The 144,179-nt window shown below is 42.5% G+C and overlaps 3 protein-coding genes and 11 non-coding genes across 16 annotated transcripts; 2 read left to right on the top strand and 12 right to left on the bottom strand.

The window, feature by feature from the left end:
* Positions 1-1,672: 1,672 nt before the first annotated feature.
* On the bottom strand, positions 1,673-1,791 carry LOC133451640 (5S ribosomal RNA). The gene has a single exon (XR_009783185.1). It is a non-coding gene; the product is annotated as a 5S ribosomal RNA (ribosomal RNA).
* Positions 1,792-5,640: 3,849 nt separating this feature from the next.
* On the bottom strand, positions 5,641-5,759 carry LOC133451641 (5S ribosomal RNA). Its single transcript, XR_009783186.1, has one exon. It is a non-coding gene; the product is annotated as a 5S ribosomal RNA (ribosomal RNA).
* A 2,028-nt stretch (positions 5,760-7,787) lies between these two features.
* Positions 7,788-7,906, bottom strand: LOC133451649 (5S ribosomal RNA). The gene has a single exon (XR_009783194.1). It is a non-coding gene; the product is annotated as a 5S ribosomal RNA (ribosomal RNA).
* A 2,056-nt stretch (positions 7,907-9,962) lies between these two features.
* LOC133451643 (5S ribosomal RNA) lies at positions 9,963-10,081 on the bottom strand. The gene has a single exon (XR_009783188.1). It is a non-coding gene; the product is annotated as a 5S ribosomal RNA (ribosomal RNA).
* A 2,075-nt stretch (positions 10,082-12,156) lies between these two features.
* Positions 12,157-12,275, bottom strand: LOC133451644 (5S ribosomal RNA). Its single transcript, XR_009783189.1, has one exon. It is a non-coding gene; the product is annotated as a 5S ribosomal RNA (ribosomal RNA).
* Positions 12,276-14,530: 2,255 nt separating this feature from the next.
* Positions 14,531-14,649, bottom strand: LOC133451645 (5S ribosomal RNA). Its single transcript, XR_009783190.1, has one exon. It is a non-coding gene; the product is annotated as a 5S ribosomal RNA (ribosomal RNA).
* Positions 14,650-16,719: 2,070 nt separating this feature from the next.
* LOC133451646 (5S ribosomal RNA) lies at positions 16,720-16,838 on the bottom strand. Its single transcript, XR_009783191.1, has one exon. It is a non-coding gene; the product is annotated as a 5S ribosomal RNA (ribosomal RNA).
* Positions 16,839-19,081: 2,243 nt separating this feature from the next.
* On the bottom strand, positions 19,082-19,200 carry LOC133451647 (5S ribosomal RNA). Its single transcript, XR_009783192.1, has one exon. It is a non-coding gene; the product is annotated as a 5S ribosomal RNA (ribosomal RNA).
* Positions 19,201-21,761: 2,561 nt separating this feature from the next.
* LOC133451648 (5S ribosomal RNA) lies at positions 21,762-21,880 on the bottom strand. Its single transcript, XR_009783193.1, has one exon. It is a non-coding gene; the product is annotated as a 5S ribosomal RNA (ribosomal RNA).
* Positions 21,881-23,951: 2,071 nt separating this feature from the next.
* On the bottom strand, positions 23,952-24,070 carry LOC133451656 (5S ribosomal RNA). Its single transcript, XR_009783200.1, has one exon. It is a non-coding gene; the product is annotated as a 5S ribosomal RNA (ribosomal RNA).
* Positions 24,071-27,500: 3,430 nt separating this feature from the next.
* Positions 27,501-27,619, bottom strand: LOC133451651 (5S ribosomal RNA). The gene has a single exon (XR_009783195.1). It is a non-coding gene; the product is annotated as a 5S ribosomal RNA (ribosomal RNA).
* Positions 27,620-43,293: 15,674 nt separating this feature from the next.
* Positions 43,294-88,080, bottom strand: zfr (zinc finger RNA binding protein). 3 transcript variants are annotated; one of them, XM_061729651.1, is made up of 20 exons: positions 87,961-88,080; positions 87,743-87,824; positions 83,274-83,553; positions 81,835-81,973; positions 79,300-79,518; positions 77,504-77,748; positions 76,434-76,637; positions 75,938-76,235; positions 74,647-74,837; positions 74,444-74,563; positions 72,519-72,664; positions 67,868-68,033; positions 66,183-66,385; positions 64,438-64,588; positions 62,392-62,533; positions 55,342-55,439; positions 54,403-54,498; positions 53,283-53,394; positions 45,139-45,236; positions 43,294-43,878 (listed from the first exon to the last, which is right to left on the bottom strand). In XM_061729651.1, exons 1-20 carry the CDS (start codon positions 87,995-87,997, stop codon positions 43,696-43,698), a joined length of 3,210 nt encoding a protein of 1,069 aa, XP_061585635.1. In that variant the 5' UTR covers positions 87,998-88,080; the 3' UTR covers positions 43,294-43,695. The 3 variants fall into 3 exon arrangements, with proteins under 3 accessions (XP_061585635.1, XP_061585634.1, XP_061585636.1); XM_061729650.1 differs by having other exon boundaries at positions 66,087-66,385; XM_061729652.1 differs by lacking the exons at positions 43,294-43,878; positions 45,139-45,236; positions 53,283-53,394; positions 55,342-55,439 and having other exon boundaries at positions 66,087-66,385.
* A 2,888-nt stretch (positions 88,081-90,968) lies between these two features.
* On the top strand, positions 90,969-95,061 carry LOC133451208 (ubiquinol-cytochrome-c reductase complex assembly factor 3). Its single transcript, XM_061730175.1, has 2 exons — positions 90,969-91,178; positions 94,719-95,061. The coding sequence occupies exons 1-2, from the start codon at positions 91,062-91,064 to the stop codon at positions 94,848-94,850; spliced, it is 249 nt and encodes an 82-aa protein (XP_061586159.1). The 5' UTR covers positions 90,969-91,061; the 3' UTR covers positions 94,851-95,061.
* A 3,140-nt stretch (positions 95,062-98,201) lies between these two features.
* sub1b (SUB1 regulator of transcription b) lies at positions 98,202-110,118 on the top strand. Its single transcript, XM_061730176.1, has 5 exons — positions 98,202-98,258; positions 101,560-101,629; positions 102,571-102,690; positions 106,234-106,342; positions 109,600-110,118. The coding sequence occupies exons 2-5, from the start codon at positions 101,561-101,563 to the stop codon at positions 109,677-109,679; spliced, it is 378 nt and encodes a 125-aa protein (XP_061586160.1). The 5' UTR covers positions 98,202-98,258; position 101,560; the 3' UTR covers positions 109,680-110,118.
* Positions 110,119-144,179: the final 34,061 nt, after the last annotated feature.

Consider the following 144,179-nt stretch of genomic DNA (forward strand, 5'->3'; position numbering starts at 1 on the left):
CAAAGGACAGCATACGGATGTTTGTGTTGTTCAGTTATGATGAAACAAACACAAACGTGACAGTACACTCGGTAAGTGCGTGTATAGAAGACAGTTGTGAAGCCGCAGCTGCCGCTTACGACCATACCGCCATGAACCAGCAGAGGGCGCTGTTGCTACGTTTGGGAACATGTGCACATTCATCCTCGTTTGCAGCAAATCAGCTCCAGCTTCAGACGCGTAGCGTTCAAATGCTCTTTCATGGAGCCTTGGAACGTCATCAAAGAATGTGATGTCTTTGATGACGTCACGAAGAATAGTGGAAGAGCAAGCACACGTAATAGCACACATTAGAGTGAAGATGTATTTCTTTTCTTGTTATTATAAATAACACCAGAAAACCAGACACACACAGCTGTTTAAAAGCACAGCAGAAGTAGTGAAATTATTTTGCCACAGGACCATGAAAATATTATAACTGTAATGGCAATCTAACAACAAAAAATGCCATGTGAGGGAATTTGAAGACATTTCCAACTCATGCTGGTTCCAAAAAAAGTGGTCCGACAGGGAGCTGCGTTCAACACTTTATTTTACATGTGCAAAGCTTCAAAAAACAACACCTACAATACCCGGGTGCTGAATGAGAGGTTAAAAAACAAGCTTGTGTATTATCAAAAACAACACATAATGCATTGAGTTGATTGTGAAGATGTCTTCCAGCTCAGGATGAAACATTTTACCAAGCATTCTTATGAGTTATTCCCACTGATTTTAAGACTCTAATACCAATCCAATAACACATAATCTTGCTATCTAATCGTTACATTTTAGCACACACAAGTTGTCGTGGATGACACTGTATTTAAAGTTTTGTCATGACCAAAAAAAACAAACGCCAGCTTTTCCTCTTGTACGAATGAGTTCCAATTGCTTTCAGTGATATTGATTTAACACATGCATTGGTATCTATAGCTGTGTTCACACTGCCAGCTCAATAACTAGCATACTGCTTGTTGAGCTGCATGTAATTCTACTGAGTGCAAAAGATGATGCATACTGTCTGACTCTGTTACAAGATCTGCCCTTGTGCTCTCAGATGTCTGCCGTCTTCATTGTATCCCGGTCTGAAGGAGGAAGCTTGAAACGGTGAAATCTGACTGGATAACTGACTGGACTGTCGTTGGCTCCTAACCCTAACCCTAACCCTAGCCCTAACCCTAACCCTAATAGCACACATTAGAGTGAAGATGTATTTCTTTTCTTGTTATTATAAACACCAGAAAACCAGACACACACAGCTGTTTAAAAGCACAGCAGAAGTAGTGACATTATTTTGCCACAGGACCATGAAAATATTATAACTGTAATGGCAATCTAACAACAAAAAATGCCATGTGAGGGAATTTGCAAGACATTTCCAACTCATGCTGGTTCCAAAAAAAGTGGTCCGACAGGGAGCTGCGTTCAACACTTTATTTTACATGTGCAAAGCTTCAAAAAACAACACCTACAATACCCGGGTGATGAATGAGAGGTTAAAAAACAAGCTTATTTCTACCTTAATGGGGAAATTCACTTTTTTTATTGGATCCATCCAATAAACAAACAAATAAACAAATAAACAAACAAACAAAGCAGGTATAAAAGTGTGTGAGTAGAGGGAGCAAGAGCACTCTGTGCTGGTTGAAAAAGCTTACAGCACCGGGTATTCCCAGGCGGTCTCCCATCCAAGTACTAACCCGGCCCGACCCTGCTTAGCTTCCGAGATCAGACGAGATCGGGCGTATTCAGGCTGGTATGGCCGTAAGCGAAAGCTGAACCCTGAAATAGCTCTTATAAAGTGTTCACTTCTCGGCAACCACATCCCCGATGTCTGAGACGGAGAGTAAAACCGGTGTGTTCAAGAGTCAGTGGAGCTCATTCACAAGTGGAGCTGGTGGATTGTAGCGGAGCTGAAACTCTGCAGCTGCCGTGTGTCGGTGTTTATGAGACACTTCACTCCCACATGTTCACCAGGGGGTTGGTGTCACATTGTGAGTGTCTCAAATAAGAGGCTGTGAACGGGTGAATAGGAAAAAGGCTAAATCGCTTTGCAGAGCCTATAAGTGGCTGAACTAAAGAAATAAACTATAGGAGCGCCATCCATTTATTTTAAGGAGTAACTCGGTCGTCAAAGGACAGCATACGGATGTTTGTGTTGTTCAGTTATGATGAAACAAACACAAACGTGACAGTACACTCGGTAAGTGCGCGTATAGAAGACAGTTGTGAAGCCGCAGCTGCCGCTTACGACCATACCGCCATGAACCAGCAGAGGGCGCTGTTGCTACGTTTGGGAACATGTGCACATTCATCCTCGTTTGCAGCAAATCAGCTCCAGCTTCAGACGCGTAGCGTTCAAATGCTTTTTCATGGAGCCTTGGAACGTCATCAAAGAATGTGATGTCTTTGATGACGTCACGAAGAATAGTGGAAGAGGAAGCACACGTAATAGCACACATTAGAGTGAAGATGTATTTCTTTTCTTGTTATTATAAACAACACCAGAAAACCAGACACACACAGCTGTTTAAAAGCACAGCAGAAGTAGTGAAATTATTTTGCCACAGGACCATGAAAATATTATAACTGTAATGGCAATCTAACAACAAAAAATGCCATGTGAGGGAATTTGAAGACATTTCCAACTCATGCTGGTTCCAAAAAAAGTGGTCCGACAGGGAGCTGCGTTGAACACTTTATTTTACATGTGCAAAGCTTCAAAAAACAACACCTACAATACCCGGGTGCTGAATGAGAGGTTAAAAAACAAGCTTGTGTATTATCAAAAACAACACATTATGCATTGAGTTGATGTGAAGATGTCTTCCAGCTCAGGATGAAACATTTTACCAAGCATTCTTATGAGTTATTCCCACTGATTTTAAGACTCTAATACCAATCCAATAACACACAATCTTGCTATCGCTAATCGTTATAGTTTAGCACACAAAAGTTGTCGTGGATGACACTGTATTTAAAGTTTTGTCATGACCAAAAAAACCAAACGCCAGCTTTTCCTCTTGTACGAATGAGTTCCAATTGCTTTCAGTGATATTGATTTAACACATGCATTGGTATCTATAGCTGTGTTCACACTGCCAGCTCAATAACTAGCATACTGCTTGTTGAGCTGCATGTAATTCTACTGAGTGCAAAAGATGATGCATACTGTCTGACTCTGTTACAAGATCTGCCCTTGTGCTCTCAGATGTCTGCCGTCTTCATTGTATCCCGGTCTGAAGGAGGAAGCTTGAAACGGTGAAATCTGACTGGATCACTGACTGGACTGTCGTTGGCTCCTAACCCTAACCCTAACCCTAACCCTAGCCCTAACCCTAACCCTAACCCTAACCCTAATAGCACACATTAGAGTGAAGATGTATTTCTTTTCTTGTTATTATAAACACCAGAAAACCAGACACACACAGCTGTTTAAAAGCACAGCAGAAGTAGTGACATTATTTTGCCACAGGACCATGAAAATATTATAACTGTAATGGCAATCTAACAACAAAAAATGCCATGTGAGGGAATTTGAAGACATTTCCAACTCATGCTGGTTCCAAAAAAAGTGGTCCGACAGGGAGCTGCGTTCAACACTTTATTTTACATGTGCAAAGCTTCAAAAAACAACACCTACAATACCTGGGTGCTGAATGAGAGGTTAAAAAACAAGCTTGTGTATTATCAAAAACAACACATTATGCATTGAGTTGATTGTGAAGATGTCTTCCACCTCAGGATGAAACATTTTACCAAGCATTCTTATGAGTTATTCCCACTGATTTTAAGACTCTAATACCAATCCAATAACACATAATCTTGCTATCTAATCGTTACATTTTAGCACACACAAGTTGTCGTGGATGACACTGTATTTAAAGTTTTGTCATGACCAAAAAAACCAAACGCCAGCTTTTCCTCTTGTACGAATGAGTTCCAATTGCTTTCAGTGATATTGATTTAACACATGCATTGGTATCTATAGCTGTGTTCACACTGCCAGCTCAATAACTAGCATACTGCTTGTTGAGCTGCATGTAATTCTACTGAGTGCAAAAGATGATGCATACTGTCTGACTCTGTTACAAGATCTGCCCTTGTGCTCTCAGATGTCTGCCGTCTTCATTGTATCCCGGTCTGAAGGAGGAAGCTTGAAACGGTGAAATCTGACTGGATAACTGACTGGACTGTCGTTGGCTCCTAACCCTAACCCTAACCCTAACCCTAACCCTAGCCCTAACCCTAACCCTAATAGCACACATTAGAGTGAAGATGTATTTCTTTTCTTGTTATTATAAACACCAGAAAACCAGACACACACAGCTGTTTAAAAGCACAGCAGAAGTAGTGACATTATTTTGCCACAGGACCATGAAAATATTATAACTGTAATGGCAATCTAACAACAAAAAATGCCATGTGAGGGAATTTGAAGACATTTCCAACTCATGCTGGTTCCAAAAAAAGTGGTCCGACAGGGAGCTGCGTTCAACACTTTATTTTACATGTGCAAAGCTTCAAAAAACAACACCTACAATACCCGGGTGCTGAATGAGAGGTTAAAAAACAAGCTTGTGTATTATCAAAAACAACACATTATGCATTGAGTTGATTGTGAAGATGTCTTCCAGCTCAGGATGAAACATTTTACCAAGCATTCTTATGAGTTATTCCCACTGATTTTAAGACTCTAATACCAATCCAATAACACATAATCTTGCTATCTAATCGTTACATTTTAGCACACACAAGTTGTCGTGGATGACACTGTATTTAAAGTTTTGTCATGACCAAAAAAACCAAACGCCAGCTTTTCCTCTTGTACGAATGAGTTCCAATTGCTTTCAGTGATATTGATTTAACACATGCATTGGTATCTATAGCTGTGTTCACACTGCCAGCTCAATAACTAGCATACTGCTTGTTGAGCTGCATGTAATTCTACTGAGTGCAAAAGATGATGCATACTGTCTGACTCTGTTACAAGATCTGCCCTTGTGCTCTCAGATGTCTGCCGTCTTCATTGTATCCCGGTCTGAAGGAGGAAGCTTGAAACGGTGAAATCTGACTGGATAACTGACTGGACTGTCGTTGGCTCCTAACCCTAACCCTAACCCTAACCCTAACCCTAGCCCTAACCCTAACCCTAATAGCACACATTAGAGTGAAGATGTATTTCTTTTCTTGTTATTATAAACACCAGAAAACCAGACACACACAGCTGTTTAAAAGCACAGCAGAAGTAGTGACATTATTTTGCCACAGGACCATGAAAATATTATAACTGTAATGGCAATCTAACAACAAAAAATGCCATGTGAGGGAATTTGCAAGACATTTCCAACTCATGCTGGTTCCAAAAAAAGTGGTCCGACAGGGAGCTGCGTTCAACACTTTATTTTACATGTGCAAAGCTTCAAAAAACAACACCTACAATACCCGGGTGCTGAATGAGAGGTTAAAAAACAAGCTTATTTCTACCTTAATGGGGAAATTCACTTTTTTTATTGGATCCATCCAATAAACAAACAAATAAACAAATAAACAAACAAACAAAGCAGGTATAAAAGTGTGTGAGTAGAGGGAGCAAGAGCACTCTGTGCTGGTTGAAAAAGCTTACAGCACCGGGTATTCCCAGGCGGTCTCCCATCCAAGTACTAACCCGGCCCGACCCTGCTTAGCTTCCGAGATCAGACGAGATCGGGCGTATTCAGGCTGGTATGGCCGTAAGCGAAAGCTGAACCCTGAAATAGCTCTTATAAAGTGTTCACTTCTCGGCAACCACATCCCCGATGTCTGAGACGGAGAGTAAAACCGGTGTGTTCAAGAGTCAGTGGAGCTCATTCACAAGTGGAGCTGGTGGATTGTAGCGGAGCTGAAACTCTGCAGCTGCCGTGTGTCGGTGTTTATGAGACACTTCACTCCCACATGTTCACCGGGGGGTTGTTGTCACATTGTGAGTGTCGAAAATAAGAGGCTGTGAACGGGTGAATAGGAAAAAGACTAAATCGCTTTGCAGAGCCTATAAGTGGCTGAACTAAAGAAATAAACTATAGGAGCGCCATCCATTTATTTTAAGGAGTAACTCGGTCGTCAAAGGACAGCATACGGATGTTTGTGTTGTTCAGTTATGATGAAACAAACACAAACGTGACAGTACACTCGGTAAGTGCGCGTATAGAAGACAGTTGTGAAGCCGCAGCTGCCGCTTACGACCATACCGCCATGAACCAGCAGAGGGCGCTGTTGCTACGTTTGGGAACATGTGCACATTCATCCTCGTTTGCAGCAAATCAGCTCCAGCTTCAGACGCGTAGCGTTCAAATGCTCTTTCATGGAGCCTTGGAACGTCATCAAAGAATGTGATGTCTTTGATGACGTCACGAAGAATAGTGGAAGAGCAAGCACACGTAATAGCACACATTAGAGTGAAGATGTATTTCTTTTCTTGTTAATAACACCAGAAAACCAGACACACACAGCTGTTTAAAAGCACAGCAGAAGTAGTGAAATTATTTTGCCACAGGACCATGAAAATATTATAACTGTAATGGCAATCTAACAACAAAAAATGCCATGTGAGGGAATTTGAAGACATTTCCAACTCATGCTGGTTCCAAAAAAAGTGGTCCGACAGGGAGCTGCGTTCAACACTTTATTTTACATGTGCAAAGCTTCAAAAAACAACACCTACAATACCCGGGTGCTGAATGAGAGGTTAAAAAACAAGCTTGTGTATTATCAAAAACAACACATAATGCATTGAGTTGATTGTGAAGATGTCTTCCAGCTCAGGATGAAACATTTTACCAAGCATTCTTATGAGTTATTCCCACTGATTTTAAGACTCTAATACCAATCCAATAACACATAATCTTGCTATCTAATCGTTACATTTTAGCACACACAAGTTGTCGTGGATGACACTGTATTTAAAGTTTTGTCATGACCAAAAAAAACAAACGCCAGCTTTTCCTCTTGTACGAATGAGTTCCAATTGCTTTCAGTGATATTGATTTAACACATGCATTGGTATCTATAGCTGTGTTCACACTGCCAGCTCAATAACTAGCATACTGCTTGTTGAGCTGCATGTAATTCTACTGAGTGCAAAAGATGATGCATACTGTCTGACTCTGTTACAAGATCTGCCCTTGTGCTCTCAGATGTCTGCCGTCTTCATTGTATCCCGGTCTGAAGGAGGAAGCTTGAAACGGTGAAATCTGACTGGATAACTGACTGGACTGTCGTTGGCTCCTAACCCTAACCCTAACCCTAGCCCTAACCCTAACCCTAATAGCACACATTAGAGTGAAGATGTATTTCTTTTCTTGTTATTATAAACACCAGAAAACCAGACACACACAGCTGTTTAAAAGCACAGCAGAAGTAGTGACATTATTTTGCCACAGGACCATGAAAATATTATAACTGTAATGGCAATCTAACAACAAAAAATGCCATGTGAGGGAATTTGCAAGACATTTCCAACTCATGCTGGTTCCAAAAAAAGTGGTCCGACAGGGAGCTGCGTTCAACACTTTATTTTACATGTGCAAAGCTTCAAAAAACAACACCTACAATACCCGGGTGATGAATGAGAGGTTAAAAAACAAGCTTATTTCTACCTTAATGGGGAAATTCACTTTTTTTATTGGATCCATCCAATAAACAAACAAATAAACAAATAAACAAACAAACAAAGCAGGTATAAAAGTGTGTGAGTAGAGGGAGCAAGAGCACTCTGTGCTGGTTGAAAAAGCTTACAGCACCGGGTATTCCCAGGCGGTCTCCCATCCAAGTACTAACCCGGCCCGACCCTGCTTAGCTTCCGAGATCAGACGAGATCGGGGGTATTCAGGCTGGTATGGCCGTAAGCGAAAGCTGAACCCTGAAATAGCTCTTATAAAGTGTTCACTTCTCGGCAACCACATCCCCGATGTCTGAGACGGAGAGTAAAACCGGTGTGTTCAAGAGTCAGTGGAGCTCATTCACAAGTGGAGCTGGTGGATTGTAGCGGAGCTGAAACTCTGCAGCTGCCGTGTGTCGGTGTTTATGAGACACTTCACTCCCACATGTTCACCGGGGGGTTGGTGTCACATTGTGAGTGTCTCAAATAAGAGGCTGTGAACGGGTGAATAGGAAAAAGGCTAAATCGCTTTGCAGAGCCTATAAGTGGCTGAACTAAAGAAATAAACTATAGGAGCGCCATCCATTTATTTTAAGGAGTAACTCGGTCGTCAAAGGACAGCATACGGATGTTTGTGTTGTTCAGTTATGATGAAACAAACACAAACGTGACAGTACACTCGGTAAGTGCGCGTATAGAAGACAGTTGTGAAGCCGCAGCTGCCGCTTACGACCATACCGCCATGAACCAGCAGAGGGCGCTGTTGCTACGTTTGGGAACATGTGCACATTCATCCTCGTTTGCAGCAAATCAGCTCCAGCTTCAGACGCGTAGCGTTCAAATGCTCTTTCATGGAGCCTTGGAACGTCATCAAAGAATGTGATGTCTTTGATGACGTCACGAAGAATAGTGGAAGAGGAAGCACACGTAATAGCACACATTAGAGTGAAGATGTATTTCTTTTCTTGTTATTATAAACAACACCAGAAAACCAGACACACACAGCTGTTTAAAAGCACAGCAGAAGTAGTGAAATTATTTTGCCACAGGACCATGAAAATATTATAACTGTAATGGCAATCTAACAACAAAAAATGCCATGTGAGGGAATTTGAAGACATTTCCAAATCATGCTGGTTCCAAAAAAAGTGGTCCGACAGGGAGCTGCGTTCAACACTTTATTTTACATGTGCAAAGCTTCAAAAAACAACACCTACAATACCCGGGTGCTGAATGAGAGGTTAAAAAACAAGCTTGTGTATTATCAAAAACAACACATTATGCATTGAGTTGATGTGAAGATGTCTTCCAGCTCAGGATGAAACATTTTACCAAGCATTCTTATGAGTTATTCCCACTGATTTTAAGACTCTAATACCAATCCAATAACACACAATCTTGCTATCGCTAATCGTTACATTTTAGCACACAAAAGTTGTCGTGGATGACACTGTATTTAAAGTTTTGTCATGACCAAAAAAACCAAACGCCAGCTTTTCCTCTTGTACGAATGAGTTTCAATTGCTTTCAGTGATATTGATTTAACACATGCATTGGTATCTATAGCTGTGTTCACACTGCCAGCTCAATAACTAGCATACTGCTTGTTGAGCTGCATGTAATTCTACTGAGTGCAAAAGATGATGCATACTGTCTGACTCTGTTACAAGATCTGCCCTTGTGCTCTCAGATGTCTGCCGTCTTCATTGTATCCCGGTCTGAAGGAGGAAGCTTGAAACGGTGAAATCTGACTGGATAACTGACTGGACTGTCGTTGGCTCCTAACCCTAACCCTAACCCTAGCCCTAACTCTAACCCTAACCCTAATAGCACACATTAGAGTGAAGATGTATTTCTTTTCTTGTTATTATAAACACCAGAAAGCCAGACACACACAGCTGTTTAAAAGCACAGCAGAAGTAGTGAAATTATTTTGCCACAGGACCATGAAAATATTATAACTGTAATGGCAATCTAACAACAAAAAATGCCATGTGAGGGAATTTGAAGACATTTCCAACTCATGCTGGTTCCAAAAAAAGTGGTCCGACAGGGAGCTGCGTTCAACACTTTATTTTACATGTGCAAAGCTTCAAAAAACAAAACCTACAATACCCGGGTGCTGAATGAGAGGTTAAAAAACAAGCTTATTTCTACCTTAATGGGGAAATTCACTTTTTTTATTGGATCCATCCAATAAACAAACAAATAAACAAATAAACAAACAAACAATCAAACAAACAAACAAAGCAGGTATAAACATGTGTGAGTAGAGGGAACAAGAGCACTCTGTGCTGGTTGAAAAAGCTTACAGCACCGGGTATTCCCAGGCGGTCTCCCATCCAAGTACTAACCCGGCCCGACCCTGCTTAGCTTCCGAGATCAGACGAGATCGGGCGTATTCAGGCTGGTATGGCCGTAAGCGAAAGCTGAACCCTGAAATAGCTCTTATAAAGTGTTCACTTCTCGGCAACCACATCCCCGATGTCTGAGACGGAGAGTAAAACCGGTGTGTTCAAGAGTCAGTGGAGCTCATTCACAAGTGGAGCTGGTGGATTGTAGCGGAGCTGAAACTCTGCAGCTGCCGTGTGTCGGTGTTTATGAGACACTTCACTCCCACATGTTCACCGGGGGGTTGGTGTCACATTGTGAGTGTCTCAAATAAGAGGCTGTGAACGGGTGAATAGGAAAAAGGCTAAATCGCTTTGCAGAGCCTATAAGTGGCTGAACTAAAGGAATAAACTATAGGAGCGCCATCCATTTATTTTAAGGAGTAACTCGCTCGTCAAAGGACAGCATACGGATGTTTGTGTTGTTCAGTTATGATGAAACAAACACAAACGTGACAGTACACTCGGTAAGTGCGCGTATAGAAGACAGTTGTGAAGCCGCAGCTGCCGCTTACGACCATACCGCCATGAACCAGCAGAGGGCGCTGTTGCTACGTTTGGGAACATGTGCACATTCATCCTCGTTTGCAGCAAATCAGCTCCAGCTTCAGACGCGTAGCGTTCAAATGCTGTTTCATGGAGCCTTGGAACGTCATCAAAGAATGTGATGTCTTTGATGACGTCACGAAGAATAGTGGAAGAGCAAGCACACGTAATAGCACACATTAGAGTGAAGATGTATTTCTTTTCTTGTTATTATAAATAACAGCAGAAAACCAGACACACACAGCTGTTTAAAAGCACAGCAGAAGTAGTGAAATTATTTTGCCACAGGACCATGAAAATATTATAACTGTAATGGCAATCTAACAACAAAAAAAGCCATGTGAGGGAATTTGAAGACATTTCCAACTCACGCTGGTTCCAAAAAAAGTGGTCCGACAGGGAGCTGCGTTCAACACTTTATTTTACATGTGCAAAGCTTCAAAAAACAACACCTACAATACCCGGGTGCTGAATGAGAGGTTAAAAAACAAGCTTGTGTATTATCAAAAACAACACATTATGCATTGAGTTGATGTGAAGATGTCTTCCAGCTCAGGATGAAACATTTTACCAAGCATTCTTATTAGTTATTCCCACTGATTTTAAGACTCTAATACCAATCCAATAACACATAATCTTGCTATCTAATCGTTACATTTTAGCACACACAAGTTGTCGTGGATGACACTATATTTAAAGTTTTGTCATGACCAAAAAAAACAAACGCCAGCTTTTCCTCTTGTACGAATGAGTTCCAATTGCTTTCAGTGATATTGATTTAACACATGCATTGGTATCTATAGCTGTGTTCACACTGCCAGCTCAATAACTAGCATACTGCTTGTTGAGCTGCATGTAATTCTACTGAGTGCAAAAGATGATGCATACTGTCTGACTCTGTTACAAGATCTGCCCTTGTGCTCTCAGATGTCTGCCGTCTTCATTGTATCCCGGTCTGAAGGAGGAAGCTTGAAACGGTGAAATCTGACTGGATAACTGACTGGACTGTCGTTGGCTCCTAACCCTAACCCTAACCCTAACCCTAACCCTAACCCTAACCCTAACCCTAACCCTAACCCTAATAGCACACATTAGAGTGAAGATGTATTTCTTTTCTTGTTATTATAAACAACACCAGAAAACCAGACACACACAGCTGTTTAAAAGCACAGCAGAAGTAGTGAAATTATTTTGCCACAGGACCATGAAAATATTATAACTGTAATGGCAATCTAACAACAAAAAATGCCATGTGAGGGAATTTGAAGACATTTCCAACTCATGCTGGTTCCAAAAAAACTGGTCCGACAGGGAGCTGCGTTCAACACTTGATTTTACATGTGCAAAGCTTCAAAAAACAACACCTACAATACCCGGGTGCTGAATGAGAGGTTAAAAAACAAGCTTATTTCTACCTTAATGGGGAAATTCACTTTTTTTATTGGATCCATCCAATAAACAAACAAATAAACAAATAAACAAACAAACAATCAAACAAACAAACAAAGCAGGTATAAACATGTGTGAGTAGAGGGAGCAAGAGCACTCTGTGCTGGTTGAAAAAGCTTACAGCACCGGGTATTCCCAGGCGGTCTCCCATCCAAGTACTAACCCGGCCCGACCCTGCTTAGCTTCCGAGATCAGACGAGATCGGGCGTATTCAGGCTGGTATGGCCGTAAGCGAAAGCTGAACCCTGAAATAGCTCTTATAAAGTGTTCACTTCTCGGCAACCACATCCCCGATGTCTGAGACGGAGAGTAAAACCGGTGTGTTCAAGAGTCAGTGGAGCTCATTCACAAGTGGAGCTGGTGGATTGTAGCGGAGCTGAAACTCTGCAGCTGCCGTGTGTCGGTGTTTATGAGACGCCCCACTTCACTCTCACATGTTCACCGGGGGGTTGTTGTCACATTGTGAGTGTCTCAAATAAGAGGCTGAACGGGTGAATAGGAAAAAGACTAAATCGCTTTTCAGAGCCTATAAGTGGCTGAACTAAAGAAATAAACTCTAGGAGCGCCATCCATTTATTCTAAGGAGTAACTCGGTGGTCAAAGGACAGCATACGGATGTTTGTGTTGTTCAGTTATGATGAAACAAACACAAATGTGACAGTACACTCGGTAAGTGCGCGTATAGAAGACAGTTGTGAAGCCGCAGCTGCCGCTTACGACCATACCGCCATGAACCAGCAGAGGGCGCTGTTGCTACGTTTGGGAACATGTGCACATTCATCCTCGTTTGCAGCAAATCAGCTCCAGCTTCAGACGCGTAGCGTTCAAATGCTCTTTCATGGAGCCTTGGAACGTCATCAAAGACATGTGATGTCTTTGATGACGTCACGAAGAATAATGGAAGAGCAAGCACACGTAATTGCACACATTAGAGTGAAGATGTATTTCTTTTCTTGTTATTATAAACACCAGAAAACCAGACACACACAGCTGTTTAAAAGCACAGCAGAAGTAGTGAAATTATTTTGCCACAGGACCATGAAAATATTATAACTGTAATGGCAATCTAACAACAAAAAATGCCATGTGAGGGAATTTGAAGACATTTCCAACTAATGCTGGTTCCAAAAAAAGTGGTCCGACTGGGAGCTGCGTTCAACACTTTATTTTACATGTGCAAAGCTTCAAAAAAACAACACCTACAATACCCGGGTGCTGAATGAGAGGTTAAAAAACAAGCTTGTGTATTATCAAAAACAACACATTATGCATTGAGTTGATGTGAAGATGTCTTCCAGCTCAGGATGAAACATTTTACCAAGCATTCTTATGAGTTATTCCCACTGATTTTAAGACTCTAATACCAATCCAATAACACATAATCTTGCTATCTAATCGTTACATTTTAGCACACACAAGTTGTCGTGGATGACACTGTATTGAAAGTTTTGTCATGACCAAAAAAACCAAACGTCAGCTTTTCTTCTTGTACGAATGAGTTCCAATTGCTTTCAGAGATATTGATTTAACACATGCATTGGTATCTATAGCTGTGTTCACACTGCCAGCTCAATAACTAGCATACTGCTTGTTGAGCTGCATGTAATTCTACTGAGTGTAAAAGATGATGCATACTGTCTGACTCTGTTACAAGATCTGCCCTTGTGCTCTCAGATGTCTGCCGTCTTCATTGTATCCCGGTCTGAAGGAGGAAGCTTGAAACGGTGAAATCTGACTGGATAACTGACTGGACTGTCGTTGGCTCCTAACCCTAACCCTAACCCTAACCCTAACCCTAGCCCTAACCCTAACCCTAACCCTAATAGCACACATTAGAGTGAAGATGTATTTCTTTTCTTGTTATTATAAACAACACCAGAAAACCAGACACACACAGCTGTTTAAAAGCACAGCAGAAGTAGTGAAATTATTTTGCCACAGGACCATGAAAATATTATAACTGTAATGGCAATCTAACAACAAAAAATGCCATGTGAGGGAATTTGAAGACATTTCCAACTCATGCTGGTTCCAAAAAAAGTGGTCCGACAGGGAGCTGCGTTCAACACTTTATTTTACATGTGCAAAGCTTCAAAAAACAACACCTACAATACCCGGGTGCTGAATGAGAGGTTAAAAAACAAGCTTGTGTATTATCAGACACATTAGGCTACTGGCGACAGAACAAACCATGCGGACACACACACTCCATGCACGGTTGAAGAACTATGTGGCTTCCCAGCTCCTAATTCCCCTGCACCTGATCACCTGTGTCTCCCTTACCTAACCTCTGATTGACAATTACCTCCACCCACTCTCACCTCTTTCTTAGATTAGAATAAACTGTCCTTTATTTCTACCTTAATGGGGAAATTCACTGTTTTTATTGGATCCATCCAATAAACAAACAAATAAACAAATAAACAAACAAAGCAGGTATAAACATGTGTGAGTAGACGGAGCAAGAGCACTCTCTGCTGGTTGAAAAAGCTTACAGCACCGGGTATTCCCAGGCGGTCTCCCATCCAAGTACTAACCCGGCCCGACCCTGCTTAGCTTCCGAGATCAGACGAGATCGGGCGTATTCAGGCTGGTATGGCCGTAAGCGAAAGCTGAACCCTGAAATAGCTCTTATAAAGTGTTCACTTCTCGGCAACCACATCCCCGATGTCTGAGACGGAGAGTAAAACCGGTGTGTTCAAGAGTCAGTGGATCATTCACAAGTGGAGCTGGTGGATTGTAGCGGAGCTGAAACTCTGCAGCTGCCGTGTGTCGGTGTTTATGAGACGCCCCACTTCACTCCCACATGTTCACCCGGGGGTTGGTGTCACATTGTGAGTGTCGAAAATAAGAGGCTGAACGGGTGAATAGGAAAAAGACTAAATCGCTTTTCAGAGCCTATAAGTGGCTGAACTAAAGAAATAAACTCTAGGAGCGCCATCCATTTATTCTAAGGAGTAACTCGGTGGTCAAAGGACAGCATACGGATGTTTGTGTTGTTCAGTTATGATGAAACAAACACAAACGTGACAGTACACTCGGTAAGTGCGCGTATAGAAGACAGTTGTGAAGCCGCAGCTGCCGCTTACGACCATACCGCCATGAACCAGCAGAGGGCGCTGTTGCTACGTTTGGGAACATGTGCACATTCATCCTCGTTTGCAGCAAATCAGCTCCAGCTTCAGACGCGTAGCGTTCAAATGCTCTTTCATGGAGCCTTGGAACGTCATCAAAGAATGTGATGTCTTTGATGACGTCACGAAGAATAGTGGAAGAGCAAGCACACGTAATAGCACACATTAGAGTGAAGATGTATTTCTTTTCTTGTTATTATAAATAACAGCAGAAAACCAGACACACACAGCTGTTTAAAAGCACAGCAGAAGTAGTGAAATTATTTTGCCACAGGACCATGAAAATATTATAACTGTAATGGCAATCTAACAACAAAAAAAGCCATGTGAGGGAATTTGAAGACATTTCCAACTCATGCTGGTTCCAAAAAAAGTGGTCCGACAGGGAGCTGCGTTCAACACTTTATTTTACATGTGCAAAGCTTCAAAAAACAACACCTACAATACCCGGGTGCTGAATGAGAGGTTAAAAAACAAGCTTGTGTATTATCAAAAACAACACATTATGCATTGAGTTGATGTGAAGATGTCTTCCAGCTCAGGATGAAACATTTTACCAAGCATTCTTATTAGTTATTCCCACTGATTTTAAGACTCTAATACCAATCCAATAACACATAATCTTGCTATCTAATCGTTACATTTTAGCACACACAAGTTGTCGTGGATGACACTATATTTAAAGTTTTGTCATGACCAAAAAAACCAAACGCCAGCTTTTCCTCTTGTACGAATGAGTTCCAATTGCTTTCAGTGATATTGATTTAACACATGCATTGGTATCTATAGCTGTGTTCACACTGCCAGCTCAATAACTAGCATACTGCTTGTTGAGCTGCATGTAATTCTACTGAGTGCAAAAGATGATGCATACTGTCTGACTCTGTTACAAGATCTGCCCTTGTGCTCTCAGATGTCTGCCGTCTTCATTGTATCCCGGTCTGAAGGAGGAAGCTTGAAACGGTGAAATCTGACTGGATAACTGACTGGACTGTCGTTGGCTCCTAACCCTAACCCTAACCCTAACCCTAACCCTAGCCCTAACCCTAACCCTAACCCTAATAGCACACATTAGAGTGAAGATGTATTTCTTTTCTTGTTATTATAAACAACACCAGAAAACCAGACACACACAGCTGTTTAAAAGCACAGCAGAAGTAGTGAAATTATTTTGCCACAGGACCATGAAAATATTATAACTGTAATGGCAATCTAACAACAAAAAATGCCATGTGAGGGAATTTGAAGACATTTCCAACTCATGCTGGTTCCAAAAAAACTGGTCCGACAGGGAGCTGCGTTCAACACTTTATTTTACATGTGCAAAGCTTCAAAAAACAACACCTACAATACCCGGGTGCTGAATGAGAGGTTAAAAAACAAGCTTATTTCTACCTTAATGGGGAAATTCACTTTTTTTATTGGATCCATCCAATAAACAAACAAATAAACAAATAAACAAACAAACAATCAAACAAACAAACAAAGCAGGTATAAACATGTGTGAGTAGAGGGAGCAAGAGCACTCTGTGCTGGTTGAAAAAGCTTACAGCACCGGGTATTCCCAGGCGGTCTCCCATCCAAGTACTAACCCGGCCCGACCCTGCTTAGCTTCCGAGATCAGACGAGATCGGGCGTATTCAGGCTGGTATGGCCGTAAGCGAAAGCTGAACCCTGAAATAGCTCTTATAAAGTGTTCACTTCTCGGCAACCACATCCCCGATGTCTGAGACGGAGAGTAAAACCGGTGTGTTCAAGAGTCAGTGGAGCTCATTCACAAGTGGAGCTGGTGGATTGTAGCGGAGCTGAAACTCTGCAGCTGCCGTGTGTCGGTGTTTATGAGACGCCCCACTTCACTCTCACATGTTCACCGGGGGGTTGTTGTCACATTGTGAGTGTCTCAAATAAGAGGCTGAACGGGTGAATAGGAAAAAGACTAAATCGCTTTTCAGAGCCTATAAGTGGCTGAACTAAAGAAATAAACTCTAGGAGCGCCATCCATTTATTCTAAGGAGTAACTCGGTGGTCAAAGGACAGCATACGGATGTTTGTGTTGTTCAGTTATGATGAAACAAACACAAACGTGACAGTACACTCGGTAAGTGCGCGTATAGAAGACAGTTGTGAAGCCGCAGCTGCCGCTTACGACCATACCGCCATGAACCAGCAGAGGGCGCTGTTGCTACGTTTGGGAACATGTGCACATTCATCCTCGTTTGCAGCAAATCAGCTCCAGCTTCAGACGCGTAGCGTTCAAATGCTCTTTCATGGAGCCTTGGAACGTCATCAAAGACATGTGATGTCTTTGATGACGTCACGAAGAATAATGGAAGAGCAAGCACACGTAATTGCACACATTAGAGTGAAGATGTATTTCTTTTCTTGTTATTATAAACACCAGAAAACCAGACACACACAGCTGTTTAAAAGCACAGCAGAAGTAGTGAAATTATTTTGCCACAGGACCATGAAAATATTATAACTGTAATGGCAATCTAACAACAAAAAATGCCATGTGAGGGAATTTGAAGACATTTCCAACTAATGCTGGTTCCAAAAAAAGTGGTCCGACTGGGAGCTGCGTTCAACACTTTATTTTACATGTGCAAAGCTTCAAAAAAACAACACCTACAATACCCGGGTGCTGAATGAGAGGTTAAAAAACAAGCTTGTGTATTATCAAAAACAACACATTATGCATTGAGTTGATGTGAAGATGTCTTCCAGCTCAGGATGAAACATTTTACCAAGCATTCTTATGAGTTATTCCCACTGATTTTAAGACTCTAATACCAATCCAATAACACATAATCTTGCTATCTAATCGTTACATTTTAGCACACACAAGTTGTCGTGGATGACACTGTATTGAAAGTTTTGTCATGACCAAAAAAACCAAACGTCAGCTTTTCCTCTTGTACGAATGAGTTCCAATTGCTTTCAGAGATATTGATTTAACACATGCATTGGTATCTATAGCTGTGTTCACACTGCCAGCTCAATAACTAGCATACTGCTTGTTGAGCTGCATGTAATTCTACTGAGTGTAAAAGATGATGCATACTGTCTGACTCTGTTACAAGATCTGCCCTTGTGCTCTCAGATGTCTGCCGTCTTCATTGTATCCCGGTCTGAAGGAGGAAGCTTGAAACGGTGAAATCTGACTGAATAACTGACTCGACTGTCGTTGGCTCCTAACCCTAACCCTAACCCTAGCCCTAACCCTAACCCTAACCCTAATAGCACACATTAGAGTGAAGATGTATTTCTTTTCTTGTTATTATAAACAACACCAGAAAACCAGACACACACAGCTGTTTAAAAGCACAGCAGAAGTAGTGAAATTATTTTGCCACAGGACCATGAAAATATTATAACTGTAATGGCAATCTAACAACAAAAAATGCCATGTGAGGGAATTTGAAGACATTTCCAACTCATGCTGGTTCCAAAAAAACTGGTCCGACAGGGAGCTGCGTTCAACACTTTATTTTACATGTGCAAAGCTTCAAAAAACAACACCTACAATACCCGGGTGCTGAATGAGAGGTTAAAAAACAAGCTTGTGTATTATCAGACACATTAGGCTACTGGCGACAGAACAAACCATGCGGACACACACACTCCATGCACGGTTGAAGAACTATGTGGCTTCCCAGCTCCTAATTCCCCTGCACCTGATCACCTGTGTCTCCCTTACCTAACCTCTGATTGACAATTACCTCCACCCACTCTCACCTCTTTCTTAGATTAGAATAAACTGTCCTTTATTTCTACCTTAATGGGGAAATTCACTGTTTTTATTGGATCCATCCAATAAACAAACAAATAAACAAATAAACAAACAAAGCAGGTATAAACATGTGTGAGTAGACGGAGCAAGAGCACTCTCTGCTGGTTGAAAAAGCTTACAGCACCGGGTATTCCCAGGCGGTCTCCCATCCAAGTACTAACCCGGCCCGACCCTGCTTAGCTTCCGAGATCAGACGAGATCGGGCGTATTCAGGCTGGTATGGCCGTAAGCGAAAGCTGAACCCTGAAATAGCTCTTATAAAGTGTTCACTTCTCGGCAACCACATCCCCGATGTCTGAGACGGAGAGTAAAACCGGTGTGTTCAAGAGTCAGTGGAGCTCATTCACAAGTGGAGCTGGTGGATTGTAGCGGAGCTGAGACTCTGCAGCTGCCGTGTGTCGGTGTTTATGAGACACTTCACTCCCACATGTTCACCGGGGGGTTGGTGTCACATTGTGAGTGTCGAAAATAAGAGGCTGAACGGGTGAATAGGAAAAAGACTAAATCGCTTTTCAGAGCCTATAAGTGGCTGAACTAAAGAAATAAACTCTAGGAGCGCCATCCATTTATTCTAAGGAGTAACTCGGTGGTCAAAGGACAGCATACGGATGTTTGTGTTGTTCAGTTATGATGAAACAAACACAAACGTGACAGTACACTCGGTAAGTGCGCGTATAGAAGACAGTTGTGAAGCCGCAGCTGCCGCTTACGACCATACCGCCATGAACCAGCAGAGGGCGCTGTTGCTACGTTTGGGAACATGTGCACATTCATCCTCGTTTGCAGCAAATCAGCTCCAGCTTCAGACGCGTAGCGTTCAAATGCTCTTTCATGGAGCCTTGGAACGTCATCAAAGAATGTGATGTCTTTGATGACGTCACGAAGAATAGTGGAAGAGGAAGCACACGTAATAGCACACATTAGAGTGAAGATGTATTTCTTTTCTTGTTATTATAAACACCAGAAAACCAGACACACACAGCTGTTTAAAAGCACAGCAGAAGTAGTGACATTATTTTGCCACAGGACCATGAAAATATTATAACTGTAATGGCAATCTAACAACAAAAAATGCCATGTGAGGGAATTTGAAGACATTTCCAACTCATGCTGGTTCCAAAAAAAGTGGTCCGACAGGGAGCTGCGTTCAACACTTTATTTTACATGTGCAAAGCTTCAAAAAACAACACCTACAATACCCGGGTGCTGAATGAGAGGTTAAAAAACAAGCTTGTGTATTATCAAAAACAACACATTATGCATTGAGTTGATGTGAAGATGTCTTCCAGCTCAGGATGAAACATTTTACCAAGCATTCTTATGAGTTATTCCCACTGATTTTAAGACTCTAATACCAATCCAATAACACATAATCTTGCTATCTAATCGTTACATTTTAGCACACACAAGTTGTCGTGGATGACACTGTATTTAAAGTTTTGTCATGACCAAAAAAAACAAACGCCAGCTTTTCCTCTTGTACGAATGAGTTCCAATTGCTTTCAGTGATATTGATTTAACACATGCATTGGTATCTATAGCTGTGTTCACACTGCCAGCTCAATAACTAGCATACTGCTTGTTGAGCTGCATGTAATTCTACTGAGTGCAAAAGATGATGCATACTGTCTGACTCTGTTACAAGATCTGCCCTTGTGCTCTCAGATGTCTGCCGTCTTCATTGTATCCCGGTCTGACGGAGGAAGCTTGAAACGGTGAAATCTGACTGGATAACTGACTGGACTGTCGTTGGCTCCTAACCCTAACCCTAACCCTAACCCTAACCCCAAAGGCTGAAATATGCTTCTGCGTCACACACACGCAGAGCACACGGCGCAGTCGTGACGCCGTCACGAACCGTTCAGAGTTCTCCGTCTCTCCATTTGGTCGCGGTGCAGTACCCCCCGCGGCCACTAGTTAGCGATCTTTTTCTGAATGGTTTATCCGACTTTTTCCGGTCACAGTAAATCAAAGAAATAAGGACAACTATTGTGCAAAAAACAAAAACAAAAAAAATCACACATAAACGAAGAAAAAAGCCCTGGAAGTTCACTACTGCTTCAAACCGGAAACCGGAAATGCTTCGCTTTCAAACGAACCAATCACAGCCCTCTCGGTCTGCGTGTGGTCGGCGTCTCCTCGACGCGTAGTTACAATTTTCGGGAGGTGCACGTCACTGACGGCGCATGTGACGGCGTGTCCTCTGCGTGTACAAAAACCACACGCCGTAGACACGGCGTCGTTTTGACGCAGAAGCATAATTCAGCCTTAACCCTAACCCTAACCCTAACCCTAGCCCTAACCCTAACCCTAACCCTAACCCTAATAGCACACATTAGAGTGAAGATGTATTTCTTTTCTTGTTATTATAAACAACAGAAAACCAGACACACACAGCTGTTTAAAAGCACAGCAGAAGTAGTGACATTATTTTGCCACAGGACCATGACAATATTATAACTGTAATGGCAATCTAACAACAAAAAATGCCATGTGAGGGAGATTGAAGACATTTCCAACTCATGCTGGTTCCAAAAAAAGTGGTCCGACAGGGAGCTGCGTTCAACACTTTATTTTACATGTGCAAAGCTTCAAAAAACAACACCTACAATACCCGGGTTCTGAATGAGAGGTTAAAAAACAAGCTTATTTCTACCTTAATGGGGAAATTCACTTTTTTTATTGGATCCATCCAATAAACAAACAAATAAACAAATAAACAAACAAACAAACAAAGCAGGTATAAACATGTGTGAGTAAAGGGAGCAAGAGCACTCTGTGCTGGTTGAAAAAGCTTACAGCACCGGGTATTCCCAGGCGGTCTCCCATCCAAGTACTAACCCGGCCCGACCCTGCTTAGCTTCCGAGATCAGACGAGATCGGGCGTATTCAGGCTGGTATGGCCGTAAGCGAAAGCTGAACCCTGAAATAGCTCTTATAAAGTGTTCACTTGTCGGCAACCACATCCCCGATGTCTGAGACGGAGAGTAAAACCGGTGTGTTCAAGAGTCAGTGGAGCTCATTCACAAGTGGAGCTGGTGGATTGTAGCGGAGCTGAAACTCTGCAGCTGCCGTGTGTCGGTGTTTATGAGACACTTCACTCCCACATGTTCACCGGGGGGTTGTTGTCACATTGTGAGTGTCTCAAATAAGAGGCTGTGAACGGGTGAATAGGAAAAAGACTAAATCGCTTTTCAGAGCCTATAAGTGGCTGTACTAAAGAAATAAACTATAGGAGCGCCATCCATTTATTTTAAGGAGTAACTCGCTCGTCAAAGGACAGCATACGGATGTTTGTGTTGTTCAGTTATGATGAAACAAACACAAACGTGACAGTACACTCGGTAAGTGCGCGTATAGAAGACAGTTGTGAAGCCGCAGCTGCCGTTTACGACCATACCGCCATGAACCAGCAGAGGGCGCTGTTGCCAGGTTTGGGAACCTGTGCACATTCAACCTCGTTTGCAGCAAATCAGCTCCAGCTTCAGACGCGTAGCGTTCAAATGCTGTTTCATGGAGCCTTGGAACGTCATCAAAGAATGTGATGTCTTTGATGACGTCACGAAGAATAGTGGAAGAGCAAGCACACGTAATAGCACACATTAGAGTGAAGATGTATTTCTTTTCTTGTTATTATAAATAACAGCAGAAAACCAGACACACACAGCTGTTTAAAAGCACAGCAGAAGTAGTGAAATTATTTTGCCACAGGACCATGAAAATATTATAACTGTAATGGCAATCTAACAACAAAAAATGCCATGTGAGGGAATTTGAAGACATTTCCAACTCACGCTGGTTCCAAAAAAAGTGGTCCGACAGGGAGCTGCGTTCAACACTTTATTTTACATGTGCAAAGCTTCAAAAAACAACACCTACAATACCCGGGTGCTGAATGAGAGGTTAAAAAACAAGCTTGTGTATTATCAAAAACAACACATTATGCATTGAGTTGATGTGAAGATGTCTTCCAGCTCAGGATGAAACATTTTACCAAGCATTCTTATTAGTTATTCCCACTGATTTTAAGACTCTAATACCAATCCAATAACACATAATCTTGCTATCTAATCGTTACATTTTAGCACACACAAGTTGTCGTGGATGACACTATATTTAAAGTTTTGTCATGACCAAAAAAACCAAACGCCAGCTTTTCCTCTTGTACGAATGCGTTCCAATTGCTTTCAGTGATATTGATTTAACACATGCATTGGTATCTATAGCTGTGTTCACACTGCCAGCTCAATAACTAGCATACTGCTTGTTGAGCTGCATGTAATTCTACTGAGTGCAAAAGATGATGCATACTGTCTGACTCTGTTACAAGATCTGCCCTTGTGCTCTCAGATGTCTGCCGTCTTCATTGTATCCCGGTCTGAAGGAGGAAGCTTGAAACGGTGAAATCTGACTGGATAACTGACTGGACTGTCGTTGGCTCCTAACCCTAACCCTAACCCTAACCCTAGGCCTAACCCTAACCCTAACCCTAATAGCACACATTAGAGTGAAGATGTATTTCTTTTCTTGTTATTATAAACAACACCAGAAAACCAGACACACACAGCTGTTTAAAAGCACAGCAGAAGTAGTGACATTATTTTGCCACAGGACCATGAAAATATTATAACTGTAATGGCAATCTAACAACAAAAAATGCCATGTGAGGGAATTTGAAGACATTTCCAACTCATGCTGGTTCCAAAAAAAGTGGTCCGACAGGGAGCTGCGTTCAACACTTTATTTTACATGTGCAAAGCTTCAAAAAACAACACCTACAATACCCGGGTGCTGAATGAGAGGTTAAAAAACAAGCTTATTTCTACCTTAATGGGGAAATTCACTTTTTTTATTGGATCCATCCAATAAACAAACAAATAAACAAATAAACAAACAAACAAACAAACAAACAAACAAACAAACAAAGCAGGTATAAAAATGTGTGAGTAGAGGGAGCAAGAGCACTCTGTGCTGGTTGAAAAAGCTTACAGCACCGGGTATTCCCAGGCGGTCTCCCATCCAAGTACTAACCCGGCCCGACCCTGCATAGCTTCCGCGATCAGACGAGATCGGGCGTATTCAGGCTGGTATGGCCGTAAGCGAAAGCTGAACCCTGAAATAGCTCTTATAAAGTGTTCACTTCTCGGCAACCACATCCCGATGTCTGAGACGGAGAGTAAAACCGGTGTGTTCAAGAGTCAGTGGATCATTCACAAGTGGAGCTGGTGGATTGTAGCGGAGCTGAAACTCTGCAGCTGCCGTGTGTCGGTGTTTATGAGACACTTCACTCCCACATGTTCATCGGGGGGTTGTTGTCACATTGTGAGTGTCTCAAATAAGAGGCTGTGAACGGGTGAATAGGAAAAAGACTAAATCGCATTGCAGAGCCTATAAGTGGCTGAACTAAAGAAATAAACTATAGGAGCGCCATCCATTTATTCTAAGGAGTAACTCGCTCGTCAAAGGACAGCATACGGATGTTTGTGTTGTTCAGTTATGATGAAACAAACACAAACGTGACAGTACACTCGGTAAGTGCGCGTATAGAAGACAGTTGTGAAGCCGCAGCTGCCGCTTACGACCATACCGCCATGAACCAGCAGAGGGCGCTGTTGCTACGTTTGGGAACATGTGCACATTCATCCTCGTTTGCAGCAAATCAGCTCCAGCTTCAGACGCGTAGCGTTCAAATGCTCTTTCATGGAGCCTTGGAACGTCATCAAAGAATGTGATGTCTTTGATGACGTCACGAAGAATAGTGGAAGAGCAAGCACACGTAATAGCACACATTAGAGTGAAGATGTATTTCTTTTCTTGTTATTATAAACAACACCAGAAAACCAGACACACACAGCTGTTTAAAAGCACAGCAGAAGTAGTGAAATTATTTTGCCACAGGACCATGAAAATATTATAACTGTAATGGCAATCTAACAACAAAAAATGCCATGTGAGGGAATTTGAAGACATTTCCAACTCATGCTGGTTCCAAAAAAACTGGTCCGACAGGGAGCTGCGTTCAACACTTTATTTTACATGTGCAAAGCTTCAAAAAACAACACCTACAATACCCTGGTGCTGAATGAGAGGTTAAAAAACAAGCTTGTGTATTATCAAAAACAACACATTATGCATTGAGTTGATGTGAAGATGTCTTCCAGCTCAGGATGAAACATTTTACCAAGCATTCTTATTAGTTATTCCCACTGATTTTAAGACTCTAATACCAATCCAATAACACATAATCTTGCTATCGCTAATCGTTACATTTTAGCACACAAAAGTTGTCGTGGATGACACTGTATTTAAAGTTTTGTCATGACCAAAAAAACCAAACGCCAGCTTTTCCTCTTGTACGAATGAGTTCCAATTGCTTTCAGTGATATTGATTTAACACATGCATTGGTATCTATAGCTGTGTTCACACTGCCAGCTCAATAACTAGCATACTGCTTGTTGAGCTGCATGTAATTCTACTGAGTGCAAAAGATGATGCATACTGTCTGACTCTGTTACAAGATCTGCCCTTGTGCTCTCAGATGTCTGCCGTCTTCATTGTATCCCGGTCTGAAGGAGGAAGCTTGAAACGGTAAAATCTGACTGGATAACTGACTGGACTTTCGTTGGCTCCTAACCCTAACCCTAGCCCTAACCCTAACCCTAGCCCTAACCCTAATAGCACACATTAGAGTGAAGATGTATTTCTTTTCTTGTTATTATAAACACCAGAAAACCAGACACACACAGCTGTTTAAAAGCACAGCAGAAGTAGTGACATTATTTTGCCACAGGACCATGAAAATATTATAACTGTAATGGCAATCTAACAACAAAAAATGCCATGTGAGGGAATTTGAAGACATTTCCAACTCATGCTGGTTCCAAAAAAAGTGGTCCGACAGGGAGCTGCGTTCAACACTTTATTTTACATGTGCAAAGCTTCAAAAAACAACACCTACAATACCCGGGTGCTGAATGAGAGGTTAAAAAACAAGCTTGTGTATTATCAAAAACAACACATTATGCATTGAGTTGATGTGAAGATGTCTTCCAGCTCAGGATGAAACATTTTACCAAGCATTCTTATGAGTTATTCCCACTGATTTTAAGACTCTAATACCAATCCAATAACACATAATCTTGCTATCGCTAATCGTTACATTTTAGCACACACAAGTTGTCGTGGATGACACTGTATTTAAAGTTTTGTCATGACCAAAAAAACCAAACGCCAGCTTTTCCTCTTGTACGAATGAGTTCCAATTGCTTTCAGTGATATTGATTTAACACATGCATTGGTATCTATAGCTGTGTTCACACTGCCAGCTCAATAACTAGCATACTGCTTGTTGAGCTGCATGTAATTCTACTGAGTGCAAAAGATGATGCATACTGTCTGACTCTGTTACAAGATCTGCCCTTGTGCTCTCAGATGTCTGCCGTCTTCATTGTATCCCGGTCTGACGGAGGAAGCTTGAAACGGTGAAATCTGACTGGATAACTGACTGGACTGTCGTTGGCTCCTAACCCTAACCCTAACCCTAACCCCAAAGGCTGAAATATGCTTCTGCGTCACACACACGCAGAGCACACGGCGCAGTCGTGACGCCGTCACGAACCGTTCAGAGTTCTCCGTCTCTCCATTTGGTCGCGGTGCAGTACCCCCCGCGGCCACTAGTTAGCGATCTTTTTCTGAATGGTTTATCCGACTTTTTCCGGTCACAGTAAATCAAAGAAATAAGGACAACTATTGTGCAAAAAACAAAAACAAAAAAAATCACACATAAACGAAGAAAAAAGCCCTGGAAGTTCACTACTGCTTCAAACCGGAAACCGGAAATGCTTCGCTTTCAAACGAACCAATCACAGCCCTCTCGGTCTGCGTGTGGTCGGCGTCTCCTCGACGCGTAGTTACAATTTTCGGGAGGTGCACGTCACTGACGGCGCATGTGACGGCGTGTCCTCTGCGTGTACAAAAACCACACGCCGTAGACACGGCGTCGTTTTGACGCAGAAGCATAATTCAGCCTTAACCCTAACCCTAACCCTAACCCTAATAGCACACATTAGAGTGAAGATGTATTTCTTTTCTTGTTATTATAAACAACAGAAAACCAGACACACACAGCTGTTTAAAAGCACAGCAGAAGTAGTGACATTATTTTGCCACAGGACCATGAAAATATTATAACTGTAATGGCAATCTAACAACAAAAAATGCCATGTGAGGGAATTTGAAGACATTTCCAACTCATGCTGGTTCCAAAAAAAGTGGTCCGACAGGGAGCTGCGTTCAACACTTTATTTTACATGTGCAAAGCTTCAAAAAACAACACCTACAATACCCGGGTGCTGAATGAGAGGTTAAAAAACAAGCTTATTTCTACCTTAATGGGGAAATTCACCTTTTTTATTGGATCCATCCAATAAACAAACAAATAAACAAATAAACAAACAAACAAACAAACAAACAAAGCAGGTATAAAAATGTGTGAGTAGAGGGAGCAAGAGCACTCTGTGCTGGTTGAAAAAGCTTACAGCACCGGGTATTCCCAGGCGGTCTCCCATTCAAGTACTAACCCGGCCCGACCCTGCTTAGCTTCCGAGATCAGACGAGATCGGGCGTATTCAGGCTGGTATGGCCGTAAGCGAAAGCTGAACCCTGAAATAGCTCTTATAAAGTGTTCACTTCTCGGCAACCACATCCCCGATGTCTGAGACGGAGAGTAAAACCGGTGTGTTCAAGAGTCAGTGGAGCTCATTCACAAGTGGAGCTGGTGGATTGTAGCGGAGCTGAGACTCTGCAGCTGCCGTGTGTCGGTGTTTATGAGACACTTCACTCCCACATGTTCACCGGGGGGTTGTTGTCACATTGTGAGTGTCGAAAATAAGAGGCTGTGAACGGGTGAATAGGAAAAAGACTAAATCGCTTTGCAGAGCCTATAAGTGGCTGAACTAAAGAAATAAACTATAGGAGCGCCATCCATTTATTTTAAGGAGTAACTCGGTCGTCAAAGGACAGCATACGGATGTTTGTGTTGTTCAGTTATGATGAAACAAACACAAACGTGACAGTACACTCGGTAAGTGCGCGTATAGAAGACAGTTGTGAAGCCGCAGCTGCCGCTTACGACCATACCGCCAGGAGACCCGGGACCAGACCCAGAGACCCGGGACCAGACAAGGAGACCCGGGACCGGACCCGGAGACCCGGGACCGGACCCAGAGACCCGGGACCGGACCCGGAGACCCGGGACCGGACCCAGAGACCCGGGACCGGACCCGGAGACCCGGGACCGGACCCAGAGACCCGGGACCGGACCAGGAGACCCGGGACCAGACCCAGAGACCCAGGAGACCCGGGACCGGACCAGGAGACCCGGGACCGGACCAGGAGACCCGGGACCAGACCCAGAGACCCGGGACCGGACCAGGAGACCCGGGACCGGACCAGGAGACCCGGGACCAGACCCAGAGACCCGGGACCGGACCAGGAGACCCGGGACCGGGTCAGGAGACCTGGGACCGGACCAGGAGACCCGGGACCGGACCAGGAGACCCGGGACCGGACCCAGAGACCCGGGACCGGACCAGGAGACCCGGGACCAGACCAGGAGACCCGGGACCGGGCCAGGAGACCTGGGACCGGACCCAGGCGGACCACGGCAGACCCCTGGGGTATTTGGGCTTGCCCAGGCCGCCTACAGAACCCAGACTGACCCGGGGACTACTGGACTGGACCCCGGCCCGGGAAAGGGTCCCGCAGTCCCCCAGGAGGACCCAGGAAGACCCAGACCCCTCCTGGACTGGACCCCGGTCCCAGGGACCCCCCATACCCCCAGGGACCCCAGACCACCCGGAGTATATAAAATACACATTTCTCGCTATAAACCTTAATAAAATGCATTTTAATCCCGAAACTATCTTGAAAAAAAATGCATTTTCCAAGAAAAATAAAATGTATGTTAACTTCTGACATGTTAGTACGTTACTCTAAACTTAACTATCTTTAAATATTAACCGTTTACTTCCACGTCCCTAGCAACAGTAACCATGACCACACATCCGGGTCCCTACCTACTAACAACCAGCCCCCTGATTGGCTGAGACTTACCAAGCGTACAAATCATTACTGGGCTACTCAAACAAGAGATAACTGAAACAAATGGCCGGTAACTACTAGCAGGTTACTAGCCCCCCACTAGCCTATACTTATGGGACTAAATAACGCCTCATTCAATGGGCTGATAACAGTCAACGGCACACAATCAGGGCATCTGTCACGTGTCCAGGATCCCCCTCGTTATGACGTAGAGGGAATTCCCAGAGGGTATTCCCTGTGTCAAACGTTCCCCATAAATAATAATAATAATGTAATAATCCTAGCTGCTCCCGGTTGTCAGGCCAGCGCTGTTGTGTGGGTAATAACAGTCGACAATGTAAAGCACTTTGCGGCTGTAGGAGTAGCCTACAGCTGGAAAGCGCTATATAAGTGTGAGCCATTTACCATAATAATGTAATAATCCGTTTATATATCACGACCACGTATCCCAGCACCAAAATGTTGCAATTTCACATTATTGAAACGTTGCGATTTCACATTATTCTGGCGATATCTGAAATAACTTCCCAATGAGAAAGCGTGTGATTTGGTTTATTGGTGTGACGGCCAGAATCTTGAAAGTCAGAGACTTGGTCGCAAAAGGAATAGTCAGAAAAATGTAACAGTTATACAATTCAAGGGCTATTATTGTAACCCCTCTACGTTTTTGCACTTTGGAACAACTAGGCAGGGTACGTTTTTATGTGAGAGGAGTCGGGAGTGAAAACTGTGTTGCAAGAGAATGACGCTCGTGGCGTAGTCTTTGGTTGTCATGGTTGTCATATGAGTGCGTTATCCAGGGACTATTTTGTGTACACGCTCATTGATCTGAGTGCACCGGTAAGGAGAACGCCGCGTTGGCGCGGAAACTAGTCCCGGCTGAAGGAGTTAACGAGCTGTAAGTGTGTGACAGAGCAGTAGAAATAAAGACCATAAAAAGGAGTAATATTGTCCGGTATTCTTCGGGAAATAACCTCCACAATGGTGTCAGAAGTAAAGCGACTCGGACGCGGATCATGGCAAAGTTTAATCCTCCCGAGAAACTGGACTTTACTCGACCGGAGCAGTGGCCGGAGTGGCGGCAGCGGTTTCAGAGGTACCGAATGGTGACGAAGCTAAACCTGGAAGACGGGGACGTGCAGGTTAGCACTCTGCTCTATGCGCTCGGCAAAGAGGCTGAGCAGGTGTTCAACACTTTTGTGTTCAGGGAGGATGAAGATGCTGATGAATATGAGACTGTGTTGGAGAAATTGAACACATACTTCATACCTAAAGTGAACGTTATCCACGAAAGGGCTCGTTTTTATCTCAGAGCTCAGAAGCACGGTGAATCAGCAGAGGAATATTTTCGCACCCTCTACGAGCTAGCTGAGACCTGTCAGTTGGGTCCGGCGAAAATTGAGAATATTCGGGACAGACTGGTCATCGGGATTGTAGATAAGGAGTTATCAGAAAAACTACAGCTGACAGCGGACCTAACACTGGAAAGAGCAGTGGAGATTGTGAGACAGTCGGAACAGATAAAAGGGCAAATAAGCCAGCAGGCCAGAGCTAACTCGACTGACGCCAGCTACCTCAGTGAAGTGGCGCGAACACATGCACGCGCAGCTCCCACCCCACAGTACAGGGGAAGGGGAAAAAGGCACGGCAGTTTCCACACCGCGAGCCCAGGACACCGCGGCGACAGGTGCAAGTGCTTCAGGTGCGGTAAGGATCACCCCAAATACGCAGCCTGCGCAGCCAGAAATGCTCAGTGCAGAAACTGCCATAAGACTGGACATTTTGCGGTGGTGTGTTGCTCCGCCAGAGTGAACGAGGTAACCACAGTGGGACAGGAGGCTGACCACAGCGGCAGACATTTTTTAGGTGAGATCAAAGCAAAGTACACCTACGTTGCAGACACTAATTCACCATGGACTGTTAAACTACTCATCAGAGACACTCCTGTGACCTTCAAAATTGATACAGGTGCAGATACCAGTGTGATATCAGATGAAACATTCCACAAGCTCAAACACCTGCCCTCGTTAGAAAGCGATGACATGGACTTTGACAGCCCAGGGGGGAAACTCGATGGTCTAGGACAGTTCACAGCTTTAACAACGTACAAAGGCCGACGATACAAGTTTGTCATACATGTGGTCAAAACGAACAGCTGCAGCAACCTCCTAGGCCGAGCTGTCGCAGTGGCCTGGTGTTCCGCAGGGTTCAGTGCTAGGGCCAATCTTGTTCAGTTTATACATGCAGCCATTGGGAAGTATAATCCAGAATCACGGCATACACTTTCATTGTTATGCTGATGATACGCAGCTCTACTTGTCTATGAAGCCGGATGAAACAGAACCGTTAGTTAAACTTCAGGCATGTCTTAGGGACATCAAGGACTGGATGTCCAGAAATTTCCTGCTTCTAAATTCAGATAAAACAGAGGTTATCATTCTTGGTCCAGAGCATCTTAGGAAGGGATTAGATGGTGTTGTGATGGCTTCCAGTGCAACTGTGAGAAACCTTGGTGTTATTTTCGATCAGGATTTGTCGTTTAAACCATATGTCAATCAGGTTTGTAAAATAGCCTTTTTCCATCTCCGTAATATTGCAAAGATTAGGAAAATCCTCTTGCAGAGTGATGCAGAAAAACTAGTTCATGCGTTTGTATCTTCTAGACTAGATTACTGTAATGTGTTGTTAGCAGGATGTCCAAGTAATTTGCTGAATAGGCTCCAGCTGATCCAAAATGCAGCAGCACGAGTACTGACAGGAATTAGCAGGAGAGACCACGTCTCTCCAGTGTTAGCGTCGCTCCATTGGTTACCCGTAAAATTCAGAATCCAATTTAAAATTTTATTACTTGCGTATAAAGCCCAAAACGGCTTAGCTCCGCATTATTTGCAAGACCTGATAGTGCCTTATGTTCCTGTCAGAGCTCTCCGTTCTCAGAGTGCAGGTTTACTCGTAGTTCCTAGAGTATATAAATGTAGATTTGGAGGGCGGGCGTTCTGCTATCAGGCACCACTACTATGGAACCAACTTCCAATCTGGGTTAAGGAGGCTGACACCACCTCCACCTTTAAAACTAAACTTAAAACATTTCTGTTTAGTAAAGCCTATAGTTAGTGTTTAGTAAACCTCTAGCTGGTGTTGGTAAATCTCTAGGTAGTGTAAACTTTAGTGTGTCAGAGTCGCTCCTGTAGTTTCTTGTGCTGGCCCCCCCTTCTCCCTTTTCTCTCTTTTGTCCATGTTGCAGCATCCTTTGCCGGACACCGGAACCTGCAGGTGGTCGTGGGTGGCTTGTAGCTTGCATTACGGAGCACAAGTCTTTCCCTGACCCTGCACCCCAAACTGGGACTTGCTGATTGGGCCGGAGCTTCGGGAGCTGCATGCTGGCCTGCGGTCCCCACCCCTGGTCATCCCGTTGCTGGCCCCCCCTTCTCCTCCCTTTTCTCTCTTTTGTCCTGCAGGTGGTCATGGGTGGCTTGTAGCTTGCATTACGGAGCACAAGTCTTTCCCTGACCCTGCACCCCAACCTGGGACTTGCTGATTGGGCCGGAGCTTCGGGAGCTGCGTGCTGGCCTGCGGTCCCCACCCCTGGTCATCTCGTTGCTGGCCCCCCTTTCTCCTCCCTTTTCTCTCTTTTGTCCTGCAGGTGGTCGTGGGTGGCTTGTAGCTTGCATTACGGAGCACAAGTCTTTCCCCGACCCTGCACCCCAACCTGGGACTTGCTGATTGGGCCGGAGCTTCGGGAGCTGCGTGCTGGCCTACAGTCCCCACCCCTGGTCATCCCGTTGCTGCTTCCACCTGCCTGCTGTGCTGTTGCCGTCCCTGACCCACCAGTCTGGCCCTCGGCAGGAGGGTCCCCCCTTATGAGCCTGGTCCTGCTCAAGGTTTCTTCCCTCCTAAAGGGGAGTTTTTCCTTGCCACTGTTTGGCTTAAGGTTTTTCTCCCACTAGGGGAGTTTTTACCTGCCATTGTTTATGTAATAACTGCTCGGGGGTCATGTTCTGGGTATGGGTCTCTGTAAAGCGTCTAGAGACAACTCTGTTGTATTAGACGCTATATAAATAAAATTGAATTGAATTGAATTGAATTGGCTATGGGACTGGTGAAAAGAGTGGATGAGGTTCAACGCATGTTTGATACAGAGGTGGGCCCCTTGAAGATAAAGCCCGTCAAAATATGCCTTCGAGACGATGCTGTTCCGTACAGCGTGAACACCGCGAGGAGGGAATCTGCACCCATGCTCCCTAAAGTAAAAGCTGAACTGGAGAGGATGGTAAAGTGTGGTGTCATTGAGGAAGTGACAGAACCAACGGAGTGGTGCGCCCCGATGGTCCCGGTCCCCAAACGAACAGCTGATGTGAGGATCTGTGTTGACTTAAAAAGACTTAATACGGCAGTTAAAAGGGAGAGGTATGTCTTACCCACCATAGATGACATACTGCCACGACTGGCAGAGTCCCGAGTGTTCTCCCTGCTTGACGCGGCTAGTGGCTTCTGGCAAATCCCGCTGGAGAAGGAAACAGCCAAGCTGACCACGTTCATCACTCCCATGGGGAGGTATTTCTTCAAGCGGCTCCCGTTTGGGATCTCCAGTGCACCAGAGATTTTTCAGAGGGAGATGTCGGTGCTGTTCAGATGCCAGGAAGGGGTTGAGGTGTACATGGATGATATTCTCGTCCACGGCAGGGATGAGAAAGAACACGAAGAGACTCCAGAACGTCCTGCAGATCCTGGAGAGAGCAGGCTTGAAGCTTAACGACAGAAGCAGCTGAACTACCTGGGGCACCTCATGGATGAAGATGGCATCCGCCCTGACCCCTCAAAAGTAAGTGCCATCACAGAGCTACAGCCACCAAATGACATACCAGGCCTCCGGAGGTTCCTGGGTATGGTTCATTATTTGGTTAGATACCTGCCCAACCTATCAGAGGTGATAAAACCCCTGAACAACCTGCTGAAAACTGACGCAGCATGGACCTGGGACGCAGCACAAGTCGACGGACGCCTTCAACAAGGTAAAACAACTCATCTCCACAGCACCCACACTGGCATTCTATGATATAAATAAACGTACAATAGTGAGTGCAGATGCAAGTAGCTGCGGGCTGGGTGGCGTACTGCTACAGCGCCATGCTGAGGGACTGAAACCAGTAGCTTTCTGCTCCAGAACATTGACAGATGCAGAACAGCGCTACGCGCAGATAGAAAAAGAGTGCTTGGCGGTCGTTTGGGCCTGCGAGAGATTCTCCACCTACCTGTATGGACTAGACAGCTTCACAGTTCACACAGACCACAAACCGCTAACACCACTGTTCAACAACAAAGACCTCGACATGGTTCCCCTGAGGTGCCAACGCCTGCTCATGCGTCTGATGAGGTACAACCCCACTGCAGAGTATGTGCCAGGGAAAACACTAACAGTAGCTGACACACTGTCCAGACAGCCACTACCTGTAATAAAAAGTGAAATATCAGAACTGACCTGTGATGTTTCAGTGTTCGAGGATGCAGCCCACACAGCATGGCCAGTGTCGCCCTCCAAGCTGGAGCGGATCAAGCAAGAGACAAGTACTGACAGTGACCTGCAGGTGGTGAGTAAACTGGTGACACGTGGGTGGCCAAAGCACGTGGGTAACGTCCCAGTACAAGCCAAAGCATACCACCAATGGGGTAACAGCCCGTCGACCTCAAAGGGACTTCTGTTGTATGGAGACAGAATTGTTATTCCACACAGCATGAGAGGCGACATACTCCACCGTTTGCATGATGGACATCAGGGCATTACTAAGTGTCATGAGAGGGCACGAATGAGTGTGTGGTGGCCCGGACTAGAGAAGCAGATCCAAGAACTGGTGAAAAAGTGCCCTGAATGCATGCAGATCAGACCGACACAGAGGAAGGAGCCTCTGATGACAACACTACTGCCTCAAAGGCCATGGCAGAAAGTCGGAGCCGACATCTGTGAGTATGACAAGAGAAACTCTGATTGTCATTGACTATTTCTCTCGTTATTTGGAGATAGCACACCTACCTGACATGACTAGTGGGACCACCTGTGCGCGACTGAAGAACATCTTCGCCAGGTGGGGGTGTCCAGATGAGCTACACACAGACAACGGACGACAGTTTTCAAGTAAGGAGTTTCAAAGCTTTTCTGTGGCGTATGACTTTAAGCACATCACCTCCAGCCCTTACTACCCTCAGTCCAACGGTGAGGCTGAGAGGGCGGTTCAAACGGCGAAAAAGATCCTTCGACAGGCCGACCCATTCCTGGCTCTTATGTGCTACAGAGCCACACCGCTACAAGCCACGGGTGCCAGCCCTGCACAGCTCATGTTGGGCCGTCAGATTAAGACAACTGTGCCCACAGTCGACAAAGTCCTCACTCCAAAGTGGCCTGACTTCACAAAGGTGCGTAAAGCTGACGCCAAGGCGAAGGAGAACTACAGGCGTAATTACAACAGGCGCTACGGTGTCAGAGCACTCCCACCTCTCAGGGAAGGAGAGAGAGTAGTGATGAAACTCAACGGAGAGTCAGAATGGAGGACAACAGGGACAGTCCAAGAACCACACACAACACCAAGGTCCTACCTGATCCAGACGGACCGCGGAACACTGCAGAGGAACAGGCGCCACCTGCGCCCAACCTTCCTTCCTGTTCAACAGCCAGAGACAGAGAGCACACTGTCGAGTGAGCAACCATCATCACCCCTCTGCTCACCTCCAGGTTCACCTGTCAGAGGGATCGTTCCAGCAGAGCCTGCGGTTCAGGCTCAGGTGACTTCCAGGGGAAAAGTCATCCGTCCTCCAGACAGATTCAAAGACTTTGTGTGCACTTAACACATAGCTTGCCAACAATGGAGCAGAATAATCTCCGGCAGCTATGGAGGTGAATGGGTAGTCTACCCCATAACCTCAGGGAAATAATAGGGATAGAATGAAAAAAAAAAAAAAAAGAATACAAATGTGCAATGTTAATGCTATTCATCCCATTGTGTTACGGCATTTTCCTGCCTTGTTCATGAGTGGCTGACGAATAATATGTTAAGTTGCAGTGTATTACCAGCCTCGATTGTATAATTCTTTACAGTAGGGACACTGCAAGTTTTCTTGAGTTATTGTTTACATATGTTTGTGTCTACGACTCAAAAGAGGGGAGATGTCATATGAGTGCGTTATCCAGGGACTGTTTTGTGTACACGCGCATTGATCTGAGTGCACCGGTAAGGAGAACGGCGCGTTGGCGCGGAAGGTAGTCCCGGCTGAAGGAGTTAACGAGCTGTAAGTGTGTGACAGAGCAGTAGAAATAGACCCATAAAAAGGAGTAATATTGTCCGGTATTCTTCGGGAAATTACCTCCACAATGGTGATTACTTGCCCTGGGCGTCAAGTAATGCCGCAGAGGGGATTACGTTGGTAGATTAGGTGATCCGCATGCGTCGGAAGAAAACGCGAAGGGGGCTTTGAGCGTCAGTCATGAACGCAAATGGGTCCTGCCAAAGCAACTTTGGTAAACACATCGGGGTAGCGGAAAGGTGGTGGTGGGGGGGGATATACAGCGGGACGACGGCTACTATATATAATAGATAATAGATAATTGATTTGTTGAATCTAAGCACTTTGGACAAGATTTGACTTTTTGGGTTTTAAGCAGGAGGTGTCAGGGGTCAGGGTGTCGTGCGTAGCAGAGCAGCTACCTCGCTGCGATCTATTGAAAGTCAGCCCTCGATCCAAGCTTTTGTCGGCCGGTCCTGGCGCTGTCCGTGGTACCACGGGCATGGAAAAGTGTTCAGAGTCCCCCCCGCAGGCTGCAGAGTGCTGCCCACGGGTTTGAACCCGCTGCCCACGGGTTCAAAGTCCCTCTCAGACTGCGGAGTGCTGTCCATGGTACCACATACACGAGGCATGTGTTGGAAAAGTTTCTAAGTCCCTACACGGGCTGCAGAGCGCTGTCTGCGGTACCACGGGCACGAGGTCCCCGGGGGGTACCTGGGCCTCTCCTCCAGGCCCGTGGGCTGGGCTCTATCACTCAGGGGTGGCCGGTCGGAGGGGTGCTTAAGTGCGGGTCCCCGGGCTCGGCCGGAGCGCCGGGTTGAGGGCTTTGTCTCCCGGTGTGGGGTTTTTTTTTAATCAAACCGTGATACAAGGAGCTTGGTCATCAACAAAACTATCTAGTTTATCTAAACCGTTAACTTGTCTCTGACCTCTGTGGTAAAGAAGTCTTTTGAGCGCCTTGTGCTGCCACACCTCAAAAAAATCACCGACCCACTACAGGATCCCCTGCAGTTCCTACAGAGCCACCAGGTCTGTAGACGATGCTGTAAACATGGCCCTGCACTTCATCCTCCAGCATCATTGAGTCCATCCTCACCTCCTCCATCACCATCTGGTACGCTGCTGCCACTGTAAAGGACAGGAGCAGCTGCATCGTATCATCTGCTCTACAGAGAAGGTGATTGGCTGCAATCTTCCAAAAAAATCTCCCCGTCAAAATGTTTTTCTCCTGCATGGCCCTAATACTCTTCTGTATACATACAAGTACACTATACACTGTATATGCTATATATCCAGATGCTCTGTTTTGGTTTATGCTACATTCTGCTCCTTTTATCATATTTTTTATGTCTACTTTAACTGTTATTAATTATCTTGTTCTTTTTCTAAAGTATTTCTTGTTTTCCTGTCTGAAGTGTATCATAGAGCGGAGGCCACTCGATAAGCCTCTCAGGTTTCTGACCTCTCCAGAACATTTTATTTTATTTTTCTCGAAACGCATTCCATTGTATTTCTTTTCTTCTTTAAAAAATGTGCAAATAAATCAAAAAAAAAAAGCCCTGCTGAATCCTCCTCCTCTTGGGCGGGACGGCAGGATGAAGCAGGACTTGTGGCTTCACGTCCGAGGGTTCAGTGTTCCAAAGGTCGGTCACGTTTTCCGTTTCTGATATTATTAATATCATTTTGTTACTGGGTAAGAACCATATTCATTGTGCCAAATGGAGAAATTGTAAACCCTCATTCCGGGGTTTTATTAACAATTAAGATTTTTTTCACATGTCTCAAGAGTAGAAAACAAAAGTGCAAGTAAAATAAGTCTAGACATTGCTCGTTATTTGTTATTCTAATTTAACCCTCCGGGACACCTAGGCGCATTTTACGCGCTTTTCACTTTTCATTTTTGGATAATTTTGGCTGAGTTCATCCATATGGCATGAATTTTGGTGAGATTGTGTATTTTTATATGATCTTTATATTTCCAGCTCAGTTCCTACAGTAAGTCTAAAATACACTCTGTAAAATACAATTGTTACACTCTGACCCCTTAGCGCAAAAAACGCGCCATTGAAACCCATTCAAACTTCAATTTTTGATCTCGCTTCCATTAAAGCATAATAAATGCATTTTATTATATCTAGGTGTCAATCTGGTCTTTTGCCTTGGAATTGATCATATTTACTACTCTGAACCAGATTACCTCATTTTTACCATATTTGGCATATGGAGAAAAAACATGCTATTTCCACTGGATGGCACCGTCACAATTCACCCCTCCCCCTCCCTTAATGTGTGTGTGTGTGTGTGTATGTTTGCATGTACAGTTAGTATATGTGTGTGTGTGTATGTGTGTGTGTTTGTGTGTGTGTGCGTGTTTGTGTGTGTGTGGTGTGTGTGTGTGTGTGTGACCTTATGACATTATGAGCAAAGGCTTTCAAGTGCCACTGTTTTCATTCATTCACATGGTTTTTGTGCAGAAGTTCAAAGCCCCTCTAAGATTATTTTGTATAAATGCACACCACACACACCTACACAAGAGGTCCATAAACACAAATAAATCCAAACATGGGGCATTTTGAATCACATGAAAGGTGCAGCCATAGAGAGAATCATGCTTTTTGTTGAGTCGTTTACACAGCTGCGACTGCAGCCAAAGTTTATAAAAATGCAACCTGTGGAACTAGTCATTTCTTATTTGGCAAGATGGAGAGAGCCTATTGAGTGCACAACGCTTTGGACATAGCGATGGAGTCTGATTCTGATCGCGGGCAAGAGGAATCTGACACAGAGAACACAGATACTACAGACGAGGAACCGGTGTCTGAATCGTCTTCTGAGAGCTTTGATGTGTCCTCTGACAGTGAGGAAGATGAGACTTCCAGAAGTGGGGAAATTCAGTGGCAGTGAAATTTGCTTTCATCCTTTGGACCACCGTGGATCCCTCATGGCAACGGGGAAAAAGTTAGCGGAGGAGGCTGTTCATTGAGGAGCTGGGGAAGACTCTTGTAGCTCCAAAAATGGCAAGGAGACGCCACCTCCCCGCACACCAGCTGCTGCGGCCTTGGTGTTGGTGCTGAACTCAAAGGAGACCCAGGTCCAAGCTCAAGTGCAAGCCCATCCCCAGACACCACCCAGAGGAGGAGGGCAGTGTGTTTTGAGCACCAGCAACAAACTCCTACGTGTACTCCACCTGCAGAAAGTGCGACAGTCCCATCTGCAAGGAGCACTACCAAATTGTTTGCAGCTCCTGCCTCACCTGAACTGACTCACACACACTCACACTCACACTCACACACACACACACACACACACACACACACACACACACACACACACACACACACACACACACACACACACACACACACACACACACACACACACACACACACAGTCTCTTTCTCTCTGTCACAATTTTGTTGCTGTTATTGAATGTTATTGAATGTTATTTAGTCAGTTTTGATGTTCCTGGCTCACTGTTCCTGGTTCATTGTTTCACTTCTGGGTAAAAAAGTATGTGTTATAGCTACCTTTTGAAATGCATAAAAAATAATAATGCATGAAAATCAATGTTGCTGCTCTGTGTTCCCTGTGTTGTTCATCTAAAAACATGGCATCATGACAAAAACCTGGCATTTAAAGGGTTAAATCTTTAAAAAATAATGAATATTTGATATTAATACTTAGGTCAGATATTGGTGAAACAAATTAGCTCAATAAAAGTGGAATATAATATTAATGTATAATATGTTTTATAGCTACCTTATGAAAAGCGCATTTTTTGCGCGAAGGGGTCAGAGTGTAACTATTTGACACTGCACAAAAAATAATAATGCATGAAAATCAATGTTGCTACTCATCATTGACATATCCCAGGCTGTAATAACCCAAAACAAAAAAATCTACTTTGCATGTAGTATATTGAAAATAATTCAATTTTTCTGTTTTTTTCATCTAAAAACATGGTGGCATCGTGACAAAAACCTGGCATTTAAAGGGTTAAATCTTTAAAAAATCATGAATATTTGATATCAATACTTAGGTCAGATATTGGTGAAATAAATTAGCTCAATTAAAGTAGAATATAATATTAATGTATAATATGTTTTATAGCTACCTTATGAAAAGCGCGTTTTCTGCGCGAAGGGGTCAGAGTGTAACTATTTGATACTGCACAAAAAATAATAATGCATGAAAATCAATGTTGCTACTCATCATTGACATATCCCAGGCTGTAATAACCCAAAACAAAAAAATCTACTTTGCATGTAGTATATTGAAAATAATTCAATTTTTCTGTTTTTTTCATCTAAAAACATGGTGGCATCGTGACAAAAACCTGGCATTTAAAGGGTTAAATCTTTAAAAAATCATGAATATTTGATATCAATACTTAGGTCAGATATTGGTGAAATAAATTAGCTCAATTAAAGTAGAATATAATATTAATGTATAATATGTTTTATAGCTACCTTATGAAAAGCGCGTTTTCTGCGCGAAGGGGTCAGAGTGTAACTATTTGATACTGCACAAAAAATAATAATGCATGAAAATCAATGTTGCTACTCATCATTGACATATCCCAGGCTGTAATAACCCAAAACAAAAAAATCTACTTTGCATGTAGTACATTGAAAATAATTCAATTTTTCTGTTTTTTTCATCTAAAAACATAGTGGCATCGTGACAAAAACCTGGCATTTAAAGGGTTAAATCTTTAAAAAAATCATGAATATTTGATATCAATACTTAGGTCAGATATTGGTGAAAGAAATTAGCTCAATTAAAGTAGAATATAATATTAATGTATAATATGTTTTATAGCTACCTTATGAAAAGCGCGTTTTCTGCGCGAAGGGGTCAGAGTGTAACTATTTGACACTGCACAAAAAATAATAATGCATGAAAATCAATGTTGCTACTCATCATTGACATATCCCAGGCTGTAATAACCCAAAACAAAAAAATCTACTTTGCATGTAGTATATTGAAAATAATTAAATTTTTCAGTTTTTTTCATCTAAAAACATGGTGGCATTGTGACAAAAACCTGGCATTTAAAGGGTTAAATCTTTAAAATATCATTAATATTTGATATCAACACTTAGGTCAGATATTGGTGAAAGAAATTAGCTCAATTAAAGTGGAATATAATATTAATGTATAATATGTTTCATAGCTACCTTATGAAAAGCGCGTTTTCTGCGCGAAGGGGTCAGAGTGTAACTATTTGACACTGCACAAAAAATAATAATGCATGAAAATCAATGTTGCTACTCATCATTGACATATCCCAGGCTGTAATAACCCAAAACAAAAAAATCTACTTTGCATGTAGTATATTAAAAATAATTCAATTTTTCTGTTTTTTTCATCTAAAAACATGGTGGCATCGTGACAAAAACCTGGCATTTAAAGGGTTAAATCTTTAAAATATCATTAATATTTGATATCAACACTTAGGTCAGATATTGGTGAAAGAAATTAGCTCAATTAAAGTGGAATATAATATTAATGTATAATATGTTTTATAGCTACCTTATGAAAAGCGCGTTTTCTGCGCGAAGGGGTCAGAGTGTAACAATTATTAAATTTTTTTCTCTCCTTCTCTATGCTCCATTATGTGAATTTAAATGCTTAATTTATTTTGTCATTCATATGCACCTTTTAATTCTTAGAGCGCCTTGTTTTTTGTATTCCTTACAAGAATCCCCCTTTTTTTTCCTTTCATATTGCACTTAAATTGATATTTGTCCATTATCCTCTTTTATAAAGAAAAAAAAAGCATCACCATGGCAACAGCTTCTCCACCTCACTCTGCTCTGAGCAGCAAATGTTTGAAATGAGATCAACGCGTCTAAGAGCCACACTCCCCTCTAGTGGAAACATCTAGCGGAAAACTACTAAAATCCCCCCAAAATAAGTGAAGAAATGTAAAGTGCGTCCAGACTTTCTGAGAACAAACATCAAACAGCACATTTGTTCCACCTGAAAACATGTTTATTCTGCTCCTGGAATGGAGGGGTGAAATGCAGAGCAACATTCATCATGGACCATGCTGACGGGCGTTTAGACCGACCCCCCCCCCCCCTTTACTTCCAGTACATAAGTTCATTTAGCACCTAAACAAAATAAAAGACAGGCAAGCAAATAAAGTTAATCAGGAACACAATTTAAAAACCAAAACAGAATGTCATGTGAACATGGCCACGCCTTGTACAGGAAGGTAAAACAAACAACTAAAATTCAAGCCTTTTTTCTCTTGAGTATTACAAATACGCTCGGGTATATATTTTCATATAGATGTATATATGCAAAAAAGAAGGACAAAACAGTTTAGAGCTGATAAGTTCACTACTTACAAAGATACATCAACAGAACTGGAGTCTGTGCAATGCCCTGCAGGGTTGGGAAGCAGAAAGCATGGAAACGTGACGAGACCACGGCATTAAACAGCATTAATTAAGCAGTTATTCAGGTTGAAAAGAGAAACTTTCAGTTGGAGAAACTGCTTCACAACGGTGACGAGATGGAGACAGAACTGAGCTGCAACTGTACAGGTGGATGAAGGCCTTGATGTTTGTCTGGGCTGTTGCTCCGGGTCCAGAGCTCCGGGTCCAGAGCTCCGGGTCCAGGAGCCCCGGCTCCTGCACTGCAAAAACTCAAAATCTTACCAGGAATATTTGTCTTATTTCTAGTTAAAATGTCTAATTTTTAGTCAAAAAACCTCATTACACTTAAAACAAGAGTCATTACCAGAAAAATAACTTGTTATTTGACAATTTTCACCTGTTTCAAGTAAATTTTCACTTGAAATAAGTAGAAAAATCTGTCAGTGGAACAAGATTTATCTTCTCATTACAAGCAAAAAAAAAAATCTTGTTCCACTGGCAGATTTTTCTACTTTTTTTAAGTTAAAATCTACTTGAAACAGGTGAAAATTGTTGTTTTTCCAGTGATGAGTCTTGTTTTAAGTGTAATGAGTGATTTTAACTAGAAATAAGACAAAAAAATTCTTAAGATTTTGAGTTTTTGCAGTGTGGACCCGGAGGTCCAGGAGCTCCGGCTCCGACCCTGACCCCCCAACCCCCCAGGACAGAGGGGGGACAGAGGGGAGCAGCACCAGCAGCTCCCACAGGTAAAAGCTGCTTTACCTGCCTCACAAATTCTACGACTATCACAACACGGATCACGTTTCTGTCGGCGTAATACCAAGTTAGGCTGCAGTTACAAGGGTTGGAGCTAAAAAGGAAAAAAAAAAAAAAAAAAAAAAGAAATAAAACTGCTCTCACAAGACGGACACACACATCTGAGTACATTTCTACGTGTAGCTTACTTCTCGTCGGGGAAAACGCTTAAAAACTATCATAATCTTTCTTGTCTTTTTTGCCCTCTCCCTCGAAGCTGTCGGTGCCGTCGCTGTTGTCCCGGCGACGCTTGCGGCTGTTGCGGATGTTGAAGCGCGGGTTCATCTGCGGCAGCGGGTCCATGCCCAGGACTTTATGGATCTGACGGAACGCCAGCAGCCTCAGGGCGAACTGCAGAAACAGAAACAACATTTCAGACTCCGTCAGTGGAAACAACACCGCTGCAGGAAAACCTGCCCTCGAATCACGAACACGTCAGACCAAGAGCCATCCCAATGTTCACCCTACTTTCTACCACTAGCCCTAAAATAGTTAGGGCCCTTGTAATGTTCCCTAGGGATTGGGACACCACTTGCTACGTCACTGCGTGGTTTACGTTCGGGTACGTAAGCGACTGCGTAGTTACGTTTGCACATACGTCACACCATATCAGGAAGCCCAGAGCTAAAAGATGTTTTAATTTCAGCTGTAGCGCTGTTAATATGCCCCTTTATTAAGTTTTAATATTTTTTCAGGCGTAAAAGTAACCGTTAAGATCCCCAACCTGGGCTCAGTTTATCCAAATAACGGCTGGTAAGAAATTTTCTCCGATGTTTTCGGGGGATGAGAAGAGCCGCCGGCGAATTATGGTTCCACGTTAAATCGACGCAGAACCATAAATCAGCCTTTATTCTGGCGAGATCTGAAGATACAACGCAACAACAAGTGAGTGATTATGTACATTCACTGAGTGAATATTATGAAAAGTAAAATATATATTTCTCACTAAAAATGTAATCAAAACACATTTTTATGCAGAAACTAACTCAAAATATTGATTTTATTCACTAAAAATGAGAAATGTCTGCCATGTTTTTTCGTTTGATTCAGTCCGCAAATGACGACGAAAAGCATTCTGGGAAATGTTTCTGGCCCTCGGTCGGTGAGTCAGCATCTGAAATCCCTCGCTGTGAAGGGCTAGATTCATACACACTAGCCCTTGTTATGTCCACTAGCCCTCGTTATGTCCACTAGCCCTCGTTATGTCCACTAGCCCTCGTTATGTCCACTAGCCCTACATGCAAAGAGGAATTGGGACACCACTACCCTCACGGGAACGTGCAAAATTTAGGGGTAGAGCTGAAAAGTAGGACTAGGGGGGATTGGGACTGGCCCTATAATACAATACTATAACAATCACATCCTAGTCCTGGGATCAATAAAGTACATCTTTTATACTTTTTATACATGCTGCAAAAGCATGACTTGGAAGCAGAAGAGTCTCAGGGCAGGGCTGGCCTGGGCACTGCAGAGCTCTCAGAACGTTTCCCTATGCTACTGCGGTTAACAGAAGGAAACACCACTCCAGCAGTTCCCCTCAGAAAGGGGGGCAGGAGATGGACTGGGATTGTCCTGGCTCCACGTGTTTACAGCGGATTAAAGCAGTCGTACCTGAGCACTGGAGGTGATGTCCTCTCTCTGCTGCTCTCCCAGGGATAGCAGGGTGTCCACGGGCTTCTTCTCACAAGGATCCATAAACCCTGGTCCTCCTGGGGAAGGAAGGAGGACAGCCAGGAGAATCAGAGCTCTGCAGCGCATCCCAGACCCACAAGTATCCAGCAATACCTCCTTTGGTAATACAGGTGCATGCAAAACACACGTTTCTGAATATGTGTGTTCAGTTCTGGAGGTGAAGACCTGAGCTCCACACTAGTGATGTCCAGGTCTGATCATATCATCACAGACTGGGGCAGATCACATGACTTCTGTCAGAACGCTAAAATAAAAGTAATGATTTTTTTTAAAAAGCTTGGCGACCTAAAGTTTTATTAACGTGAGTGAAGGGGACCACCCTCTTCTACACCACGGCCTTCTAAAAGAAAAGGCCGATACCGACGGAAACAGCTGATGACAGTAACAGCAGGATCTGTATTTGCAAGATGAGTAACTGGGGAGACGAGGAGATGCACGAGCCGACATGTGTCCGGAACCACAAAGGAAAAGCTGTGACAGCTGATGTAGAGACAACACATCGTCCTACATCAGGGATATTCAACTGGCGGCCGGAGGGCCACTTGCAGCCCGCCAGGAGTTTTTATGTGGCCACTGGTCATATTTCAAGAAGTAAGCGAAACTAACATGGTTTACATATGGCATTTTGTTCATTAATAAAAGTTTAAGATGCTTGGTAGCCTTTTCAGTTGGTTAATGATTCATTGGACAGAGTTTGTACATGTTAATCTCTGCTAGAGATGTTTTTTAATACTTCGATTTTTTTTTTGCCAGTGTTTCAGTGATAATGTTTGTCACATTATTTGTTATTAACCTCCGTTTATAGAGGACTTGTTTACATCATTAGGCTTCTAGGATTGGTCGGACATTTTTTTTCATTTGAATCTCTAAATGAGGACTTTGCATTTCAGACGAACTTCTAAACCTCCTATAATTTCATGTGATTGTTTTGTTTTGCTGATATAATGCACAGATGTGGCTGACTTCCGGTTGAACGATGTAGTGGAAGGACGTGTGGTGTAAGCCTCTGCATCTTTTCGACTTTTTTTTGTGTTAATTACGTTAACTTTTCATCTATCTTTAGTATAACAGTTTGCTTTAATCATTGGCAAGTCAACTCTGTGCGGGAATGAAAAAATCCACACGAGCAGGCGGAAAGATTCAAGAACAGCGACTTTCTTTTCCCTCCGCGAAAGACGACAGCAAGATGGCTACCGGACCTGCTCCGCTCACGCTGGAAACGCTCGTCATTGAGCTGGAAAAATCAAGGAAGAGCATGACTGCGGAGCTCACCGCCTCTCTTAGCGAGGCCCTCGCCCCGATTCATTCATCCCTTGAATCTATCACCACCACCGTGGCCAGCCACACTTCTACTATTACGGGGATGGAAACGGCTCTGTCGTCTCATTCGGACAGCATTACGAGCCTGGAGCGGGAAGTCGTGGAGCTGCGGGCCAAGCTGGCTTCACTAACGGAGGGAAACGGTGCGCTTCAGACCGCTGTGGATGACCTGATTTCTCGCTCAAAGCGCCAGAACTTGAGAGTGATTGGCCTGCCCGAGGATGCTGAGGGCACTAACCCAAGGCAGTTTATGGCGGATTTGTTCAAAGAAGTAGCCGGGGATGCGCTGGATAACACCTGCCCGGAGCTGGACCGCGCTCATCGGAGCCTCCGTCCCAAGCCCCGCCAAGGATCCCGCCCGGTGATTGTGCGTTTTCACCGCTACATCGAGAAGGAGAAGGTGCTGCAGTGGGCGAAGGAGCACCGCGACATGACCTATCGGGGCCACAGGATTAAGTTTTACGAGGATTTCAGCGCTAATGTGGCAAAGAGACGGGCTGCTTTCAACCAGGTGAAATCCGCGCTGTTTCAGAAGGGGATTCGGTTCGGCATGATTTATCCTGCCCGGCTGAGAATCACCTTCAACGGCGTGAACCGTGTCTTCGACTCCCCGGAGCAGGCTGAATTGTTTTATCGGGAAAACATTCAGGATTCGTAAAAAGAGAGCCTGAGTGGGGGATTTCGCGACCACTTCATGGGTCTTTGCGCACGGGAGTTTTTTTCCTTTTTTCTTTTTTCTTTTTCTCTCTCCCTCGCCCTTTGCCCGTTTGTGTGTGTGTGCTGAACTCATTTAAGGTAAGATATACCTTCAATATTTGGGCGGACTAAAGACTGAGTTTATTACTCTGTTTACCTCAAGTTAAAGGGGACTTGCTTATGTTGTTTGAATAACGACATAATTAACGGTGTGTGCGCGCTCGTGTGCGCGCCAGCCCCGGTTCTTGTCAGGACACACACATACCTGTTTTTCTAACTGAAGTCGGACGCGGAACTTCTTTCTCTCTCAATTTAAAATGTTTTTATTTTTTATTGTACTTTTTAAAAAATATATAAATCTGGCGTTTGTTCACTGTTTATGATGTTCATGTGACGTAAACTTTGGATTGTTCGGAGGCGGAATCCACTGCAAAGTGAATCGGTTGTGTGCAATCCAATCCTGCAACTCGTCTTGCGTTTTATGACGAGCTTAGGAAACACTTTGACAAGTTTTGAGTTATATCATTTTCAACATTTTTGTTTTTTGGGGGTATGTGTCTGTTTTTCTTTATTTTCTCCATTTTATTTATTTTTCTTTAAATCCAACTTTATTATCATCTGGATGCTGCTGGGTGCTCACTTCTTTTTTGCTCATACTATTGGGTTTTTTTCCACTTTCAATGTGATCAATGGTTAACCCAAATATGTCCCAGGGAAGGAAAGATAGGCCCTCTGTCAGGCTGGTTAGTTGGAATGTTCGGGGTCTCGGGGGCCCGGTAAAGCGGTCCAGGGTGTTTTCGCACCTTAAGGGTCTTAACACTGATGTAGCTTTTCTTCAAGAGACCCACCTTCGTTCCTCTGATCATAATAGACTGCGCAAATCTTGGGTTGGGCAAATATTTCACTCATCTTTCAACAGTAAATCTAGGGGTGCTGCTATTCTGATTAACAAACGTATCCAATTCTCTCCTGCACAGGTCATATCTGACCCTGGGGGGCGCTATGTCTTGGTGAGTGGGACATTGTTCCAGACTTCAGTGGTATTGGTGTGTGTTTATGCCCCTAATTGGGACAACCCAAATTTTATGACCTCCCTTTTTTCCAATATTCCAAACCTGGATACCCACCATCTTATTTTCGGTGGTGACCTGAATCTGGTGATAGACCCTAAGCTTGACCGCTCACACCCTAAGACGTTTGCACCCACCTCCATGTCCAAAACACTGTCTTCTCTCACAAACCAGTTAGGCTGCATTGATCCTTGGCGCTTTCTCCACCCTGTTGCGAAAGAATTCTCCTTTTTTTCTAAAGTCCACCAAGTCTACTCGCGCATAGATTATTTTTTTATAGATAGAGCCCTCCTTTCGTCTGTAAAATCCACTGAATACTCTGCCATTGTTATTTCCGATCATGCACCACATATTTTAGATTTGTCACTTTCGCCTGTAACTAAGAACCATTGGAGACTCAACACAGCGCTATTAGCCAGTGATGGGTTTTGTGATTTTATCTCTAAACGAATTAATTTTTTCATTGAGACAAATAGATCTGAGTCGACCTCTCCTTCTCTTCTTTGGGAAACCTTAAAAGCTGTAATACGTGGTGATATTATTTCATATAGCTCTCACTTGGCCCATAAAAATAAACAAAAACAGCAGGAGCTGATCGACGCAATTCTCAGCGTAGATAGGGAGTATTCCGGTTCCCCCAGTCCAGATCTATATGCCAAAAGGATCAAACTACAGTCTGAATATGACTTGCTTACCATAAGCAAAGCTGATTATCTCTTGAGACGAACTAAGGGCACATACTATGAATACGGCGATAAGGCCAGCCGCCTGTTGGCCCTCCAACTTAAACGTCAGTCAGCCTCTCGTTTTATAACTGAAATTTATGACTCGTCTCACTCCATAATCACCGATCCAGCCAAAATAAATTCTACCTTTGCGTCTTTTTACTCTGACCTTTATAAATCCGAACACCCTGATAACAGGGTGACGATGGATAATTTTTTAGATAGCCTAGCTATCCCCACTATAGACCCTAACATCAAAAGTAAACTGGATGAACCCATACGGTTGGAAGAAGTTTCCTCTTGTCTTAAATTAATGCAAAACAACAAAGCGCCTGGTCCTGACGGTTTTCCGGCTGATTTTTATAAAAAATTCTCTCATCTACTTACCCCCCTACTCTTAGATATGTTCAATGATTCTTTGAAACAAGGCTCCCTTCCCCCAACTCTAAATCAGGCTTCAATTTCGCTCATTCTTAAGAAAGATAAGGACCCAAAAGAATGTGGCAGCTGGAGGCCAATAAGTTTGCTGAATTCGGATGTAAAGCTCCTGGCTAAAGTCTTAGCATGTCGGTTAGACCCTTGTGTACCGGACATAATCTCAGAGAGCCAGACAGGGTTCGTCAGAGGACGGCAACTGTCGTCTAACATCAGGCGGCTGTTAAATGTTGTACTTTCTCCCAATGTTGCTCAAGCGGCTGAAATGGTTATATCGTTAGATGCGGAGAAAGCGTTTGATCGGGTTGAATGGGGCTATTTGTTTTCTGTTTTGGGGAAATTCAGTTTTGGGGCTAAATTTATTTCTTGGATACAACTTTTATATTCTGCTCCGACAGCTTGCGTAACAACTAATTCCCACAGGTCTGATTATTTCTCGTTAACGAGAGGAACCCGTCAAGGCTGCCCAATGTCCCCCTTACTCTTCGCTATAGCAATTGAGCCTCTCTCTATAGCACTCAAATCATCCCCTCTCTTCACCGGTATTTATAGATCTGGACTGGAACACCGGGTATCTCTTTATGCTGATGATCTTTTGCTGTATGTCACAGATCCGATTAATTGTGTTGATAATATTTTACAAATTTTGAAAACCTTTGGGTCGTTTTCTGGTTACAAGTTAAATGTCGGAAAAAGTGAGTGCTTCCCTATTAATGAAGCGGCAAAACAAATCCCGTCAGGCACCTTACCATTTCGCCTGGCCCGCACTAGTTTTCGTTATTTAGGTGTCAACATTGCTCACTCCTTCCCTTCTATTCATAAATATAATTTTGCTAAGTTGGTTATGGAAATTAAGTCTGATCTGAAGCGCTGGAATTCTCTTCCTCTTTCTGTGATGGGTAGAATTAGTTCTATTAAAATGAACATTCTGCCTAGACTCTTATTTCTTTTCCAATGTCTTCCTATATTTTTACCAAAATCTTTTTTTCGTATGGTAGACCAAGTAATCTCGGACTTTATTTGGGCTGGTAAACACCCGAGAGCACGCAGGGCTATATTGCAGAGAAGTCAACGTATGGGAGGCCTTGCATTACCCAATTTTCTATTTTATTATTGGGCAGCCAATCTACAAAAAATTCATGCTTGGTGCAACTCTCCTAGTCTGGATTGGTGCATACTAGAGGAGAACACTTCTCGCCCGTCCTCTCTGGCGGCTCTAGTTGGTGCCCCTTTGACATCTTCTTATCCTAGTTACATTAAAAACCCAGTTGTGCTTTCTTCTTTGAAAATTTTGAAACAATTTAGACAACATTTCAAGCTTTCTGCTCCCACTTTATGCAGCCCGATTTGCAATAATCATTTGTTCCCTCCCTCTAATTTGGATGTGACATTTGCCTTGTGGAGGGAGAGAGGCTTGACTCACTTCTCAGATTTATATTTAAAAGGCTCATTTGCCGCTTTTAACGATCTTCAAGTCAAGTATAATTTACCCCAGTCTCATAGGTTCCGTTTCTTTCAGGTTCGTGATTATGCCCGAACACACTTTGATTCTTACCCTCAACGTCCATCAAGTTCACTTCTTACTGAGGTGCTTTCACTTCCCAAGGCCCAGGGCAGGATTTCGATTTTGTATGATCTCATATCTTCCTCAGGGCTGGCCTCTCTTGTGGGGCTCAGGGATAAATGGGAAAGGGAACTTGAACTAAACATGTCAGATGAATGGTGGGAGGAGGCTCTAATCAGGGTTAATTCTACTTCTTCTTGTGCCCGTCTAAATCTGATTCAGTTTAAGGTCTTACATAGGATCCACTTTACAAAGGCTAAGCTCAACAGGTTGTTTCCGGATAAGAGTGACACTTGCGATAGATGTGGCGGGTCTCCAGCGGACCATACTCATACTTTCTTTTCTTGTCCAAAATTAGCCGAATTCTGGTCCTGTTTCTTCAAAAGATTAGGCGAAGCTCTCAATATTACATTGGAACCCTGTCCTTTGATAGCTATTTTTGGAGTGCCCTCTGTACCAACCAGCCTGACCAAGAAACATTCTGATGTTGTGGCTTTTGCCTCGCTCATAGCTCGCAGACGTATTCTGCTACAGTGGAAGGACCCCAATCCGCCTTCTCCTACTTCCTGGTTGAGTGATTTGATGTCCTTCTTGTCCTTGGAGAAGGTGAAATACTCTATTAGAGGCTCAACTGCTAACTTTTACATAAGATGGCAGCCTGTCATCACCTATGTGAATACTCTTACCTCTCTGGATCCTAGCTGATTCTATGTTCTCATGCTGTGAGGTGGGCACCCAGGGCATCCCTCGTATTTATTTAATTTTTTTTTTTTTTTTTTTTTTTTGTATAATTAATTTGTTTTTTATATGTTCGGTTTATTTCATTTAGCTGATTTTATATAGTCTCTTTTTCATCCTTTTTATGTACTCTTGTTATCACTTACAGGTTTTGTTTTGTTTGTTTTATTCTGTTTATTTACTAATTAATTAATTTTCTTTTTACATTGTTTTTCTAAAGTCGAGGGGGGTGGGGGGGTTGTTGGAAAGTGCTGCTCTGTTCAGGTTTTAGCACGCCTTTCTCGGAAAATGGGGGGAAAAAAATACGGAGGACCATGTATCTTGTGTTGGATTTCTGTATGTCATTGGTTCCCAATAAAAATATGTGGGAAAAAAAATAATGCACAGATGTGTCATAAATAAAGGAGTTTATGGTTCATATTTTGGTTGCTTATTTATAACATCAAACTGGCTACTATGGACTGAAATACTTGTGCTCAATGCTTAATATAATATTCAAATAAGGAAATCTTGGTGGAAAGTGGTGCTTTGTCATTATGGCGTGTTTTATTAAAAGTAGGTCAATATAAACTTCATTAAGTTTGCACAATGCATGGTTTCAAAATGAACTTGCATTTAAAATAATATTTCTTTATCTGAATATTATATTTAACATTCACAATGACTAAATCTGGAGACAATTAATACATAATTATTATGTAAACTAGACAGATATTCTCCTGCTCATTCCTGAGCACAAATGTATTATATATACATAAATCTTCGTCTTTGAGTGCAAAATACATTTTGAAAACCAAATTTTCCGCCTGCGAGCTCTGTGCGTGAACGCAGTGCGGCCCCCTGAATAATCTAGTTGAAGACCCCTGTCCAACACGCTCACGCAGGTTATGCTGTTATGCTGTTACCCGGATAGCACCTTCAGGCACGAGGTGACATAATGGCGCTTTTCCACTAGTACCTACTCAGCCCCACTCAACTCGCCTCGTCTGCTCTCGTCTTGCCCTCGTTTCTGTGAGGTACTCGATTGTGCAACACAAACGAAGAAGACCCACTCGACTATTGAGGTCCTTCACCGCACTGCATGATAATCGCTTTTTAACTTTTTCCAGTTTGTCTCGGCACTGCTTAAAAGTCCGTTTGTGGCCTTGAGCAGACGTGGACTGAGAAAGCTCCTGGTATATTTTTTTATTCCTTGTGGCTCCATCTAGCTCTCTCTGGATATTTTCCTCAGCACCAGGTTTAAGAAGGTCTCCAACTCAGAACAGATTTCTGTGCTGCCATTGTTCATCGAAAGAAAGGAACAAGAAGCCGCGAGTCGCTCTTGAAATGATGTCACATCCTGACTCAGATATCTGATTGGCCAGCCCCCCGACCAATCGGTGGCCTGTAGTGTGATGATGTCAGATACAGCAGACTCAGCTACTTAGAACCTCATGAAGGGCTTCAAGTATTTGTCAAAAGGGTCAAACATTCCTCAGTGTGCATGAAGTGCAAATAAAAAAAAAGAAAACTTACCAGGGAGTAAAATCCCAGAAGAAATACATTCAAAGATGCGTCTCAGGGCGTCGCCAGGGCTGAGCGGTGCAGAGGCGCTGCTGATGGCCTTCTCCACCAGCAGCTCCATGGCCTGCAGGACACACACAAACATGAGAGGTGGCAGGGGAGGACGACCCGCCTGCAGGACGACCCGCCTGCAGGACGGTAGTCACCTCTTAAAAGTCAAACATCTGGCCCTCACTTACACAAAACACTACAGCATGGATTTGACCGATGCAACCAATCTAATTATGTAATTTCACTCACAATGAGTGTGTTTACATGGGAAGTTTAATTCCTCTTTAATTCAGAATTAAAATTAAATCCAATTTAAAATGAGTAAAAATGACCACGTAAACACCTAATTCCCAATGAAAATGGCCATTCCGAATTAAACTTAATTCCAAAGTAAGTGGCTGGTTTATTCCGATTTTAAATCTGAATAGAATACTTCCACGATCATGTTTACACTCATTCCTCTTTAAATTAATCCCAGTCTTTCTTTCTGCTCGTTCCCTCGCCCGTCTGTCTCCATGACGCTTATATTCCACTGGGCTGGTTTTCCAGACAAAGTTTCAAGATGCAGCAGCAGTAAACGCTGGTCAAGAGCAGAGACCATTTATTTAATAAATAGCTTGGAGGACCTGGAAATAATTAAAAGAACAGATGGCAGGAAAAGCTTTTCAAAGTTGTAGCGGCTAAGTTAGTTTTTCTTCCGGTAGTTTAACTTCCGGTCCCCCCCCTTTCCAATCAGAACCTTCCCAACCCCCAGACCTGGAGAGGAATTGGAGAAAGACCATCAAACGTGTTTTCCTTGTAAAGCTCAATTCAGAATTACTATTTCCATGTAAACTTGAAGGAAAATAGTTTAATTCGGAATTATTTAATCCGGAATAATTAATTCTGAATTAAAAACCATCATGTAACCGTGGCCATTGACAGCATGGATTTGACCGATGCAACCAATCTAATTATGTAAAAACAGAAATCATCATGTGGACTACACTCCATTTTAAAAACAGCAACACAAATATACAGTACAAATGTTACATAGTGAACGTTTCAAATACAGTTGTCTTCAAGTTGAAAGCTTAGTTACCCATCCAGGGAACGGCGACCAGGTGGGAACTCGCTGACACAGGTCCCTCAGGATCCGGATGATGATCACACATGACTGAAGACCGTTGGCTCTAGCCTTTTGATGCAATAAAGTTAGGTTTATGGAGTGACCCAGAGTGACAAGAGATGGACCAAACAAGTGAATCAGTTCCATCATAGAGGTCCAAACACTACTGTTCACAATGGAAGCTAAGTTTCATGTGAAGAAGCCATAATGGTTTGCAATCAGCTGCCATTCCAGTAGTCTTGTACCTCACAGTTAGTAAGGGGAGCTCAAAGTTTGCAAGATGCGCAAGAAACGAGGACCTTTCTTGCCATCTTCTAAACCCTGACCCCGTATTTATCCAGGTATCTGACAAACAGGGACTGAGAAGTACAGCAGTCCGCCCGAGGAGAGTGTAGGGACCGAGAGAGCCGGGGGATCGGGATCAGCTTGCCAACGCTTTTGCTTTGAAGCAAAACCCCAGGAAACGATCCGGATACTCCCCGTTCTCTCAATCCCTATTCTACAAAAAAAGTTAAAGAACGAAAACAATACAAACGTTGGGCATAAAGGCACTTTGTGCTGGTTATTGTGCAGCCTTATGGAATTACATGTAAATCTACAGTCTAACTTGTAAAGTTCAATGGGAAATACAAGGATGCCAGTTATTTTAACAGCATTGTTTTATAAAAAAGGGATTCAGATCAACTTTATCATGAACAAATACAATGGAAATCAATTAAATCTTTGTTATAATAATGAAAATAATAAAGTAGAAATAGACGGCATCCTTGAATGTTGTTTTTTTTTTTTCTTTTTTTGCTTCAAATAGAACTTGTTTTACAAAATCAAACCCAAATGTGTAAGAACACATATCATTTAACAAATAATGCATCTCATAAGGCTACAGGAAGAAAGTAAAATGATGTTCCGAACCTGGAACCACTTAGCGTGGCGCAGAGCAGCCAGAGCGTCAAGGCATTTTTGCCTGTCCAAGACGTCCGCTGGGTCTTTCACCATACCCGAGGTTACATCTAAAAATGGATTTCAAGTGTCAAAATGGTGATGAGGAATGGGTGTTTGACCAGGTCAGCGAGGCTGGCAGAGAACAAACACATTGCCACACATACCAATGTTCGTTTCCATGACAACCTGAAACTGGTTGCACATTTTGTATCATCAAGAAATGTGACATGGTTAGGACCCGAGTGCACCACCCTGCAATAATGAGCTGAGGGATACAGACTGTCTGCAAACGTCATCTGGAATCATTCTCTTTAAATGGATATGAATTCAATGACCTGACACTGACAAAGAAAGATGCATTTGGAAAGAACAATTTAGCCAATAGAGGGAATGCGTATGACGTCATGGATGCCACTTCACAGCGGGTTACGCCCACTGAGTGTCAGAAAGACTGAGTGTCAGAAAGACTGAGTGTCAGAAAGACTGAGTGTCAGAAAGACTGAGTGTCAGAAAGACTGAGTGTCAGAAAGACTGAGTGTCAGAAAGACTGAGTGTCAGAAAGACTGAGTGTCAGAAAGACTGAGTGTCAGAAAGACTGAGTGTCAGCGTAAACTTTCAGTTTGAGCAACTGGAAAACATCCAAAATGAAAAAGAGTTGTTGTGGGATCGACTGTACTCATAGATTTAGTAAGAAATTGGAGTTATCGCTTTACAGACTGCCGAAAAATAAGCTTAACCCTTGTGCTGTCTTTGGGTCAAAATGACCCTATTCTTCTATCCTTCTTTCCTCCTGCCAGGCTTCTTCCTTTCCTCTTTTCCTCATTTTTTACCCTCCTTTACTCCTTTTTCTTCATACCTCCCCTTCCGTCATTCGTTCCTTTATTACCTTCTTTGCTTTTCCTTCCTTCTTTCCTCCATTCCTTCCTTCTTTCCTTTTCTCCCTCGCATCTTTTCTCCTTTCTTCCTTACTTCAGTCTTTCCTTCCTTTCATCTTTTCTCTCGTCCTTCATTCCTTCTTTTCTCCCTTCACCCTCCCTTGACCCAAAGACAGCACAAGGGTTAAGACAAATGGATCGCTGTAATTCATCAACTGGATTCCAGGCACCGAATCGTGGATTTGTGGTTCCCATTTTGTATCAGGTAATGTTGGATTTTTGGGTAGCTAACGTTAAACGGTCCAATCATAAAGTTCGGTGTCCTCATCACTTTAATTTCTACAACAAATCCTGCCTTGAAGTCGGACCAAGCGTCAAGACGTTTGTAAGCCTTCAAGCTTTGCTTCGTGTATTTCCCCGGCGTAGAAATTAAGTACATATAAATATCAGGAAACTGGATTCGTGGCCAAATATTAATGTCCATGGACCACTGGTTCTTGGTAACTGTACCAAATATTAATGTCCATGGACCACTGATTCTTGGTAACTGTACCAAATATTAATGTCCATGGACCACTGGTTCTTGGTAACTGTACCAAATATTAATGTCCATGGACCACTGGTTCTTGGGGTAACTGTACCAAATATTAATGTCCATGGACCACTGGTTCTTGGTAACTGTACCAAATATTAATGTCCATGGACCACTGGTTCTTGGTAACTGTACCAAATATTAATGTCCATGGACCACTGGTTCTTGGTAACTGTACCAAATATTAATGTCCATGGACCACTGGTTCTTGGTAACTGTACCAAATATTAATGTCCATGGACCACTGGTTCTTGGTAACTGTACCAAATATTAATGTCCATGGACCACTGGTTCTTGGGGTAACTGTACCAAATATTAATGTCCATGGACCACTGGTTCTTGGGGTAACTGTACGGGTCACTGTCAAGTCCAACTGCCTTTAATTTAAGCCCATAATCAGCTGTTATCCCGTCTTCTCCACTAGTTGCAGACATTTTTGCAGCTGTTTTTGCCACTCAGTGTGAGTAAGGGGGGGTGGTGACGTCAATGCATTCCCTCTACTTTGAGTTTAAGATGACAAATATCTAAGCCAACACCATGTTATCAGGCTGTCATGGTTAGCTTGTCAAAGTTTCGTGGATACGTGGAGTTTCAGTTGATCCTCTTTGCGTTCTGCGTTGAACAATGATGAGTAGACACCTGAATATGACCTGATAAAAAGTGGCATGGCAGTAGTAGGTGTGGCAACGTTTTTGAGATGTGAGAAAACCTTGGTCAAAAATCCTTCCGAAACTGTTGGGCCCAACCAAATGTGTGATCGGAGACAAACTCCTACCCGTCTGTGTGTGTGACTGTGTGTGGTGAAAGATGTCTAAAATCACTTTAGGCATGTCGGACTGAGCTCAGGACATCGGTTTAACATGGATTTTCTTATTTCAAGCCAAATTGGTTTGTGTTTTTACCAATTCTCCTGGTGTGAGCGGGGCGTCCAACATGTCGGCAGCTGGCTGATGCTGCGTGTTCACAGACGCCCCGTCGGCACTTAGGTTGACAGGAAAATCCCACGTCTAGGGACTAAACTCTGGTACTTCCGCTACGTTTATTCCATCCAGAGTTTCCTAATTATAGTCATGTGCCAAAGTTGGTGCCTCCTTTTCCAAATGCTAGTTTCTTGCGAGTGTATGACACAGTAAAACTCCACTGCTGGTAGTGGGTCATTACGAAGAGTATTAAGGGCCAGGCAGGAGAAAAAATATTTGAGAGGGGAAGCTTTTTTTTTTTATCGTGCACTTCGAGAAAGTCGAAATGTCGAGAATAATGTTGAAATACAATTTCAGGAATAAAGTCGAAATTTCGTGAAGACAGTTGAAATTTTCTTTTTTCCTCAACATTTCAACTTTATTCACAAAATTGTACTTCAACATTCTTTTGAAGATTTTTTTTTTTATTGTGCACTTCAAGAAAAAAGTCGGAATGTCGAAATAAATTTTGAAGTACAATTTCAAGAATAAAGTCGAAATTTAGCCTTTTTTCCCCTCAACATTTCAACTTTATTCACAAAATTTTGACTTTTTTCTCAACATTTCGACTTTTTTATCGAAACTGTACTTCAACCTTAATCTCGACATTTTTCTCGACGTGCATATTGGAAAAAAAATAAATCTTCCTCTAAAATATTTTTATTTTTCTCCTGCCTGGCCCTAATACTCTTCCGTAGGGCACTGGGCAGATGTGGGCTCACATAAACAACTTTGTTCACCGTGTTGTCGTGAATACTGCTGGAATTTGCCTTGTGGATGAATAAATGAATCTAGATTTCCTGGGGGGTTTCAGATCATTGTAAAGAGAGGATTTTTTAATGTTCCTGCTGCAGGACCCATTTCCACTGAGCTTTAGCTGCCGGACAGACGGCCTTGTATCTGCGTTTAGAAAGTCAGCAGAGGTTCACGGCCCTCGTTCATCGCTCCTCCACCGCCGGGCTTAACCTGAGACGTTTCCACTCAAGAGCTGAATTTAGTTTTACCGGTAGCTAAACTTGAATGTTTTACTAGGGAATAATCTCTTTCAGTGTTGATCCCTGAGTCACACTGTTGGAAATGTTTTATAAAAATGTTTATCCAGATTGATGTTCAGCAAACAACTCCATCTCTATAACCTCTCTTTATGTCTTACCCTGCTGGTATTGCATGCTCCTGAGCAGCAAAATAAACTGTCTTCATGTACAGATGTCTGCACACCCGCTGATCAATTAATCAAGTGCTTATGATTGATTTGTGCTCTTAAAGCCTTTGGAACCAGGGAGAGCTCAATATTGTACATTTAGTTTCTCTCGAGTTTCATTTAGCTAAATAACTAAAGGCCCAGTGAAAGTAATGTGTAGTTCTTCTGGGGTCGTTTTCCCCCAATACTAACACCCAGTATAATAGGAAGATTTGATCATCTTTTTCCACAAACACAGGCTTAAATGAGAGGCGACCAACTTTCACACATGACTGTCCAGTATATTGAGGAAGCAATGGTTGCTGAAGAGAAAAAATAAATAAAATATAGCAACTACCACAGAACATAAGGGTTAGAGATCATTGCATGCATACCTAGAATCAGCAGGTTGGAATAAGACCCCAGCAATCACTGTTTATGAAGGCCTGTGCTCAGGTGCAACCAAAGATTCCTCTGCAGGACAACTCTCTCCTGCACTCAACAATACTCCCCTAAGAGGAACTTCAAACAGTGAGACTAGGGAAATGTGTGGGGTGTGGCTTTTCTGTCATCAATTAACCCCAGAGAAAATGTCTGACGGGAAAAGTGTTGCACGGCGCCAGAGCTCGCAGCTTTGACGGGAGGACTTGCACAACAAAAGTCAAAACACGCGTCTAAAGAACGGTGAACCGCATCCACATTCGTGGAAACGCAATAAAACGAAGAAAGTTCGAAGAAAGAATATAAAGTTTTCCCCTCCAGAGAACTTTCACACTAATGTCTTCGGATTAAGCGTGACCAGCCTGCAACTGAGCCAAACGGCTCCAACTGGAGTCCTGATGGAGTTCAGCAAAGGACGCTGTTCTGCACACTTACGCCATGTCCACATGTTCATTTAAACACGTAAAACTTTCCTAAGCTCTGCTTCCGTAGGCCTAGAGTACTGTGCAGTAGAGGGCTGCATTGGGATCGGGCTCCGCGGGACCCAAGGCCAATCTGGCGGGAGCGGGAGGTTTGAACTTTGCTGCGGGCGGCTAAAAAAAACACTGCAGGATCGGGATGTAGTCTAGTGACAAGATGGAAATCAATGACGTGGAAAAGAACCTCAAACAAGGTCTTTACAAAACAAAGACAAAGCAAGGCTAGTCAGATATTTGGAGAAACTGCGTTTAGTCTCTGTGGAGCATCTTGGAAGAGACGAGGGATTGGAACCTCAGTCAGTCAGCAACATTCTCTTCCTCCACAGATATGTAATGGCCAAGTGATTCATTTGTTAAATTAATTTGTTTCATTCATTAACTTTGTCTATTTTATGTTATTTATTAGTGTTATTTGAGCCACTCACAGCTACTCTCGTTGCTATAACCTCAATCACATAATTGATGCGAGAAAGGATAAATAGCTTGTGGATGATGACAATGATGGATTTGCATCTAACTTTCAGTCAGGTGCCTATCAGGGTTCATACACATTTTAACCAACACATTTCCATGACTTTTCCATGACTTGGCAGCAAGTTTCCATGGCTATACATCACCCTCTAAAACATCAATGACGGAATGAAATATAGGAATAAAACTATGTAAAAATTCCCCACAGTGGAGATCTAATGACAATTATGGTTTTATACAAAATAAACCTTTGTTTAAACTAACACTGATATACCAGCACTATGTTGTAGTAAATGTTGTATAGTAAATATAACTGTAATAACTGTAATAATAACCGATCTGCATGATGCGTAAGATGCTAGGCAAGTCACGCGTGAGACTTTTCTATAGGAAATATTTATTGATCAATTTTAAAATCTACCTTATAGGCTGATATTACTAAATGTTGTAATTAAGTGAGAAAAATTAATTCCATGACTTTTCCAAAACTTTTGGGGTGAACTTATGTTTCCAAAACTTTTCCAGGCCTTGAAAATGACATTTTCAAATTCCATGACTTTTCCACGTTTTTTCAAAACGTATGAACCCTGTCTATGAACTGTCAATCATCCACCAAGCTCCACAATTATCATGTTCACATTAAATCAGAATAGATTTGTCTGGGACATTTCTCTTGCGGGACGGGAGAAGACACTAAATCAATGCATCTCTATTATTGTGCGGCAGGAATTCTCAGAGTTTTGCGGGAGTGGGTAGAACACACACGGTGCGGGAAGTAATGGTCAGAAATGCAGTGGGAGCGGACGGGAGCGGGATGAAGAAAACAGTCTTCTGTTTTCGGGCTCTACTGTGTGGCTTCACATGATGCACTTCCTCCTCCCTCCCTCTGATCTATGAGTTCCTATCATTACTGCTTTACATATCTCAACGCAGCCATCCCTATTCAACCGTACTTTACGCGCCCTCACCCTTTTTTAGCATCATACAGTCAAAGGCAGCTTGTGTTCTATATAGAAGATTATATATTTAAATAAACCAAGCATTTCCAAGCAAGCCAGCAGGCTCAGAGTTTTGTAGTGCAGGTTCTGACGTCACAGTACACAAGCTCTTGTACCGTGCAACACATTTACCGCTTAGAGAAATTTAGGCATGTCTCTGTGTGAAAGCAGTCAGCTGACCTCAGGGGAGCACTTCAGAACAGGGACTTCAGCGCCGTGAACTCTTCACCAGCACACAAGAGGCAGATTTGTTTCCTGTGGGGAAAACTACGTCCCATTTTCTTTGACTAGTCCCAATTTGAGAAAGGGTTGCAAAAACTCAAACATCTTTTCAGTTACGTCAAACTCAGCACCAAGTCAATTTGCCTTGTTTGTATTTTTGTCTTCTGCTGGAATTTTGAATCGATGCGATTAAAAAGAAAAATATGGAAAAATACAATGAATGTGGTCTACTGATTATAGCTAACGGTACAAATGGAAACATGTCCTGAAACACAGGAAACAAAATAGAATCTCACCTGGGAAGAACTAGACTTAACAAAATGCAAACACTGATCATGCTTTGTTCCAAGGATAAAAAACAGCAGCATTTAAAAGGAACGAGTTACAGAGAAAAGGTGGAAGAGCAGTACTGCTGGCACTGTCATGGTTGTCAATTCAAACACTCGGGAGTAACTAAACTAAAAAAAACAAACTAAAAAACATGCTCCCAGTTATTGAAACAAAGATGGCAAAATGTGTCCCCTGTTTTACTGCTCAGAAACCAGCAAACCCTGAAGAAAACAGCCCACAATGGAGCACATTTAGCAGGATCAACTTCCTCCTCAGCTTCTGTCTCGTTTTACCTGAAGTTAATCCTACACGTTTTGTGCAGACAACCTGATTGAAAACGCAGCAGATGGGTGTGGAGTGCCAGCAGACAATACTCTTCAGGGTGTCAACCAACATAGTGAAACTGATTTCATAGAGCGAAAGAAGAAAGAAGAAGAGAGGAGCTATGGGAAAGGCTGTGGTGGATCTCCAACCTCCATCCGGGCCAGCCTCCTCCCTGATGACGGGCGAGGTCAACGTGATGGTCACTTGCATCTTTGGCTCGCCGCAGGATGTCAGAATGATGGCCGCTTCCTGGATTGATGCTTTCACCTCGTACTTCTCTGGAGTTACGATCTGGGGGGTTAAACACAAATACGCCACCGTTACTTCAACGTCCAGTTTCCATGCGGCTAGCTCAGTCACTTCTACGAGGAGTCTGGTTTCGTCGTCTCTCTGGTCACTAATGGCGCTTTTTCACTACAACCTACTCAACCCGACTCGCCTCAGTTTGGTTCTTTTCCACTAGGGGTCTAACGTGCTGAGTAGATACTTTCCTGTAACTATTCTGCCGAGGTTCTAAGCTGCTGAGTCGGCTGTATCTGACATCATCACACTACAGACCACCGATTGGTCGGGGGGTTGGAGTCAGACGTCTGAGTCAGGAGGAGGAAATCAGAGAAAGAGACTGACGGATTCTTGTTCATTTTATTCAACCAGCAATGGCAGCAAAAGTCTGTTTCATGATCCAACTCTGAGGTGCAGATGTTCATAAACCTGGTGCTGAGGAGAGAATTAAAAAGGGATCTAGACGGCGATAAGGAACGACCAGATCTACCAGGAGATCTGTCTCTTCATAGCTGCTCACGGCTCCAGCTGACTTTTCAGCAGCGCCGAGACAAACAAACAAAAAAAAAAGTGTCACAGCTTGAAGCTTCTTTCACTCATTTTTAACTTGATATCAAACACAAGCCACAGTCCCAGCAGCACATCTATCATCTCCTCCAGGTTCTACATCTTTAATAATGACTTGGTTTTATATAGCACCCTTCAAGGCACCCAGAGCTTTACAGAGATCATTATTCATTCATACACATCCTCACTGGTGGTGGTAGCTACGTTTGTAGCCACAGCTGCCCTGGGGCAGACTGACAGAAGCGTGGCTGCCATATCGCGCCAAACGGCCCCTCCGACCACCACCAACATTCATACACATTCAGACACATTCACACGGGGCAAGGTGGGTAAGGTGTCACTACGACAGCAAAGTCAGCCCCTTTAGTGTTGTTGTCTTCTCCGTTTAGATCACACAATCAAATACGTCACAGCAGGTTCACTCCAACCTCCTACTTCTGCTCCAGGTGATGGATTGTTATGGAAAAGAAACCAGGCCAAGTTGAGTAGGTACTACTAGGTTTCTTTTTTAGGAACAAATCATGTTTTTCATTTCGGGTCCGGAAACATTTGATCAAAACAACTTTTTTACCCTTGTTGGACTATGGCGATCTCCTTTTTATCAACGCTCCCGAGCAGTATTTAAAGAAATTACTGTAGATACCGTGTATCATTGTGCTTTGCGTTTTATCACCGGTGGCAGCTATCAGGTACATCACTGTTTTTTGTTGCTGCTGCCAATTGTCGTCCTTTGCCTCCGCAGACTCTCCCACTGGCTGACTTTTATTTATAAATCCATTTTGGGACATCTCCCTACATATTTGTGCGTGCACATGTGTAGAAACGTCAGCCGTTATGAACCTGCGCTCACAGAACTTTATTCAAATGCAGGTTCCGAGAGCCAGAACTGAACTGGGTAAAAAGGCGTTCCAGTTTTCTGCCCCCTCAACCTGGAATGATGCGCAGAAGGACTTGAAACTGGTTGATCTAGTATCCTTGGGTAAATTCAAATCAATTTTAAAAGACAGAGAAATTAGCTCTCTCGGTTCTTGTGACTGCCCTGTTGTGTAAATTTTACTATTGTTTTACTATTGTTTCCCCGGAATGTGTGACTGACTGTCTGTGTTTGTATGTATTGTTGTTTTTATGCTGCCATTTTGGCCAGGTCCCTCTTGAAAAAGAGGTTTTAATCTCAATTAGTTTTTTACCTGGTTAAATAAAGGATATATATATATACACTAGTGGAAAAGTGCCGTAAGATTCTAGGCTAGGCTTAATTGTTTTGTCCGTTCAGCTGGAGCAGACGTGAGGTTCTGTTAAAGTGCAGAGGGATGAATGCAGGCTGGTGTAGTCGGGGAGGACAGTACCGTGAGTTGTTTGGGCAGATGCTCCACGATGGACGTGAGCAGGCTCTTGGTCGGCTTCTCAGAGCAGAGCAGGACCAGGTTGACGTTGGTGTCTCCACGGAGCAGCAGGCCTTTGGCCAGGACTCCCACCCTCATCACCCCCTTCAGGGCTCTGCACAGGCGGAAACAAGATACAGGAACAAAACCATCAGCAATCACACTCCCCTTCTGACAGAACGTTCAAAATTACATATTATATAATACATATTGGGAAGAGGTGTTTGGGGCCCTTTCAGTAGTATTTAATCAAGATCTCATAAAAGATCCGACGTTGGCAACACTAGGTGTGATACCGGAAGGAATTGAGGGTAGAGGTAAAAAATATCTCTTACAGATATTACTGACAGCAGCAATTAAGAGCATCACTATTAGGTGGTTAAAATCTGACCCCCAACATACAACATGTGGACTGAAAAAGTCTGGGAAATCTTTCAGATGGAACAGATAACATACTCTCTTAGACTTCAGAAAAGTGTTTTTCTTAAAAAACTAGAGCCCTGCTGTGGCTCTGTTAACGCAGTGAATAGACTCTCCTACACATTCTGAGTAATAGATAAGACACACTCATATTATTTTTTATCTTTATTGCTTTGCTAATTAAATGGTCCAAACTAGTCTGTGGGTACAGACGGAATAAATGGAAAACGGTAGACAATGTGTATGTAAAGGAATGTATAAGGGCCAATCCCAATACACCCCCTACTTTCTACCACTAGCCCTAAAAATGAAGCCACAGGCGTAGGGCCCTTGTAACCTTCCCTAGGGATTGGGACACCACTTGCTACGTCACTGCGTGGTTTAGGTTCGGGTACGTAAGCGACTGTGTAGTTACGTTTGCACAAACGTCACACCATATCAGGAAGCCCAGAGATAAAAGCTGTTTTAATTTCCGCTGTAGCACTGTTAATATGCCACTTTATTAAGTTTTAATATTTTTTCAAGCGTAAAAGTAACTGTTAAGATCCCCAACCTGGGCTCAGTTTATCCAAATAACGTCTGTTAAGAAATTTGATCAGATGTTTTCGGGATGAGAAGAGCCGCCGGCTCAGGAGCTGATTTATGGTTCCGCGTTAAATCGCCACGTAACCTACGCCGTAGGCTCTGCGTTGGTGTAACGCGGAACCATAAATCAGCCTTTATTCTGGCAAGATCTGAAAAGACTTCGCAACAACAGCCAAGTGAGTGATTATGTACATTCACTGAGTGAATATTATGAAAATAAAATATATATTTCTCGCTAGAAATGTAATCAAAACACATTTTTATGCAGAAACTAACTCAAAATATTGATTTTATTCACTAAAAAATAAGAAATGTCCGCCATGTTTTTTTGTTTGATTCAGTCTGCAAATGACGACGTAAAGCATTCTGGGAAATTTTCTCTAGCCCTCGGTCGGCGAGTCAGCATCTGAAAACCCTCGCTATGAAGGGCTAGATTCATACACACTAACCCTCGTTATGTCCACTAGCCCTCGTTATGTCCACTAGCCCTACATGCAAAGAGGAATTGGGACACCACTACCCTCACGGGAACGCGCAAAATCAAATTTTTTTCTTTTTTCGGTAATGCACACAACGGAAATGGCCTTTAAGTTACAACATGTACGTACAGAGAAGCTCCAGTGTCTGTTGCAGGCTCCTGGAGCGAAGGATTCCGTTCCAGCTTCAAACAAGTGTCATCTCTTTCCTCTCCTCCAGACACACACCTGTCTTTAGCTGCTTCCTTCTTCTCCTGGTCCTCTTCCTTAGTCTCGTCCTGACCGGTGATGATGTCGGAGACCAGTTTGAGAGCACGTTCCGTGATGGAGACGATCTTCTGGATGGACTGCAGCTCCTCCTCCGAGGGGTAGATGGCTGCGTGCTTGGTCATGACGTAGCGGTCGTCGGAGGAGTCAGGGCGACGAGGAAGCTGAAAGGCAAACGACCACAAACTGCTCAGGTTTTTCCATCTTTAGAGTAACAGCCTCCCTTGAATGCGTGATCTTATGTCATGTGTTTGGTTTTTTTGTGATCAAATGTTTTTATTTATATATTCAATGTTTTTAATTATAAACTGTGGCATCCACAATGATGTCAAACAAACATACACATATTTTCACTTCCAAACCCACCCCTCGGACCTAAGCATTCGATGAAAACAATTAATAATAAGGAAAACAAAAAAAAGACAATAAAACAAAGGCAAAACATTAATATCAAAAACTGGACAAGGATAGCTGCAACAAGGTTGTCGATATCAGTTTTAAATAAATCTTTCAAGTTTGGCTTTAATTTGATCTGCTGCCATAAACCATAATAAAATATTTGGTTGTATTGCATTATGGATTGTGGCTGTAGATATTTCCAGATAGATAATCAATAAAGTGAGTGGTGGTTTCCATCTTACTGCAATCATCTGTTTTGCTGCTGTTAAGATTCGTTTTTGACATAATGAAGCATTAATTGTGGATAAATTATTTAAAATAAGTGTTTGACGGTTTACTGGAATATTCAGTACTGTTGTGGAGGATAATGCAGTTACAACCTTATGTCATGTGTTTAGTGTATAGTACAAAGTTTTCTCATGCCCATCCGTCACTGACTGCTCACAACCATCACACATGCTTGTTTTTCAGCTCAGGATAGTTTCCCCATTGAGGATGAATATCACTGACCAGGGCTGGGGATCGATTCGAATGTCAAGAATCGATTTGATTCCAATTCAGAATCGATTATCAAGATTTGGTTCGATCTGATTCCGATATTGATTTGGGTTAGTGTTATTAAAACTGTTTTTTGAGCTGTTACATGAATTATATGACTGTGTAGTTATGCAACATATTAATACTAGTATTATATTGGGATTCAACAGCAAGTATTGGCAGCTAATGATGCTGTAAGGACCAATCAGCTCCCAGAATGCTGATAGAACTGCAAACAGAAACATCATGTGGGTCAGAATTATCAAACAGATCCAGGGAGGAAACAGAGACGGATGAAATAGTTTTATTTTTTTCCCACATTCCGTTCAAATTTTTTCCATTTACGGTCTATTTCGGTTTTTAATTTTTGAGAATTTGGTTTTTAGCATTTTATGCAAATGTAACCCCAAGACAGTATATAAAGTAATGAAATATAGACAATTTATGCCATTATAACTGAAAGCTTTAATGTTTTCAAACCTTTAAACATATTTAAAGGCAAAAAACATGTCAGTGGTTATTCTCGTGTCCAACAAAACATTCCTTTTTTGGGCATAAACAAAAAAGTTGTAATGATGAAAAAAGAAAAAAAAACGATCTTTAGACATACGAATAGATTTTTAGGAATTAATATGAGAATCAATTTAGAATCGGAAAATTGATTTTTTTCAACACGGCCTAACTGTGACTGAAGGTAAAAGCAGTCCTACCATGGGACCCGGCGGCTGCAGCCCGGGCATGCCGGGCCGGACCCCCAGGAGACCCGGAGGGCCAGGAGGCCCCGGGGGATACCCTCCATCGGGCATACGGCGACGGTCGTCCCAGTGATGCTGCTCCTCTTCCATACGCCTCCAGTACATGTCTTCTTCATAGCGCCTGCAATGGAAACCACAATTCATGTCCTGATCTTTTTGAAATAATTCTAAAAATCTGATGTCAAAAAACAAACATTAAAATTCCATCAAACAAAGCTTTTTTTTTTTTTTTTTTTTTTTTTAAAAAAAGGACCTTAATTAGTATAAAATGACCTGGAGGTGTCAAAGTAACAGCTAAACCCAAAACTGCTCCAGTTCTCTACAGTGTGAAGGAGCTTCAGTGATTCCTTTACTTTTCGTTCTTTCATTGTTTTAGGATTGATGTGGATAAATATGTATGGTTTGGTTTGGTTTACCTGGCATTTCCGCCAGTAAAAGAGAAAAATAAGATGAAAACATAGCCTTAAAAATAGAAAAATCCCCAAGTGAGTCATAATTATGAGATAAAAAGGTTGAAGTTATGAGATAGAAAGTCATAATTATGAGATAGAAACTCGAAATTATGAGATAAAAAGTCATAATAATTGTGATATACAAAGTCGAAATTATGACTTACCGTGGGGATATTTTTAGTTTTAAGGCTAAGTTTTCATTTTATTTTTTTTCCTTTAACTGGCGGAAATGGGCTTCCATAAATATGAGCTCAGCGGTGGAGCGAGCGATCAGTCTCAAAATATTTCACCTTTCTGCCTCACTTTACTTTTAGAAATGATTAATGAGGGTAATAAACTCATGATTTTCCTAATAGAGTATTTAATCCAGCTCAGTGAACCAACACAGTAGGAGGCTGAACATTCATACTTAGTGCCTGAGTGACAGACTCATTAAAAGGAATAACCGAAGTGTCAGATTCTGAACAAACATCTGTCCAGGAATAAGCTGCTGTTTATTTTCTCTGGTGTACCAGGTAAAAGTGTGAAACCTGCTGCAGTTTTTGGGCACAATTTTTTTTGATTTGATGATTTTATTTCGAACATGCAAAAAAAAAAAAAAAGTAGTTTAGTAGTAGAGTACAAAAAAGTAAAAAACAGAATACACACACACACACACACACATATACATATATACATATATATATATATATATAGCACTTGGGCAGACCTCATGGATCCACCAACATGCTTGACACAGAGTAGGAATGAAGTAAAGACTTATCCAGTCCTACCCCTGAATCTTACATACATTCTTACATATAACAAGAGTTTCAATAAACTTACTTATAAAACAACCCATACCTACTTTAATAACTGTTCAATACAGTGATATAATACTCAATTATATGTATATATAAATAGTCAAAATCAATCAAATCAAGGCAAACAAAAGAAAACAAACGCCCAGCATTTAGTTGTGCTACTATGTATGTATGAACTATACTAATAATTAATTAGAAATAATTATAATGCATGGTATTACATTATCATTACTTTACTATAATACTACAATATAATAGAGAACAATAGACAGCAATGGTATAACAATATACTTGATTAACCCTATAAGAGTAGATATGCTATATATATATATATATATATATTAGGCCCTCCAGAAAAACGCGATTACGCGATCGCATAATTCATTGCATAATCAGCCAAATGGCGCAGATTACGCGGGGATACATTTATTCCTAAAAGGGTGCATATTTCCCGCGATAATTGCATATGTCCGCGCTAAATATGCGATTATGCGGGGTTTATGCGGGGATTATGCGGGGCTCGCTTGATTTCACAATAGCCGCACATTTTCGCATAAAGTTTGGAAAAGGGGGAAGTGTTGTGAGTGACATGTCGGGACGCCCGGTCGCGACGTGCGGGACCCGCCCGGGGACCTCCGCACCCCTCGCAGAAGCCGCCACCTCCCAAACAGCAGCTCTCACCCGCGGGGGTGAGAGGTAAAGGGAGTGCCGTCTCCGCCGAACCCCCCGCTTGCGCGGTGGGCGCGGCTGCCGGGGGACTCAGGATCCGCGCTGACCGCGCACCACTGCGCACGCTCCCATCCACTGGGGGATCTTGGCGGCGAACGCGTGGGGTGACCAAGCTCTGGCTCGTCCCCTCATCGCACCGGTGCGCCCGGCAATCACCCGAGCACCGAGCCGCGGGCTGGAGGGGAGAGACCAGGTGGGGACCGGCCTCCGGGCCGCCACCCCCCCCTCTCCACCTGCGCTCTCCTTTTTTTTTTCGTCTACGACCTCAGATCAGACTAGACAGCCCGCTGAATTAAGCATATTACTAAGCGGAGGACAAGAAACTAACAAGGATTCCCTCAGTACAATAAGCATTCTTTTAATCTGTGTTCTTATGTATTGAGTGTTGAATGTTTTTATCATGGACCTCGAGTCTGACTAATAGCCTAAACGATGATGACGATGAGTAGCGGCGAGCGAAGAGGGAAGAGCTCAGCGCCGAATCCGCAACTTCCTGCATATTTTGCATATTTTGTAACTTTCCGCATATTCCACGACTTCCCGCAAATTCTGCAACTTCCAGCATATTCCGCAATTTCACCGCATAAAAGCACATAAAAAACCTGCACAGTTAATCGCTTAATCAATGATTTTAGCCTTAGTTTTTCTGGAGGGTCTAATATATATATATATATATATATATACCGTATTTTCGCGACCATAAGGCGCACATTTTTTTTTTTTTTTTTTTTTAAATGTCCCGGGCGCCTTTTGAAACGGTGCGCCGTGTCTATTACCTGAATTACGGTAATGTAAGGCCGGCCCCCATGAGAACGGTAAAGGGAGAAGGGGGCGGGTGAAGCCCCCGTGAGTTGCGACGTGAATGAGACTCCACTGAGCTGTTTAATGCGGAAACAGATGATGAAAACTTTGAAGGATTTGCTTGATGTGTAAAGTGAAATAAAATACAATCAAACTAAGTTTTGCTCCGCTCTATTTAAATAAGCACACTTGTGTGTGTGTGTTCTGCAGCACGCGTGTGTTTTGCATGTCGGAACCGAGGAAGCACCTGCCGTGGGTTTGCGGGTCCGATCGCCGCATCCCCGCTGCAGATCCGGCTGAAATGCCGGTGCCCTTCCCCCGGGAACCCCTTCTACCAGTCCATGTGGGCTGCTCCGGTCCCGGTCGGTCGGAACCGGTCACTTTCCCCGGTTAAAGCCGCGGTGATGGGCGCTGCTGCAGCCCGACTTCCTGGTTCCCAAAGCGGTCCGATCGACCTGGTTCCCGGCCGCTTTGGGAGCAGAGATTTCTGGGGTCTGTCTCAGGTCTGATCAGCTTCACCCTCCGAAATTTGCAGCCAAATCTGTCGGTTACAAACCCGGTACCGGGTCCCGACATGCGCGGGTGTGTTCGCGGCGCGACACACACTTACTGGTTTATGTGGCGCTTGCCTGGCGCAGCTGATGGACAGAAACTGTATGGTGATTTTTAAAAGAAAAACTTTGCATAAGACGTTTCCAGCCGGAGTCATTATAAGGGTGAATGAAAAGGGGTGGCTGGATGAAGGGATGATGATGATCAAGTGGCTGAGACAGGTCTGGAAATTCGGACTGGCGCAGCTGAATTAACGGAGCTCCTGTCGCATACAACCCGGTACCGGCTCCCCTGTGAGCGGGTCCAGCGCGGCGGTCCCGGGACGCGGGACCCGGGACCGCCGCAGGACCAGCGCGGGGGGGCGGACCGGGACCCGGGACCCGGGACCCGGTCCAGCGCGGGGGAGCAGACGGGGAGCGGACCCGGTCCAGCGCGGGGGAGCAGACGGGGAGCGGACCCGGTCCAGCGCGGGGGAGCAGACGGGGAGCGGACCCGGTCCAGCGCGAGGGAGCAGACGGGGAGCGGGACCCGGGACCGCCGCGGTCGGGATTTTTAAAAGAAAAGCGTTCCCTAAAGAGACTTTTCCAGCCAGAGTGAAATGAAAAGGGCTGGATGGATGAGGAGATGATCAGTGGCTGAGACAGGTTTATGTGCAGCAACCCGGTGGTTTTTTTAAATTCTTTAATGCAGAAACAGAATATGAACCTTTGAAGGGTTTGATTGATGTGAAAAGTGAAATAAAATATCAAACTAAGTTTTGCTTCCGCTGTATTTTTAGCGCGTGTGTGTTCTGCAGCGCCCGTGTGTGCAGCTCCGTCTCCGTAGACGGCGCCTTTTGGGTCGGTGCGCCGTATGTATGTTTTAAAACCAAAAATGACACACAAAACTGAGGGTGCGCCTTTCCACACAGTGCGCCATATGGTCGCGAAAATACGGTATATATACACACACTGATTCATATATTTACCTCCAATTATATCCATAAAAATTACTATAAATCTATATATCAACATATAACTATAAATCAATATATATTAACAGAGATATAGATACACAAAAACTGTACGTATAATACAACTCAATATATCCATATACATACCTACATATAACATATCTATGTAAAGGTTCTTACAATAAACATTCAAATTAAAAATGGCTGCATGTAAAATACATCTCTTTGAAGAAAAATCAGAAACAACAGTGCAATGGCCAGGTCAAACCTATAATAGAGGGATTGTGAAGTCCAGCAAGAAGATTAAAGTCTGTTACCTCATCTCCATCCTCCAGCGCTCCTCCTCCTCTCTCCGTCTCCAGTACTCCTCTTTCTGCATCTGTTTCCTCATCTTCTCCTCCTGAATCTTCCTGGCTCGGATGCTGGGCTTCACCTCCACCTGCAGGTCTGGGTTCACCTTTTTCTGCAACACAAAACATAGACAACAATGGTTTAACTGGAAAATAATTGCACATGCTGACATGTTCAGATAAGATTGCATAAACAATGTTACGCAGCGTCAGTGGGACAGTTGGTACCTCTGATTTTAATTCTCTATTCTCTATATCCCTATGAAAACGTCTACAAGATTATTTGATTGTACAACTGGATTCCAGGCATCGAAACGTGGATTTGCGGTTACCATTTAGTATCAGGTAATGTTGGATTTTTGGGTATCTAACGTTAAATGCTCCAATCATAAAGTTCGGTGTCCTCGTCACTTTAATTTCACCAACAAATCTTGCCTTTGAAGTAGGACCAAGCGTCAAGACTTTTGTATGCCTTCAAGCTGTACGGGTCACTGTCAAGTCCAACTGCCTTTAATTTAAGCCCAGAATTGGCTGCTATCCCGTCTTATCCACTAGTTGCAGCTGTTTTTGCTGATGTTTTGCCACTCAGTGCAAGTAAGGGTCTTCCTGCTGCAAGCAAGCACTCTGGCAAGGCACTGAAAATAGGGATTTCTGTATTGTATTTCTGGATCTCTTAAAGGAGACCTATTATGGCATTTAATGTATATTTTAAACAGGCCTTGAATGTCTTAAAAACAATCTAAAGCTTGTTTTTTCTACATAAATCATAAATCCAGCCTGTGGGCCCTGTCACTAGTTTTACCGCTTCTAACCTCTTTTTCTGCGCCTCATTTTTAGGGAAGGGGGGGGTATGATAATGAGGCTCTGCGCTGATTGGCTCCCTGAATGACGTGTAGCAGGGGAGGAGCATAAACCTCGCTCCGCCAGAGCAGCCCGAGCCTGTAAATTATCACAACACTGAATTTTCACAAATGGAAACTTTATTGTTAAAAAAATAAAATATGAGTTGTATATAAATAACATATAGCACTATATAAGCCGGATCTACCCGGCGGATGCTGAACGCTGGCCCCGGAGCCACACCGGGCGCCCGGGAGCAGCGCTGCTGGATCAGCGCGCATCACCGCGACTTTAACCAGGGAATCTGACCGGTTCCGACCGGCCGGGACCGCAGGAACCCGCCTGGACTGGTAGCAGGGACTCCCGGGGACCGACCAGCGGAATTTCAGCCGGATCTGACCGGCGGATGCTGCGCGACGGGCGCCGCAACCACACGGCGGGCGCACAGATCCGCTCCGGAGCCCATCCGCGGCGCATCGCCCGTTACCGGGGACCAAACCGACAGATTTGCCTGAAAATGTCGGAGGGTGAAGCTGGTCCACCCTGGGGCAGACCCCCGAGGACCCAGCTCCCAAACCACCCGGGAACCTGGATGATTTAACCTGGATCCGCGCCGCCGCGGCGCCGCGTCCGACTGGCTGAAGGATGGAGCGCTCCAGCAGCGTAGAGAGCTGGTTGTGGGCGTGGTTTCAGCAGCGGAGGCTGAACCTATGGAAATGAGCGCCTATGGTGACGTCACCATAGGCGCAGATTCAGAATGGCTCAAAAAAAGGTCACGTGACACTGGGGGACTCTGAAAGGCGGGGGTCAGAGAGCTTGCAGAATTTCATGGTATTTTGTCTTCCCTGTGCTGGCAGGGTGAGGGGAGACCACTTTATATATGTTAAAACAAGAAAAAACCTGTTTTTCATAATAGGTCACCTTTAAGCACTTTTAAATGACGTAAATACTTTTTTAAATTAAGTATCCAAATAATATATTTTAAAAAGTGGATGTGTAGTACGGGATAATGAAACCAGCACGTATTTAATAGAGATGAGCAATGAACACACCTTGTACTGCAGCCGATGCCTCCGGCCCTTCAGGTGCATCTCCTTTGCGTTGGGGTCGTTGAAGCTGCATTCACAGAGCTTGCAGTGGAAGCGGATCACTTTGCCTTCATCGTTTCTGACCTGGAAAAGAGACGCATGTTCACACCTAAACGTATTCTTGAACTGTACCCTAACCTGACCAGCGGAGGTTTATCCAAGCGCACCTCTTCAACGTAGTCGTGGCCGACGGGCTGGACGTCACTCTGCAGCGCGGCCAGGGCCGATGCAGACAGAGAGTCGGAAACTTCAGCTTTGGCGTCCTGAGAAGCCGAGGCCCCGGCAGGCTTGGAGGCGTCCGCTTTGACCTCCGCTCTGGCCTCGTCCACCTTTCCTGTGGTCTGTAATTTGCTTCCACCTGGATCAAAATGTATGCAGAGGTTAGAACGCGGCTACATGTTTGGAGACGACACACAGCACGGGGAGGAAGGAACCTGGTGTGTGGTTTACACAAGCTGCAGAACCAGTGTGGCCCTTCAGCCAACACTAAACACCCAGAGCTGATGAAACAGAACAGGACAGTCCCATCAAAAACACATCCTGCTCCGTCTTGCCTGCAGGAACCACAGGAACGACTCGCAGCTCTTTTCTTCGCTTGTAGCTGAGCACCGTTTCCAGGCAGCACGCCGCTCACACCAGCGTGCTTCCTGGAAACGGCCAGTAATCAAGTAGAAACTGTTCAGAAATTTGAGTGCTGTGTGGCTTGAAATGTCAGTCTCAAGACAACGTAGCCTACGCCGTACCCTACGCCGTAGGCTCTGCGTCGATTTAACGCAGAACCATAATTCAGGCTTCACGTTGCCGCAAATCTTCACACTCCTCAGCAGAAATTATTCTACAAAACGGCAAGATATAAATCTACACGTTTTACACAGAATGGAGAAAACACAATAGGTTTCGAAATATCTAGCTCCCATTGGTCGTTTATATCGTTGAAAGAAAATAGAGATTATAGTAGACTACGTGAAAAGGAGTTCTTTGTATCTGCACTCGATTGCTCTTCCTCCGGAAGACCCGGATGTCTGGCACAGTGACGCCAGTAAATTGAAATTGAATTGCAAGAACTGAATTTGAATTGTGAGAACTGAATGTGAAAGTATAAAGAGAGTTGAATTTTCAGTGAGGATCAAATACAATACAAATTCAAATTATGTGATTCAGATTCAGTTTTTTAATGCAATTATTCAAGTTGAGCAATTCAAATATAAATTATTCAAATTCAGTTTCTAGTGGCACATATTTCTGCCCATAACAACCCAACTCTGAACGACATGGGGTTCTGCTTCCAACCATCCGCTGCGTTCTTCAGAAACATCCAGGATCACAGTCATTCTGAACTATGTTCAAACAACTCCTGACTGAAAAAAAGCACTAAAACGAGATGCAGTTTGCTGCAGACTCTGCTGCTGCAGTCTCGGCTGCAGTCGCTACAGTCTCGGCTGCAGTCTGCTCACTCACCAACAAAGTTGATCTTGGGGGTGCTGACTTTCTTGGCGGCGGCTGCGTTAGCAGCAGAGGTGCTGTTGGCCAGCGGGCTCCTGGCGCCGGCTACAGCGCCACCGGTGGTCTTCAGGTAGGATGAGCTGGCGGAGGTGGCGAGAGACGAGCCGGACACGGCGCTGCCGGAGCCGGAGCTGCTCACGGTGGCCGTGGCCGTCTTACTGGACGCAGCTGTGGTGGACGACGACGTCTGAGTGATCATACTGGGCTCCGTGGAGGGAATGGGCTTCCCCAGCTTGGTGTGGAGCTTCACAACCTGCCAGAACCACACCGGAATCCAAAAATCAATCAGTGGTTTGAATCCAGCATAAACAGATGTTTCATTATAAAAATCTGATGATATAGATGGACAGAGTGGGGGGGACACAGTGTTTGAGTCCTAGTGGCATTAAGAGCAGTGTTGAGAAGCAGCAGAGGAATGTTTCCTGATCAAACACGGGTGGCAGCTCCGTACCTTCTGGTGCTTGGCTCCGCGGATGTGCGCGGCGTACGCGTCAGCGCCGGTGCACGAGACGTCACAGAGCTCACAGCGGAGCTGGTTCTGAGCGCTGCGGGCCAGCGCGCTGCCGCCACTGCTGCTGCTGCTGCTGCTCTGAGAAACCTTCAGCGCTGCTTCCTTCTTCTTGTGCTTCTGGCCTTCCAGGTGCTCCTTGTAGGTCTGAAGGGGAAGAAGAATACAGTTAGTGGTCTTGGATGGACATTAGTTATGGCATCTTTTGAAGGATTTGTTACATTAAGTAGTATTTTCATTCCGCTTTTCGTTAATTATAAGTATCTCATAGTTATCATTGCTGTCCATCGTTCTTGTAGTTTGTTGTGCTGGTCTGCCCCCCTCCTTCTCTTTTGTGTATGTATGCAGGCCAGAGCTTCAGGAGCCTAATGTGCTCCAATACAGCAGCTCTCATCATTTTATTTTGAACACTGCCAAAACCAAAATCTTATAAAGACTTTAACTTAAAACTTAACTAGAACGTAAAATTTGCTTATTTATTTATTTTTTCTAGTCACATTTTCTGAGATGCAATTGCTGTTGGCTGTTTTAAACAATGTGCATCTAAAAATAAAGACATTGATTGTCTAAAAAAAAGAAACCAGTGGTTCATTATTACGTTAAATGTGTTTTTTTCTTTTGTATATTTATAATTGCTCTTTAACTAAACAAAAATATGTTTGATCCGATTACTCGATTAATCGATGGAATTTTCAGTAGAATATTCGCTGCAGCCCTAGTGTCAAGCACAGCAGTGGAGGGGGATGATTTGGGGTTTCTGAACAGCCAAAGGACCTGGACACCTTGTAATCAGCAGTTCAACTATGAAATAATCTGTATAACGGAGTAGCTAATCTGTCAGAGTGAAAAACTGACTAAAATGTAGACATGCAACAGAACACGATCAGAAGCTAACCAGCAAATCTCCATCAGAACGGCTGAAAGACAGAAGAATCAATATTGTGAAGATGAACTAAGACTCCCTCACAACCGTGTGACAGGATGCGAGTGTGTTGGCTTTAACCCCGGCTCACCTGTGGGCCGGCACAGCTGATTTTGCACACGTCACAGTAGTGGATCTGAGGGGGTTTGGGCGGCTGCTTGGGCCGGAGCTGCTTATTCTGGAACGGCGGCTTCTTGGTGAAAGTGTTGCCCGTCCAGGCGGCTGTTGCTGCCACGGCTGCAGCCGCCTGCTTCTGCTGCTGCTGCTGCTGCTGCTGCTGGTAGTAGCTGGAGGCTGCAGAGTACACGGCTGCTTCGTAGCCGGAGTACGACGTTCCTGGAGAACAAGCACAAATTCAGAACACAAAAACACACTTCAAACCCACTCAGTGCTCAGGCTTTCTGGAAAAGCCCATGGAACTCAATTCAGGGTGTCGACGCCGTTTTGGGAAAGTAATAAGTTCAACAGTTGAGACGCAAAAAAAACCTCAGCAAAGTGTAGTTGCCGTTTCAAGCTCTGTGTTTAAGTCTTTGTGACACATGTTTATCTCATACATCTGCCCAGATATAAATATAGTTTATTTGGGCAACAACATTGGAAACTAGTGTAGTCCTGATCGATCGATCACATCATTTTCAAAACATCGGTATCGGCCAAAAAAGTATCGGGACATACCTAGTTATTAATGTTTTTAATATATATGAATTATTAAATCGTTTTATAATTGTATTTAACAATACAGAAAGTTGATGTGTGTTTATTATAAGATATTGCTTTGGAAGTAACGTTACGTGGCTAACAGAAAGCCAACAACAGCTAGCCTACACTCAGATAAACAGAAACAATGTCTGAAAGTTTTAAAAAGAAAGAAAACCTATCGGAGAAAAGTGACTGTAGTGTTATGTAAATGATTATCCGTCACTTGTTAATCATCTTTTGGTCACTTTATTGACTCTCGTGACAATGTGATTGTGAGTTTGACTGGATGTCATTCAACTTTTGAACCTAGTAGGTAAACTACCTCCTTTTGAAGTGAAATGTATTTATTTTTGTTATTGCACTATTCTGCACTTTTTGTTTTAGTTTACAATTTCATGTTTCTACATTTTGTGGCGGCAGTGCTGATAAGCTTTGTTTTGATCCAATGATGCAGTCAGTGAAAAGAAATATATGTCCATGTTGGAGAGAATGGACAATAAAAGAAACTTGGGACAATTTTGACTTTTAGTCCTCTTTTCTTTTTTTTTTTTTACTTAATTCATTGCCAAAATGTATCTGATCTGGAAAAAGTATCGGAATTGTACAGGACTGTCTCAGAAAATTTGAATATTTATTTTCTGTAATGCAAAAATGTCATCCATTCTGGATTCATTACAAATCAACTGAAATATTGCAAGCCTTTTATTATTTTAATATTGCTGATCATGGTTTACAGCTTAAGAAAACTCAAATATCCAAAAAATTAGAATATTCTGGGAATCTTAATTTTAAGCTGTAAGGCATAATCAGCAATATTAAAATAATAAAAGGCTTGCAATATTTCAGTTGATTTGTAATGAATCCAGAATGTATGACTTTTTTTTTTCCATTGCATTACAGAAAATAAAGAACTTTATCACAATATTCTAATTTTCTGAGACAGTCCTGTATTGGGAGCCAAATAAATTGAGCGGAAAAAAAAAAAAATCGGGATCGGCAGATACTCAAACTCAAGTGATCGTGATTGGATCGGGAGCTAATAAATCCTGATCAGGACAACCTTATTGGAAACAGCTCCTACAGACATCAATGTTCCAGTCATACTGACGACACACCTCAGAGCTGAAATCAGACATAAACAGTCCCTAGTTCTGATCAAGCAGCTTCCTCTTCCACGTAACAGCTTACCTGAATAGGTGACAGCGTTGGTGCTGTACGTTGCGCTCTGCGAGTAAGACGGGACGACGGACGCGGCCGCAGCCACCGGCTGCACAGAAGACGTCACCGGGTAGATGGAGAAGGTGGACGGCGCTGGACTGGGAGCAGCAGGCTTGATCACCGTTACCTGCCGGGTCTGCTGGGTCTGGGTGTATGACGTCACACCCTGGCTGTAGCCCGTTTTGGGGGCTAAAACACACACGACAATTACTGCGGTTACTGCGCCTTTTCCAGTTCAAATTCAAGCACGTCCAAGCACTTGTCCTAGAGCAGGGGATCCATTCAAATGTCAAGAATCGATTCTTTAGAATTGATTATCACGCATTGATTCAATCCGATATCAATTTGGGTTAGTGTTATTACGTTTTTTCAGCTGTTGCATAAATTACATGACTGTGTAGTTATACAACATATTAATACTGGTATTATATTGAGATTCAACAGCAAGTATTGCAGCTAATGATGCTGTAAGGACCAATCAGCTCTGGGGCAGAATTATCATACAGATCCAAGGCAGCAAACAGAAGCGTATGAAATCGGTTTTAATTTTTCCCCATTTATGAGAATTTGGTTTTTAGCATTTTATGCAAATGTAACCCCAAGACGGTATGTAAAGCAAAGAAATATAGACAATTTATGCAATTATAACTGAAAACTTTCATGTTTTCATACCTTTAAACATATTTAAAAGGCAAAAACATGGCACTAGTTATGCTCGTGTCCAACAAAACATTCCTTTTTTGGGCATAAATAAAAAAAATACCAAAAGTTGTAATGTAATGATGAAAATAAATAATAATAAAAAAAACAAAAAAACATCTATAGACATACGATTCAATTTTTAGGAATCAATATGAGAAATTGATTTAGAATCGGAAAATCGATTCTTTCCAACACAGGCCTTACTTGTCCACAAACTGGGAAATCCAATTTGCCAGAATTTTACACTCCTGTAGTTTTTACAACAAACTCTGTAAAACTAAGTGACAGAGACGGTTTTATCGACCTCTGTCCAGGCCGTCCGTCCAGATTAGGGGTGGGACGATACGGGTAAGTCCCAATTCGATACTTTGGCGATATGTGGCCCAGGATATCGATAATATCACGATATTTTCGATATATCGGTGAGAGCGATATATCACGATATATGGGACTGAAAAGGAAAAAATACCTATAAAAAGGAAAACGTCTGTAGTTATGCATTTATTCAATGCTAAAACTTCATACAAGAAAGTGCATTTGTATATTTCCTCACTGTCTCCTAGGCTTGTAAATGTAAACACTGTACAGCTGGACAAATTAAAGTGCATGAACATTAATAACATGTTTTATATAAACCAAGACAGTGCACTGCTTTGTTTCTAATACTGAAAAGCTAGTAAGCAACTTAATTTTTTCTTCTTAGATTCTTAAGATTCAGAATCTATTATCACCATTTTATTCGATTTGATCCGATATTGATGTGGATTAGTGTTATTAAAAAAAATGTTTGCGCTGTTGCCTGAATTATATGACTGTAAAATAACTAGTGAAATAATACTTTCACAAATAATTATTGTGAAATAACTAAGAAATAACTCAAATAGGCTTTTCAATATGCCTTCTTTTCCAATATCCTTTTAGCCTGTCTAATTTATTCTGTCACCACACACACATATTGCCATGAAGCATCAGGCATTTTTCACTTATCATGACAAACTGTATCCGATAACAGAAGAAACCAAACAAGCTATAATAAATATAAATAATATGAACTTCATTGAACTAATATAACATTTTGAAATTTAAGCTGAAATATCCAAAGCACTGAACAATGGTTTTGCACGGGTGGGCGTGTGTCTGAGTGTCCGTGTCGTGTGTAAAGGCTGATTTATGGTTCCGCGTTACACCAACGCAGTAAGGTACGCGGCGACACGCACCGTACTGTACGCGTCGCCGCGTACCCTACGGCGTAGGCTCTGCGTTGGTGTAACGCGAGCCGCTCTCCTCACGTGGAGCGCGAGCGGAGCGGGGTCCGTTTCTTAACGCAGCTGGTTGTCTGTGTGAGCGGACATTAACGCACATGGCAGCTTAAACACCAGTAACTTCCAGCATTAACAGTGCTGCTCAGCCCGCTGTCTGTACGAAGTAACCCGTGGTTCTGTATTTTCTGAGCTGGTTTCTCAGGCGGCCGCTTTGATAGGTTTGTTTTGTTCACGAGGGCAGCAGGGGCGGGCGGGGCAGAGCTTGAACAATAGTGCAGTGACAACCGCGTAAACCATTGTGTGTGTTGTAATAAAATATCGATATTAGCCGACAGTATATCGATTATTTATTGAAACAGAGAGCACAACAATATATTGAAATATCGATTTTTTTTCCCACCCCTAGTCCAGATACTATTGGAATTTGTTATTCACAGTTCTCATGTAAATGTTTGCTTTTAGAGAGAGAGAAAGAAATAGTGTCATATGTTGCTTGAACAGACTGTGAGACTGAACATGGATAAAAGGTGCATTCAGGTACCTGTCTGGTAGTAGGAATCTGCCACGCTGGGCTGTGACTGTGCAGCAGCCACAGCCGCCGTGGCGGTGGGCTGCTGGTAGTACTGCTTACTGTCGTAAGCTACAGCCGGAGCTGTGGACCGCACGTACGAGTAGGAATCCTGCAACGCAAGGAAAACTGGTTCAGAGACGGGAGCTTCTTCCACCGTGAGCAAATTCACACAAGTGACAAACACAAGGAGCTTCCACTTCCACACAAAAAACTGCTGATTTTTGGGGGGGGGATGTCTGAACATTTCCTCAGTTCAAGTATTTGCACTCAGGAAACATGTTTTCTGTCCTACACTGTCTCAGAACTGCCTCCATTCTTGGTGTCATAGCAACACAGCATGTTTAGTTTACATCTATTTACACATAGTGAACAGGCTGAGTTGCAGATAAGATGGAGGGCTGAGCGATGACGGCCACAGGGACAGTTTTTATACTCAGATTACTGAGGAAACAGTACTGTCATATCTAACCTAGAAATAATCAATAAAGGAATAATTTCCAACTTCAGTTTCATTTGGAGTCATTGTCGATGTGATGGCAGCAATAGAAAGAAGTTGGTAAATGGGTAACATCTATGGAAAGGAAACGTCAGTGTTGAGTACAGACATCATCTTCTTCTTCTGGAAAGGTCTGGGATCTTTCTGCAAGACGATGCTAAACCGAATAACGCGTCCCAAAAGCATGGCTCCACACTAGAACTTCAGGTGTTGAACTGATCTGCCTGCAGTCCGGGCCTTTCAGAAACTGGAAACATTTGAAACACTAGAAAGCTAATATACAACCAACCAAGCAGGACTTTTGACCAGCTCAGAGCCTATATCTCACATATAAATAATAAATGAATATTCATTAAAAATGGTTATTGGTGCAAACTGATAACTATACATTGTTTGAATTTGTTGATGTTATAAAATGTATGAATATGTATTGTTTTTATTTATATCTAAATGTTAAACAGAATGACTTTTTATTTTTTTTTCTATTTTCAGTTTTTCCTTTCTTTTTTTTATATGCTACCTCTTTAGGTTTGCTTTTATTTTTTTGTTGTAATATACTGCGTATTATGTGTCGGACCCCAGGAAGAATAGCTGCAGTTTTGCTGCAGCTACTGGGGATCCAAATAAAACTATAAAACTATATCACACTGAAATGAGACAACATTCCTCTTCCAAATCCCCAGCAGCAGTTCCCCTCAGACCCAACGTTTCTGAGCTGTTGGTAGCAAATTCAAAAAATCCCCTTATTTTGGTCTTCAGATGAAACCTTTCCTCCGTTCAAATATTTGACATGTTTTCTGTCTTCTATGTTCTATAAACTATGGGTTTGTGAGGTTTGCAAGTCGTTAAACACTTTACGGAGTCCAAACTTGGGCTTGTTCTGTAGGCCTGCTGGAGAGCAGCGGCTCGGTACCTGGTAGTTCTGCGAGGTGACGGGTGGTGGAGGTGGGGGGACCTCCGGCTGCCGCTGGGGGTACGTGTAATCGGTGGCAGCGTGGGTGGGCTGGTATCCTCCGTACGCTGCGGCCGTGGCGGCTGCCACGGCGACAGGCGCGGGTCTGGCCACGGCGACGGTGGCCGCGGTGGGAGCGTAGGCTGCTGCCACCGTGTGAGCGGCCACCGGGGCTTGGTGAACGGTGTAGCTGGCCACCGTGGTGGGGTGAGTGTACGCCAGCCCAGCCGTTGGTTGCTGGCTGTTGGGGCAAAACAGAAGAAGACAAGATCAGAGGAACATCTGAAGTCAGATAGATTTGTCCAGGACATTTCTCTTGCGGGACGGGAGAAGACACTAAATCAATGCATCTCTATTATTGTGTGGCATGAATTGGGTGCATCAGCAGATCATGCACTCATGCACAAAGAGTGCGTGGATTCCATTGTGAATCCTTGGGTGGAAATCTACAGCTACTTGCCCCTGACTTAAAATGACAAAAATAAAATGCAGTGTCTCGCCCACACTGAAATCACAAAATAAAGTGCAGCTCGGGGTGGGCAAAAATATTGATACGGCAATATATCGCGATACATACATTGAATATCGATATCGTATCGGGAGACTATGTATCGCGATATATTGCCGTATCAATATTTTTGCCCACCCCTACTAAGACCTACTATGATCAGGTGATTTTTATTGTACATTTACACACAAAAAACCCAACAACAGTCATAGTAATAACTGTTGCACATGACTAAATGTATTAAGTTGGTTATTAAGTCTTATTGGTTAAAGGGGACCTATTATGAAAAACACATTTTTTTCTTGTTTTAACATATATAAAGTGGTCTCCCCTCACCCTGCCAGCACAGGAAAGATGAAATGCCACCAAATTCTGCAGGGTCTGTTCCCCCCGCCCGGCTGAATCTTCCAGTGTCATGTGATTTCTACGAGCCGTTCAGAATCTGCTCCTGTCGTGAGTAACGACGGGAGCAGATTTCCATAGGTCGGCCTCCGCTGCTGAAACCACGCCCACAACCGGAGCTCCGCCATTGTTTGGAAGTGTGTGACTGTTTCCACAGCGAGGGACAGTTTTTGCATCGACATTTACCCTCATAAAAGGATCAGTTCCCACAGTACGGACCCGGCAACTGCACACGAGTCAGCGGTAAGTGACGTTATTTTTTTATGTTATTTATATTTGTCTACAAGTATGATCTTTGCATGGGCTAAGTATTTAGCTTAGCTCCGTATCACCGGGGCCACTCACCGGACCGGACCGGGGAACAGCTCCGGTGGCTCCAGTGTTCCCTAACGGAGCCACTCACTCGTTAGGAAACACCGGAGCTCTATTAGTAATACATTTTTCTTCTGTTTATGGTTTCAGATCTTCCAAGCACCTGAAGCTTCAACGACACCTTCAGAAGACGCACGGTCCTTCCTTGAGCCAGCAATAGTGCATACATGTTATTTATATACAACTTATGTTCTTTTATTTTTTTAACAATAAAGTTGCCATTTGTGAACATTCAGTGTTGTTATTTCTTTACAGTTAACATGATTCATTTGTCTTGTAACATAAGAAATGAAATGAGGAATAGGAGTAAATAACTGTGGTGTACCTGTTTAGAATTCAATTAAATCTTCCTGTGTGAAGACGAGGTGACCCGGTCGGGTAACTAAAGGCTGATTTATGGTTCTGCGTTACACCAATGCAGAGCCTACGGCGTAGGGTACGCGTCGATTTAACGCAGAACCGTAAATCAGGCTTTAAGATCCGTTTACACCGTGTAACTGCATGCGAGCGTCCGACTATCGCGTCGAGCTGCGTGACATCGGACGCTCTCTGTCCACACTGAAACCGTTAAACTCTCTCTGTCCACACTGAAACCGTTAAACTCTCTCTGTCCACACTGAAACCGTTAAACTCGCAAAAATAGAAAATAATAGAAAATAAAGTAATGGAATTGATTTTGTCACCGAAGCTTCTCGCATGGGACACGCTTTGTGTACGGAGCCGCTGCTCTTCTGCCCGGAGAGGCTTTATTCCCTCCCCTGCTACACATCATTCAAGCAGCCAATCAGCACAGAGCCTCAAATCATAGCCCCTCCCATCAGAATCCAGCATAGAAAATGAGGTTAGAAGCGGTAAAACTAGAGACATGGCCCACAGGCTGAATTTCTGATTTATGTAGAAAAAACAAGCTTTAGATTGTTTTTAAGACATTCAAGGCCTGTTTAAAATATACATTAAATGCCATAATAAGTCCCCTTTAAGTAATTATCCAACAACATGTAAGCTGTACACTCAAACTATAAAAAAAGATTATCATACGCTAAAATGTCATACTATGGATTTGTTTTTTGTAACATCAATCACTAACCAATATCTGGTTAGTGGTCGATGCAAGTAGCAGAATTAGATACTGATATCAGACTGTACTAGTCCTAATTGTGGCCTCTGTAATGCAGACAGGTCGTAGTCATGGTGACCAGAGATCTCAAACGTTCCACTTATGTTTTCTGTAAACAACAGAGACTTTGAGTTTGGTGTTTGTACGCCAAAACCTCCAGACACAGAGACAGTTTCTTCCCCCAAGCTGTTGCTCTCATAACTCATGGAGTCTCAGGGCAATCAATCACTGTGCAGCAATAATAATAATACTAATAATTAAAGCTGCAAGCAGCGATGATCGGGCCCTCGCACGTGCAATTTTCACCAATAAAGGTCAAGGACTCAAAACCCAGTCCGATGCAACCACCCATGACACTCTATGTCAAACCATTAAAATAATATGGCAGAAAATAGGAACTATCAGATATCGACCAATCAGAAGAAGAGGCGGGGCTAATTTGCACCAATTATGGTCAAGGAGTCAAAACCATGTCCGATGACACCACCCACGAGTCTTTATGTCAAACCATTCAAAAGTTATGGCAGAAAGTAGGAACTATCAAATATGGACCAATCAGATGAAGGGGGGGTGCACTTTTTGGCGTCTATCGTCGCCACGGTAACGCTTTTGGCACGTTTAGGGGGGCAAAAAAAAAGGCCCTCATTTCATCGAAAGAAAAACTAGGAAAATAAAAACGAGAAGTCCTACAGATACAATAGGGCCTTCGCACTGTCAGTGCTCGGGCCCTAATAACAACCACCATCATATGCTGTAACAATGCACCTTTTAATAACCATGACTACTAGGGGTGGGCAAAAATATTGATACGGCAATATATCGCGATACATAGTCTCCCGATACGATATCGATATTCAATGTATGTATCGCGATATATTGCCATATATTGAGACACTGCATTTTATTTTGAGTATTTTGTATCTAAAAGTAATGCACACACTGCACTTTTCATTGTGTTTCAGTGTGTTTTTTCATGCAAATATGTTGCATAATTAAAATGGAAAGTTTGATTTACATTGTTTTGACTCAGTCTGTCCAATGCATTATCACTAACATCTGATGTACATACAACTTGGATTTTAAGATGTGTAATACATTTTTTAATTTTTCGGTGAACTATGTAGAATATCGCGATATATCGGATAATCGGGATATCGCAATTTGTATCGTATCGTGGCTCAAGTATCGTGATGCGTATCGTATCGTGAGGTCCTTCCCAATACCCACCCCTAATGACTACCTCATACTGCTGCACCTTTCACTTTTTTTAAAAATTGTATATGTTAATAAGAGCTGTCATTTGCCTTTTGTCTATTTACTGTATAGTGAGTGAAAATAACTGAGTCAAATTCCATGTCTTGTTTGACCTGACTTGGCCAAACAAACGTGATTCTGATTCTGATATTATTAACCAGGAGAAAATAAACCGTGCAGAAACATCAGTGATGTCTGGACTCTTCCCCATCATGACATCAGTGTTCATTACTATGTATTTTCGCCAGCTGGGAGCCTTTCAGCCGCACCGAGGATGCTGCTGAGCTGCTTCTGGTGTCAGGGACATCCGTGAGGATGCACGATGCACCTTCACATCTGTGCGATCGCTCGTCAACACCGTGAACCAGTAGATGCGTCTCCGTCCATCATGACCAGCTCCTGCAGCTGCTGCAGCTGCTCCGGTCTCCTGCCTCGGTTACCGGGGGATCGTGGGCGATCCCACGCCCCTCCCCCAGCGCAAACAACGGCAGCAGCACAGACAGACAGACAGACAGACAGACCCCCGTCCTGTATTCACGGCCCACTCCCGCATGTAGCGTCACAGGAACTAAAGGCTGATTTATGGTTCCGCGTCACACCAACGCAGGGCTTACGCCGTAGGGTACGCGTCGACGCACACCGCTCTGCGTCGATTTAACGCAGAACCATAAATCAGTCTTTACACCAACGCAGAGCCTATACGGCGTAGGCTCTGCGTCGATTTAACGCAGAACCATAATTCAGGCTTAAAACACAAACCTAACGAGCATCTTTTACCTGTACTGGGCGGCGGCTCCGTGGGTGAAACCGAAGTAGTTGCCGGTAGCCATCTTGGCCTCCTCACCGAGCCGGCTGGGCACTGCGGAGGACAGGGGTGACCGTTAGCCGCGGGCTGGGGGCCGGGACCGGGGAACCGGGGATAGTGGGGACCCGGGGACCGGGCTGGGCTCTCCCCCCGGACCGGAGAACCCCTCCACCAGCCCGCTCATACTCACCATAGGTGAAGGACACGACTGGACAGATGGGAATCATTGGTGTGTGTGTTGTGGTCGAGGCCTGAGAGCTGCACCAGCCGCTGCTTCACATGGCCTACCCGGACATGACGTCAGCCGAGAGGCGGGGGAGGGAGGGAGGGGGGCGCGCGGCCCCGCGGTGCGCGGCCCCGCGGTTCACAACAAGGCTGCAGCTGCATTATTTAGAACCAAAGGGCCAAAATTAAATAAATAAATAAATACATAATTAATTAATTAAATGTTTCATTAGCCGAAGGCTCTAGACCCCGTGGTGGACAGACATGCTGGACGGACAGTCAGGCTGGCTGAGGACGCAGATCTGAGAGAGCGGGTGGTGAAACTGATGCACAGGAGGGCAGAAAGGGATGGGGAGCGAGGTTATGGATGGTCTTAAACACCAAGAGGAGGATTTTGTAGTTGACACGGTGTTTGATGGGAAGCCAGTGGAGTTGGTGTAGAACAAGAGTGATGTGACTGATGGACGGTGTTCTGGTGATGATTCAATTCAATTCAATTCAATTCAATTCAATTCAATTCAACTCTAACACACTAAAGTTTACACTACCTAGAGATTTACTAACACTAACTAGAGGTTTACTAAACACTAACTATAGGCTTTACTAAACAGAAAGGTTTTAAGTTTAGTTTTAAAGGTGGAGGTGGTGTCAGCCTCCTTAACCCAGATTGGAAGTTGGTTCCAAAGTAATGGTGCCTGATAGCAGAACGCCCGCCCTCCAAATCTACATTTAGAGTTGATGGTCCGGGCACCAGCGTTCTGGACCAGCTCTCTGCTGGACCTGAAAGCAGATCGTTTAGTAGGAAGCCGTTTTAGGTCCAAGTCACACCTAAAAAAGAAGTGAATACCTCCTTATTCAATGAAGATGTAACGCGGGATGTGAAAGCATGAACTGTTTTCATTCTTCAAATCGATCTTACTGTTTAGAGGTTTGGGGAAATACGTATAAAAGTTCATTGCAACCACTATTCATACTGCAGAAAAGAGCCATCAGGATAATTCATAATGCTGGTTTTCGTGAACACACTAATTTATTATTCTTAGATAGATAGATAGATAGATATATAGATAGATAGATAGATAGATAGATAGATAGATAGATAGATAGATAGATAGATAGATAGATAGATAGATAGATAGATAGATAGATAGATAGAGCAGATGGAGATAATATAGAGATAGTATGGTGTGAATAAGTATATTTATATAGATATTTATATGGGCATGTGTGTACAAATATATAGAAATACTCAACTAGACCAGACCACAGTTTGTGAGGACAGGAGCCCGTGTGTCTGACACGGTGGTCTGCAGCACAGGAGCTCCACAGGGGACCGTCCTGGCCCCCCTCCTCTTCACCGTCTACACAGCTGACTTCACCCACCACACAACAACCTGCCACCTCCAGAAGTTCTCGGACGACGGAGACGAGACGGAGTACCGAGAACTGAACAACAGATTCGTGGACTGGTGCCAGCGGAACCGCCTCCAGATTAACTCTGGACATACGAAGGAGCTGGTGGCGGACTTCCGCCGGCGCAAAGTCCCCCCCCTCGCCGGTGAACATCAAGGGAACGGACATAGAGATTGTGGACTCTTATAAGTACCTGGGTGTTCACCTGAACAATAAACTGGACTGGACTGTAAACACCCAGGCCCTATACAAAAAGGGCCAAAGCCGACTCCACCTGCTGCGCAGACTGAGGTCCTTTGGAGTGAGGGACGGCCTCCTGAGGACCTTCTATGACTCTGTGGTGGCGTCGGCCATCTTCTACGAGGTGGTCTCCTGGAACAGCAGCATCACAGCAGCAGAGAGGAAGAGACTGGACAAGCTGGTGAGGAAAGCCGGCTCTGTCCTGGGCTGCAGTCTGGACCGGGTGGAGGTGGTGGGGGAGAGGAGGATGGTGGCTAAGCTTTCCTCCATCATGGACAATGTCCCCACCCCCTTCATGAGACTGTCAGAGACCTGGAGAGCTCCATTAGAGACCGGCTTCATCACCCACGATGCACCACCGAGAGGCATCGCAGGTCCTTCCTCCCCGCTGCATCAGACTGTACAACCAGGCCTGCTCTCAGTAGCCAGTGGACAATAATATGACAATAAGATGTGCAATAATATAAGAGCCAATCTGCCAATCTACCTCACAACACTCCACCTGCTTTTCTGCACTGTTTAACTGTATATACTGTTCATATCCTGTGTTTATACATATTTTATACGTATCTTTTTGTATTTTTTATATATTTTTTATTTCTGACTTTTCAGTCTTTTTACCCCTCCCCTATATGTGTGTACTGCTGACAACAAATAAGTTTCCCCACCGAGGGAGAAAATAAAGGATATCTTATCTTATCTTATCTTAACTATGTGTAGGTAAGTGTGTGAGTACAGTGTGTGAGTATAATTATAGTATAGTTAGTTATTATAAATACGTGTTAATAAATGATTACTGAATGGGGGTAGGATTAAATAAGTTTACACTTCTTCCTACTCCTTTTTGCACATGTAAACTAAGATATTAAAGGAGCTTGAGGCTGGATTTATGAAAAAAAATTGTATACGTTTTAATTTTTCTAGTAATAATGTCAGATGAAGCGTTCCAAACCAAAAAGAGTGAGCCCTCTAGTATATCTGTCCGTTGCCTTGAACAGGCTGTGTGCTGCAAAATGTGCTGCAAGGCTGGGGCCGCTTTTCCCGCGCTGCCCTGCGGATGTACTAGAGAGTCTCATTTCTTAAAAGGAGCCTCATGCTCCTTTAAGTGTTAAAGTATGAAATTATTTGTTTGTTGTTTTTTTTTGTTTGCTTTGTTTTGTTTTCTTATCTTCTCTTTTAATTGTTGTCTTTTACATGTACAAAATAAAAATAAAAAAAATCAAATCCAGACGTTTCCCCCGGGACGGCCGCCAGGGGGCAGCATCATGGGCAGCATGGCTCCACTGCGCTGCACGGCGGCGGCAGAAGAAGAAGTCCCGGCGTGCACCAGTGTTTACGTCCGACATTATCCAATCCGAGTGTGGATGAGTTGATCCCGGTTCCTCTGCTCAGTAAAAGTTCTTCCCGTCCAGGATGAGCGGCATGAGGCTGATCCTGTCCTCCTCGGCGCTCATCGCCTGCGCGGGGCTCGGGTACGGGATGTGGTCCATGATCTCCCCCGGAGAGGAGCGGAGGAAGGAGATGCTCAAGGTGAGACCCGGAACCTGCACCGGTGTTCTGACAAGTTCTGCTGCTTTCACAAAACATGCTCCCTAATGGTTTTCTACCTTTGTAGAGCTACAATTGTACTGTGTTTTACTCCCTAAACCACTTCCTTTCCCCCAAGTGGTCCTTGTCTCATGTGTTCTTAATGTCCTGCCTGGTTAAATAAAGGCCAATGACTGAATGAATATCAAATAAAGCGATAGAATTGGGTTTTTTTTCTTTATCGAATAATGTTCACAAAGTCTAATGCAATTCATGTCATAGGTCGTGTATTTTGATGGATCAAATACTCAACATCCTATATTATCAATTTTACATCGTGCAAGAAATGATGGGCAAAAATTAGAAATGGGCTATCTTTAAAAATGAATGACATTCCAAATTTAGAAATCGTTAACATTATTTTTTATATCGATACAATTGATAAAACAGTGTCCTTCTTGGTTAATGTAATTCTTTTACTGGCTAAATATCACATACATTTTTGTAAGTGGAGAAAAATGAAGCCCTCTGTCCAATTTTTTATAAATGATTTCAAAAGTTTTTTTGTTTCTTTAAAAAATTATTAAGTCAAATAATTCAGCAAAAAAAATATTAACCGATATATCAAAGTCTCTTTCTGAAATGTCGATGCTATTTGCTTTAAAATGCCTTACTGTTCCTTTGTTTTAATTTTACTTGTCTATCTTAATTTTTGTTTATATGTCTCTTGTTCATGATACCTCCAAATTGTTCTTTTTTCTCTACTAGCAAAAAAGAAAAGAAATGATTGGCAATCAAACATTGAAAATCGACTGTGCGCATGCGCAGAACAACAAAGTCGCATTTGTCGGCAGGTAGCGAGGATAGGCAGAACACCGGTGTTCTACCGAGTTGTCCTACCTCCGTGAATCGTCCTCCGTAGGATGAAATGACATCCTTCTCTGCCGAGGTGTCCAATCATCCTACCTGATGATATCTATGTGGAAGCACATAGATATCAGGTAGCACGATTTGGCAGATGAAAATACCCCGTCAAATCATGTGGTCACATACACGCATGCGGATAGAACTGCCTGTATCTCACCTTGTTGTGTTTCAATACATTTTCAAACTACATATATCTATTTTTTATCACTAATTTCTTTTTGAAAAGAAGTAAAATGCACATTCCAAGGAAGTATCATAAAGAAAAGGTTTATAAGTTTAATATTCATCAGATTTTCAGATTAATCTGAATGCAGCAGTAGTCTCGATGTGAGAAATCAACCTGTGCATAAAAGGTGTATATCAGTGGATAGGAGGGGTGGGGTAGTAGTTGGGGGTTGGGGTAAAATGAAGATGCAGTAGAAGATCAGCAACCTTGTTAAAGGAAGCTGGAATTGTGATTGGGGCATTTCTTCATATACAGCTGATCGGTAGGACGATTCCGTGTTGTTTTTGTCAAGGCGATGCTGGTGACTCGTGACTCGACTGTGCGCATGCGCAGTGACGCAGGACGTAGGACATTCGACGGGTAGGATAATTTGACAGAAACCGGTGTTCTGTCAATCCTTGCTACCTGCCGAGAAATGCTACTTTGTGGTTCTGCGCATGCGCACAGTCGATTTTCAAAGTTTGATTGCCACGCCAATCATTTCTTGCACGATGTAAAATTGATAATATGGGATGTTGAATATTTGATTCTTCAAAAAAACACTACCCATTACATGAATTGCATTACACTTTGTGAACATTATACGATAAAGAGGAAAAAAAAACCCCTATGATATTGCTTTATTTGATATTCATTCAGTCATTGGCCTTTATTTAACCAGGTCATTAAGAACCTGTTCGTATTTACAATGACGGCCTGGCAAGCGACAAGGACCACTTGGGGGGAAAAGAAGTGGTTTAGGGAGTAAAACACAGTAAAATTGTAGCTCTACAAAGGTAGAAAACCATTAGGGATCAAAAAATGTACAGTATGACCAGTCAGGAAAATCTCTGCAACATGATGTTAGAGACATCAGGCTCTACATAGTTCAAGTAGGGCTCCCAAACTTTATAGAATTGGTCTATTTTTGAATGTAATTTACATGTCAGGTTCTCTAATGACACCAGATCCAACACCACTCTTCGCCAGCCTTTAACAGTTGGTAATTTTTCATTGATCCAGTGCAATAAAATATTCCTCCTTGCTGCATAAGTAAGAATACAATACAGCCTCCAATATCTTTTCTATTTCAGATAGCACATTAGACCAATACACTTGCAGTTTATACCACGACCAAAAACAATGAGTTAGGATTGCCTAAATTTCTATCTTGCATTTAAGGCACGTGGGTGAGAGAGTAGGATTGAAGTGATGTCTACGGTTGGGGGATATGTGCATTCTGTGTATAATTTTTAATTGTATTGCTTGGGCGCAATTGGAAACCTAAATTGATTTAGCCTGTCTCCATACATCCTTCCATTCTTCATCATCAATTATAATGTTTAGCTCCTTCTCCCATGTGCCTTTAAGCTTGTCCAACCCAACCGGGGTGTGAAACACAGAGCTTTATAAAATAGGCTTACAGATATCTCTCTTCCTGTTAAAAATAATAATTTCTCAACAGGAAGAGCTTTCATGGTTCTCAACTAATGTAGTACTGTGCAAGATATAATGCCTTATCTGTAAATAAGGAAAGAAGTCATGTCTGGGGATCGAATATTTCTCTATCATTTGTTCAAATGTCATAACCATATTATCAGAGAGTAAATCCCTCAGTCTATGACAGCAGTCGGTAACCCGCGGCTCTAGAGCCGCATGTGGCTCTTTAGCACCGCCCTAGTGAACTTTTTCAGAAATGTTTGACCTTTTTTTCTTCTTTTTTTCCTCTTTTTTTTCTCTTTTTTTCTCTTTTTCTTCCTTTTTCCTTTCCTTTTTAATCTCGACATTTCGACTTTTTTCACGAAATTCTGACTTTTTCCTCGACATTTCGACTTTGTTCTCAACATTTCGACTTTTTTCTCGACATTTTGACTTTTTTCTCAAGATTGTACTTCAACATTAATCTTGTCATTTCAACTTTTTTTGCGAAATTTCAACTTTTTTATTGACATTTCGACTTTTTTTCTCGAAAATTTCGACTTTTTTCTCAACATTTCGACTTTTTTCTCAACATTTCGACTTTCGCCATCTCCCTTCATTCTAAGGCTTATACAAGACTTTTCATTTTTTGCGGCTCCAGACATATTTGTTTTTTGTGTTTTTGGACTAATATGGCTCTTTCAACATTTTGGGTTGCAGACTGCTTTTCTATGAACCCCACTGTTTAAAACCAACATCCACCATCCCAGGCTGGAAATCAGAAACTATAGTTATTAATATAAAGTAGCCATCTATCTGGTATGTTCTCAGCTAATCTCGTAGTCTTTACTTGTCCACGGCCTGGAACAACCACAGACGTGCGTCCTCCTCGTCCTTCAGCCAGGACCAGAAGTGGGTGTTTTTCAGGGGTGGACTGGGTGCGTCCTGTGTGATTAATTCCTGGTTGCTGTGTGTGTCCCCCCGGCCACCAGAATCTGCCTGAATCCAACCCGGTGCGGATGGAGGAGACCCGGCAGAGGAACGCCATGGTGATGCAGGTGCTGAAGGAGGCTGCAGAGACCGGCGATAACCTGGCCCGAGGATACAGCGGCCCGGCCAAGTGACGCGGCTGCAGGGCCGGCCGAGGGCTCGCCCGAGGGCTGAACCGAGGGCCTCAGGCCCTGAGCGCCGCCCACATGCAGGCTTCACGTGTTTGCTCTCATGAACATGGACTTTGTGTTGTTCTACATGGATTCTGTTGTCTAATGTGGTGCTCTCAACCTGTATTTTCCTCCGATCGTTAAATTAAAATTTTATAAAGAGGATATAATCTCATTCCTGGTTGTGTCAAATCAGTGGTTGCCTTGCAATAAGGTGGTGTAGCGAGCCCAGACCAGCAGCAAGACCATCACAACTGTCAAATGGACAGCAGACTGGACTGGAGACGCACCACTGGTGCTGGGCACACTTTACTTCCTGAGTAATACTGGGTACAAAGTGAAACCTGCATGTTACTCTATACAAAAATCAAATTTTCTATAATAATAATAATAATTAAAAAAAAAATATATGATAACAGATTTAGTCATAACACAGCTTAAAATAGGGTTATTACATTATTTATTGCATTTTCAAATGTTGATGCCTAAATTGTCCTCCTGTGTTTTAATGACCCTTTAAAATATGTAAAAATAGGTGTCTGTACATACACCCTCTAGACCAGGGCTCGGCAACCCAACATGTTTTAGAGCCATATTGGACCAAAAACACAAAAAACAAATATGTCTGGAGCCGCAAAAAATGAAAAGTCTTGTATAAGCCTTAGAATGAAGGCAACAAATGCTGCATGTTTCTATATTAGTTAGAACTGGGGGCAGATTATTTTTTTCATTATGCACTTCGAGAGAAAACTCGGAAAAAAGTTGAAATGTCGAGAAAAAAAGTTGAAATGTCGAGATTAAAAAGAGAAAAAGGAAAAAAAGAAAGAAAAAAAAGGTCAAACATTTTTGAAAAAGCTCCAGGAGCCACTACGGCAGCGCCAAAGAGCCACATGCGGCTCTAGAGCCGCGGGTTGCCTTGCCCTGGTCTAGATAGATCTAGATCTTCTAACACCCTGACCTGCAGCCCCCCTGACCCCTCAGGGTCTGCTGTCTACACCTGTTTCTATAGTTTTCTCTGTAGTCCACCAACTAACCAGGTACCAGTCACATCGTCCTCGTACGTCCAACTCTTAGTTCCCCATGTAACAGACTTATTTACATATGTGTGTATTTTCTTTCTTTAAAAAAAAACAACAACTTTTCATTCCAAGTTTATCTCATCTGAAAACAATATTATTCCCAATCAAATTCCATTGAACTAAATTCAGTTCTGTGATCGTCTCATGACCGGTCCAAGTTGCCTCTCATTGAAAAGGATTTCTAGTGTTTGTGTGATTTGTGGGATCTGGTTTTTCAACCGGGGCTTTTTCTGGGACATGTTGAGCTCCATATATTTGTATTTCTGGCACTGCTCATCCAGCTTTCACATCAAATCAAACTTTATTTAAATAGCACTTTTCTTACAACAGTAGCGCAAAGTGCTTTACATCATCAAATCAACATTTAACATAGAAAAACTCACACACTCATGGTTTAAAACACACACGGGGTCATTTTTACAACACATCCTCACTTTAATACCCACCCAGCACACATAACCCCCCCACATACACATCAAAACACAATCACAAACATCATAAATACCTGGCTTGACGCTGAGGTGAGGACCCCCCACCAAAGACCAATGAGGGCATCACCATGGTAACGCCCAGGTCACCACAGCCAGGACTCCACAGTGACCCCGACCAGGGCCATCGCCACGGCAACGACCCCACAGGTCAAGTAGGCGGAGTCTCGGTGTGGAAGATCCCCATGAGGAAAAAAAGCACTAGAGTTAAAAAGTAAAAACGACATTAAAATAAACCCCTCTCCAGAGCGGGGTGTGGTTGTAGATGGGGAGCGACTATGTGTTGTCTCAGATTTTAAATACCTCAGGGTTGTCATTGATAGTAATCTTACATTTAAAGAACATATCAAAAAGGTTTCTAAGAGCATCAAATTCAATCTGGCAAACTTTAGACATGTTCGCAGTTGCATGTCAACCAAACTGCACTAATGTACATGCACTCAATGATCTTCTCCCATATAACGTACTGCTTGACAACCTGGTCTCAAGCTAGTAACACTGCACTTAAACCACTGCTTTCCTTATATAAAAAAATATTAAGGTACTGGACAAGAAATCCAATGACTATCATCACTGTCATATTTTATTGAAATATAAGTTGTTACATCTGGAAAATCTCATCAAATACTCACACTTATGTCTAATGTATAAACTCATTCATGGACTTGCTCCCCCTGTACTGAACCAGTTTATAAAGGAGCAGCTAGATGAGATTGTGTGGTCCAGTTTAGGAAAAGTGCTTTTAGCCAGTCTGCATTTTCTATCAGGGCTGCTCGTGAGTGGAACTTCATACCAACTGAGATTAGAAACCAATCAAATTATGCTTCTTTTAAATTTTATCTAAAAAGGTGTTTAATTAGTGGCCAAGGCTGTCAACATTACATTTTCCTGCTTGCTGCCCTGCCTGTCGGTGTTTGTCTGCTCCACCTGTCATGATACCTATTAGTTTGTCTAGTTACACTGTTGCTTTTTGTGCATGGCTTTTTATTCTGTGTTTAGTGCTTTTGTCTTGTTTGTTTTTGGCCCGTTAGTGTGTTACTGTGTCTTGTGTTATTGATGTTACTGTTGCTGCTTCATGTTGTTTCTGTTTTCGTTTGTAGCAATTGTCTGTTGTTGAGCTTAAATGCTAACCTGTGTGTGTATGTATTTTAGCTTAGTCTCTTACCTTTTAATCTTTATTCTGATGTAGCCTTCTTATTTGGAAATGTTTTATTGATTATATCTTAATAATTCTTTCTTTTAGGTTGACTATTTTACACCAGTCCAGGGACAGCAGATGCAAAATAGCCTTTTTGGCTAATTCTGGCATATTTTACATGTGTTTAAATGTATTATTAATGTGCATTGTCCCTGATAACTAAACCTTTAAATAAATAAATAATACATAAATGTTTATAATAAAATAATTGAAAATAATTAGTGAAAATAATAACTACATAATAATAAACTAAACCAAACTAATTCAATAAATTAAATTCAGCGATAATGAAGGAAGGTCTTGAGCCTCTTTTTAAAAATGTCAACAGTGTCTGCGTCCCTGAGGTTTTCTGGTAATTGTTCCACAGGTGAGGAAGAACTTGTATGTTTCAAAGACTAGCAATTTTATAGGCAACTACATTTCCTGGCAACTCCGTTTTCGGTTTAGTTCAGAGCCAGCGGTTTCTCCCAAACCTCCCCCAGCCGTTCCCCCGCGGACCGGCAGGGGGCAGCAGCGCGCCGCGCCGCGTTTAAACGGCCTGCGCTGGAAGACGAGGCAGCAGAACACTTCCGCTTCCTGTTCTAAGATCCGCGCTGCATCGTCTCATGTAAGCATCAGCAACCAGAGAAAAGAAAAAAGCTTCAAATCTGTGTTTGTGGGGGGGGTTAGCTCCGGCTCGCCGGGGCCCGTCTCTGCACGGGCGGAGCGGGCTCGTGTGTGAACCGAGGAAGGCCGAATGTGCGTGTGTTTGACGGCTCTGCCGGCGGAGTCTGGCGCACTTTAACAGCCCTTTGTAAGAACCGCGGGGGCGCGCAGGCGCGGCCTCGCGGTGATGCAGCAGCTTCTGCAGCATCAGTGATCAATATCAGTGATCAGCATCAGTGATCAGCATCAGTGATCAGCATCAGTGATCAGCATCAGTGATCAGCATCAGTGATCAATATCCGTGATCATTATCAGTGATCAGAGCAGAGCGGATGCTGCTCAGGTGTAGTCTCACCTGTGGTCACGTGGTCTCAGTCAGTTGGAGATGATCATTACCTGCTCTTGTGACGCCTTTACAGGACTGTCTCAGAAAATTAGAATATTGTGATAAAGTTCTTTATTTTCTGTAATGCAATTTAAAAAAAAAAAAAAAAAAATGTCATACATTCTGGATTCATTACAAATCAACTGAAATATTGCAAGCCTTTTATTAATTTAATATTGCTGATTATGGCTTACAGTTCAAGATTAAGATTCCCAGAATATTCTAATTTTTTGAGATAGGATATTTGAGTTTTCTTAAGCTGTAAGCCATGATCAGCAATATTAAAATAATAAAAGGCTTGCAATATTTCAGTTGATTTGTAATGAATCCAGAATGTATGACGTTTTTGTTTTCGTAATTGCATTACAGAAAATCACAATATTCAAATTTTCTGAGACAGTCCTGTATATTTGACATCATTTCATTTTTGGGGTGATTTCATACCCGGGCTTGAATATTAATTGATGTTTTAAGGTCTGTTGCAAAAAGTACGCTGCGTCCGAAATCGCATACTTCCATCCCAATGAGTATGTGAGATTTTTTAATGCGTCCGAAACTTTAGAACGTACTCAATAGTATGTACTATCCATACTCATTCTGGAGAAATGTATTAGTGTGGATTGATGGACACTAGCCGAGCAGAAACTTCCCACAATGCAATGCAGCAGCGTTTGATTGCTAAGTTATACGTATATATGTCATAAGTATAATAATATTATATAATAAGTATAATAATGTTATATAATATTAATATTATAATATTCATATATACAAATATTATATAATGTCATCTTGTTTCGGCCAGGATAAACGGGAAAGAGCGGTGCTGCTACTGCTGCTGTTACCATGGTAACAACTCCTGTTACTATGGTAACAGCTGCTACTGCTGCTGTTACCATGGTAACAACTCCTGTTACCATGGTAACAGCTGCTACTGCTGCTGTTACCATGGTAACAGCTGCTACTGCTGCTGTTACCATGGTAACAGCTGCTACTGCTGCTGTTACCATGGAAACAACTCCTGTTACTATGGTAACAGCTGCTACTTCTGCTGTTACCATGGTAACAACTCCCGTTACCATGGTAACAGCTGCTACTTCTGCTGTTACCATGGTAACAACTCCTGTTACCATGGTAACAGCTGCTACTGCTGCTGTGACACGTCACTTCCTCCCAACGGCAGGAAGTGACGTGTGCGCTCTTAATAGTACGTCCGAATTAATGCACACTACTGATATTTACTCAAAAGTGTGCCGAACTTAAGTATACTTTTTAGTATATAATGTTTAGTATGGCATTTCGGACGCACCGTATGTCTGATCCCACCAGCACGTTAGTGTTGTGTTAACAAATAATGAATCGTATAACTAATTGATTCATTCGCTATTTACATTTTGCTAGTTGTGCGTCTCTTAAAGATAACACTTCACAAATATTAGGTTCTCCAAAGAATCCTTAATTTAGCTTAAACCCGGTTTTGTTCAGTTGATATTATGACGTCACAAGACCAGGCTAACGTTAGGCCACGTGTGGACTGGTTTGGATAAAACTGCTCTTTTCTTTACCTTCACTTAGTTTTTCTTTTTTCTTGTTTCGCTTCTAATAGCGGAACCAGTTGGATGGTAGACGTTGGCAGCAACGGATGGGTTTGATTTGGGAGCTTTCAAAGCATCAAAAGGGAACAAAGAAATGTATTTCTAGCAGATATGGTTCTCAAGATATGAGGCAAACTGTAAATGTTCCAGCAGCACCCAGAAGGGTGTTGAGATCCTAGCAGGCCTGGCAGGTTTCTACCCACGTAGGAAGTTAGAATGGCATACATCTTATACAACTGTAATTATAATGATGATCATTTATTAGTTTTTGCTGCTTGGATGCTGAACTGGCAGCCACACTCGTCCACTGGAATCAGAGTTGAGTCCAGAAGAACCATAGGGATTTATTTTATTACATATTTTTTGATACGATGGATATCCAGAATAATGATGATGATATCCAGAATAATGACGATGGATATCCAGAATAATGATGATGATATCCAGAATAATGATGATGATATCCAGAATAATGATGATGGATATCCAGAATAATGATGATGATATCCAGAATAATGATGATGATATCCAGAATAATGATGATGGATATCCAGAATAATGATGATGGATATCCAGAATAATGATGATGGATATCCAGAATAATGATGATGGATATCCAGAATAATGATGATGGATATCCAGAATAATGATGATGGATATCCAGAATAATGATGATGATGATATCCAGAATAATGATGATGATATCCAGAATAATGACGATGGATATCCAGAATGCCTTAGATCCTGGTGGTTTATTGTCCACTTCTACCATCACTCTGGCTGCCAGTATTATCATAATAAAACATCAAAGATCTCATCAAAAATCAAATATCTCAGTGTTGTAATTTAATTTTTTTTAAACTCTGAATTAGCTTCATTGGAAAATGTGCAAAGTGCTGATTGAAAAACCTTTCAGATATCTGCAATGGTTTCTGCCCAGAGGGCTTTGGAGGGGCATCTGTTACTGAACCGGTTCCTCCCGATGTTGGAGATGAGTTTCACCCCCAAACAGCAGGGTGCACACTGTCAGGAAAGCTTGTGCATAGTAGTTTGGCGTTCGACTTAATTATGTGTAACTTTAGTTTTTTTATATCTCTAACAGAGGTCGCAGCAAAGTCCAGTTGATTGAAGTGGAAGGTTGTGTTAAAGAAGGGTGGTAAAGGGAACTTGGTTCCTAGATGTGGCTCGTAGGGGGTCTAGAAGAAACCAGACCTCTCTGTAGGCAGACCAGTGCTCTCTGACCTCTGACCTCTGACCTCTGATCCCTGTTCCTGTTCCTGCAGAATGCCGAAATCAAAGGAAGTGCTGTCCTCCACATCTGGAAGTGACTCTGACAGTGAAGTGGAGACCAAGGTTTGGGCTTTAACTTCTCTACGATACACGAGGGCGGGGGATCCATTCAAATGTCCAGAATCAATTATCACGTTTTGATTCCGATATCGATTCGTGTTAGTTTTATTAAAACAGTTTTTTGAGCTGTTGCATGAATTATATGACTGTAGTTCTGCAACATATTAATACTAGTATTATATTGCGATTCAACAGCAAGTATTGGCAGCTAATGATGCTGTAAGGACCAATCAGCTCCCAGAACTGCAAACAGAAACATCGTGTGGTCAGAATTATCAAACAGATCCAGAGCAGCAAACAGAGACGGATGAAATCAGTTTTATTTTTTTACCACATTCCGTTTTTAGTCTTTTTTGGTTTTTAATTTTTGAGAATTTGGTTTTTAGCATTTTATGCAAATGTAACCCCAAGAAAGTATATAAAGTAATGAAATATAGACAATTTATGCAATTACAACTTAAAACTTTAATGTTTTCATACTTTTAAAAATATTTAAATGCAAAAACATGGCAGGAGATATGCTCGTGTCCAACAAAACATTCCTTTTTTGAGCTTAAACAAAAAAATACCAAAGCTTGTAATGTAATGATGAAAAAAAAAAATTGATCTTTAGAGATACAAATTTCGATTTTTAGGAATTTATATGAGGATCGATTTAGAATCGGAAAATATATATATATATATATATATATATATATATATATATATATATATATATATATTTTTTTTTTTTCCTCAACACAGGCCTAATCCACATCTTCTGTGTGCTCAGAACATTACCCTTTAAAAAGTTGGGTCTTAGAGCGTCATGCAGCCCACACGGGTGTCGTCGGGGTGGGACCTGCGTGGCCGCAGCCACTATCAGCTGTTACGTTACCTTCCTAGGAAGGGCTGTAGGCAAAAATCCAGGGCAGCCACGAGGTCACGCTGACATCTGTTTCCAGGCCAAGAGAAAGAAGGCGAGTGCACCAGAGAAACCGGCCAAAAAGGCGAAGAGCGGCGAGAGTTCGAAGCCGGGCGGCTCGTCCAAGGGCAGCGGCAACGGAGAGGACAACATGTTCCAGGTGAGCGCCCCCACTTCCCCTTTAGCAGACCGCTCAGGACCTGGCAACGGTCAGGACCGGGCACCGGTCAGAACCTGGCAACGGTCCGGGTCATGGTGGAGTCATGTGACTCATGGACGGGGTCATAATCTCCGGGTCAGGTCCTCGGTGCTCGGAAGCGTTCAGTCAGAAACACCATGACCCAAACAAATGTTTGCAGCTTATAACACCGTCCCCATCCTGCTAAAATCAAGGTTTTCTTTTCCAAAACGACCTTTCCTCACTACCCATCAGTCTGCTGGTTTCCAGAAGCCTGGAAAACATGGTGGTTTTAAAAAAAAAAATCTGTTTATTAGCATTTTTGTTCAAAACATCGTGTACAAGGCAAGGCGAGTTTATTTGTAGAGCACAGTTCAACACAAGGTCATTCAAAGTGCTTTACATCAACATTAAAAGCGGCAAGACACAATTACAACATAAAAGACAAATAAAATGATAAGAAAAGAGGTAAAATAATAGAAAGCACAACTTGTTAAAAAGTAAGGGCAGTAGAGTGCAGCAGGTACATTTCATTCTTAAAATTGCAAGAATTACGTTTCTATACGGTCAAAACGTACAAAGTACGGGTCAAATACAGTATTACAAAAGTAATCTGTGCCGATTCATGCGGTGAATTAAACCAATTTGACAATTCTATGATACAATGCCTGCATTCAGGGCTTATCCATAACGCACGGTTTTCAAAAAGTATTTAATTTAAGAGTACGCTTAAATAAAAAATAAAATGAAATAAAATGATGAGAAGAGGTAAAATAATAAAAAGTTGTTACAAGTCACATTTAAGAAACTTCACATAATAAATCCCCACCACCCCATGTTCCCAGATCCTCTAAAGGAAATAACAATTAGAAAAATAATAAATGACAATACGTTATTCAAGTCATACAACAACAAAGTAGAATAAGGGGAAAACGTGATACAGAAAATAATAAGAACAACAATAAATAGTTAAATGAGTAAATAACTGAATTAAGAAGGAAAGAAAGAAAAGAAGAAAAAAAAGTAATAATAATACTAATATATATATAAGACAGGTATGGTCAGAGTCACCAGTTTGACAGTATTGAGATTGTCAAAATATATAAGAAAAGCTAACCAAACCTTTTTAAATGTGTCCATATCCCCTCAGAGTGAATTTGAACTTCTCCAATTTGAGATGAAACATAATGTCTTTAATCCAGCTGACGTGAGGGAGGTATTCAGCTCTTCCACTTCAATAGTGTTTGTCGTCCGGCCAGCAAGGCAGTAAAGGCCACCACATTATACATGTTTAATGGGCAGTCCAGTCCTCAGGTTGACATGGTCGTTTTTGTTTTTTGGGTCGTTTGATGCAGTATTAAGAGGTGGAGATGCAGGACAACATTTCTTTTCAAGGCTTTTTTTTCCCAACAAAGGAACGTTGTCATCCATGTCCCTGAACTCGTCCCTGTTAGTGGTACAAGTGCGCCCTCTGCTGGCGGACACTGGTCCCTGCAGTCCTCCTCTGCTGTTGTGGTATAAAGGTGGGGTTACTGTCGTTCACGCTCCAGTCCTCTTTAATGACCATTATTGTTGGTCATAATAAACACGGTTTGGTCTTACTATTGGGTTAATACAACCTCAGCAGTACCAGCTCTTTCTCCATATGAATATTTATTTAACAAAAATCAAGAATGCTGTGCTACGGTGCACAATCCTGTTCATGCTGGAACAGGATTGAAGGGGTGAGATGGAGCCGGGTTCTGCTAATCATCACGGTTCCTGAATCGATTATCAGCTTAAGTCTGCATAGTTGGAAGAAGACTGATGGCACTTTTCCACTAGCACCTACTCATCTCGGCTCGGCCTGGTTTCTTTTCCACTACAATCCAGCACCTGTAGCAGAAGTAGAAGGTTGGAGTGAAGCTGCTGTGACGTATTTGATTGTGTATCTAATCTATTGTGTTCAATACAAAGTTAAAAAATGAGAGTGAGAGAAGCTTCAATTGGCGGCGCTTTTTAATTTTATTTAGTTTGTCTCAGCGCTGCTATAATTTTAGTTTTTATTAGTTTTAGTCACGTTCATTCTCCTTTTTAGTCGTCAAGTTTCAGTCGTATAAAAGTCTGAGCATTTTAGTCTTTTAGTCAGAATTGTCCATTTTAGTCTAGTTTTAGTCAAAGATTGTATTTAGCCAAACCCATTTTACAATTTAAACAAGGTTATCTTATTATTATGTTATTGTTACCTTATAGACTCAAGCAGAGCCGTCTGGGAGATTTGCGAGGCCCTGTGCGAAATGGCTGGGAGCAAAATTTTTGGGTTTTTCCAAAAACCCAAAAACCCCAACATTTTGGGGTTTTTCGGGTCGGATAGGGTGTCTATATGCGCAATTTTAACTCTCCAATTAGTAAAATACTGGATACCTTCCCCTGCCTCATCATCATCTCTTGCCTCGACGCGGGGCCCCACGGCTGCTTGAGACCCGGTCGGATCGGTGATTTTTGTAACAAATTTATCAAACGAGCCTTTCAGAGAGGCATTAAACTCTTCCATTTTCTTTTGTTTTTTTCTTTTTTCATCCCCTGATGGAAATTTCCTGAATCTGTTTCGTTCTCTCGACATTGTGTGACAGTTTGTTCCAACTCCACCGTCTGGATCAGAGCAGCTTGTGTCTGCGCTTGGTCTGACGCAGTTGTATTGAACAACAGACACGCGCATCATTGCACATATATTTCTTGATATGCACAGACTAGTACACATTTAGGTCTGTAATGGAACGTGACTGTTGATATTTATAAGAGAAAAAAAAACGGAAAAAAAAATCTTTTTTTTTTTTTTTCAAAAACGGCCCATAGCGCGAAGCCCCGTGTGGTCGCACGGTTCGCACACCCCTTGCGGCAGCCCTGGACTCAAGAATACATTCATTCCAGATACAGAAGACTCTAATTTGAGTTTACAACATATTTATTTTTCCGCATTTCTCCCCATCTTTTTATTTTTCGTCAACACATTGGGTTTTCTTTACCACGTTTATGTAGGAAAGTGTATCCAAATATTGGTTCTTCTTCTTCTCCAGCCCCAGAGCAGATCCCAGCGTTTCTCTCTGTAACTTTGTTTTTAACTGACGTTAACTAGAGCTCTGCGTTAACGGCATCAGCCTCTAACTCTGCAGCTGCATCTTCTGGATCTGATTCCCCGCAGAGTTTTTATTTTGTAATCTACATTTAAGTCTCGTTTTTATTCCTGTACGATATTGCATTATATATTTAATTATCCTTATCACATGACCAGCATCTTCGTTGCATCTCGTCTCGTTTTCCTCAGGTGATAAAGGTTCGTTGACGACGATATTTAGTCATAATTTTCATTGACGAGAGCAACTTTAACTGAGACCAGGGAGTATGATCAACACTGCCCTTACTAGTCAGTTTTAGACGGAGCGGTCCGGTAGACGCAGAAAAAGATGGCGGCCCGCCGGCCCGGCAGGGCAAAGATGGGCAGAACCTTCCGAGAACAGGCGGTAATTCTAACTTTGCCTCTTGCAGATCGGTAAGATGAGATACGTCAGCGTCAGAGACTTCAAGGGCAAGTGCCTGATCGACATCAGAGAGTACTGGATGAACCAAGACGGGGAGATGAAACCTGGAAAGAAAGGTAAGAGAGCGGCCGGGCCGCTAACGTCCTCAGCAGCCAGAGGGGGAAGTCGGGCTTCTGTGACTGCATTTACATGCAGTCAATAACCCTTATATTAACAATAACAATAACCCGAATATTAACAATAACCCGGTTTTGCACGGCCACGTAAACACCAATAACCCCTTTGAATAACCTGAATTTGCTCATATTCCGGTGTTTAAAAACCCGAATATGAGCCCTGGGTTACTCCTTTTAAAACCTGAATATTGGGTCATGTAAACACCAAACGGAATATCCCCATCAAACAGAACATGAATTTGTTTTCTGCACATGTTCTGTTCACAAGGAATCCTGGGGTCCGTTTCACAAAGCAGGTTCAACAAACACTGAGTCTAATCCTGAACTCTTAGTTGATCTACTCTGAGATCGGAAACTCTGAGTTTTCAGTTCCAGATCAGCGGATTTGAGGTAATTTACTCAACTCTAAGTAGTTTCACCTGGAGTTAAGCTTGTGTGTGAGGGAAATAAAAAGCCATCATCAGTAGAGCGCTGATACAAGGATTCACCATGGCAACCGGTGACAACAAAAGAGCGACATACTTTTTCTTTTTTTTATTTTAAACTTTATTTATCATTTCAATTTACAAAATCCCTTTTGAGGAAACATTGCATCTGAAGATCCACAGATCCACATACTTCACGCCGTGTCCTTTTTCCCCCGAATGGAATTAGAGATCTTAATGCGCGCATACGGCGAATTTGAACATGTTTTTTGAAAAAAGAGTAACACCGCAGCACAGAATAATATAAAATTAATTTAACAGATCTCTACATCATTCACCTGCAATCCTGTGTAACCCCTTGATGGCTTGGACAGGTTTATGATAGGCTTGCCACCCGTCCCTTGAAATACAGAATTGTTCCGTAATTGGGAATTAAAAGTTGCGTTCCGTATTGAACCAATACAGACACATATTATGCCAGGGGTCTCCAACCCTGGTCCTGGATCCACCTATCCAGCATGTTTTAGATCTTTCCTGCTTCAGCACACCATGATACAAGGAGCTGTGTCAGCAACAGAACTGTCCAGACCTTGATGACAAGTTAATGATGACCATTGATTAGAATCAGGTGTGTTCATGCAGGGAGACACCTAAAACATGCTGGATAGGTGGATCCAGGGGCCTGTACTACGAAGCAAGTTCAACATACCCAGGATATCTTTTCCTTATCCAGCTTCACTAACCCGGACAATTGCAATCACGCTAAGCGGTCACACGACGGTGGTTATCAACTCGGTATATCAACCCAGGTTTCTCCAATCTGGATATGAGCGCGTGCACATAAAAGGGGCAGTGTTTTCAGCGCATGACCAATCGCAAGCATGGAGAAGTCCGCTGTCAGAGCCGCTTATTTCAGTAGCGAAGAGCAAAGGATAAATTACACTGTGATTTAACTTAATATTTAGACTTGAAATTAAAAGTTCATGTCGTGTTCAAATTAAACGAGGTCTGACATTTCATCCTCTCTCAAATGACTCATACCTTGTTTCTACAGTATATTTACAGTTTGTACATAAAGGTTTATTTGCAAAAGTAGTTTTCTTAGAAAGACGGAGTGAGGGTATCTACAGCAAAGACAAACGTACTCTCATACCTCTCTGTCAGGAGAAAAGAAATGATAAAGTGTTGATACTTGGGTATGAAAGGAATTGCTTAGTTTCTTGACTAATTCAATTTTTGTTGAAAGTCAGCCCACTCTTTTTTTTTTTCCTCTCACGATCCGCGCACCGAGCTCCACTGGATTCTCTTCGAAAGGGCATGCCATTTTCCAAGAGAGCTGATTGGTCAGTGGGCGGTGCTTTTATACCCGGCGATCTGTATCTCGAACATAACCTGCTCCGGAGCAGGTTAGCTGTTCAGCATAAGTTACCATGGCGATGTGCCCCGGTAAGAAGTGAACCACCGTCGTAGTCCTGAAAACCCAGGGTTAAACCTGAAGTTACCTCGCTAACCCCAAATCCCGCTTCGTAGTACAGGCCCCAGGACTGGAGTTGGAGACCCCTGTATTATGCTCTTATTTATTCATGTAATAATATACAGGTGGAGGTCGGAAAATTTGAATATATTGCAAAACTTAATTCGTAGTAAATTCAACTTAAGGTGAAACAAATATTATTTCCCACTACATGCAAAGTGAGATATTTCAAGCCTTTATTTGTTATAATTTTGATGATTATGGCTCACAGCTTATGAAAACCCCAAATAAAACATCTAAAAAAATTAGAATATATTATGAAATCATAAAACAATTCAATCATCAAAATTATAACAAATAAAGGATTAACATATATTGCTTTGCCTGTAATGAGACTATGTATAATGTACATGTATTACGCGGTCTGATAACCATCTCCCGACGAATATTTAATTCTCTGCGCATTAATTCTGCACCTTCATCAATTGTGTCTTCATCAAAAGGACATGCCGTGTTCGTGACAATGGACTTCTAATATATATACTGATTCTGTTTTTAATGACAGACGGCAGAACTTCGCCAAAAACTCGCCTGCTGACTGAATGAATGAGGAAATCAAATGTGCGTGCGGCTCTGAAAGAGGCGGAGACGCAGAGAAACTCCAGGTTTCACGATATAAACCTGGTCCCGACCAGGTTAGGTTCAGAGCGTCTGTTACTATGGTAACTGACCGAGAGCTTAAGTTACCTCTCTTTGTGAAACAGGTTAGAGTTACCTCTCTTTCTCTGGTTTGAGTTACCTCCCTTTGTGAAACGGAAAACTCAGAGTTTCCCTCATTTCAGGGTTAACAGACTCCGAGTTTTCACTAAACCTGCTTTTTGAAACGGACCCCTGGTCTTTTGAGTCCAGGAAGTTCTTATAAACACGGAGAAACACAAGACCAGGAGGAGACTAATCACTTCATAAATGTAATGAAGGATATGAACATTTCTGCATTTGTAGACGGTAGAAAGTACCGGGATAGAAGATTTACAAGAAGGTGAGAGAAAAGTTGCGCGAAGCAGCATTTGTTTTGAATTTGGATACAGGAAGAAGAAGCAGAAATGACGGGAATTGTGTCATCATGTTCTCCGTGCGTCACTGGTTTGATCCAGATATCCCAAATGATTAATTACCATGTAAACGGAATATTCTGAATGTTTCAGTAACCGGAATATTAGCAATAACCCGAATTTTGACTGCATGTAAACATAGTCTGTGTTTGTGACAGCTCTCTCTCTCTCCTGCTTCTGTTCCAGGCATCTCCCTGAATCCTGAACAGTGGAACCAGCTGAAAGACCAGATCTCAGAAATCGACGACGCCGTCAAAAGACTATAAGCATTCCTTTAACTGTTGACCGTTTGAACTAATTGAACACGTTTGTTAATTAGTTTTGTAAAGAAACGGGGGCCGGGCGGGGGCTGGGATTGTTTTCTGGTGGATTTGTTTGATTTGTAGTTCGTAGTACTCCGGGCTTGTGTGCCAACCTTGTTTTGAGCTGTTTTAGTAAACGTGGGTGGGCGAGTAGGCGGCTCCTCATTACTCTGTGGGAACAGTGCACCATTACACTGATGTTTTTGTATTGAAGAATAAAACAACGTGCACTAGCTTAATGTTTTTCATGTATAAACTCTTGTCTTCATTTTGACGATCGTGCCGCTGTGATTGACAGGACTCTGCTTCAGCCGCCCCTGATGTGTTGTCACTATCACTACTTTTGTTCTGCGGGTTTCCTCCAGTCATGATGAACCATAAACAATAAAAAAGTCTTGAATAATTGGTTGCATTGTAAAATAATTGGATTAGGTTGTCTGTGTTCGATCTTCCATCCTTGGATGTCGAGCCTTTTGGGTCGTACACACACACACACACACACACACACACACACACACACACACACACACACTCAACAGGTCTCAGTCAAAGCGCTGGTTCGGAAAGTGGTGGGACGGGGACGGAGGTGGGTAGAGTATCCAAAAATTGTAGTCAAGTAAAAGTACTGTCACTTCAGAATAATATGACTCAAGTAGAAGTAAAAAGTATTCATCCAAATAATTACTTGAGTAAAAGTAAAAAGGTACTTGGTGAAAAAACTACTCGAGTACTGAGTAACTGTTGAGTAACGTCTGATTTATTTTTTTAACACACCCATTCAAACACAAAAGTACAAAATAATCATTCAGGCAAATTTAATTAATACAATAAATTAAAATTAATAAAAAATAGCTTAAATTAAAATCTAAGTAAATTCAAGTACTTTAATAAATAATAACTTAAGAAATTAAGCACAAGTAGCACAAAATGTCAAGCCTTTGTACTTTTCTTTTTTAACTAGAACAAACATGAACTCATAGAAACTCTGTGTGTGTTTGAGTCTGTGTAAATGTGACAAAACATGCAAAAACTAACATTTTTCCCAAAGAATCACCCAGTGATGTCATGAGATTGACGCGTACGCGGATAAAAGGGATAAAAGAAAAGTAACAGCTCAACGTAGCCTAATGTAGCGGAGTAAGAGGAACAGTTTCTTCTTCACAAATCTACTCAAGTAAAAGTAAAAAGTATAGTGATTCAAAACTACTCCTAAAAGTACAACATTTCCCAAAACTTACTCAAGTAAATGTAACGGAGTAAATGTAACTCGTTACTACCCAGCTCTGGACGGGGAATTGTTCCCGTGGATGTGCAGTCAACAGATCTGCAGTTGATCTGGTACTGGTACATCCTGGTAGCATCAACGTGTACTGGAAGGAAAATCCATTTCTTCTGATAATAGTAAAGTGTTAAAGGTTGATGGCATCTTTTTGGGGAACTATAAAAGAGATTGTAATATTAGCTCTTACAAAGAAGTAATAATCTTTATGGAATACACTTTTAACAATGTGACACATTAATGGCTCTTTTCCACCAGCACCTACCCGGCTCTACTCATTAACTCGGCCTGGTTTCTTTTCAATAACAACTCATCCCCCAGATCAGAAGTAGGAGGTTGGAGAAGCTGCTGTGACGTATTTGATTGTGTATCTAAATGAAGAAGACAACAACACTAAAGATGTAGAACCTGGAGGAGATGATAGATGTGCTGCTGGGTCTGTGGATTGTGTTTAATATCAAGTTAAAGAATGAGAGTGAGAGAAGCTTCAAGCAGCAATGCTTTTTTTTTTGTTTGTCTGCACTGCTGAAAAGTCAGCTGGAGCCGTGAGCAGCTATGAAGAGACAGAGCTCCTGGTAGATCTGGTCGTTCCTTATCTCCGTCTAGATCCTTTTTAATTCTCTCCTCAGCACCAGGTTTATGAACATCTGCACCTCAGAGTTGGATCATGAAACAGACTTTTGCTGCCGTTGCTGGTTGAATAAAATGAACAAGAATCCGTCAGAGTCTCTTTCTCTGATTTCCTCCTCCTGACTCAGACGTCTGACTCCAACCCCCCGACGTATTGGTTCAATACGGAACGCAACTTTTAATTCCCAATTATGTAACAATTCCGTATTTCCAGGGACGGGTGGCGAGCCTGGTCACGGCAGCGGCGTAGGCTCTGCCTTGGTTTAACGCAGAGCCTAAAACCAGGCTCATCACTGGAGAGGAGGTTTATCCTCCAGGTGGAAGGTCCGGTCCTCAGGAACCAGCTAGAGAGCAGGAGACATGTCCAGCCGGTTCTCCCCGTGCTAGATGTTACCTAGTTGGTGGCCTCCGACCCACCAGGTAAACATGGTAATACTATTCCACAGCCTGTATTCTAAGGCCACGTTTACACATAGGGCCTGATTTACTAAAGGTTTGCGTGTGTAAAAACGTGTGCAAACTTGACAGCACCCGCAAACCAAAGTGCCAGCTGATCTACTAACAGTGTGCAAAGAGGACTGCGTCTCTCAAATGAGCAAAATAGCACACGCTGTTCATTTAGTACTTTTGCCCTGATGAATAATCAATATGGGGCGTACCCGCCAGAAATCGCTAAATACTGGGAGGGAAAGATGCAAATATGTCCATTTGCCACCCGCAATGAGATTTACCAAGCCTGAAAGTTTTTGCGGGGATTGTGATTGCGTCTGTATTTAATACGTTGGAAAGGAAGGTGCTAATCTCCACATGCAAAAGGAGAAATATTTTATTTGAATGTTAAATCGAGTATTATTCAGCAAAAGGTTGCCACAGGAGGCACATTCATTTTTTTATTTGTGATAATAAATAAATCACGTGTTTTCATGGAGAAAAAAGTGTTTCTCATTGTGCGCCTATATTTGTTCTGCAGTTGTCATACCCCGGTGTTGTGCCGTATTCAGCACCCCTGCCGTGAAAAGCACCCCCTCGTCTGACAAAAATGATATTCTCATTCCGTGTTCTGTTCATGTTCTGTTGTCCATGTTCTGTTTAGCGTCCAGTTTTGTGTTAATGACTCATGTTTAAATGCGCTCATGGATTCGGGTAAAAAAAAAAAATCGGGTAAATGGTTATTGATGTCATTAATTAATAGCCTGCTTACTGTGTTGTCTTCCATAATATTTGTAAATATAAAATATATTGAAGTGTCAGTGTGTTGTTTTTTTTCTTGGTCTACTTATCATTGAATATACGAGGGGGTGCTTTTCACGGCAGGGGTGCTGAATACGGCACAACAATTTGCCTCTTCCACTAATATCTCTAACTCCAACTCGTCAAATTTCATTTTGCGCTTGCAACTATCCTGCTTTCCATCCAGACTCTCCATGGCGCAAAGTTTGCGCCGCAAACCGTAAGACACGCAACACCTCATTTAAATACTGAGGTTTGCACCTGTTATCAATTGCGCACGCAATCTTAGTTGATCACCCGCAAAACACACAACAACAGCACGCGCAAACTTTTTCAGTGCACACGCAATTTAGTACTCTTTATTTAGGATCTTAGTAAATCGGGCCCATAGTCGGGTATTTACAAAAACTGATATTTCCTCCTCTACGTTTTAAAAATTCCATCATTTACACGAGATTGTTTTCAAAATCTCTTCATTTACCCGCATAAATACGCTGTTAAGGTGCTATGAATTCAATTCAATTCAATTCAATTTTATTTATATAGCATCTAATACAACAGATGTTGTCTCTAGACGCTTTCCAGAGATCCAGAACATGAACATAAACATAAATATAAACATAAACCCCCGAGCAATTATTATATAAACAATGGCAGGTAAAAACTCCCATAGTGGGAGAAAAGCCTTAAGCCAAACAGTGGCAAGAAAAACTCCCCTTTAGGAGGGAAGAAACCTGGACCAGGACCTGGATCATAAGGGGGGACCCTCCTGCCAGAGGCCAGACTGGGGGAGTCAGGGACGTCAGCAGCACACAGCAGGCAGCAGGCAGGTGGAAGCAGCAGCAGGATGATCAGAGGTGGGGGGGGGGGGGGGGGGGGCGTCAGCAGCACACAACAGTCATGTGGAAGCAGCAGCGGGATGACCGGGGGGGGGGGGGGGGCAGGCAGGCGGAAGCAGCAACAGCAGACATCCACGTAGGCAGGTGGAAGCAGCAACGGGATGACCGGGGATGGGGGGATGGGGGGGGGAGCACAGGCCAGAACGCAGCTCCCGAGGCTCCAGCCTGCAAACATGCACAAAAGAGGAAAAAGGGGGGCCGGCACAAGAAACTACAGGAACGATGGACAAAATTGATGGCTATGAGATATTTATAATAAATAAAAATGGAGAAGGAGAAGAGAGGCAGGGAAAAGGAGAGGAGAAGAAGGGTGAGAGGCACCGCCCAGTGGATCATGTCGGTGCCCCCCTACAGCATAGGCCTATAGCAGCATATCTACCACCAAGCTATATTTGAGACTAACTATTATAGTTTTGTTCTATAGCTGCAACTATGACTACTGACTCTAACACACTAGAGTTTACACTAACTAGAGATTTACCAACACCAGCTAGAGGTTTACTAAACACTAACTATAGGCTTTACTAAACAGAAAGGTTTTAAGTTTAGTTTTAAAGGTGGAGGTGGTGTCAGCCTCCTTAACCCAGATTGGAAGTTTGGTTCCAAAGTAATGGTGCCTGATAGCAGAACGCCCGCCCTCCAAATCTACATTTAGATACTCTAGGAACTACGAGTAAACCTGCATCCTGGGAGCGGAGAGCTCTGCCAGGAACATAAGGCACTATCAAATCTTGTAAATACTGCGGAGCTAAGCCGTTTTGGGCTTTATATGCAAGTAATAAAATTTTAAATTGAATTCTGAATTTTACAGGTAGCCAATGGAGCGACGCTAACACTGGAGAGACGTGGTCTCTCCTGCTGATTCCTGTCAGCACTCGTGCTGCTGCATTCTGGATCAGCTGGAGCCTATTCAGCAAATTACTTGGACATCCTGCTAACAACACATTACAGTAATCCAGTCTAGAAGATACAAACGCATGAACTAGTTTTTATGCATCACTCTGCGAGAGGATTTTCCTAATTTTTGCAATATTACGGAGATGGAAAAACGCTATTTTACAAGCCTGATTAACATATGGTTTTAACGACAAATCCTGATCGAAAACAACACCAAGGTTTTTCACAGTTGCACTAGAAGCCATCGCAACACCATCTAATCCCTTCCTAAGATGCTCTGGACCAAGAATGATAACCTCTGTTTTATCTGAATTTAGAAGCAAGAAATTTCTGGACATCCAGTCCTTGATGTCCCTAAGACATGCCTGAAGTGCCTATGAGCAGCCAAACCTACAGCGGGCAGTGTAACGAGAAGATAAAGTCATGCTAGCCAATCAGAATCCTGGAAAAAAACATCAACAAATGACACGAGTAACTTCCAGTTACTTCCAAAATGAATGAGAGTCTTTCGTTTGGAGTGACAGAGAAGTGGAGTTACTTTTAAGTGTGACTTTAGAATATAAAACAGGTAAAATACAAGAAAATATTGACAGTGCCAAACAAATTGTAAACACAGGTCGCACACATGGTGATGTTTCTGTTGCATAATGTGACATTCTGAAGCCTAAATGTCCGTTTCCCTCTGTTTACAAGCAAACATGAAAACTTTGGCCGGAGTTTTCAGAAATCATGGTTTTTGGTGACTTTGAGCTTCGTTTTCGTGTAAACGAACGGCCAAAACGCATGAAAACACCACCGTTTTTGCTACGTGTAAACGGGGCCTAAATCTGACCTTGGCTTTTCTCCTGAACCTCGCCAAATAGGTGTGGCGCCTCCAAATCACCAAGCTCCCAATGAGCCAAAAACCTCAAAAGAAAGCAAACTAATTTACACAGCAAGGGGAAGAAATTGCTTTTCCATGGCTCTCTGGATCTTCTGGGTTTCCTCGCTTCATTTCTGGCCACTTTCTCAGGACCGTCTGTTCCCGTCCGTACAAAAAACCCTGCACAATGACGTTCCTGTGTTTGATACTGACGCAGATGTTGCGTCAATGCGTGAGCCCTAACGGTCCTGTCTGATTCACAGATGGCAGAGCTTCAATGGAACGGCAGCGCTTGACCCTCTGGGAATCGCGTCACGGTCCATTACAGCAGCGACTGGGCCGGGACGACAGAACCGGTCCTGTCGCTCAGCAGTTCTCACATCAGACTGTGTCAGGAGGTGTTTTAAAGGAGACCTAATATGGCATTTAATGTATATTTTAAACAGGCCTTGAATGTCTTAAAAACAATCAAAAGCTTGTTTTTTCTACATAAATCAGAAATTCTACCTCTGGGCCATGTCTTCATTTCTACTTCTAACCTCCTTCTCTATGAGGGATTCTGAGGGGCGGGGCTATGATAATGAGGCTCTGCACTGATTGGCTGCTTGAATAACGTGTAGCAGGGGAGGGAGCAAAGCCTCTCCGGGCGGAAGAGCCGGCTGCGTACACAAAGCGTGTCCCATGCGATCGAGCTTCTGCGACAAAATCAATTCCATAAAGCCTGATTTAAGGTTCTGCGTTAAATCGACGCGTACCCTACGCCGTAGGCTCTGCGTTGGTGTAACACGGAACCATAAATCAGCCTTTAGTTCCCTGAAGAGGGAACGGATCACCTCGTCTTCACACTAACTCACACAGGAAGATTTAAGTAAATTCTAAACAGGTACACCACAGTTATTTACTCCGATTCCTCATCATTTCATTTCTTATGTTACAAGACAAATGAATCATGTTAACTGTAAAGAAATCACAACACTGAATTTTCACAAATGACAACTTTATTGTTAAAAAAAAATAAAAGAACATAAGTTGTATATAAATAACATTTATGCACTATTGCTGGCTCAAGGAAGGACCGTGCGTCTTCTGAAGGTGTCGTTGAACAGCTTCAGGTGCTTGGAAGATCTGAAACCATAAACAGAAATAAATGTATTACGGTATTAATAGAGCTCCGTAACATGGAGTAACACCAGAGCTAAGCTAAATACTTAGCCCATGCAAAGATCATACTTGTAGACAAACATAAATAACATAAAAAATAACGTCACTTACCGCTGACTCGTGTGCAGTTGCCGGGTCCGTACTGTTGGTACTGATCCTTTTATGAGGGTGAATGTCGATGCAAAACCTAATTTCTACTGTCCCTCGTTGTTCAAACAGCCACCACTTCTAAACAATGGCTGATGCTCCAGCCAGCGGGGTTAGTTGTGGGCGTGGTTTCAGCAGCAGAGGAGACCGAGGCGTGGTTTGCATTTTGGTGACGTAACGAAAATGTGCAAATCTGAACGGCTGGTAGATCCACATCACACTGGACGGCTCATCCAGGCGGCTGTACAGACACTGCAGAATTTGGTTGCTTTCCTCCTCCTCTGAGTTGGCAGGCTGAGGGGAGACCACTTTATATATGTTAAAGCAAGAAAAAACCTGTTTTTCATAATAGGTCTCCTTTAAGGAACAGTGACAAAAGTGCTCCCGTTGTGTAAGCCACATGTGTGCAGCGTTGGCGGAGGTCAGGGAGAGTTCTGCGGGGCTCTGAAGGGACGGTGGACCTCCGAGGACGAGACTGCTGCCCACAGGCCCCGCCACTGCTGAGCAAACACGCTCGTGTTTGCCAGAGCGCTCAGCATCTTCGTGAGACGTCGCCTTTGCTTCTGGGAACCCGGGGTGGACGGCTTTTTCAGACCCGCGGATGTCTCAATAAACAAGGATGAGCAAGAACTGTCAAACACAGCTGTGATGATAAACCCTGGACCGCAGGAATGTCCTCGCGCTTCCTCCCTCAGCAGCGCTGACGTGGACCAGGAGCTCTGGAGCTCAGAAGCTTGGGGTCCACTGAGGACCAGGTTTCTCAGGAGCTTGGGGTCCACTTTTAAGCAAAAGTCTGTGTCATGATCCAACTCTGAGGTGCAGATGTTCATAAACCTGGTGCTGAGGAGAGAATTAAAAAGGGATCTAGACGGAGATAAGGAACGACCAGATCTACCAGGAGCTCTGTCTCTTCATAGCTGCTCACGGCTCCAGCTGACTTTTCAGCAGCAGAGACAAACTAACTAAAAAAAAGCTTTGCCACTTGAAGCTTCTTTCACTCTCATTTTTTAACTTGATATCAAACACAATCCACAGATCCAGCAGCACATCTATCATCTCCTCCAGGTTTTACATCTTTAGTGTTGTTGTCTTCTTTGTTTAGATACACAATCAAATACATCACAGCAGCTTCTCCAACCTCCTACTTCTGCTCCAGGTGCTGGATTGTAGTGGAAAAGAAACCAGACTGAGTTGAGTCGAGTCGAGTAGGTGCTGGTGGAAAAGCTCCATAACTGGCCTTTGAAAGTTTTCATGGCAAAAAGCAAGAAGAAAACCTGAAGGTAATGGAGTGTCCAGCCCGTGCACAGAGAGCCACGTGAACGCTCAGTAAATCAGTCCATTCTGGTAAAGTAACTAGTGACAAAATCAACAGCAGTATCCTGCACTGAACATGTATTATTAATTAAGTCATTATTATTTTCCAAGTCCATATCTGACCCCCCCCCCCCCCCCACACACACACACACACAGAAACCCAGAACACCAGATTTCACTACTTGGATTAGTACACGCTGCTGTGTCAACATTCCTGAGATTCTCATGATACTAGTTCACGAGTATCTGCACATCACGTTTACAGATTCAGATACAGGTTCATATTAAAAATAGCCCCGTCATCCCGCTTCCAAAAGAGTTGTCACATGGCCATCACGGAGGACTGCCCACGCTGCCTCCACACCGATACACCGTTACCAAGGAAACAGGATCATACACTGGCGTTGCAGGTTTCCATTGGCTTGTTACTTTGACAACGGGAATGACAATTATCTGTGGCTGAAAAGAAAAAGAAGTGACTGGCTTTTGTTTGCCACCTTGTTTCGTGCAAAAGGTGATCAAAGCAGCAGCAAGTGAAACCAGAAGAGTTCCTGTAAATATCAACAGGGTTTAAAGCGTTTGGACATGCATTCCAGGCCCGGCTGCAGCTGATCCGTGTGTGTCCTGGGTGGAGGTGTTGGGTTTGTGGTGTCACCTGACCGTCAGTCTCCAGTCTGGTGGAGTTGAGTCTCTCACTCATCTCTGATGAGTGACAGCTCTGGAACAGACTGAGTGTGGATCTGAAACAATGTCCAAGCATCAACCAGTTTAAAAACAAATACAGGACTGTCTCAGAAAATTTGAATATTGTGATTTTCTGTAATGCAATTAAAAAAACAAAAATGTCATACATTCTGGATTCATTACAAATCAACTGAAATATTGCAAGCCTTTTATTATTTTAATATTGCTGATCATGGCTTATAGTTTAAGAAATCAAATATCCTATCTCAAAAAATTAGAATATTCTGGGAATCTTAATCTTAAACTGTAAACCATAATCAGCAATATTAAAATAATAAAAGACTTGCAATATTTCAGTTGATTTGTAATGAATCCAGAATGTATGACAATTTTGTTTTTTTAATTGCATTACAGAAAATAAAGAACTTAATCACAATATTATAATCTTCTGAGACAGTCCTGTATGTATGTGTGTATGTATATGTGTGTGTGTGTGTGTGTGTGTGTGTGTGTGTGTGTGTGTGTGTGTATGTATGTGTGTATGTGTGTATGTATGTGTGTGTGTGTGTGTGTGTGTGTGTATGTATGTGTGTGTGTGTGTGTGTATGTGTGTGTGTGTGTGTGTGTGTGTGTGTGTATGTGTGTATGTGTGTATGTGTGTGTGTGTGTGTGTATATATACTGTATGTATATATATATATATATATATATGTATATATATATATATATATATATATATATATATATATATATATATATATATATATATATAGTTTTTTTGTATAGAAATTACATTCATTTGATTATAATGAAATAGAGTGTAGGGGGTAGGATTTAATACGTTTTTACTTCTTCCTACTCCTTTTTGAGCATGTTAATTATGATGGATCCATGTTTTTATTTATATTTTAGTTTTTTATTGTTTTCTTATTTACATTTATTTATTATTGATTGATCATTATTGTTTTGTTTTGTATTCACTACTGTTTCATGTTCGAAATAAAAATTTCAATAAAAAAAAAAAAAAAAGAAAATCTCTGTCAGGGTTCCCTGTCCGGCCTCCTCAACCTGCTATGATAAGGTTGTTTTGGGGGGGGTTCTTTTAGCATATTTAAAAAAAGGTCAGTTTCCCAGAAACCAAAGAAGACCAGCAACTGTTTTCATGCCAGTTTAAACCCGTGGACCAGCTGGCTTGACAGCAGCACTGATAGAAATGCATGAACACACAAGTGGGGACGGTTTGGTAAGTGGAAGTGACATTTTTTTGACAGGGACAATGCAGTCAAACATAGATACAAGCTTGCAGCTGATGTTTTATAGCTGTAGAGTTTATATCTAGTGCTAATTCTCAACTCCAGTCCCCAGCTCTTCCACAACATTATGGTACAATATAAAATTCATATACATCAATTAAAAGACCATACAAATCAATAATACAATAATGCAATATTGCAGTTCCATGATATAAAACCTTCCCTCACTCACTCTCCCACACAAATATACACACTATTTACAGATGAGTGACGGATGAGTGAGATGACTGTCGACAAAGAGGCTGTCAGTTTAGCGTGTTAATTAGATTAATGAATTACACTGCTAATTAACACGTTATGAAAATTAACACAAGTAATTATGAGTGGCAAAATGCACAAGCATTTTAAATGTGTCCCATTGAGGGAGCCGTAGTTCACTTGGCAGTAACAGGTCACTTCCCTCCTGCTGCTGGTCAAACTAAAGCCGGGCATACACTGTGCGATTATCGGCTCGTTTTGAGCCGATTTTCCAGTCGTGCGACTTTTTTTTGATCGGCCCGATTTCTACCCAATCGTTGCTCGTGCCTCGTGCACTGTACGTGGGGTAACGACGAGAGATTAACACCTCACGACGAGCTCCCGATCACAAATCGTGAGGTCGCAAGAAAATCCAGCATGTTTGAAATTCTCGTGAGGTACCGCACAGTCGAAGCAGTGCTGCGACCCGATTTGCCTCATCCTTTTGCAGAGAGCATGCGCAATCTCTGATGTCACGTCAAAAACTATTATTTGTAGTTTAAGGGCCAAATCCACAAAAGGATTGCGCGGCTTTTGCGGCCGCTAAACCGGTGCAAATGACACAAAAAGAGAGCGTCTAATTCACAAAGCACCCGCAAAGGGGGAATTGCTCCACAAACTGCGCTGCAAGGCAAATAGTGGCAGTCTGCGCCTGTGCCATTTGCATGCATGCAAATTGGGTAATATTGATACATTCGGCGCAAAATTGCCCCCTTTCTATGCAAATAAGCCTCATTGCAAAAAGCGCCTAATTCATAAAGGCCAGGGCTATTTGCCACACGCAAAAATAGTGGAGCAAATACCGTCTTTCAGAAGCGTGTATTAAACTGCGCGCAAACTCCTCATTCCCCCTCTGTCTCTGTTTCTCTCTCTCTCAATGTAATTCAAGCCTGTGTGATACTGAATGATATTAAGGGTGAAATCTATAGTCAGACATAACTGTACACAGTCAGATCAAGTGGGGTTGTGGACTTATCTCGGATTTAAAAATAAAAATAACAGGAGCTCAGGATTCATCCATGTACAGTAAGGGGCTGCTTTATTACAAACAATTCCACCATATAAACATATAAATCTAGAATGTGTGTGTTTAACAGCTTAATAATGTCATCACATCACAACATATATCAGACTTATAATAAAATAGCGCTGATCGTGTCCCTGTGAAGCTCAGCGTCAGTCAAGACTCTCAGCTGCTGCTGGAGATGCAGCCGCTGGACGGGTGGGCTGCCACCCGTCCCTTGAAATACGGAATTGTTACGTAATTGGGAATTAGAATTCATATAAAACAGTTTATTCCGTATTTCACAATCGTCCCATGCGCGTTTGTCACATACGCACACACTAGTTAAGCCTAATTATGCTTAAATAATGGTCCGCGTTAAATCGACGCAGACACTACGCCGTATGGTACGCGGCGACGCGCACTGTACGGTGCGCCAGCCCGTACAGTGCTCTGCGTCGATTTAACGCGGAACCATAAATCATCCTTGAGCAGCACGGAGGGAGGAGGGAGGAGGGGGAGCGGGGCTCTTCGCCGTGTCCTGATGATTTGTAATACAGGCTGAGCCTACCGTTAGTTCTTAAACTGTAAAAAAGCTGGGGGGGGACTAAAACATGAGTTTGAAAAGTGGGGGGGCATGTCCCCCCTGTTCCCAGTGGAAATTGCGCCCTTGCGCCTCACGGCGTTTTATTTTCACTCGCTTTATTTTTTATTTCTGCAGTTTTCATTGTGGACCAATGTGTGTGCAGAAATATGGAGAACACTTGAAACAGCTCCGCTCACAGACAAGGGCAAATTGCACTCAGCCGCAAAACTTTATGGGCGTGTTTGCTCCATACCTGCCAACATTGGGCTGTGAAAAAGAGGGAGATTTTCTGGAATGCTCCACTCACAACATCCCCACCCTGATATAAACAAGGCGACTTTTAATGAGCTTTAAATCCATAGCTACAATGAAATGTTTTAAAATGTACCTCCCAAAATGATTCTACAGCCTTCTTAGAGCCAAATAAGTTTAGTATTTATAACAATAAAATACAATATTTGTAGAATTTTCCAGGTTCCCTTTGTCACCCAAGGACCTGTTGTAGTTGTAGGTGTCAGACTTTGCAGCTTCAATCACTTTCTTGGAGGGTACATACTTGTGGCCAGGGCTGGTATGGTTTTATTGGTTTATCCTGCAAGAAAGGAGTGCACAACGAGTAGAATTATCCATACTCATTGTGTTTCCTGTGAGGATCTTTTTCACCATGCTGAGTGACCTCTCTGAGCTTCATTGCTGTGAGGGATGCAGAGTATTGCCTTCATCAGTGATGCCAGATTTGTAAACCTCTCCTCTTTCCCTAGAAGAACCCAGAACCTTCAACTCTTCTTCCTGTGGGAGATCCTTGTTGCTATGACTTGATTCTCCACCAACTCTTCCCTCAGCTTTTTTTCAAAGCATTTTCTCAAACAAAACAAATTTTCAAATTTTCAAATAACAAAATAACATATTTTAACCATTTTCCAAACAATAAAATAACTGAAAAAATCTGAAAAATGGTTCAAATATGTTATTTTGTAACTTGACATTTTTAAAATATGTTTATGTAATGCTTTGCTGATGAGAGAATATATTTCTCTATTTTTCTTGTTTTTGTGAGGGGGGATATATTGTTTTTCGGCACAACCTTGTTCTATATAGCTGATATAACATGAATTACTGTGGGATCGATAAAGTTCTTATTTTTGCCGTCTGAGAAAATTAAATATATTATATTTGGTGCCTAACTGTTTCCCAAGTATATTAGTGCGTGTGTGAATGAATAAATGAGACGTAAAATGTAAATTTCTTTGTAGAAAGATGCTTTATGAAAATAAGTCCATTCACTTGTATTAGTTTACAGCGCAGTCTTGAACATCCAATATGGCGGCGACGTTGACGTATCACAGCAGCTCCATGGGGCGGAGCTTGGACGTAGGCAGTGCTTTTGGGTTGGGTTGCCAGGTTTGTCAGGAACCCGTTAATATAATACATCCATGCAGGAACCCCGACACATGAAACACCATTGACTCATTTCACTTTAAAATCGGGAGATAAGCGGGAGAAATTACAAATCGGGAGCAGGGCGGGAGAAATGGTTGAAAATCGGGAGACTCCCGCTTAAATCGGGAGTGTTGGCAGGTATGGTTTGCTCCGGTATTTCATTAGAGCAAAGTCCTTTGTGAATAGGATCTTAAAGCGGGGCAAATTGCGGGCGCTAATGCAGCGCAATTCACAGCGCTATTTGCGGGCGCAATCTGTTCTTTGTGGATTTACCCCTAAGTGTTGCAAATTCACATTACAAATCATGTTTTAATAGCAAAAAAATACCGCATTTCCACGTAAGGTGCGGGTTGCCGCGTACCCTGCGCCGTAGGCTCTGCGTTGGTGTAACGCGGAACCATAAATCAGCCTTCAGTGTGTGCGCTGTCTGCTGTTGGGAAAACCTCTTTTTTCTCTTCTCACTTTGCTGGGACGCCGGTCCCTCCGCCAAGACACAACTTTTGCGGTTTGCGTTCTTTTGTGTCTAAAAATGATGCGCAGTGCCCACCCAATCAGAAACGGTACAGATATTTTGGGATTGTTTTAATATATATATATATATATATATACAAATTTTAAATTATAAAAAACTAAAGGATCCCCATAACCTTTGATCAGGTGGGCAGCCAGGACGCACGTTTGGGTGGGAACAGCCCACCCCTGCCCCAGAACCAGCCTCGAGTTCCAGTACAGAGAGGTCCGACGGGAGGATTATGATCGTATAGTGTCAGCAGACGGGTCGCATCCGAGCATTGGCTCGTACAGTGTGAGAACATAAATCGTGGGTTCTGAACTTTTGAACTCCGCGATCTAGTCGTGCAGTGTGAGATGGGGCAGTCTCATACGATTCAAAATATCGCACAGTGTATTCCCGGCTTAACAAAGCAGTGACAGACCTGGACGACTCAGGGGAGACTCAGCAAATCTTTGCTAGGGCCTTTGAACGGCAAGTTTATGTATAAAAAGAAAGAAGACAGGACCTATCAACAAGAACACAGTGATTTGTACATTTTGTAAAAAATAATCTTCCTATCAGCGGAGCTGCTCCAGCCTGAATTATCATTTAAACACTAAACATGTCCGGACAAGTTCCACTGTAAACGTTACAGCTACTAGTACTGGAATCGCTGTATTGAGTCAGCTTTAGTTTTAATTTTGAATTGAGAGTCTGCTTAAGTGCCTATTTGAGACTCAGCCTTATTTTATTTCTGAATTTTATTTATTTAACTGTATTTATATTGCATTTTTGAATAATACACCTGGCCTAATTGGTTTGCTGATGTGCTTGAACTTTTTCTTTTGAATTTCATTTATGAAACACACTTCACCAATAAGAATGTGGATTTCAAATCTTCTCTTCTTAGGGCCTGATTTACTAAAGGTTTGCGTGCGTAAAAACGTGTGCAAACTTGACATCACCCGCAAACCAAAGTGCCAGCTGATCTACTAACAGCGTGCAAAGAGGACTGCGTCTCTGAAATTAGCAAAATAGCACACGCTGTTCATTTAGTACTTTTGCCCTGATGAATAATCAATATGGGGCGTACCCGCCATAAATCGCTAAATACTGGGAGGGGAAAATGCAAATATGTCCATTTACCACACGCAATGAGATTTACCAAGCCTGAAAGTTTTTGCGGGGGATTGTGATTGCGTCTGTATTCAATACGTTCGAAAGGAAGGTGCTAATCTGCCCAGCATTACGCACCGATGCTTGTTGGTGCCTGATTTGAGGACTGGGGTGGGGATGGCTCATCTTGTGGTGAGGATTCTCCACATGCAAAAGGAGAAATATTTTATTTGAATGTTAAATCGAGTATTATTCAGCAAAAGGTTGCCACAGGAGGCACATTCATTTTTTTATTTGTGATAATAAATAAATCACGTGTTTTCATGGAGAAAAAAGTGTTTCTTATTGTTCTGCAGTTGTCATACCCCGGTGTTGTGCCGTATTCAGCACCCCTGCCGTGAAAAGCACCCCCTCGTCTGACAAAAATGATATTCTCATTCCGTGTCATGTTCTGTTTAGCGTCCAGTTTTGTGTTAATGATTCATGTTTAAATGCGCTCATGGATTCCACAATAGTCATACTTTCCCACAATCACAGTCACAGATAACAAAAATCGGGTAAATGGTTATTGATGTCATTAATTAATAGCCTGCTTACTGTGTTGTCTTCCATAATATTTGTAAATATATATAATATAAACTCCTAAGTATGTGTTTGTGTGAGTGTGTATATATAAATATATTGAAGTGTCAGTGTGTTGTTTTTTTTCTTGGTCTACTTATCATTGAATATACGAGGGGGTGCTTTTCACGGCAGGGGTGCTGAATACGGCACAACAATTTGCCTCTTCCACTAATATCTCTAACTCCAACTCGTCAAATTTCATTCTGCGCTCGCAAACCGTAAGACGCGCAACATCTCATTTAAATACTGAGGTTTGCACCTGTTATCAATTGCGCACGCAATCTTAGTTGATCACCCGCAAAACACACAACAACAGCACGTGCAAACTTTTTCAGTGCACACGCAATTTAGTACTCTTTATTTAGGATCTTAGTAAATCAGGCCCTTAGTGTATTCAATTGATTAGTCATGCACTGCAATTTTGCAATGTCCTAGAATTAAAATTCTTTATTTGGGGACCTTTAGCAGATATGAGACTAAAATGCGATTAATTAGATTAATGACTTATAAATCCTGTAATTAATTAGATACATTTTTTTTAAATCGCCTGACAGCACTAGTAAGAACCACTATCATCAAAAGAGTTGTGTGATGCTTCTACACACACAGACTTAGGCCTAAGAGAAGGGATTTTTTACCTAGGTACCTGTGGAGGCAAAAGACCAGCTGAAGCAACAGCTGATAAGATAGAAGCCGCAGATGGAGGCCGTCGCTCCACACCAGGTCTGCATCTGGGATCAGAGAGGAGGGATGAAGCCAAGGAGAAGAGACAGCTCTGGCTCTGGGAGGGAGAGAGAGAGAGAGGCACCTTTCAGTTTCTGTTACTGTCAACATCCATGTGCAGCTCTGGATGAACTTACACTGGATACGCTCCGACGTTGCTTAGAGCCAACTAAATGTTTAAGAGAAGAGAAAGTTTCCTCTCATGTGTGATTACACATCCCGGTTTTAACAAGTCTCTGGTCTGACAGATTCTCAGGGAAGGACGACCCGGACATCAGGTCATAAAATCCAAAACCTAATGCTGAATTGGCTGAAGACCATCCAGGAAAACGGCACGAGGACAAACCGTTGCAAAATAATACTGAAAATGATCTACAAGCCCCCAGACCAGGTGAAGAGGTTCAGCTGAGCTCCAACACATAGGGTTTGGGGTCGTTGTAGTCTTGGTGCTAAGGAGGAAGTGAGAGGGTGAATGACCTGTGACTTCCCTTTAATAGTTCATCTGTTGTACATCTCACTGTTATTGGTTCAAGAGGCTTTCAAAGAGGAAGAATGAAGGCATAGTCCAAGAAAAGTCCTGGGTCTTTTCTCCTGAACCAAACCAAACATCACTGATCAAACATCTCCCTTCTTCTGGTCACTAATGAGTTCTGTTGCCCTGGCTCAAAGTTGCTGCAGAAGGAAATAGAAGAAGCCAAACAAAGTCTTCTTTGTCCTTTTGTCAACCTGCTTTATTGAACATCTGATCGGGTCACACTGGCTCTTGCTTTAGAACCCAGATGAGCTTTTTTTCTCACACGCAAACCATTGTAGGACTGTAAACAGACCTGTTTGAGCAGGACTGCTTCCCCAAGCGTTACAGTGTCCTGACTCTGGGTAAAGTTCACATCTTCATGCCTGCTGAGAAGAAACGCCGGAGGGTAGCTGTTTGAAGAAGATTCACGGTTTACTGGTGACCTGTGTGGTACGGAGGGCTTGTGGAGTTTCTGTTGACATTTCCCACAGCCTCGCCGCTGAGTGTGCGGCGCCTGCGTCACTGGGCGCTCCACGAGTCCAGGCCACAATCACGCTGTAGCAGTAGACATTTCTGCAGCAGTCTTGCGTTTCAGCAGCCACCACAGATGGTTAATTAAATTACCTTCACGGAATCATGGACAAAAAGGCTAACACACGTCTTCATCCTTGGTCAAGAGAATCCAGAACTCTTTTTTCTTTCTCCGACCGTTTATTGTGCATGCTCAGAACAGTGCACGCAGGCACGTTATAATATCATCCCATCATGTCATCCATTCATGCACTTAGTTTCAGCAACATGGCTTTGTAACTGGTATATTGTCAAATATACTTAACACACGCTCTCTGCATGTAAAACCTCCTTACCGGTTAATTTCTGCCCGCCCTGGTCACTATGAGTGCACAAATGATGCACGTGTTATCCAGACGTGATAGATGGTATAGAGGGAATGCGCATGACGTCACAGATGCCACTTCACAGCGGGTTACGCCCACTGAGTGTCAGAAAGACTGAGTGGCAGCGTAAACTTTCAGTCTGAGCAACTGGAAAAAATCTAAAATGGGAAAGAGCTGTTGTGCGATCGACTGTACTCATACACTGCAAAAACTCAAAATCTTACCAGGAATATTTGTCTTATTTCAAGTAAAAATGTCTCATTTTTAGTCAAAAAATCTCATTACACTTAAAACAAGACGCATTACCAGAAAAATTACTTTTTATTTGAGCTGAGCGGCTGAGCGGACTATTCAATCTCTCCTCTGCAGCCGTTGGAACCTGGTAAGTTACAAAGTTTTTTAACAAGCCATAACTCAGTCGGGAGATATTCTAGTCCGCTCAGATCTGCTCGGCTATTTTCTTTTCTCTCCTCTTCTGCATCCCAGTCATCAAAATTGTTAAATTCACCATCCTATACATATGATATTCCAAGGTGTTTCTTCATTTGCTTTTTGAATATTGATTTCTGTGTTCATTTAGTCATATAGTGGTACAGAATTCCATGATTTCATTGATCTATATTCTACTGTATGCTTCAGAAAATTAGTGTTTGGCTTAGGAAGTGAAAACCGGCCCTTTGTTGCCCGTCTAGTGGCGTATGGTATGGATATGACTCTAGATTGTGTCTTAACTGATTGTACTGATATAATGGAGTTTTGTATTGTAAAACCTTCCATATTGAAAACATAACCCTCCATATTATCATGTCAATATTGACCTCTATTGTGTCCAGCACCTTGTTGAATCTATGCTCTGAGATTTAAGGCATCTAAAGGCAAAACGGGATCCAACCGGTTACTAACATGGTGTAACTCAGTTGTTGGTTACTTTGTCAGCATTACCTAAGCAGCTTTTTAAAGCAGGGGTACTTGTGGTGCAAAAAGACAGTTGTGTGGACAATGTGTAACAAAATCAGTTACTGAGTTGTGCTTTTGCATCCCTGCTGACCGGAGAAAAATATACAGACAACATAGATGGGGATAAGTGCGCGCATATGTGCCAGGGGTGAGGCCTGGAGAGCGCCAGCCCGGCTTATCAGTCTGCACAGGGGATGTTTACATGGGTCATTAGCTCACAATCACACATCACTAATTAATCTGGCACAGAGTCAGGAGTGGGCCCAGCAAAGGTCCTGCAGGGTTAGAAACGCTGCTGGGACCGAGCATCCACGCAGCCACACCGGAACCACATCAGCAAGAAAACAAGCACAAAACAACCTCAAATGAGTTTTAGTTATCACTGCTACAACCCCTATCTTAGAATAGTTAGAATAGACTTTATTGTCATTGTGCTCAGGACAGGTTACAACGAGATTGGTTAGGATGTTCCCACCAAAGTGCAAAGGAAGCAATCAAAATATGCCACATCTCCCCTCCGCGTTCCGCTGTCATCTTTATTGTGCCCCACGTTGGGTACCAGATGTGGCAGGGCGAGTGCCACGGGGGCCCGACCGAAGGATGGAGAGACACGGAGTTTCGTGCAGACCCTTTATTCAAACACAAAACACCGCCAACACACAGTGCACAAGCACCTCCGCATGACCGCAGCTCCTCCGAACCCTTTTCTGCTGTCCGGCTCCGCCTTATAAGGCAGGCAGGATGGAGAGATCCACTCAGGCAGATGGGACACAGGTGCGCGTGTCCTATCCACCTCTCCACCCTGCCACAGGAATAAATAAGTATAAAAAGCACAGTATAAAAACATGAAAGCAATAAAAACAATGAATGCGGTCGCCAAAAAGTGCAACAAACTGTGACCCATACATCACTCCCACATCATTCAGAAAATACACCTGTTATGTTATGTTATGTTATGTTATGTTATGTTATGTTATGTTATGTTATGTTATGTTATGTTATGTTCCATCCATCCATTATCTATACCCGCTTTATCCCTTGCGGGGTCACGGGGGTCTGCTGGAGCCTATCCCAGCTCATTTCAGATGAGACACACACAACCATGAACACAACCACACTCACACCTACGGGCAATTTAGAATCACCAATTAACCTAATATGCATGTTTTTGGACTGTGGGAGGAAGCCGGAGTACCCGGAGAAAACCCACGCAAGCACGGGGAGAACATGCAAACTCCACACAGAAAGGCCCCTGCCGTTATGTTATGTTATGTTATGTTATGTTATGTTATGTTATGTTATGTTATGTTATGTTATGTTATGTTATGTTATGTTATGTTATGTTATGTTATGTTATGTTGTGTTATGTTATGCTATGTTATGCTATGTTGTGTTATGTTATGTTATGTTATGCTATGTTGTGTTATGTTATGCTATGTTATGCTATGTTGTGTATTATTTAACAGTCTAATGGCCCAGGGATAATAGGTGTTTTTGAGTCTATTTGTCCGCTGCTTCAGGACTGTATCTCCTGCCGGAGGGCAGCAGGTCAAAAAGACCCGGGGTGAGATGGGTCCTGTAAAATCCTTTTTTTCAGCCCCTGAGAGTCTGCAATGTCATTTAGTGAGGGCAGGGGGCAGCCGACGATCTTCTGTGCCGCTTTTATGACCCCCCTGCAGAGGAAAATTGCTGCTGCTGGGGAAGAATTGGGCCAATACGGAAAATGTAAATATAAATGAAATGAAATATGAAGTTATAATTTGACTTTTCGTTCTTTGCAGACAATTTGAAGGTATTTTACTTTTTTCAACTTAATTGTATCCGTGTTAAAGAGAATAGATGCCAACAAGTGGAATAATGATGAGAGAAAACATGAGCTTTCTTTGGTTCATACCGTCTGCAAATAAACTAAATCAAGGTACATTTTAAAATGACTGCATTTTTCATCTCTTTTTCACTTTCCACATCCCCCCAACTTATTCTGATTTGTGTCAGTACATTGAAAAACGAGATAAATGAAAGGGAAGTTTCCATATCAGAGATTGACGGAGTGGCTTTTTGCACTTACGAGTGTTTTCCGTGTCACGCCGCCTCATTCCTGGCTGCTTTCAGCGCGCCGTCACTGATAAGAGCAAGCTCTGCTTGTTTTCCCTTTCCCTGCTCCTCCCTTGAGATGTTAAGTGCAGGGAAATGAGCAGTACTCTCGTGTTTGATCTTCGGAAATTTTGAGAACACGAGAAAGCTTTTTTATCCTTGATGCATGCCAAGATTAACACAGTAAATATTTGACTTTATCTGGTTTTGATGTCTTAAGAAATGACACATTTCCAAATACACGACTCATGCAACCAACACAGTTCTTTCTGAAGCTACAAAGCAGCTGGACTTTGCTGTTACTAACAAACTAGTAATACATTCAGACAAAATAATGTAACTTGTGATGTATTCAATCAACCATTGACAATCTGATAAGATGCCGTGCAGCTACATGTTTGTGAGTATTGGGAGCTGCACTGCAAAAACTCAAAAGCTTAACAAGAATATTTGTCTTATTTCTAGTTAAAATGTCTCATTTTAGTAAAAAAAAATCTCATTACACTTAAAACAAGACTCATCACTGGAAAAAAACTACAGTTTTCATCTGTTTCAAGTACATTTTCATTTAAAATAAGTAGAAAAATTTGCCAGTGGAACAAGATTTTTTTTACTTGTAATGAGAAGATAAATCTTGTCCCAATGGAAAAATGTTCTACTTATTTCAAATGAAAATTTACTTGAAACAGGTGAAAATTGTTAAATAACAAGGTATTTTTCTGGTAATGACTCTTGTTTTAAGTGTAATGAGATTTTTTGACTAAAAATTAGACATTTTAACTAGAAATAAGACAAATATGCCTGGTAAGATTTTGAGTTTTTGCAGTGTGTGCATCGGCGGGTTCCTTGCAATTTCATCACTTGTCGTTCTGATAGAAAAAGTTCATGGTTCGGTAATTATGTATAATGTTATGCCTTAATTAAGATTTGGTTCTCCTTTTACTTTGTAAAGGTAGATTCGCTTGGGGAGGTGTGGGGGTGTCAAATTATAGCTTTCCTGGCTTTATGTAAAGCGAACTCCTCTGCAGCAGTACCGCAGTTACTACCCCCTCTTTTCTCCTGCTATTTGGCGCAAACATGTAATTTCAATCACCTTTCCATACAACTTCAGACAAACAACAACATGTAGGAGGTCAAAACAAAATTCGTTGTGGGCCAGATTTACCGCATCCATGGGATTTGAGAGGGTGAGCCGCAACCGGTGGTGACTCATTATCAACCCTTCAGGTGTTGAGGTTCGATACCAAAGAGGAAAAAATAGAGAGAAACATTAGTCTTAGAGAGGCAAGGAAAGTTTATCTGTAGAGTACAATTCAACACAAGGTAATTCAAAGTGCTTTACATCAACATTGAAAGCGGCAAGACACAATTAAACAGTAAATAACAAATAAAATGAAATAAAATGATAAGAAAAGAGGTAAAATAATAAAAAGCACAAGATGTTAAAAAGTAAGGGCAGTAGAGTTCAGCAGGTTCATCTCATTCTTACAATGGCAAGAATTACGTTTTTCTATGCGGTCAAAACGTACAAAGACTGGGTCAAATACAGTATTACAAAAGTAATCTGTGCTGATTCGTGCGGTGAATTAAACCAATTTGACAATTTTACGTCACAATGCCTGCATTCAGGGCTTATCCATAACTTTGCAACTTTATTTAATTTAAGAGTACGTTTAAATAACAACTAAAATGAAATAAAATTATAAGAAAAGAGGTAAAATAATAAAAAGCACAAGTTGTTAATGTTAAATTATTCTTATAGAAGCAGTTGTTGCTGTACATCAGATAAAAAAAATGATTGCAAAACAATTTACTGTTCAATGTCTCACAGGGAGAAAGATTATTCCCATGTTGAAGCCAGCTGTCAGCTTTTAATGACTGAAATTTCACTCAAATATGGGTAGCAGTGTGTTTCAGCCGCTCTGTTACATTCTCAGTACTGGTTTGGATGCTCCTTTCCCTGGAACATTTCTGCTGGTGGCTCTGGCCCTTTTTAGCCTTTGTTATGATGAGTGTCGGACCATGACAACAGAAAGGTGTTTACATGTGGAAGCAGCAGATTAAGCATCCCAAAAACAGATAACGATCACAAAGAGTTCTCAAATCTAGTTGAAAAGGTCGGATGGATGAGCTCGTCGTGATGATAGGAGGCAGCAGGAATTATTGACCATGTTTACATGCAGTCAAAATTCGGGTTATTGCTAATATTCCGGTTACTGAAACATTGGGAATATTCCGTTTACATGCGTGAGCAAACAGGGTTATCCCTGTTTACATGGTAATTAATCATTTGGGATATCTGGATCAAACCAGCGACGCACGGAGAACATCATGACGCAATTTCCGTAATTTCCGCTTCTTCTTCCTGTATCCAAATTCAAAACAAATGCTGCTTTGCGTAAATTTTCGCTCACCTTCTTGTAAATCTTCTATCCCGGTACTTTCTACCGTCTACAAATGCAGAAATGTTCATATCCTTCATTACATTTATGAAGTGATTAGTCTCCTCCTGGTCTTGGTTTCTCCGTGTTTATAAGAACTTCCTGGACTCAAAAGACCAGGATTCCTTGTGAACAGAGCATGTAGAAAACAAATTCCTGTTCCGTTTGATGGGGATATTCCGTTTGGCGTTTACATGACCCAATATTCAGGTTTTAAAAGGAGTAACCCAGGGGTGAATATGAGGAAATTGGGGTTATTCAAAGGGGTTATTGGTGTTTACATGGCCGTGCAAATTCGGGTTATTGCCAATATTCGGGTTTTAAAAGGGTTATTGATGCATGGAAACGCACTCACTGTTCTTTTTTTCCCCAGGTGTGGCTGCAGCATTTCTCTATTTGGATTTTGTAGAATACAAAGAGTGAAAGAGCACCTCTGCACTCCAGATGTTCAGCATCTGTTGACTGGTTCTATTGAGAGAGTTCACCTGTGATACTTACTGATGTTTCCTTATGAACTATGGGGAGCTCAGCTGTACTATACAGGTTTTTCAATTTATCTGTATTTTAATTTGGGTTTATTAATCTATCTACTTACTGTTTTAATTTACACAGCAGCAGTATGATGTCCCTTTCAGGATTAATAAAGTATGAGGGACTGAACTGTATGGAACGGTTGAGCTCTTAGGGAGCCCGTTGTTGTGCCACAAAGGGGCGCTGGTTCAGTTATTAACAAGTTATTAATAATTGTCCTTTGATAATTATTAATAATGAATAAAGAAGATTACTTATCAAAATGAATTAATCAAAACGGGGCACCACCTGACTTATCAGGAAAATAATAACTATCAGCAAAATCAGTCTCAAAGTAGCTGTTATTCCATACGTGCCAGCCTGTTGCTAGGGGGGCGTTACAGATTAACAGTGAAGGAAGGAGTCCGAGCACAGACCTTTACAACCAGCAGCTGTGACAAATAAGGATAAAATAAACACAAACAACTTCTCTCATTCAAATTAATCACAATTTATTTACACAAGTGTTAAAAGGTAAAGAAAACAACACTTAGGATAAATTCTGATGCCTAAACTACACATGAACAACAACTAACTAAACATTAAGCACAAACTTCAGATCATCTACGTGTGCGTGTGTGTGTGTCAGCGCGTATGTGTGTGATTGTGTCAGTGTGTGTGTGTGTGTGTGTGTGTGTGTGTGTGTGTGTGTGTATGTGTGTGATTGTGTCAGTGTGTGTGTGTGTGTGTGTGTGTGTGTGTGTGTGTGTGTGTGTGTGTGTGTGTGTGTGTGTGTGTGTGTGTGTGTGTGTGTGTGTGTGTGTGAAAACAACATGGACCTACAACAAAATGGTGGACATTCTCACGATGACTGTTCATACACGTGGTGAGGCAAAAGGAAAGATGGCTGACAAAGTCACGTGGTGACCGAGTCGCACGCTTTTCAAAAATACAGAGGAAGGTTTCTCCACCCAGATACTGAGAGTATCGGAGGCCTGATGGTCGGGGTACTAACGTGTCCGTGTGGGTTAGTAAGAAGGAAAGGAAAACGGTCACAATATAATACACACGTAACGACCGCCAACAGCTTTGGAAACTGGTGTGGTCTCTCACCAATTTTCATCCATCCATCCATTATCTATACCCGCTTTATCCCTTGCGGGGTCACGGGGGTCTGCTGGAGCCTATCCCAGCTCATTTCAGGTGAGAGGCAGGGGTTACACCCTGGACAGGTCACCAGTCCATCACAGGGCCACTTATATACACACAAACCATGCTTACAACCACACTCACACTCACACCTACGGGCAATTTAGAATCACCAATTAACCTAATATGCATGTTTTTGGACTGTGGGAGGAAGCCGGAGTACCCGGAGGGAACCCACGCATGGGTTCGCAATTTTCAATTCAATTTCAATTCAATTTTATTTATATAGCGTCTAATACAACAAATGTTGTCTCTAGACGCTTTCCAGATATCCAGAACATAAACATAAACATAAACATAAACCCCCGAGCAATTATTAAACAATGGCAGGTAAAAACTCCCATAGTGGGAGAAAAGCCTTAAGCCAAACAGTGGCAAGAAAAAACTCCCCTTTAGGAGGAAGAAACCTTGAGCAGGACCAGGCTCATAATGGGGGACCCTCCTGCCGAAGGCCAGACTGGAGTCAGGGACGTCAACAGCACACAGCAGTCATGTGGAAGCAGCAGCAGGATGACCAGTGACCAGAGGGAGGTGGGGGGGCGCAGGCAGGCGGAAGCAGCAACAGCAGACATCCACGTAGGCAGGTGGAAGCAGCAACGGGATGACCGGGGACCAACGGTACCTTTATCGTTCTGCTGTTTCCCACTCAGGAGCCAGTGTCTGGGGTTGAACCCACCACTCTTGCTCTAAGCTTCTGACGAGAAACAGGAGCACGAACCGCTTTGGTAGTGAGGGAACGCGTTACAGAAATGTAACAACCGTTGATCTGCATTAGAGACCGCCGGCACGTCACACCGTAATAAGCAGACAAACACAGCAACAATCAACAATCAGCAACAAACAACGTTAACCGCTTTAAACTAACTCTGCCCAGACACAAGCCTCTAAAGCTGGGCATACACTGTGCAATATTTTAAATCGTTTGATTCAGCCCCATCTCACACTGCACGACTAGATCGCTATGTTCAAAAGTTCACAGCCCACGATTTATGTTCTCACATTGTACGACCTGATGCTCTGATGCTCCGTCTGCTCACACTATACGATCATAATCCTCCCGTCTGCTCACACTATACGATCATAATCCTCACGTCTGCTCACACTATACGATCATAGTCCTCACGTCGGACTTGTGTTACTGGAACTGCAACTTCAAAAAGAAGTGTAAGAGGAGGAACCCCGAAGTGGGAGACCCCAAAGATGCTCAGCAAAAACAAACGCGCTGCCTTAAGCCTGAATTATGGTTCAGCGTTAAATGGACGGCGTAACCGTACGGTGTGTGTCGCCGCGTACCCTACGGCATAGGCTCTGCGTTGGTGTAACGTAGAACCATAAATTGGCCTTAAGCAATTTGGGCCATTCTGTGTGGCGATAAATGAAAAAAGATTAGACAACGTCGTGATTGGACAAGGAATTGGCTGGGCAGATGTGGGAAATGCAGTCTTTTTTTCTGCTATTAAAACATGATTTGTAATGTGAATTTGCAACACTTTAAACTACAAATAATAGTTTTTGACGTGACATCAGAGATTGCGCATGCTCTCTGTGAAAGGATGAGTCCAATCGGGTCGTAGCTGCTTCAACTGTGCGATTCCTTCACGGGGGGGGGCTATTACTGCATCGGTCGTGTGTTTGGCTGCAAGTGGTATTTGAGACTCTACGTACTTTGATGGTAATTCATTTCAAACCGACAGTACATGCAAATAACTTTAGTCTTGTCCAGCAAACCATCTGGAATCTTTTTAAAAGTGAACTTGCCGTTCAAAAGTCCTTTTTCATTCTCAATCTTTCCTTGCTTTTCAAAAAGTTCACGCAGTAATCCACCATACTTTTCCTCAGGCTACGGTGCCGTCGACCGCTAGAAATTATATTTGTTTTCTATCCTGCACATTAATCGTGCGTTAAAAAAATTGTTGGCGTTAAGAGGACGTTATTAACGCGTTAACTTTGACAGTCCTAATATATTATATATATATATATATATATATATATATATATATATATATATATATATATATATATATATATATATATATATATATATATATATATATATATGTATAGTATGAATCAATAAACGCCTTGATAATATACATACAGAATAAAACTACACATTCAGAACAGACTATAGAAAAGTTATTACATATTTAGTATAACCTCCCCTCAGAGTCAAACACAGCTTTGACTCCTAAGAAGAATGTCCCATGTTTGCAATGACATTAATTAGTATTCCATTGTAGATAAGTGAAAAGGAGCCTTCATTCTTGTGTCTTTGAATGCAGTTGCATTTACATACCACCGCCCATGCTACATCACTGCCGTCTGTCATAAGGTGCAGCAGAGTGAGTTTGAGCAAGAGTTGGAGACGGACAACAGAGGAAGAACCAAAATAGAGAAAGAGAAATAAAATTCAATGAAGTCACTTTTTTTTTTTTTTTTTTTTTACCTTGTCTGCACACATATTAATGATTGATACCATGAAGGTAGAAACCAAAGGTATATATATGTGCATTATTACTATATTTAATATATATACATATATATATATATACGCATACATATGCATATACATACATAAATATACACATACAAACCCAGTGATTTTTTTTTTTTTGGGGTGGGCGAGGGGGGGGGGGGGGGGGGGGGGTGACGACATCTACTGCCAATCCAGGAAGCAGGAACACACGGAGACACACGTCAAGCACTGGAAATCTCCAACAAAAAACCACAAACAAAACACGAAACCGGCACGGAGCTGTCCAAAACACGAACAGCAATCGACCCAAATCCTGATATCCGATTGCAGTCTGAGCTAAGCCACCGCTACCGCTACCTAACCCCAAAAACTACAGAGCAAGCCGGCAGGTGAACAAGCCAATGTGTATGTCTATGTGTGTGTATGCGTGTATGTATATGATCATGCGTGTGTGTGTGTGTGTGTGTGTATATGTGTATGCATACGTGTGTGTGTACATGTCTTTGTGGCTATGTGTGTGTGTATGTATATGTTTGTGTGGCTGTGTATGTGTGCGTATATGTATGTGACTGAGTGGCTATATGTGTGTGTGTGTGTGTGTGTGCGTGTGTGTGTGTGTGTGTGTGTGTGTGTGTGTGTGTGTGTGTGTGTGTGTGTGTGTGTGTGTGTGTGTGTGTGTAATAAACCAAACAAAGCTCCACCTGAAGTGTATCTATAGTGGGGGAGGGGGGGGAGCAACCCCGCCACCCGCGAGACCAGAGGCCGGACCCGGAACCCAGGCCGCCAGCAACCCCACAGAGGGGAGAAGTAGGAGGGAGGCAACCCACCGCCCACCGACAGCCACCCCCCACCCAGGCAGAGCCGGGCCCTCCGAGCGGGACCCCCACGCCCACGGCCCAGCCCCTCCCGGGAAAACCGGAGATGCCCAAGCCACAGCCCCCCGCCCGAGCCCCCCCCCCCAGCCACCCCCCCCCACCGCCATGAGGCAACCCCCCCCCACAGGCCCCCAAGGCCCCCACCGGACTTCAATGAAGTCACTTAAAACAACACCATTTGCGATGAGGACGTTTCAAAAAATAAAGTGCTGCATGTCATTAATATATTCTATTGTTAATTGCACTTATTCAATTTTAGCAGTGATATTTCTATTGTTAATTCCACGCGCTACGTCCGGCCGGAGAAACCCCACCCTATCTGGTGAAAAGAAGCTGCTCACTCCTCAGGTTAAGAAGGAGACCTGAGCTCAGTATGGTCCTCCCGGGGTTGGTAGAGGTTGAGAAATGCCCAGGACTGACTTAGGTACAGTAGGAGCACTGGGTGATAAAAATGGGAATAGCAATGATGGTACCACAGCAAAGCTCTTAGCAACGATGGTACCACAGCAAAGCTCTTAGCAACGATGGTACCACAGCAACGCTCTTAGCAACGATGGTACCACAGCAAAGCTCTTAGCAACGATGGTACCACAGCAACGCTCTTTGCAACGATGGTACCACAGCAATGCTCTTAGCAACGATGTTACCACAGCAACGCTCTTAGCAACGATGGTACCACAGCAACGCTCTTAGCAACAATGTTACCACAGCAAAGCTCTTAGCAACGATGGTACCACAGCAACGCTCTTAGCAACGATGGTACCACAGCAAAGCTCTTAGCAACGATGTTACCACAGCAATGCTCTTAGCAACGATGTTACCACAGCAAAGCTCTTAGCAACGATATTACCACAGCAACGCTCTTAGCAACGATGTTACCACAGCAACGCTCTTAGCAACGATGTTACCACAGCGACGCTCTTAGCAACGATGTTACCACAGCAACGCTCTTAGCAACGATGTTACCACAGCAACGCTCTTAGCAATGATGTTACCACAGCAACGATGTTACCACAGCAACACTCTTAGCAACGATGTTACCACAGCAACGATGTTACCACAGCAACTATGTTACCACAGCAACGCTCTTAGCAACGATGTTACCACAGCAACGCTCGTAGCAACGATGTTACCACAGCAAAGCTCTTAGCAACGATGGTACCACAGCAAAGCTCTTAGCAACGATGTTACCACAGCAATGCTCTTAGCAACGATGTTACCACAGCAAAGCTCTTAGCAACGATGTTACCACAGCAACGCTCTTAGCAATGATGTTACCACAGCAACGCTCTTAGCAACGATGTTACCACAGCAACGCTCTTAGCAACGATGTTACCACAGCAACGCTCTTAGCAACGATGTTACCACAGCAACAATGTTACCACAGCAACGCTCGTAGCAACGATGTTACCACAGCAAAGCTCTTAGCAACGATGTTACCACAGCAACGATGTTACCACAGCAACGCTCGTAGCAACGATGTTACCACAGCAAAACTCTTAGCAACGATGTTACCACAGCAAAGCTCTTAGCAACGATGTTACCACAGCAACGCTCTTAGCAATGATGTTACCACAGCAACGCTCTTAGCAACGATGTTACCACAGCAACGCTCTTAGCAACGATGTTACCACAGCAACGCTCTTAGCAACGATGTTACCACAGCAACGATGTTACCACAGCAACGCTCTTAGCAACGATGTTACCACAGCAACGCTCTTAGCAACGATGTTACCACAGCAACAATGTTACCACAGCAACGCTCGTAGCAACGATGTTACCACAGCAAAGCTCTTAGCAACGATGTTACCACAGCAACGATGTTACCACAGCAACGCTCGTAGCAACGATGTTACCACAGCAAAACTCTTAGCAACGATGTTACCACAGCAAAGCTCTTAGCAACGATGTTACCACAGCAACGCTCTTAGCAATGATGTTACCACAGCAACGCTCTTAGCAACGATGTTACCACAGCAACGCTCTTAGCAACGATGTTACCACAGCAACGCTCTTAGCAACGATGTTACCACAGCAACGATGTTACCACAGCAACGATGTTACCACAGCAATGCTCTTCCCCAAACTAGACTCGAGGAGAGCACCATGCGCACGTTTGCGACTGAGAGGATGGCGGATGTAAATGGCTAGGACTGCATCCGTTCAAGTCTGTTAAAAAATAAAATAATGACTTTATAAACACACTTTTTTGTTGCTATATATCAATGTTTTGATCTGCCACAATAATGTAATGAATTCAAAGGAAAACACCTCAAGTTGAGGGCTTTTCTCAGCAATTATTAGGTGAGATTAAAAAAGTGATTCATTAGATTCATTAATTACAGATCCTAATTAATTAATCGCTCAATTTTTTTAATCGCCTAACAGCATTAAAATATATATATATATATATATATATATATATATATATATATATATATATATATATATATATATATACTTTCGGGTGCATATCTTTATGAAGCAGCATCAGCTCTCTATCATGCAAAATCATGCATGAGTATTGCTCTGATGTTCTTACATTTACAGAGACCCCAAAAGAAAAGGATTATATAGAAAATCGAAATAAACAACAAACTTTTTATATTATTTTAAGATTTTTATATATTTACTTTGAGATAGGAACTTAAATGACGATCTTTTTTTGTCTTTCTCGTCAACTTCATTTCATCATTCATACATTATTTTTTGCAATGTATACCTTCAAAAAAAAAACAGAAATTTGGGACAGTAAAACTTTAAGACTCTGTAGTCTTCGTTCTCCTTCTCACCGAAGAGTTTCAAGTGTTTCATGTTCTTCCTGCGAACATGTTTTAAGCTGTGCAATGCTGTTGTTGTCACATTCCCAGACAAAATTCACAGATGTCCTTGAAAAAGATGTGGTCTTGAAGGCAGCATATGTCGCTCCAAAGACCCAGTGTATTTTTCTGCATTAATGCTGCCATCACTAAAGTGGACATGAGCTTCACCAAGGACTCTTCTTGGGCCTGGACCACATGCCAACAATTTCCTCCAACAAAGATCTGGAATTGATCCATAATACAAGGCTTTCAGAGATCATCTCTTCCAGATGCATCCAAACCAGAGATGTCCATGCCGGTTCAACAAGTTTAACAGAAAGGTTTATTGGTCTCCACAGTAAAGGTTTGCATTGTAGAGTTGGCAACGGTTTCTATAGTAATTCCTTCATGCGGTTCTCTCAGCTATGGAAGAGTATTAGGGCCAGGCAGGAGAAAAATGAAAATAATATTTTAGAGGAGGAAGATTTTTTTTTCATTATGTGTTTTCTAGAAAAAAGTCGAAATGTTGAGAAAAAAGTCAAAATTTCATGAATAAAGTTGAACAAGGTTCACAATACAAGAATTGGCTTTACGATATTGATTTGAAACACAGATCACTCATATGCAGTTGTATAACTTCAGAAACGTCTCCTTAACGTTCCACTGCAAGGATGTAAGTTAGTTAGTTAGTTTTGGCTGCTGCTGCAGAGCTGTCAGTCGCTCTGCTAACTGGATTTGATGGGACAGAGGAGACATTTACACTTTATTCACGAAATTGTATTTCAACTTTTTTCTCGACATTTTGACTTATTTCTCGAAGTGCACGATAAAAAAAAAATCTTCCCCTCTCAAATATTTTTTCTCCTGCATGGCCCTAATACTCTTCCGTACTCGGCTATCATGGATGATGGTTATGATAAGTTCTGTCCCACGGATCAGCGACCACAGGTATCCAGCTTAGACCTGTGCTCTTTACACACTTAAACTTCTCCACACTCTTGGACTGCTTTATTCTCTGTATAAGCAGAAATACAAAAATACCTTCCAGTCCGTCACTGAGGAACATTTTCTCCCACTTTCGTCTATTTTTCGACCAAGTCCATCTTTGCTTCTCAAAGCCTCAGCGTTTCTTGGATACCGCTTTTAAAGAAACGTGTTACTACAATAACTCATGACATCACCTGTTTTAAATAACACCATCTTTTTCTTTCAGTGGCAAAAAGTTGCAAGAAGTAGAAAAGGTTTCATTTATTTACTTATTTTTAATGTGTTGCAGGCCCCAAAAAGATTGACGTGTATTAACAAACGTTAGAAGCTGACAAAAAATAAAATAATACCTTCTGTTCCTACGATCGCCAAAGAAACACAAGTCAAAGTCAATGAAAGAGTTTGGGTGATTTGTTTTGTTTTCATTCTCCATGTCGTCCCAACTTCTAGAAGTTACAGAAACCAGACTCCCACTTTGCCAAAATACAAAAGGGATCAGTGAAAGCAACTCATCCTGAAATGTTGTTTGAAAATCAACTTTGGAAGGTTTAAAACACGTATTTATTTAATCATAACAAATGGGCTACAGTGATCCTCTAAGGAGTCTAGAGAATGGTCCGTTGTTGGTGCACGTCAGTGATCACGTGGCGTTCACGGCTACAGTTGAGGATACAGTTGGCTCGGTTCATGTCATCATTCCCAAAAGACTGTTATTAAATCCAAAGTTTAACAGCCAAACCTTACTGTTTGGTACTTAGACTTTACAGATAATAACTGTGTATCACTAGATTATCAACAGAGCTGGTAGAGGAGCCAAAAATTGTACTCAAGTAAAAGTACTGTTACTTCAGAATAATATGACTCAAATAGAAGTAAAAAGTAGTCATCCAAATAATTACTTGGTGAAAAACTACTCAAGTACTGAGTAACTGTTGAGTAACGTCTGATTTATTTTTTTAACACAACCATTCAAACAGACAAAAGTACACAATAATCATCTTCAGGGAAATTAATTAAAATTAAAAATTAATAATAATTAAATTAAAATTAATAAAAAATAGAAAATAGCTTAAATTAAAATCATCTTAAAGTAAATTAAATGATGATAGATTTATTATAGTACCCTTGGGTAAATTTGGTGCACAGTGAGTGCCTCCTCATACAACATACCCATAAAGTACTTTAATACATAATAAAATAAATAAAATAATAACAGAATAAAAAAATGTATTAAGCACAAGTCGCACAAAATTTCAAGCTTTTGTACTTTTCTTTTTTAACCAGGCAGAACTAGAACAAGCCCATGAACTCATAGAAACTCTGTGTGTGTGTGTTCATTCCTTCATAAATCTACTCAAGTAAAAGTAAAAAGTATAGTGATTCAAAACTACTCCTAAAAGTACAAAATTTCCCAAAACGTACTCAAGTAAATGTAACGGAGTAAATGTAACTCGTTACTACCACCTCTGATTATCAAGTTAAAACAAACACAGATCATTTCTAACCGTTCCCTTTATTTCTGTTGACGTGGTCACAGAAAACAAGAGGTTTGTTGCTGCGTCTCTAAGGGCCAAAACCATCAATACCATCACAAGTTTTCACACGAGTCTTTTTTTTTTGTTTGTTTTATTTTCAATCACTCAGTTTGCGTGCACTCTAGTCTGTTTCTCACACATTTCCTGTTTTGTTTTGTGTGTGTGTGTGTGTGTGTTTTTGTGTCAGGAAACGTAGCTTCCTGCCCCTCAGCCTCATATCTGTTTTCAGTTAGCTGATTACCCCACACCTGCAGGGTCTCAGTCATCATCCATCATGGTTCTCACTCCACTTCGTACGTCAGCGTTCAGCTTTCCAGCTGTTTGGGTTGCGAGTTTCTGCTGCGTCTCATTTCTCTGTTCCTGTTCTTTTCTTTATCTCTGACAACCTTGTTTTGTGTGTGGCCTTTTGACTGTTTTGAGATTCTTTTAGGGGGTTTTTCTGGGTCCCGAGTTGTCAGGGCTTAGAGTTGGATTTGCTCCTCAAGTCTTTGATTTTTAAACTTTAGTCATGTTGAAAAGTTTGTACCTCCTT

Source organism: Cololabis saira, chromosome 9 (genome assembly GCF_033807715.1).
Source record: "Cololabis saira isolate AMF1-May2022 chromosome 9, fColSai1.1, whole genome shotgun sequence".
Classification (NCBI taxonomy): Eukaryota; Metazoa; Chordata; class Actinopteri; order Beloniformes; family Belonidae; genus Cololabis; species Cololabis saira.

Coding starts and splice junctions, on each gene's coding strand:
- zfr (XM_061729650.1), bottom strand. CDS start 87,997: ATGATTCCCATCTGTCCAGTCGTGTCCTTCACCTATG. Junction 83,554..87,742: donor GGAGCCGCCGCCCAGTACAG/GTAAAAGATGCT, acceptor TTGCCCCAACAG/CCAGCAACCAACGGCTGGGC. Junction 53,395..54,402: donor GGTCGCCGTTCCCTGGATGG/GTAACTAAGCTT, acceptor TGTGTCCTGCAG/GCCATGGAGCTGCTGGTGGA.
- LOC133451208 (XM_061730175.1), top strand. CDS start 91,062: ATGAGCGGCATGAGGCTGATCCTGTCCTCCTCGGCGCTCATCGCCTGC. Junction 91,179..94,718: donor GGAGGAAGGAGATGCTCAAG/GTGAGACCCGGA, acceptor CCCGGCCACCAG/AATCTGCCTGAATCCAACCC.
- sub1b (XM_061730176.1), top strand. CDS start 101,561: ATGCCGAAATCAAAGGAAGTGCTGTCCTCCACATCTGGAAGTGACTCT. Junction 101,630..102,570: donor ACAGTGAAGTGGAGACCAAG/GTTTGGGCTTTA, acceptor ATCTGTTTCCAG/GCCAAGAGAAAGAAGGCGAG. Junction 106,343..109,599: donor GATGAAACCTGGAAAGAAAG/GTAAGAGAGCGG, acceptor CTTCTGTTCCAG/GCATCTCCCTGAATCCTGAA.